Source organism: Nematostella vectensis, chromosome 10, assembly GCF_932526225.1.
Source record: "Nematostella vectensis chromosome 10, jaNemVect1.1, whole genome shotgun sequence".
NCBI lineage: Eukaryota > Metazoa > Cnidaria > Anthozoa > Actiniaria > Edwardsiidae > Nematostella > Nematostella vectensis.
In genome coordinates this window covers 7,614,955-7,729,241 of record NC_064043.1, presented here as the reverse complement: position 1 = coordinate 7,729,241, position 114,287 = coordinate 7,614,955, and the positions used below count along the sequence as shown (strand labels likewise).

At 40.0% G+C, this 114,287-nt stretch overlaps 16 protein-coding genes, 5 long non-coding RNA genes and 3 other non-coding genes across 32 annotated transcripts; 13 read left to right on the top strand and 11 right to left on the bottom strand.

Annotated features, from left to right (window-relative positions):
- Positions 1-1,777: 1,777 nt before the first annotated feature.
- Positions 1,778-6,520, top strand: LOC116604627. The gene is made up of 2 exons (XR_004291146.2): positions 1,778-1,972; positions 6,177-6,520. It is a non-coding gene; the product is annotated as an uncharacterized LOC116604627 (long non-coding RNA).
- An 810-nt stretch (positions 6,521-7,330) lies between these two features.
- On the top strand, positions 7,331-10,005 carry LOC125572993. Its single transcript, XR_007313909.1, has 2 exons — positions 7,331-7,818; positions 9,769-10,005. It is a non-coding gene; the product is annotated as an uncharacterized LOC125572993 (long non-coding RNA).
- A 1,105-nt stretch (positions 10,006-11,110) lies between these two features.
- On the top strand, positions 11,111-11,192 carry Trnas-cga. Its single transcript has one exon. It is a non-coding gene; the product is annotated as a tRNA-Ser (tRNA).
- A 656-nt stretch (positions 11,193-11,848) lies between these two features.
- Positions 11,849-11,920, bottom strand: Trnag-ucc. The gene has a single exon. It is a non-coding gene; the product is annotated as a tRNA-Gly (tRNA).
- Positions 11,921-13,176: 1,256 nt separating this feature from the next.
- Positions 13,177-15,332, top strand: LOC116604657. The gene has a single exon (XM_032367371.2). It carries the CDS (start codon positions 13,304-13,306, stop codon positions 14,426-14,428), a length of 1,125 nt encoding a protein of 374 aa, XP_032223262.1. The 5' UTR covers positions 13,177-13,303; the 3' UTR covers positions 14,429-15,332.
- Positions 15,333-16,373: 1,041 nt separating this feature from the next.
- Positions 16,374-20,277, top strand: LOC5522007 (vesicular inhibitory amino acid transporter). The gene has a single exon (XM_001641617.3). It carries the CDS (start codon positions 17,838-17,840, stop codon positions 19,227-19,229), a length of 1,392 nt encoding a protein of 463 aa, XP_001641667.2. The 5' UTR covers positions 16,374-17,837; the 3' UTR covers positions 19,230-20,277.
- Positions 20,236-21,484, top strand: LOC116604588. Its single transcript, XM_032367146.2, has one exon. The coding sequence runs from the start codon at positions 20,284-20,286 to the stop codon at positions 21,019-21,021; it is 738 nt and encodes a 245-aa protein (XP_032223037.1). The 5' UTR covers positions 20,236-20,283; the 3' UTR covers positions 21,022-21,484.
- LOC5522008 (xaa-Arg dipeptidase) lies at positions 21,275-23,091 on the bottom strand. The gene has a single exon (XM_001641735.3). It carries the CDS (start codon positions 22,852-22,854, stop codon positions 21,658-21,660), a length of 1,197 nt encoding a protein of 398 aa, XP_001641785.1. The 5' UTR covers positions 22,855-23,091; the 3' UTR covers positions 21,275-21,657.
- A 750-nt stretch (positions 23,092-23,841) lies between these two features.
- Positions 23,842-36,092, bottom strand: LOC5522009 (trichohyalin). Of its 2 annotated transcripts, none has more exons than XM_001641736.3 (11): positions 35,868-36,092; positions 33,874-34,069; positions 32,482-32,684; positions 32,246-32,350; positions 30,840-31,009; positions 30,296-30,532; positions 29,726-29,920; positions 28,246-28,839; positions 27,428-27,930; positions 26,927-27,162; positions 23,842-25,225 (listed from the first exon to the last, which is right to left on the bottom strand). In XM_001641736.3, the coding sequence occupies exons 3-11, from the start codon at positions 32,657-32,659 to the stop codon at positions 24,879-24,881; spliced, it is 2,565 nt and encodes an 854-aa protein (XP_001641786.2). In that variant the 5' UTR covers positions 32,660-32,684; positions 33,874-34,069; positions 35,868-36,092; the 3' UTR covers positions 23,842-24,878. The 2 variants fall into 2 exon arrangements, with proteins under 2 accessions (XP_001641786.2, XP_048589453.1); XM_048733496.1 differs by having other exon boundaries at positions 33,874-34,066.
- Positions 36,093-37,932: 1,840 nt separating this feature from the next.
- Positions 37,933-41,815, bottom strand: LOC5522010 (ragulator complex protein LAMTOR1). Its single transcript, XM_001641738.3, has 6 exons — positions 41,604-41,815; positions 40,997-41,070; positions 40,512-40,598; positions 40,040-40,117; positions 39,471-39,591; positions 37,933-39,077 (listed from the first exon to the last, which is right to left on the bottom strand). The coding sequence occupies exons 1-6, from the start codon at positions 41,643-41,645 to the stop codon at positions 38,985-38,987; spliced, it is 495 nt and encodes a 164-aa protein (XP_001641788.1). The 5' UTR covers positions 41,646-41,815; the 3' UTR covers positions 37,933-38,984.
- A 257-nt stretch (positions 41,816-42,072) lies between these two features.
- Positions 42,073-63,202, top strand: LOC5522011 (nuclear mitotic apparatus protein 1). Of its 2 annotated transcripts, XM_032367202.2 has the most exons (17): positions 42,073-42,377; positions 42,804-42,895; positions 43,384-43,469; positions 44,390-44,472; positions 44,786-44,972; positions 45,513-45,661; positions 46,026-46,149; positions 47,023-47,140; positions 47,221-47,326; positions 47,437-47,580; positions 48,097-48,181; positions 50,832-51,004; positions 56,161-56,240; positions 56,334-56,660; positions 57,752-57,933; positions 58,339-59,180; positions 59,403-63,202. In XM_032367202.2, the coding sequence occupies exons 1-17, from the start codon at positions 42,342-42,344 to the stop codon at positions 61,770-61,772; spliced, it is 5,184 nt and encodes a 1,727-aa protein (XP_032223093.1). In that variant the 5' UTR covers positions 42,073-42,341; the 3' UTR covers positions 61,773-63,202. The 2 variants fall into 2 exon arrangements, with proteins under 2 accessions (XP_032223093.1, XP_032223094.1); XM_032367203.2 differs by lacking the exon at positions 42,804-42,895 and having other exon boundaries at positions 59,403-63,045.
- LOC125573146 lies at positions 51,405-52,313 on the bottom strand. Its single transcript, XR_007313977.1, has 2 exons — positions 51,966-52,313; positions 51,405-51,771 (listed from the first exon to the last, which is right to left on the bottom strand). It is a non-coding gene; the product is annotated as an uncharacterized LOC125573146 (long non-coding RNA).
- On the top strand, positions 54,989-55,718 carry LOC125573145. The gene is made up of 2 exons (XR_007313976.1): positions 54,989-55,153; positions 55,351-55,718. It is a non-coding gene; the product is annotated as an uncharacterized LOC125573145 (long non-coding RNA).
- Positions 63,203-64,706: 1,504 nt separating the features above from the next.
- On the bottom strand, positions 64,707-71,459 carry LOC5522012 (hatching enzyme 1.2). The gene is made up of 8 exons (XM_032367207.2): positions 70,671-71,459; positions 69,951-70,019; positions 69,285-69,530; positions 68,417-68,626; positions 67,771-67,854; positions 67,251-67,466; positions 66,402-66,524; positions 64,707-65,030 (listed from the first exon to the last, which is right to left on the bottom strand). Exons 1-8 carry the CDS (start codon positions 70,774-70,776, stop codon positions 64,912-64,914), a joined length of 1,173 nt encoding a protein of 390 aa, XP_032223098.1. The 5' UTR covers positions 70,777-71,459; the 3' UTR covers positions 64,707-64,911.
- A 191-nt stretch (positions 71,460-71,650) lies between these two features.
- Positions 71,651-74,525, top strand: LOC5522013. The gene is made up of 2 exons (XR_007313975.1): positions 71,651-72,609; positions 74,096-74,525. It is a non-coding gene; the product is annotated as an uncharacterized LOC5522013 (transcript).
- LOC116604610 lies at positions 73,787-78,465 on the bottom strand. Of its 2 annotated transcripts, XM_032367206.2 has the most exons (3): positions 78,357-78,465; positions 76,819-77,171; positions 73,787-76,235 (listed from the first exon to the last, which is right to left on the bottom strand). In XM_032367206.2, the coding sequence occupies exons 2-3, from the start codon at positions 77,114-77,116 to the stop codon at positions 75,061-75,063; spliced, it is 1,473 nt and encodes a 490-aa protein (XP_032223097.1). In that variant the 5' UTR covers positions 77,117-77,171; positions 78,357-78,465; the 3' UTR covers positions 73,787-75,060. The 2 variants fall into 2 exon arrangements, with proteins under 2 accessions (XP_032223097.1, XP_032223096.1); XM_032367205.2 differs by lacking the exon at positions 78,357-78,465 and having other exon boundaries at positions 76,819-77,731.
- LOC125573147 lies at positions 77,326-78,360 on the top strand. Its single transcript, XR_007313978.1, has 2 exons — positions 77,326-77,371; positions 77,730-78,360. It is a non-coding gene; the product is annotated as an uncharacterized LOC125573147 (long non-coding RNA).
- Positions 78,466-78,979: 514 nt separating the features above from the next.
- Positions 78,980-82,512, bottom strand: LOC116604611. Of its 5 annotated transcripts, none has more exons than XM_032367209.2 (3): positions 81,060-81,339; positions 80,934-80,983; positions 78,980-79,773 (listed from the first exon to the last, which is right to left on the bottom strand). In XM_032367209.2, exon 3 carries the CDS (start codon positions 79,758-79,760, stop codon positions 79,098-79,100), a length of 663 nt encoding a protein of 220 aa, XP_032223100.2. In that variant the 5' UTR covers positions 79,761-79,773; positions 80,934-80,983; positions 81,060-81,339; the 3' UTR covers positions 78,980-79,097. The 5 variants fall into 5 exon arrangements, with proteins under 5 accessions (XP_032223100.2, XP_032223101.2, XP_032223103.2 ...); XM_032367210.2 differs by having other exon boundaries at positions 81,073-81,218; XM_032367212.2 differs by lacking the exons at positions 80,934-80,983; positions 81,060-81,339 and adding an exon at positions 82,387-82,512.
- On the bottom strand, positions 81,673-83,668 carry LOC5522014 (protein phosphatase 1 regulatory subunit 16A). Its single transcript, XM_032367215.2, has one exon. The coding sequence runs from the start codon at positions 82,956-82,958 to the stop codon at positions 82,395-82,397; it is 564 nt and encodes a 187-aa protein (XP_032223106.1). The 5' UTR covers positions 82,959-83,668; the 3' UTR covers positions 81,673-82,394.
- A 3,089-nt stretch (positions 83,669-86,757) lies between these two features.
- Positions 86,758-90,293, bottom strand: LOC5522015 (metallo-beta-lactamase domain-containing protein 1). The gene has a single exon (XM_032367214.2). It carries the CDS (start codon positions 90,056-90,058, stop codon positions 89,408-89,410), a length of 651 nt encoding a protein of 216 aa, XP_032223105.1. The 5' UTR covers positions 90,059-90,293; the 3' UTR covers positions 86,758-89,407.
- A 115-nt stretch (positions 90,294-90,408) lies between these two features.
- On the top strand, positions 90,409-94,314 carry LOC5522016 (4-hydroxybenzoate polyprenyltransferase, mitochondrial). Its single transcript, XM_001641620.3, has 6 exons — positions 90,409-91,015; positions 91,381-91,502; positions 91,911-91,996; positions 92,308-92,441; positions 92,512-92,700; positions 93,122-94,314. Exons 1-6 carry the CDS (start codon positions 90,461-90,463, stop codon positions 93,287-93,289), a joined length of 1,254 nt encoding a protein of 417 aa, XP_001641670.2. The 5' UTR covers positions 90,409-90,460; the 3' UTR covers positions 93,290-94,314.
- An 875-nt stretch (positions 94,315-95,189) lies between these two features.
- Positions 95,190-99,343, top strand: LOC5522017 (4-hydroxybenzoate polyprenyltransferase, mitochondrial). The gene is made up of 6 exons (XM_001641621.3): positions 95,190-95,803; positions 96,368-96,489; positions 96,780-96,865; positions 97,097-97,230; positions 98,739-98,927; positions 99,163-99,343. Exons 1-6 carry the CDS (start codon positions 95,255-95,257, stop codon positions 99,280-99,282), a joined length of 1,200 nt encoding a protein of 399 aa, XP_001641671.3. The 5' UTR covers positions 95,190-95,254; the 3' UTR covers positions 99,283-99,343.
- Positions 99,344-99,758: 415 nt separating this feature from the next.
- On the bottom strand, positions 99,759-106,328 carry LOC5522018 (kelch-like protein 5). Of its 2 annotated transcripts, none has more exons than XM_032367204.2 (4): positions 105,303-106,328; positions 104,134-104,473; positions 103,117-103,316; positions 99,759-100,879 (listed from the first exon to the last, which is right to left on the bottom strand). In XM_032367204.2, exons 1-4 carry the CDS (start codon positions 106,165-106,167, stop codon positions 100,548-100,550), a joined length of 1,737 nt encoding a protein of 578 aa, XP_032223095.2. In that variant the 5' UTR covers positions 106,168-106,328; the 3' UTR covers positions 99,759-100,547. The 2 variants fall into 2 exon arrangements, with proteins under 2 accessions (XP_032223095.2, XP_001641792.3); XM_001641742.3 differs by having other exon boundaries at positions 104,134-104,452; positions 105,303-106,325.
- A 169-nt stretch (positions 106,329-106,497) lies between these two features.
- LOC5522019 (methylmalonic aciduria type A protein, mitochondrial) lies at positions 106,498-108,913 on the top strand. The gene is made up of 3 exons (XM_001641622.3): positions 106,498-107,172; positions 107,426-107,742; positions 108,108-108,913. Exons 1-3 carry the CDS (start codon positions 106,647-106,649, stop codon positions 108,402-108,404), a joined length of 1,140 nt encoding a protein of 379 aa, XP_001641672.1. The 5' UTR covers positions 106,498-106,646; the 3' UTR covers positions 108,405-108,913.
- Positions 108,914-114,287: the final 5,374 nt, after the last annotated feature.

Genomic DNA, 114,287 nt, shown 5'->3' with positions numbered 1-114,287 from the left:
TTCACATCTCAAAACGCCAAATCTTGAACAAAAAGGTAAGGTAATTTTCCTTTCCATTGTCTCTATAACTATTAAAAAAAGCAGCGTGAATAGAGAATAGTTCACTAGTGAAGGGAGATATGATCTAGACAAAAAAGACCGAGGTGACGACAAATCCGGCATATCTTGTTCATCTTTTTTATAAGCTACTTTTCGTTGCCATAGTATTATAAAATCTTTCTTCTCATCGCACTCTAAAAATGCCCTTTTTACTCCTTCGCGGTTTATAAACTATGAACGGAAGCAAGAAAACCTATTTCCGTGTTTTGAATTAAGAATAGCAATATCTGACAATGGAGAATGGAGTTTGCTTGTGCCATGTAGACTTGCTGAGATGAGTCTTTGCTTAGCCGGTGTTCTATGAGCAAAAAAAAGGCAAGAAACACGTATTAGAAAAACAAAGGCAAGAAATGCGTATTAGAAAAACAAACATGTTCATAATGGTCTGGGTGCTATCTGAGAAATGCCTGATTACACATTTACAATATTATCAGGAATCTGTCGTAAGGTCAAGATTATTCTTGTACGTATCCAACATTTAAGCCTGGAAGAGTACAAAAATGGCTACAGAAAAAAAACTACCCAGCAAGAACAATTCTTTTAGCCTGGGGGAATATAACAGTGTTAGACTAAATGTTGTATATATCATTCATTAACTAATGTTTTCCAGACAGTGTTTACTACAACTTGTTAATGGGAATGTGTTTTCAGGAAAACAGATCTTACATAGTTAATGGAAGTCAAGAATGTCATATTTAAAACAATTAGTATTGGTTAATTACTATAACTACAATAATGTTCCTAGCAATCAGTATAAATTAGTTATCTCAGTAATGAGAAGAACGACGATAAATGAATTGTAAACCATAAACTCCTAAACACAAGCATCAGTAAAGAAGTTACTCATCAATTAGCGTTACCGCCGCGTATTGGCAGGCATGTTCCACGGGATGTCTTTCAAAGCTGGTTCAAAATAAAACCAATTAGGCATGTATAATACGGTTGAATTTTAAGTTGATGAGCCGTGCTGACTACTGGTTAATGGCAGTCGTGGACCGTAACATCTTATATAAAGTATTATAGAGGTTTTCTCGTTATCATAATAGGAACTTAGTATATGAGTCAAGGCAAACGCCGCTAGCTCTAGGGGGAATTAGAGGAGGTTAGTAGTTCTACGACGATGGGCTTGCTTTACCAAACAAAGGCGGTAATAAGCAGAGAGATCAAACATTTGCGGAGAGACAGTTACCGGCAGACTATCGGAGAAATCTGGTAGGAAATGAAGTATGAGTTTTGCAGGAAAATGAGTTAATAGCTGTGTCATATGTTGAGGCGTATAGGACAGACGCAGTAATCAAACCGTGCAAACATTCATAAAAATTACCAATACAAAGGCACTCTACTTCTATCAGAAGTACAGCAAGAAATTAGCTATTGATAAAAGACTTGAATTAAGAGTCCACTGAATCAAAAACCAATTACTTTTCAACCTCCAAATAACACTAACGAAATTAAGTGACAGACCGACCGAGTTCTCTATAATCTACAATTCAAGAAAAAAAAAAAGCTGGAGTGAGTCAGATCCGGCGGCTGTCCTACTTATGAAGTCAGAGCTACATCATTGCTATCAAGAATTATCTGGAAACAAAAGAGCTCTCGTTTCCGCCTTATGAGATGCGTAATATCTAAAGCAAGGCTGCCGTGAATTGTAGCTCAAGCCTTTGTTGACGTGGTAAGCATTGCTTTAGAAGCGTTGGTGTGTTTGACGTGCGAATAGCTCAAAATAGCCAACGAAGGGTATATTTGGTGTACATTTTAGGGTTCAGGACTAACAATAGTTTGTTGGAAGGGCTGGTACAAAAAAAACGCTCCCGCTGGCATTCTTTCGATAATCATTTTTTCCCGGGAACAAGTTATTGCCGCAGAGGTTAAGGTACGTATGGAACGTCTAAGGATTTCACAGTCTACGGTCCAAAACATGATTATAGCACCATGGTAAACTCTGTTTAACTTTTAAACTATTGTTTAATCCCCTACTGTCTTACAATTTTACGGTAAAACTTACAGCAGTTGCATTTCAATACAAAAAGACAAAATTTTATTGATGATTATTTGATGATTAAGTCCAGCAATTGAGTTTTAGACTACGTTTATACTCTTAAAAATGACTCTCTGCCTAATCTTCGGTTATCGTACTGTAATTTCCCTATTTGGTTAGAACCTACAAGATTCTTTCATATTGCTACCCTTAAGGCAGTGGAATCAGAAAATTATCTTAGTGTCGAATGGCATAAGCACACAGGCCTCGTCCAGTGAGCGCACGTTTTGAGAGCGCGCGTTTTGAGTCGCGCATAGTAACAAATCACACATAACAACTTGATACACGAAACAGTGAGCCATTTAACTTAATTGCAATTTTCCTTGTTGTAAACCCAGCATGACTTTAATTTTTGCCTCGTTAAACACATGAGATGCTGAAAATCCCGGAAACAAAGATGCGCTTTACTCGTGGGTGTAGCATATATTTATTTTTGCCGACGGCCGTGAGTGATTTAAGTGCTGTATTTTGTGTTTGCGGTTTTGAGGGAAGTTAGCCTTAAGTTTATGTGTCATATTGGCTACTATGGCGCGATTTTATTCTTATTAGCATAATCGATTGAACGTTAAGCACCTAAGGGATGTCCACTAGCCTCATATCAGAATGCATACATTAAATGTATTTTCATCTGCAAATATTGGGGAGTGGTTAGTAAATATAAGTCATTTATCTCTGTTTACAAGATTGTACGAACTGCCCACAATCAACAATTTTTTTGAGTAAATAGAATTCTATTCAAAGAGACCGAATTAGAGGACTGCGCTTAATGCCAAGAAATTATATTTGCTCGTTTTATCTACCATCAACTCACACAAGCTTAACTGATCTGATTTGCGTTCTTCCGTCGTGAAGCAGTAAGGGTATGTAAAGTACAATAAGTAAGAACATCCCCTTGAGAAAAGCTTTAAAACTGTTACATTACCCAGTGGTCAAGTACAAATTCGTCGATTTTGGTTGAAATATTTGTACCATGGTTTCATTTTCCATCATTTTTTCATCTTGATTATATGTACATGACATGCCATATAGTCAATTAGGCGATACTAAATAATGAGCTAGCGGTTTGGTTTGATAGAGGAAACATGCTAAGAATTGTACAGAATTGTAACCACTGTAGATATGATCTGCAGACGATCTGAGCAGGGTCTATGTTACGTGTTTTTTATTATTTCAACAGTGGTGGATTTAGAGGTGATTTTTGAACAAGAAAAAGCCCTAACAGTTTAAGTCGAAATAACTCAAATATATACAGGAACTAGATCCTCACACTAGAGATTCTTGAATTTCAAGGGCATACAACGAGTCCCCCTCGCCGAAACACGTTAAAATGGCATATTTCGTCGTTTGAATATGTTCTGATGCCGAAAATATCAATTTTAAAAGTTGCTGGGAAAAAGTTATGTTCCTTTTTCCCAGAAGGGACCATTTCTTTTCGTTTCCAGCCAGCATTGGTTAGGATTTTTCTTTCCCAGCCAGCATTGGTTAGGCATTTTAGCACACTAATAATTGCCCGTATAACCGATTGGGACGATTTTCCCCCCAAAAAAACCGAGGGGTCTAACATCCAGCAAAATAACCGGCTGCGGAACAGATATTTGGCGGAAGAGATCCGTTTTTGTGCCCTTGGAATTTGCGATAAGTAAATATGGCGAAAATATAGAAATATACGTAGCAAATAGGTATAGGTTTCTGGTAAAGAAATTTTCTAAGGCTATTTCCGAGATTCAACAGTACTCAAGGATTTTTCAAAAATGGAACCGCCCTTAAAATGTTAGATCCGCCAACTGATAAAAAAAAAAAGAAATAAGAAATTGTGGCATATACAGATGGAGTATAGGAGAAGGATGTGTCACAGCCACGACAATGTAATAAATGAATAAACTCTAATTTCGGTCTTTTTAAGATTTATTCATGCCAACCAGAGAAAATGATAAAACTACTAGAGTAAAACATTAATCATGACCGCTGAGAGCTCATGTTTGAAGAGTGGTTAATAAAATTGGTCTTTTTAAGATTTATTCATGCCAACCAGAGAAAATGATGAAACTACTAGAGTAAAACATTAATCATGACCGCTGAGAGCTCATGTTTGAAGAGTGGTTAATAAAATTGAAAGTTCACATCTGTTTTATTAGTTAAAGGACGCAGCTCCTGTAGGCGAGCCCGTGGGGCATGATAAGCAAGGGAAATCTTAATGAGTTTCCTTGATTAATTTGAGGAAGTACAGCATCAAACAAGGCAGATATCTGCCAGTTAAATGTTTAGCAATAAACTACATAGTCATTGGATTTAGTGAACATGTCGCTTTCATAAAAACTGTCAAGGGGACTTCAGATGTTGATAAAGGGAAAAAAAGGACATTATGTACGCTGATTTTCGGGGGATTAATATTGATCACGGAGTAATATATGTCCCAAAAGTTAGAACAGATGTTCATTTCTCCGCTGGGCAATGAAGAAAACATTATCATAAATCAGTTAACTTTACTTTACCCTTTTTTACGAAAAAAAAAAATACGTGTAATTTCTATTCTGACTTGGTGACTTGTTTCACGACGCCAACATTCACTTTACAACAAATTTTTAATACATAGGGAAAAATAATTTCAAAGACAAAGTAATGTACAGTCCATTTATTTCATTCACACACAAAGTGCGCTCAAAAAGTGTTAAAAGAAAGTGAAACAAAGTGCATTATTTTTAACCAGTAAATGTCATACAGGAATTTCAATAATAACCTTTCAAAAGGTCTCAGGTTGGGGACTTTTTCGGTGTTTTTTTTTTTAATTTCAAAGCGCGAGACCCTACCAAACACCTTCACTTGATAACAATGAACACCGGATATTTATACAAATGGTTTAAAACCCGCATAAACTAATAATAATTAGCTGAATGGCCATGCTGGGGCACCATACAAAGTCCGTTATTGAATGAACAGGTCTTTTCTTTGCACTGTTCTTGAGCTAGCACCGTGCGACGGAAAACGAAAAACATCGTGTGAAGTCATAAAGATTCGCTTTGTTAGTCTATATATATAGCTGAGGTGTTTCGTTTGTATTGCCACCTACCTTTTATCTAAAAGACTATATATACGTGACAACTTGCAGGGATTTCACTACACCTTTCTCTCACACTGTTTCGGACTCCACTTGAATTGGAGTACTCGAAGGTCTGCCATTTCAATCTACCGTGAAAGCAACAGGGAACCCAAGTTATTTCGAGGGTTTTTCCTCAAAGGTAACATATTTTTTTAACGTAGATTGTCGCAATTACAGACGAAACACTTTTGTAATTGTAGACACAATAATTCTTTAGAGCAAAAATTTTGATTTTAGGTGGTAATAGCATGAAGCATGAGGCAAAAAGATAGGAGGTATTTATAATTCAGCAAACCATTTTTTCATCTGGATTGAATCATTGATGCTGGATTATTATATATAGTCATATGAATGATATCAAATCAAAGGCTTTTATACTATAGAATCGCGGCCTTAATACAGAAATCCCACTAGACTGGCGGAGCAATCTCTTTTTCACGCGTTTAGGCTCAACAATATATCCAATCTCTCGTCAAAAAGTGGTATTCGACTCAGAGTCGAATGGCAGAGTCGAATACCATTTTTTTGGTGTATTGTATTTATTCTTCTGGTTTTCGCACGATTTTTCGACGATTATTCTCAGGGGGGTGCGAAATCCGAGAGAGTGGACCTGATCTTTACGCGGGGGGGGGGGGGGGGGGGGGGGCAATGAGGTTGGAGATTTCTGATAAAAAATCTTACCACCCCCAAAAGTAGCCTCCTCCAAAAATGAGGGAGAGAACGAGTTACCTGCGGCGAAATTGCGCCTTTTCTTTTAAAGCAACATCTTTTCTAGCCTACGTTGCAGAAACAGAGTAAGTTTTGTCTGCAAAATAGGCTATATTTCGGGCGTACCTTACTCGTGTCTTACTGTTGAGGGGGGAGGGGGAGTGGCTATACGGGGGAGGCGTCTTAAGCGAGGAAATATGTCATTATATTAATCAATCTCAATTTTCCACGTAGATGAGACTTCTAGTCGGTTGGCTAATGCTTCTGGCTGCTTTCCTTGCTCTCATCAAGCCTTCTCGTTCAAGCGACGGTTGCCTGGAACAATGTTCAGCCATGTTTCATTCCTGCCTCACGACATGCATCCTTCCTGACGACTGCATATCATGCACTTTCAACTCAGAAGATTGCCGCCAAGACTGCAGAAGAAAGCGTGAAGTACTTCCATCGTGGTTACAATGGAAGCGACGCGCGTTCAGACACGACTCGAAAACAAGGACAATCTAAAGCTTTTATGATAAAATGTAGACAGTTAAAATGGATTATATATTGTTATATATAAAATGTTATTAGTTCGTAAACGTGGTACTTTGCTGGACGATAATATTTGAAGTATCGAAATGTCTCGCCAACATTTCCTTTGCCCCTATTCACGCATTTTGTGATTTTATCGTGGAACACCGTTAGCCCGAAAGCGCGCTACATTGGACACAGACAACCCTGAGGGGACTCCAAAATCAATCTTAACCCTTTAGCACTTTAGGTGCTGTCAACAGCAATTCTTACCCCTAAGAGATAATGCTTTAGGTGTGGTATAGCACTCAAACCAGACGCATTTTCGGTATTCCTTAATTTAAGCGGCCGTGGGCCGCATGCGGAGCCCCATAAGTATAAAAAAAATGGACTAGAATGGCTGTTCTCGAGAAAACGTGCTGTAGCGCATGACCAGCGGTGTTGCCCTTTAGATCTACGAATCCCCGATCTACGAACAGCGGTGTTGCCCTTTAGGTCTACGAATCCACTCCACACGACAGTGCTGAATAACGTATGCGCATGCGCGTGCTCTTCTGGCAAAAACAAGCACAATCGTAGTGTTGAATCGTTCGAGAAAAGGCCCAGAAAAAGTAAGAAAGGCTAACTTCAGTCGCTGATTTTACTAACTGTACAGCATTAAAACCATACTGTACAAAAGATGACAGATTTATGTGATAATGAGGGAGTCATAAAAAAAATTTTAGCCTTAGGTTTGGTCTAGTTTTCTTAGCATTCGCCAAAATGTGACAGTTCGCCGGTAAAAAGCCGCCATTTCAAAACAAAAAGGCTAACCGCGCGGTACTGGAACTAGTTTTTCAGCACTGTAACTCCACACAGATTCACCACAATGACTCAACCGCTATGCTACGCATGCGCGTATGAGTCAAAAATGGTATATAATTATGCGACTGAGTTTTTTTGGTGATCGCGGGGGCCCTGTGGTTCTGCCTTGCCTGCCTGCCCCGCGCAAGCTATGTAACCACGCTTCGCTGACACGGTCGCCTCAACCCGAGAAAAACACAAACTTCCAAACATCTAAGAAGCGGGAAAACAATTAAAAAACTCTATTACAGTCATCGATTCTTAAATCAAGGAATCTACAATTTTCTCTGAGTCCTCTGTCGAATTTCGCCTTCAACAAAGTGATTATCACACGGCGGAAGATCGATTACAATACCAATTCACAACAAGTAGAGATAAAAGAAAGTCTACGAAAGAAATAGTCTTTACAAAAGCCTAAAATATAAGAAAGGATCCATGTCTAAAGACGAAGAAATCGAAGACAATAAAGCAACAAAAGTATGATTTAATGTTAGTTTCTCGCCGAATTGGAACGAATGAAACGGTACGTTTTCAAATCGTAATTTTATCGCTTCTGGTTGAGCATTTTAGCATTAGATACGTTATGTTCAGTTTATTCTAATTTTAAAATGTTGTTTTTCTTTACCGTAATTCTATATATTTTTTAGAGTTATTTTTTTTATATAATCATGGTGTACTCAAAAATAGATCTCTAAGATGCGAATTGTTCGAACAAAACCCAATTCTGCTTCTGCTGTTTCTGTCCAAATATTTTTTCGCGTAATCTTATAGAATCTGAGCCAGACTAAAAAGGAAAAAAGGGTAAACGGATGTATGTTTTCTCTCATATTTTCTCTGCTTTGATTTTTGTTTGGTAAGAACAATTAAGGATAGTTTATTAAATTATCTTTATTTTTGAGGGGAATTTTTTTTTAGTTTGTTTCACCTCAACAACTAGTTTGCACTAATCCTTGAAGGTAATGACAAATTAAAACTACACATAATAAATAAATTAATAATAATAAATAGTCATAATGACATAATGACATTACTGCAGTGTTTGTTGTTTTAAGTGGCCATAAAATTAAATGATTGTCTCAAAATAAGTCTATGATAGATAATAAAGGGGACAATAACAAATTCAGAGGTCTATAGTATTTTTATTGCTTTTCTTGTGAACCACAGCAAATTGGCCAACCCCTATAAAAAAGCTACTTAGCACAGTCCCAAAGGTGATTGCAGAGGCATCACTTTACTTCCCTTGTATCTGAACTGTATTTTCCCTGTTATTGTTCCTGGCCGTTGAATTAGTTTAACCCTGAAACCATTGTGTGGAGGCAAGAGACCATGATATAAGAGAACGAATCCCTGTGGCCCATGATGTCGTCCATGAAAGCTATTTTTAGATTTCGCAGCTTGTCAATCATAGCATCTATATATGGTTCATCGCGCCATATTTGGTTATGGGCACCTCACAAGCTAGTACATTTTCCATTTTCCCCCCTCTCTATACTTTTCGTTCGCTTCCTGTTTTCATCCTTTTAGCTGCTCCTCATAGCTCATGGTCACAATGCTTCTCGTAGGGTGGTGTCCTGGTATCTGTTAAGTTATCTAATGTTAAATTTTTTAAATGTTATATAAATAATTGCACGGGTAGACATCGGGGAGACAGCAAATTTGGAATTCATTCAAGATGCATTAGGCTGACTCCTAAAAAGGTCTTTTTCTCTTCAATTCGGTGAGATAAAATACCTTGGCATTCTCAGAGTCTATGTTATGTATTTTAATACAAGAAGGCCTTTATTTTTAGATGAATGAACTTCAATTTTTCATGCAAATATTCAGAAATCATGTAACTCAAGAAAATCTTGTCACTGGAATAAAGATTTACTTCATCATTATAAAGACGTGAAATGCCTGTCTTAATAACCATATATCGGTGTGAATATAATGGTATTACGTTCTGGAAGTATCTTTTTCACTAAAAGGGAATTGGAAGAGAATTGTGTTTTGTAAACACAGATTTATGATTGATTGTTGTTTATAATTTGAGAATCAGCTGTGAAAACTTTTACTGGGGAAGTTGATCCCTGAGCCTAAAATCACGCACTCTATGCAACAATGTCCCAGAAACGGTTGATTGGATCCAGCGTACTCTATGAAAGATCATTTTCACCGCGTTTTTAAAAAAGGTATTTTTGGTCAAAAAGATTTCCATAACAGCTTCTGCCGGTTCACATCGCTCAACTGCTCAAGATGTGATCGCACGATCGCGGGTAAGACGTGTTGCTAGGATCTGCCAATCAGAGCCATATCTAAAAATAACTGCTTGTTCTAAAAATAGCTTTCACGGACGACATCATTGGAACATACCCTAATACTGGGGATTCGTTCTCTTACGTCATGGCCTCTTGGTGAAGTCAATTGTCATTTGATTTTTTTTCTTCTCATCATGTTTTTTTACTTATTGCCTTTTTGCTGTTATTGTTTATAGGTGGTGGAAATATAGCAATAAATAATATCAAAATGGATAAAGATATATAAAAAAGTGATGACTTTGGATTCTAATATTCAAACTAAAATGTACTGAACTAAACTGAAGCAAGACAGCATTTACAGAAAACATTTGAAGTGTTTTTTTTTTTTTTAACTATATATTTATGTTAATTATTTGTTATGCTTATTATAGTAATCTTCTATGTTTGGACAAAATAAACAGGTACCTTTTTTTTATTCTGGTCTTTATTATGGTCATGATTATGTTTATTTTTAAAAATTATTTTTATTATTATTGTTTTGTTATTGTTATAATTAGAAAAAAACTATTTGGAATACAAATGCACTGGCTCCATTTTCAGGCAATGCCTAAATCCATATATTATTGTGTAGTTCCAGAAAATATCCATACCCCCCCGGTCCCCACCCCCTGGAAAAAAATAAAAAGGGCGTTTACCCCCCCCCTCCCCTCTGGAAATTCCTGGGCGTTTGAACCCCCAACCCCCTGAAATTTCCAATCCCCTCAATGGGGGGGGGGGGGGGGGGTATAGATATTTTCTGGAACTACACATTGTAGTACTCCTAAAAATCACCGGCGCCATGACGAATGTCCTTCTCTCGCCCCCTCTTTCCTTCTCCCCCTTCCATAAAGTATGTGAAAGCAGCACTCAAGGCCTTATAACTTGTTAAATCTCTTTGCGTGAAGTCCATAAACGCTAAGCTAATAGTCTATAATTAACATTATTATAAAACAGTCCTGATTTGATTTATTTTGACATTATATGTCCTATAGGAGCATTCAACTCAAAACAAAAATAGATTATGCGCGCACGCTTTTTTAATCGCACCAGAACCCTGTGTCCCGATGAAATGTGACCACGATTGTAGATCGAACAAATTTTCAATCGAACACCATTCGTTTGATTGAATTTGAACATTGGATTTGATTGGGTTAGGTAATCTACTACAATAGAACTAAATTCTGGTGAGTACGATTATCAAACATACATAAATCAACTAACGATTTAGTTCGATTACGTTTGAAAAATTATTTTTTTCATTTAGCCTTATTGTTCCTTTTGATATTGAAAATGTACTAAATTATCTAATAGAAGTTACGAAAAAGATTAAGCTGAGAACTGTGAAAAAATACTTACTTGTTTGTAAGCGATGGTTTTGAATATATAAAAAATGCTTCGAAACTATGATGTTTTTACTCTGCTTGCAGCCGTTTTTAGTGTCAGTCACGCAACGCCTCTTTTCAGCAGAGTTTATTTCGAATGACATGGATCTTAAGATTTGTTTATATAGAATATTTCGATCAAAATTGGCCACTGATTGCTGCGATGGCCGAGTGGTTAAGGCGTTGGACTCGAAATCCAATGGGGTCTCCCCGCGCAGGTTCGAATCCTGCTCGCAGCGTAATTTTTTTTGGGTGCAAATCTATCATGTTTCACGTCTTTTATGCTTTTTTCATCATTAATTTGTAAAAAAATTGGCTTCAATAAGGTTAAAATATAGGGTTTAAAGCCGCATTGTCACCAGCTTACTTCCGGAAGTCCGACGGAAAATACAAAAGAATATATCAAAATCCGAGATATTTAACAGGCCATCCGCTCTAAATTATCAATCACGTCCTCAAAGAAACTTCCAATAGACACACTGCTTTTAATATTTTGAATTTTTTTTCGCGTTTTCTGTTAAAAATCATCGGAGATTGTTACGTAATTGACCAGAAGTAAACTGGTGACAATGCGCATTGAAGTCTGAAGAACAATCAATAAGAATAATTTATTCTATCCGAAATGACGCAATTGTAAACCTTGGTTTTAATAATCTCCAAACGCTTTTTGTGTCTAATGATTCATACACTTATTTGTAAATACCCTTCTATGCCAAAAAGTATCTACTTTTTTCAGCCAAAAAAAGCTGTCAGAAGGGCTTATGATGTGGCAGCGGGAGTTCTCTTTTTTTTTCTGAACTTTTCTGAACCTTATGTTTAATATCTGATAGAGAAAGAGAAAAAAAGGGTATCTGCGAAAAAAAAAAGATAGAAAAGAAAAGGCCAAAATTATAACTGCGATGGCCGGGAATCGAACCCGGGTCAACTGCTTGGAAGGCAGCTATGCTCACCACTATACCACCATCGCAACGCTGAGAAGAACTAATAATTTTAACCTATTTGAACGATGTTCAAGATGAAAGTTGCGACGTGACATCAGGGCATTAATGTTTTTTTTAACTTTCGCATCAATATCATTTTTCGAGAAGTATAATTCATCAAAGGTTGTCTAGATTGTTGTGCCAAGAAAAATTCCCCGCAGTGCTCGTTGCTAGAATTTCTCAAAAACAAAAGGGTACACCGAACTACTCCGCGCGGACTCGTCTAGACATATTTAGTCACTGCCTAAAAGCGGAATCCAAGAATTTGTTTAGCTTGCTACTTCATAGTTTCCCGCCACAATAAGTTAACTTATGGTAGAATGTTCTACAGAAGCATTTGCTTTCATTCGACAGCTGGTACAATTGACAAATCCATCGAAAAACACGATACTAAGCTTTTATTTTATTATCATTTTATTATTCGATCACATCAAGTCTATCTTGAATCCCATAGCGCACAGACAGAGACATCGCAGGGATCCAATCGTGGCCGTAGGCCGTGTATCACTTTCTATATGAATAGGAACTCCGTTTGTGTTGGTTAAAAACAAACACAATTACTGATAAATATTGATTGAATACTTTGAGTGAAAAGGAAAACAATGAATGAATGCACTACATAAGAAAATAAGAACCATAAAAATGGAAATTAAATGAAAATCCAGGCCCCCGTACTATAGGATTTTTTTGCGGGGGGGGGGGGGGGGGGTGGGCTGCGAAATCCGAAAAAAAAAAATCAGGGGGGAGGGGGAGGGTGGGACGGAGTGAGTTTTCTGATAAAATCTGACCACCCCCGAAAAAAAAGGTTTATTTTTAATGCCTTAGCAGTATCTCCACGTGACGTTTATTGTCGGATTATAGTTTTGTCTACAAATAGCTATTGATCTATTGAGTCTATTGAGAACCGAAATTGTACCTTCGGCCGTATGGTCCCTGATGTGCTCGCAGTTTTCAGCTTGGGGGCATAACCGCCGCGCGCGTCGTGGTGGCGCGCAGATGAAGTTGGTAAAGAGCAAATAATTGCTCCGATGGATTTCGTGTAAGAAACTTAAGGCGGTATGATACCCTAAAATTTACCAAATTTGAATTAATTGTGAAAAAAATTATTTTCGTCTCAAAGTTACCGTTATTTATCCTTGAAATGTATGCCCTAGTGTAATTTAAATGAAAATATATTTTTTCCTATAGTATTCAGCTTATAAAAAATGTTGGCGAGCCGTTGCTAGGGGCAACCGGTCTGTTTGCAATTTGTTTTGATCTAGAAGTCGGATTTCAAAGGGCCTTTTTCGATGGGGTTTTCGATTTTCTCTTGTTTGGGTTCCCTGTGTTTTATCCACGTGACCGAATAGATCACTAACAAGAGAGTTTACATGCAGTACCTTCCTAAATATCGATCTTCACATTTCAACATCAAATCAAAATACAACCTTCCATTTTACTCTTCAAATATGCCTAAATTCGCTAACCAGAGACGCAAAAAGCGGCGTTTTTGTGGGAACCGCTTTACAGGAAGTCTCAATTTAGAGGAAAGCGAGTATAAGAGAGTTGAAAACAGTCCTAATGAGTCGGAAAACGAACCGAGTTGTTCGACTGACATGGAGCCTGTTCAAGAAGGCAATCCTGCAAAATCTGCTTCTTTTCGAAAGCTTTCGAAAACCGCTGTCGAGGCAGATACAGTGCCTAAACCTTCCCAATCCACTGCAAAGGTATCTGATGCTAAGGTGACCGGGTATCGTTTCGTGGATATGGACATTCTTAGCTATTTTTTCGCTTTGCTACGATGTGGTGACTGTGGCGAGTTCTGCCTCGTGCTCGGGGAAGACGAGCACAACCGGAAGGGTTGTGCCTCGAAGCTACGTCTAACCTGCCAGAACTGGGACTGGAAGCATATCACTTATACTTCGAAAGTTCAAGGGCAAAGTTATGAAGTGAATCGCAGACTGGTTTACAGCATGAGAACACTCGGAAAGGGACATACTGGAGCCAGAAAGTTATGTTTACTTATGAACATGCCGCCACCACCTACTGCGAGGGCATTCACTAAAAACTCGCGCACACTGCTGAAGCATGTAAAGGAAATTGCAACCAAAAGTAGGGGTGATTCTGCAAAACAGCTTAAAGCAGATACATCGGATGGGCCAACCAATTGCGGTGCTTCATTCGATGGCACCTGGCAGAGAAGGGGCTTTTCATCTCTGAATGGCTGTGTCACCGGCATCTCTATTGACACAGGGAAAGTTCTCGATGTAGAGGCCCTTACGGTGTCCTGCAAACAATGCAAGCTGCATGATCATCTAGATAAGGATAGTGAGGAATACAGTTTGTGGAAGGCAGATCACAACGACTGCAAGGCCAACTTCAGGGGTTTCGCACCTGCTATGGAGCCTGAGGGTGTACAGCGAAAAGCTGGTGTAAATATCAGAAAGACAAAGCAGACCACACCAATACATTTAAGCACAGTGCTGGTCTGCCATTGGAGATACTGGCCAAGGTAAAGCCAGTATATGTTAGGCTAAGTGAAGCCAGTCTGCTGGAGAAATGCCTACATGGCAAAACACAGAACCAGAATGAGAGTTTGAATGCAATGATTTGGCAGGGAGTGCCCAAGGAGGTGCATGTCGGCAGGGATATTCTGGAATTGGGCTTGTATGATGCTGTATGTCATTTTAACATGGGGTACAGCTCTGTACTAAGACTGTTGGAAGCCCTCAAAATCCCTGCCGGCAAATATACGGAAGCAGGCTGTGGCCTTGAGGATACTTCTAGAGTTCAGCTTGCAGAGTATAAAAGTAAGGAGGCATCTAAAAGAAGGAGCAAGGTCCTGAGAGGCAAAAGAAAAAAGAAAGAGGACAAGAAGAAGCAAGCTGAGGGCTCTCTGTATGATCCTGGTGGATTTTAGAAAGTATGATCTGAACACTGCCCTCATATTATGAATTTACACATTTACGTTATCTTTAACTTGAGATTTCTCAAATTGTGAGATTTCCGTATATTAGTAATACTCTAACAGTGATATCTTCCAGAGAATTTGTTGGAATTGGCTATTTTTTTCAGGGGATGTGCAGTATATGTATTCTTATACAAAGACGTAAAGGATAAACATTTGCTTTAAATCTCAAATTGAAAATAATTTTCAAATCTGACAAACAAATATCCAAATATTAGTTTCTGACAAAATATTCCTCTAATTTGAAAAATATCACCAGGGTAATTTCTATACTTCATTGTATGCATATGTTGTAGTAGAAGATTTCCTAAAAGTTTGGTGGCTATTGATAAAAAAATAAAGGAGTTATCACTGTAAGACTGGATACCATGATTTCGGGGTAATTAAGCCCCCCTGGTTGCCATAGCAACGCAATGTTTTGTCAAGTATGTCAATAAATTTATCTGATCACATAGGTTGTATGTATGTTGGTTAAAAATTATTCTAGTGCTTTTCAAAAAAAGTCACCCCTCAGGGTCTCACACCACCTTAATTAATTATCGCCAAATGCTTCGACAATCCAATTTTTTCTTTCACTTATTCTTGTCTGTGTTTTATGTCTTTTGTTTTATATCTTTATATATAAGTGTGCGGAGGAAACCTTCTAAATAAATAAATAAATAAATAAATAAATAAATAAATAAATAAATAAATAAATAAATAAATAAATAAATAAATAAATAAATAAATAAATAAATAAATAAATAAATAAATAAATAAATAAATAAATAAATAAATAAATAAATAAATAAATAAATAAATAAATAAATAAATAAATAAATAAATAAATAAATAAATAAATAAATAAATAAATAAATAAATAAATAAATAAATAAATAAATAAATAAAATAAATGACATTTGAAAACAGGTTGTTTTCTTTGCCTTTCAATCCTGGGCAATTTTAAAGTTCAATTCCAATACTTATGCCTTGTTTACTGTATTTTAACTTTTCTTGGTAAATATTCCACTAATTATCACGGGAATTTTTTTTCCTTTAGCTCAAAAAAGACTACAAAATAACGAAATTTTTAAAATATCGTGCGTGCGCACCGGGGAAGATTGCATTTCCGATTGCTTGAGGCGCGCGCAGATAGTTTGGAAAAATAAAATACACCTACAATAACCTTATTTTCTAGCCAAAGTTGGCAAAATATCCCTCAACTTTAAGGCTTTAGTTGAAGTCTAATTATTCTTCCGGCAAACCCTCATGACTTAATATGTTATTTTAATCAGTCAAATGCTAAGACAACCGGTTCGTGCAACCCCAGTAAAACAAGAAGGACAGCGAGATGACGTGATCAATTTTCAGAAACCAGTTGATTCAAGTAGTCTATCTACAAGACCAAAATTCGCCCAATAGGAGTGAGGTAGTTTAGAGGTAGACCCCGATTTATAATTTATAAAAGCCTGATAAATCGAATCAGCTAAAGTGTTAGGGTAGAGAGTGAATATAACACACACATGAGCTAGCTTGGGACAACTTTATTTCCTTACCTTTTATTTAACTTGTTTTACACATTAAGTAAGGATAATTTTGCATTTTCTCTGATGTGTTTTGACGGATTTTTCCCGCGAAATTCGAGCGCCTTTTGCTGCTAACTTAGAAAATCTTTTGCTTTTGTACCCAGAAATTCTACTTTTGGGGTCCTGGGGAACAGTAGCAAATGGGGGCCTCGGTCAAATATTCTATGGAAAACTGCAAATTGTACACTATTTTTGGGAATTTCTGGTCCCCGGGTGAAAGTGATCTACTTCTCAAGTAATTCCACTTTTTCCGGAAATTTTCCAGTGGGAGTAATCTGTACCATTTACAAAATAACCAGAAGTACCGGAATTTTCGATTAAATGGTAAACAACCAAGATAACGGGAATTCCAAGTATTGCAGGAGAAAACAAGCGGGATTCGAGAGGGAAACGTCGTACGGTTACGGGATTTATGGAGAAAAAAATTCACGCAGAAAAATTCTACTTTTGGGGTCCTGGGGAACAGTAGCAAATGGGGGCCTCGGTCAAATATTCTATGGAAAACTGCAAATTGTACACTATTTTTGGGAATTTCTGGTCCCCGGGTGAAAGTGATCTACTTCTCAAGTAATTCCACTTTTTCCGGAAATTTTCCAGTGGGAGTAATCTGTACCATTTACAAAATAACCAGAAGTACCGGAATTTTCGATTAAATGGTAAACAACCAAGATAACGGGAATTCCAAGTATTGCAGGAGAAAACAAGCGGGATTCGAGAGGGAAACGTCGTACGGTTACGGGATTTATGGAGAAAAAAATTCACGCAGAGATTTAGCGATTTGCAAATGATGGCCAAACCAACAAAGATGGCGCAATCCAAGGTGTCGCTAATTTCTGCGCTTGACCCAAATTTTCGTTCGTATCCACTTCATTGTTTTTGGAAAATTCAGAAAGCGTGACGAACTTTAATCAATCCACTCGTGGGACTCGTGGCAATCTTAACAGTCTACAAAAATATGTTCCTGATTGACATATTAACGCTTTTATTAGTATACCATCGATGCAATTGGTTACATGTAAGACAAATGCAGATTTGAAAACACACTTTAAGGGAGATTTCACCTTAGTGCTAATTGAAAAATATTTCTGAGAGTAAGGTCGTTAGCCATGGTGATTTTGGGGAGGATCTTTCCTTTGAAAGACCGGTAACACCAGATGAATCATTGAATTACTAGTGGTGGTTTAACAGGTGTGGAACAGGTAGAAAATGGCTACCCATCGGGACTTCTGATCCTGGATTGAAGGTTTCGGAGTCTCTTAGAGGAGGAGGAACTGATATATCATTGATTAGATGATGATACCGCGCGCGCTAAGACGTAACAATTGCTTTTGATTTCGAGGTGACAAAGCGCCTTGATCCAAAAAGTGTGTTTTTTCTGTACGAAGACATAATATGACAAGTAAAACAGGAGACAAATCTATGTACGCTTACACCTTGCTAGATGATTCTGCTGCGTTACCAGATCCAGGAGAGGATAGCTGTGGTGTCCTCACCGTCGAGCCGACGGGAAACGGTGTTCTTGTCGAAGATGTCGATCCCATTGATCAATCCAAACTTACTTCCTCTTGTGAGACCTTCTGGAATATATGTAACACCATCCAAGGTCTACCTATCCTGGCTATCCCATACGCTGTGAGGAACGGAGGCTACGTAGCAATCTGTGCACTGATGGTAATCGCAATCGCGTCCAACTACACCGCTCAAACGATTGTCAGTTGTCTTTACGAGAGACCAGCGCCAGGAGATAAGAGTGGCAAGAGGAAACGCGTTCGGGAATCATTTGTGGATATCGGGCGTGCGTTTAGCCCGAAATTTGGCCACCATCTTGTGCTTGTCACTGAGATCGCTCAGCTTCTTTTTCTGGCCGCAGTGTATCCTCGAATGGTAGGAAGGATGTTGGCAAAGTCCTTTCCCTCCACGGATATATCATGCATGCTTTGGACACTTTTTGGTGGCATCGCGTTTATTCCCAACATCTTCTTACAAAACCTTTCCCAAGTAGCATGGACAAGCATTATAACTGTGCTTTCTGCTAAAGTTATTTTTATTGCCGTGTTCACATACAGCGCAATGCAGTACCAAATGTGGGAACTAGCTTCGCTGGATAACTTTGAGATTCACACTTTTCCCTCCGCGCTTGGGATTCTGGTCGCGAGTTATCTTTCTCAGCCGTTCGTCCCAGTGATTGAAGGGAGCATGCGCAAGAAGGAACACTTTAATCTCCTCATGAACATCGCCTACACGAGTATGACTGTGTTGAATATAATCATCGGTGTGGTGGCGTATATTTCATTCAGGCCTAATACCGCTGAAGTCATCACCAATAGCCTGCCTGAGGGCTCATTCAGACGTACAATTAACGTCATGGCCTCACTTCTAGTCTTCACTTCTTACACCTTACCTATGTTCACCATCTTTGACATTATACAAAACGCTAAGTTGCCCTGTATCAGACATAACTTTGGCGCTAGCGTTCGTGACCCGGATGTAGTTGCATTTCGATTCTCGCTTGTCAGCGCGAGCATCGCCATGGCCGCGTTGGTTCCACGATTCACCTACATGCTCGCACTGGTCGGTAGCATTGCGGGCATCAGTCTTGAGTTTATTTTCCCTTCGCTATTCCACGTCAAGATTTATTTCAGTTCGCTGTCATGGTGGGAGATTGCTGTTGATGTGTCTGTGCTATCTTTAGGCTTGTTTTTCCTAAGCACGGGGACTTACTTTTCGATGCGTTCTATAGTAACATCTAAGTGCTGCTCCAACCCAGCCGATCCTTGTTATTAAAGACTCTGGATTATAATGTTTTTCTGCCACAAAAAAATAACAATGCAAATGAGATGTAGTTTTCAACATAACAAACCTAAGTCCATTTGGATCTCTCTGAAATTTACTCCTTAACCCCTCCCCTTCCATTCAGTACTTTTGGGGCCATGGTAACAGCAAGTTTGTTTACAGTTAAACTATCGTGATTCATAGCATGATAAAATAGGTTTATCTATTAGGTTTATTTATATATATGGACCCCGCTGCTGTGTACATTACCTGTGGCACGTCTGTCTGAAACATGTTCCATAAAAATGTACTATTTTTTTATTACCCTATAGGTCTATCGCAATTGCTTAAAAAAATATCCAAAACCGTTTGAGGATACGTGATAGTGTCCTCTGTACTACAGTTTGCTATAGGCGGCACCTTTTATCCAACCTTGGCAAATGAGTCAGCAAAAATACAGTCATTTTTGTTCGAACAGAGTACAAAGGGGCTTAGTTAAAGTAATCGCATACTCGAGAAATACACGTTTTTTTCTGTCGTTAGCTAATGTATTCAGCAGTTTTAAAGCTTCGACCAGCAATACTGCGTCATCTCGTTAAACCTTTTAACAAGAAATATAGGTATGTTATAAAGTGGGCGTCTATAAGTGGCACTTGGAGCTGAGGTATACCACAGGCAGAGCGTCACTCAATACAGGTACCTGCATGACGTGATATCGAATGGCTGGTGGAGTGCGCTGATTGGTCGAAAAGAACAAACAGACAAATGGAAACCTGTTGAGTGCTGGCAATACCGCTACTGATGCCTCGCACCTGTTAGGTTTCGCGCGTGCGCAAGCGAACGCTTCTCGCTTTACCGGCTTTTGGCTTTCCTCCTTTTTAAGGGAGGCTTGCCCTACAGCATCGTAGAGAAAGGGAGTGAAAGTATACCAAGAGGAAGGAGAATATTCTATGCACAAACCTCGCTGAGAGCCAGAGAAGGACAGTGGGTCTTGTCAGACCTGGAATTTATACGCTTGTTCAGGAACGTATGTTTTTGGAGCAATGCATCGAAACAAAAAGTCAGCATGTCGCTCTGTTTTAAGATCAAAGTTATGTGTAAAGAATTTATTGGAGGATTGGGTTTATTTGGTGGACAGGATGGGGACAATAAGGACCAAAAAATAGAATGTAAACTATTAAGTGATGTGTCTACAGTTTCGCAATCGTCCAAGGAACAAACTTCTGCGCGCGTCACTTCCACACACGGGAATTTCGAATCGCAAGGAGTTAGCTTCAATTCACAACAAGAAATGGAATCCTTCAATTCTAAGATGGTCGAGATGAGAAAGATTTTTGAACGAGAGATTCGCGAAATCACCTTGCAGCATGATAAACTAAAGGACGGAAGGATTCTCTTGTATGGAAGAGTATGTGAAATGGAGCGAATAATTAGAACAGAGAAAAGAAAACATTCAATTAGTTTGGTTCACGAATCTGAAATAGATTCCACGTTCGCTAGCGAAGATACAGAATTAATTCATCAGTTAGATGGCGTCAAGGAAATGCTGGAATGCACACAAAAAGACATATACTCATTAAAGAAGTCTTTGGAAATCGAGTACCGGGAACGGACTCTGTACCCGGAGCCTGTCTTTATATGCTCGCCTGCGCTTGAGGACGATTACTCCAAACAAATGCGCGTTGACGGAGGACTGAAGTACCAGGGCTCGGACATGAATATTTTCCATCTGATAACTTATCAATGTCTGCCACCCCCCCTAAGTCTACATGAGCTGTATTCACGTGGTATACCGCCAAGATAACGTTTTTAGTGTGGGTGCTTGGCGACCATGCTGAAAACGTAGTTAGCAGTAAAAGAAGACAAAAATAGTGAAATACATTTGAGGTCTAAGAAGGTGGAATCAAAAAAAGTATATATAATGTGTGTTGGTGTTAGGTATTTTTCATTGTCAACATATTATTATTAGCATTTTCAATAACGATCTTAAGAAGTGCAGTCCATTAAGATAATCTTGATTAGTCATATCTAATAGTAGGCGTGACAAGCCTGTTATCTCATTGTTTATCCAAATTTTATTGATTTTATCCAAAATCACTATCATGTTAATTTTCGAACTCGAAAAGTGCACTGGTAGTAGAGCGCTCCCAACAGGGCACCGAGTTAGCTAGCAGGCAAGGCAAAATGTTGAGCCGATGTCAGTTGTTCAGGTGTTTGAAAACGGCTCAAACAAGTTGTTTGGAATAAAACATCGCTGGAAGATGCCATTTTGTGTTGTTTCCACGTACACTATATTAGAAGATGCAACGCTCACATTTTCTTTGGCTTGTATGACAAACCGAGATACGCTGTTCGTACGTCTCTTATTTAAAAAAAAAACACAAACACGGACCGGAGTTGACAAAACGATGGACCTGTAAGTGTGCGAACAGCCCTAAAACTAAACAAGCGCGCTTTTCATCATTCTAAACTCCTCTCTAGCCTGATTTAACAGCTCAGCGTCATGCATGACCTCAATTGCGGTCCGCGCAAGCGCCCTAGCGGTAATCAACGTCTTGTCATGCGCACTTCGAGTCCCAGCCGCTTTTCGGAATTCGTGCGTGTGATACGCCACCTTTGGGTCAATACAGTAGAGTGGGTGGATTCCTGGGACTTCCAGGGTTACATTCCCCATGTCAGTAGAACCATCCACGATCGCTTCCTGCTCCTCACGTGACATAAACTCCTCTCCAAGCCCTTCCGCCTGCTTCTGGTAGACCCCCGCTAGGGTGGGGTTAGTTTCCATGGACGCGAAAGCGTTAGAAAGCCATTTGATCTCCGCAGTGACCCCAGTTGACATTTCAGCAGACTCCAGAATATTCTGGATTTTTTGCTTGAGGATATTGAAGTCTGGGTTCGTCGTCGTGCGCACAAATAGAGCTAACTCTGCGCGTTGAGGGATAACACTCGGCTTCGTACCGGCGTCTGTGAAGATCCCATGAACACGCCAGGTTGGTTTCAGTTGCTGACGTAGCATGCTAATGCCATTGTAAGCTGTGACAGCGGCGTCTAGAGCGTTGATTCCGCACCAGGGTGATGCGGCCGCGTGTGTCGCAAGCCCATGAAAGGTAGCCGTTACTTTGGCCAGACTCTGAGACCGATAATACGCTACGTTGAACGGAGCTGGGTGAGCCATTAGGCACAGATCTATCCCGGTAAAACATCCAGCATTAATCAAGTCAATCTTTCCCCCTTCCCCCTCTTCTGCTGGGGTCCCCATGACAACAACTTTACCATTTCCGGTTCGTGACACGACCTCTTTGATTGCCAGACCGGAAGCTACTCCTGCTTCGGCGATCAAATTGTGCCCACAGCCATGATCGACTTCGGGTAAAGCATCGTACTCGCATAGAAAAGCAACAGTAGGGCCCGAGCCCGAGCCGAACTCTGCCCGAAATGCCGTCTCGAGACCGCCATATTGCCGAGTTACTTGAAAACCTTTGGACTCAAGAAAATCCGTGAGTTGTTGATGTGCGAAAAATTCTTTGTAGCCGAGCTCCGGTTTATTCCATATTCGATGGCTCAACTCGTACAGCTCCTGGGAGTGTGAAGCAACACACTTATCAGAGATGTCATACAGGTCCTCAAGGCTTGCCATTACAGTCTTCCTAGTTGTTCACACCGTACAAGCGAGTCTTCTGCTTCAGTAAAGCGATGTGTAGAGAGAGTTTAGTGATGCGTTGCATCTGGAACCGGAAAATCTGGTTTCTCCGTGACCTTTACCTGTTTTATATCATACAATAACAAACCGCCCCGCTGTAGGCCATTTTTAAAAGGAGGCTTTTTCACTTGTCATCTCAGGCAACGAGAACGAGTTTTTTAGTTGAGGCAAGCTTAGTGGAATATTGATAGCATAATTAAAAACACAAATCCTTACTTACGTGTCGTTTTTTCGTAGGCTACAAATTTTCATACAAACTTTAACTCCAAATTCAGAAGCGAACTAAATCATGTTGAATGTGAAGTTTAATTTATTCTACGACAAAACACATAGCTCAATAATTTTATCTATCACATGCTGCTGCAACAGTTATTTTTTTTATAATGACGGAGTTCTAACATTGTAACGCAACCCAAGTCCGATTACTAAACAAATAAGATATTTTATGCATTGTGTACTTCCAGAAAATATCCATAACCCCCCCCCCCCCCCCCCCTCACCCAAAGAGGGGATTGGAAATTCATTCGCGGGGGGGATGGGGGTTTCAAACGCCCAAGAATTTCCAGAGGGACATGCCCTTTTTCCTTAACAGTAACTGTATTAATTTTTTTGGGTCAGTACGCAGCTCTTACAAGCTGCAATTTGATTGGGCAAATAAACAATATTCGCACCTCGACACAAAGAACGAGAAGAATAGAGACAAAAGAACTAGGACACAAAGAAATAGGACACAAAGCAGCTGCGAACTTAATTTTTTTCTAGGGGGATGGAAATTCCAGAGGGGTGGGGGGTCATACCTCCGACTCTCTCCATGGGGGGAGGGGTATGGATATTTTCTGGAACTACACATTCTTTGTTTACCCTCACGAGGGTGTACGCTTTCCACTTCTTGTTCTTGAAATACAGTATATTGTTTACAAACAGTTCTTGCAAATCTTGTTTATTCATATCCAATTTCAACACTATTTTTATATCACCATTTTTAAAAGGCACAGAGAGACGGACCAGGAAGATTCCTACAAATCTTGTTTATTCATGTTCAATTTCAACATTATTTATTATTATATCACCCATTAAAAGGTACAGAGAGACGGACTAGCTATTTTACTTAACTATTCCAAATTCTTTCCCACTGAATTAAATCCAGCAATTGTGAAGGATTTGGCAAGTTGTTGTACTCGCAGAACAACCCGCAGTAGCAGCCTTCTCCAAAATGAAATGGGAAAATATTCTATTTTGAAAATATATTGTTTACAATTACAAAGCATTTTTGTATTTCATGTTAATATTAGCTAACTACATGGCAAAACTGTGTACTGTTTTAGTTTTGTTAATGCTCTTCCCGGGAAAAAGGTGGCCCCAGGAATAGAACCTTGGGAAACACCACATAGCAAGAAGAACGCGTTTTTTACAATCTGTACACTACACCATCAACTGTTGGGTACTAAAACCATAGAGTAGAAGAATGGGCCCGAGTATAGAACTTTGGGAACATTTTATGTCAGCGACTTCGTGCTTTTTTGACGACAGCATAAACGGTTGCATACGAGACCTGTTGTTCTTGTCCACGCTTGACAACTTACATAGTCTCCAACAACATAAATATACCTATTTCACAAAAGTTTGTCAGTGCAAATGGCGAATGGCTTATGGGTACTAATTATTCGTAAAATTAAAGGTGTTAAATAAAGTCCAACAATGTCAGAGCCAAGCGGTAACCTTTAATGGATAGCTGTTTTGATTTATCCATATCCATATTCTTCGAGACGTATGATTACTTTCGGTCGTAGAACTGCCATTTGCCAATCGCCATTTGCACTGACAACCTTTATTGAAATAGGTGTATATCATATTTGACAAAGCCTTTCTTTTCCGCGACAACATAACGGTAGATCTACTCCGAGGATAGACTAGACTATAATCCTAAAAAAATGACAACAAATTTTCTAACACTATCACTATCAGAACGATGTCTCTTGTCTCTGAGGTGACGACGGTACCATAAGTTCTTGGTAATCAGGGGGATCGCATTCCTGTCCGCAAGGGATTTTCAACAGCTCCTGGCCCATGCCTGAGATTGGCCGAACTTTGTGGAACTCGATCAAATCGTTGAGTGTAGGGTGAGCTATTTGGTTGTGGCCGAAAAACTGGTAGGTTTGCTCGCTGGTGTCGACCAGGTAGTGTTTGCAGCGCTCCTCGGCACGATAGGTGATGGTATAACCCCAGACGCGCTCGCTCACACGGACCAGGAATGATCCTGGAACTTTGTCCAGCAAAACCTGCTCAGCATCCTGTCTCGAAATTATTCCTGTGGTGAAAAATTTATTGGAAAATATTATTGGTTATCTCTACGGGGCTAAATCTACGGCTATCTATATTGTCACGTATACTATAATTTGTGACAGTTAATACTTGGCTGACAATACGACCATGTCGTGGCATCACAATATGAGTGACACTGGCGTGACATTTCTTACTTACGTAATTTACAGTGACTATGGCGTATCACAGTATTGCGTGACATGGTTATCATAAAACGCGCGTGACAAGGCATATTTACCCATCACAATAGAAGAGTGACACTGGCGTGACATTACATACTTACGTGATTGACAGGACTATTGAGCATCATAATTATGCGTGACATGGTCATCATAAAACGCGTGTGACAAGGCATATTCACCCATAACAATATAAGAGTGACACTGGCGTGACATTACATACTTACGTGATTGACAGGACTATTGAGCATCATAATTATGCGTGACATGGTCATCATAAAACGCGTGTGACAAGGCATATTCACCCATAACAATATAAGAGTGACACTGGCGTGACATTACATACTTACGTGATTGACAGGACTATTGAGCATCATAATTATGCGTGACATGGTCATCATAAAACGCGTGTGACAAGGCATATTCACCCATAACAATATAAGAGTGACACTGGCGTGACATTACATACTTACGTAATTGACAGGACTATTGAGCATCATAATATTGCATGACATGATCGTCAGAAAACGGGCGTGACAGCATACTTACCCATAACAATATAAGTGTGACACTGGCGTGGCATTACATACTTACGTGATTGACAGGACTATTGAGCATCATAATTATGCGTGACATGGTCAACATAAAACGCGTGTGACAAGGCATATTCACCCATAACAATATAAGAGTGACACTGGCGTGACATTACATACTTACGTGATTGACAGGACTATTGAGCATCATAATATTGCATGACATGATCGTCAGAAAACGGGCGTGACAGCATACTTACCCATAACAATATAAGAGTGACACTGGCGTGACATTACATACTTACGTGATTGACAGGACTATTGAGCATCATAATATTGCATGACATGATCGTCAGAAAACGGACGTGACAGCATACTTACCCATAACAATATAAGAGTGACACTTGCGTGACATTACATACTTACGTGATTGACAGGACTATTGAGCATCATAATATTGCATGACATGATCGTCAGAAAACGGGCGTGACAGCATACTTACCCATAACAATATAAGAGTGACACTTGCGTGACATTACATACTTACGTGATTAACAGGACTATTGAGCATCATAATATTGCATGACATGATCGTCAGAAAACGGGCGTGACAGCATACTCACCCATAACAATATAAGAGTGACACTAGCGTGACATTACATACTTACGTGATTGACAGGACTATTGAGCATCATAATATTGCATGACATGATCGTCAGAAAACGGGCGTGACAGCATACTTACCCATAACAATATAAGAGTGACACTGGCGTGACATTACATACTTACGTGATTGACAGGACTATTGAGCATCATAATATTGCATGACATGATCGTCAGAAAACGGGCTTGACAGCATATTCACCCATAACATTACAATAGTGGTACTGACATGACAGTTCAGCGTCTTAGTATTGCGTGACACGATGTACTTGCGTGACTTGGTCGTCGACGTGCGTGACAAGACATACTCACCATGGAAGTAGGGCAATATTTTATCTCCGTCGTAGCATACGCGCTTGGGGAGCTCTTCTTCTTGGAACCAATTCACCACCTCCGCGCGACTCTTGGGTTTCTTGTTTCGCCGCGTGCGTTCAGGGATATGAAGGGTGGGTGTTGCGGTGGTGCTGTGAGGCCGATCCTTCCCCGAGGGGGTGCGGGTGGGTGGCGGAGGGCGTTGTGGGGCAAAGGATTTGGTGTCCCCCTCGCGTCTAGTATCATAACCACGAAGAATGTTGTGTTAGCATTATGTGACTCCATTAAGTTTAACATGCGTTTGATTTGTCCCAGCGAATACATTGGGGGTGCGCAGACCCCCTCCCTTAGGCTGCCAAAAAGTGAATCGTTTCGCACCCCCCTTCAGTAAATCCTTGGTATGCGCCTGTTACAAGTACGTCTGTAGATACAGACTGCTGTACTCTGTTTAAAGCCACGAGTGTTCAAACACAACCCGGATTGACTTGTGTAGATACTCACCTCAGTGGTACAGCCGGTGATGGGTGGTTAGGGACGGGTGGTGGGGCACGGGACGGCTTATTCACAGACCCCGTCCGGGTTGGAATCTGAGGCGGTGTGTGCGGGGCTTCTATTACAATCTTTTGACCCATAGTGTTACGTCTCTTGGCCGCAAGGGCGCGCTCTCGTAGAACTTCACTACGCGCGATGCTGACCGAGTTTCTTCGATCTCTTTCTGCTTCTTTAGCCTTCTTCTCGCTGCGTTGCCATGCTTCCTCGAGCTTTCGTTGTTCTTCGGCTTCTTTTTGCTTCACCTGTTCCCGCACACGCTTCAGGCTGATGTAGATCTCTCTCGCGCGGTTCTTCTCTTGTTCGATCAGCTCCCTTTCGCGTTGCGCTTTCTCCTCCTTGCGTTTTTCTCGTAAGCGCTCGAGTTCTTGCTTGCGCTTTAGCTCTGCCTCCGCTTGAAGCCGTTCTAATTCTCTTTGTTCTTCTTCTAGCTTCTGAGCTTTAATTCGAGCCTCCTGTTTATGCAATGGTAGCAATCACATTAGTTTCCCAAGACAGCCGCAAAAAGAAGATTCCTTCATTCGAGAAAATTTTGGTTTTTAAGAGAAAAATTTGGTCTTTAATAATATGTTATTCCCCAAAGTTAATATCAAAGCTGTTTTAGAGTTTGTTTATAGTTGGTTTATCAATTCTGTACTAGGAGGTTTAACGGTTTAATAGCACATTCCAGTGCGTCGGAGTGCGGTACAACTGTGCGCGTGGTGGACAAATGCATAAACTGATCCCTGTCGTGCTACCCCTTATAACCTTATAGCCCATCTAGGACTCGCCTCTTCTAGTTGTCTCATACGCTGTTCCCTCTGCTCTTTCTCGCGCCGCAGTCGCTCTGCTTCCTCCCGCTCTCTGCGTATCCTATCCTCTTCTTCCCTGGCTTGTCGCTCTCTTTCCTCTGTCTCCTTCCGTCTCTTCTCTTCCTCTGCCATTTGGAGTTCCTTGTACCTTTTCAACTCCTTCTCTCGTTGCTCCTGGAGTCGCCTGAGTTCTTCTTCTTGCCGCGCGATTTCATCCTCCTCGGCACGTCGCCTTTCGTCCTTCAGTCGCTGCATTTCGTGCTTGACCCTCTGCCGCTCGTCCTCCGCTCGTTGCCGTTCGTCTTCCGCTCGCTGCCTCTCGTCTTCCTCTCGCTGCCTCTCGGCCTCCACACGTAATCTCTCCTCTTCTTCTTTCTGCCTCTTTTCTTCCTCTTGACGTTGACGCTCCTCTCCTTTTCGCCTCTCTTCCTCTTGCCTCTCGCGCTCTTTAGCTTCTGCTCGTCGCCTTTCAGCCTCTTGAAGGCGCGCCACGTGCTCCGCGACTTTCTTCTGCGCGTCCTGTTTGCGGTCCCTATCTATCCTCAACGCCTCCTGTCTTTCCGCTTCTCTTTTCTACAAGCACGCGAGTAAGAATCACTTCACGTAAGGATCACTACTGGAGAGCGGACAGTTTGAAGCTGTACAGTGCGTGACGTGAAAATGAGTGTACAGTGCGTGACGTGACGGCAACTAGTTTGACCTTGGTGGCGTAACAGCTCACGGGAAAACTACGATGTACAGTGCAAGTGCGTGAAAATAAGCGTGCAATATGTGGCGTGACGGAGGATGGCGTGATGCGTGAACACAGACGACGTCGGCAAGAGGCGTAAGGCTGAACAGCGCAACCCAGGGTTTAGCTTGACGTATTGTCGCATTATGCTTAGCGAGGCTTGCTTACATATGCCGTTTATCTGCGCGATGTTTATTTGAGGTTAATAGTGTTAGTTTGTTTTATATTTCGGGTTTTATGAGCAAGGTATGGTGACAGACAGACAATTTCACAAGACACATTCATTGGAATGAATATCAAAAGGGATGAGGCATATAACTTGAAAGTTTGTCATACGGAATAAAGTCACGAACAAAGTGTTTGATTCCGTAAAAAGAAATTATTTTCCCCAACGAAGGGAACAGAGGTGGCGATTGGGTCTTTCAGCGTATGTCTCTGTTTCCCTAGGAGAATCCAAATGTGTCATAGCCTGTATTACCTCATGGGTTCAAATTAATCAGGTTTGAAAAGTGGTATTCTTCTTTATGTGCCTGTGCATTAACATGGATTTCAAAGACGAGTAAGCCATTTCTATGTTGCCCATGAACCATTGCGGGATACAACACAGATTCCCCAGTGCTACCTAATGAAATAGGCATAATCAGATAATAGAGAAGTCAAGAGTGTGTCGTTTAACAGAGGTTCGACTGTCATCGCGGTATCACACTCTGATATGCGCCCCTGCCTTACCTCCTCAAGCTTTCTCATCCTCTCTTCCATTTCAGCCTTAGCCTTCGCTGCCCTCTCCTCCTCCGCCTTCCGCCTCGCCTGCTCCTCGGCTCGCCTCTTCTCCTCTTGTTTGCGCCGCTCCTCACGCTGTTCACGCTCCACACGTTCTTTCTCTTTCTTCTCAGCTTCGAGTTTCCGTTTTTCCTCTTTCTCTTGCTAAAAAAAAAAAAACAATCATTCAAGGTCTCTTCGTCATGTCACCACAAAAAAACGTTTAAAGAAAAATAGGCTGTTTTTTTTACAAGGTTTTCGAAGTTAGGGGTTTTGCGCCTATCTTGAAAGGCAAATGTTACTTCACCAGAATGACTGACTAAAAGCAATCCTTGCCAGTCATCATTCTAGGAAGCAATTTTAGTGCTTTCCGCTAATAAAACTTGCTGGACAGGTGGAGTCTCATATGATACAGAGGCGATTTATTTAGGAAAATGCTACACAGTATAACCTCTGCAATGCCAAAACCGTTCACAGCATATGAAAATAATGTTCTTACGCGCTTCATCTTTCGCCCGTCAAATTATATTTTTGCCCTACCAACTTAAGTCTCCTGAGTTTCTCTTCCATCTCCGCCTTCTCTCTCGCCGCTTTCTCCTCCTCTGCCTTCCGTTTCGCCTCCTCTTCCGCACGTCTTTTCTCCTCTTGCCTACGGCGTTCTTCTTGTCTTTTCTTCTCAAGTTCCGCCAGTTCCTTTTCTTTCCGTTCCTGTTCCTTCCGTTCTTCTTCGAGTTTTCGTTTCTCTTCCAGAGCTCTTTGCGCAGCAAGTCTTGCTTCCTAAAACAATTGCAACATTGAATTTTAAAGCTAAGACAATCCCTGCACTAGATCTGAGCATCCCTTTTCCCTTTCCACCTTTTCCATCTTACTCCCTTTTTCCACCTTTTCCAATTTACTTATAAAATAGAAGTTCTACTTTTTTCACCGATATTCTCATTTATACAGTAGAAATTCAAAGCTTAGCTGATCCCTGAACTAAATCTTAGCCTCCCTTTTCCCTTTCCCATTCTCATTTATATAGTAGAACTTGCCAAAACAGAACAGGTTGGACTCCATTCTATATGTGATTTCAAACATAGAGTACCTCTTGTAGTTTTCTCATCCTCTCTTCTTTTAACGCTTTCTGTCTTTCCTCCTCTTCTCGTATTCTCCTCTCTTCCTCCTCCTGTTGTTCTTGTTCTTTGCGGAGCATCTCTTGGTGCGCCAATTCCCTAGCCTTCTCCTCTGCCAGCTTGTCTTCTATAAGCTCTGCCTCTGCAGAAAGGAAAATTTTAATAAATTGCAGAAAAATTTAATCAAATATGAAAATTTTGTAACAAAACAATGTAAAACCTCCCTGATTACTTCATCTTAGTGAACAGTTAGTTATTAAAGGTTATTATACGGTTTCAAATTCAAATTGGAAATAATTTGCATGAGTGAGATTTCAAAAGCTCAAATTGCAAGAGCTGCATTGGTGAGTTCAATTTTAGCTTTTGAAAAAATCACGAGTGGAAATTATGTTGAAATTGAACTCAAACCTGTATGACTTTTTATAATATACATGGCAAAATTTTATAGAAACAGACACATTATTTGTTGACAAAAAGTCAGGTGCCTTATACATTATGGCTTTTATTTCTGATTGGTTCTTACAAAATACAATTGTAAATCAATAAATTTCAATCGATTGAATGATCAATGTGGAAACATTTACAAATTTTAGTTGGAAAGAACACAGTCAATGGTTCCAGCGTAAAATGCTGTTTTGAACATGCTTTTGATGCCACAATTAGGCATTCATTTCATTGTATAAAACAACTAAACAATGAAAATTAGTATTTTCTTACACGATAGATACTGTATAATACTCTAAACAATTCTCAAAACCTTTTCTGATAAAAACAATTTAAACATTAGAAAGAAAGAGCGAGAAATGAGATGAAAATCGTTAGAATTTATGTACAAAAGTTTTCAATTGTCACAACTCGTTGCACACACTGTTTTACCGTGATTTGATTGGTTCATATTTTTTTCAACTGTTTGTAAGCCAATCAGCATCCAGGAATACTGCACTGAATTCCCTTTTTTTTCTGCAATGAATTACCTGAAAACTGCACTGCTCTCATCCAATAAAAATCAAGTAATTTTGCATGTATATTTTATAAGGGAGGAAATAATTTTCATGCGAAGGATCTAGTTGGTATTCTATGCAATTTTAAGGTTTGAGTTAAAGTACAGTCAATGCAGTACATGCAATACATTGAACCACGTTACTGTATTCATCAGATATATCAAAGTCGTATGGGAGGGGAAGAGGGATGGAGGGTATATGGACTTTCAGAGGAATCAGACAATGATAACACCAAAACCAATGAATAAAAAGGAGTCCAATTGATATGTGTCTTCACTTCTCTTCACTCTCTGTTGTTGATTACCTTATGCTATTTATTCTCTCTATTATGATTTTGGTGAACAAAAATTACTGAACAAAAAGCCTTTCACAATTACCTTTTTGTTTGGCCTCAGCATCAACTTCCTCACCATCCTCTCCCAGGACCCAAACCCATGGATTCCCATCTTTAGCTATCAGGTAGTGAACAGTCTTGTCAACATCTAGAAAAAGTTCAAAAGACATCACCTAATGGTTATAAAGAGCTACACATAGTACAGGGAGTCCTGGGTAAAAAATAGACAAAAATATATATTTATCTGTGTCGACACAACTATGACTAGGTTAAAATTACCTTTCTTAGTCTTTGGAGGATTCAGCTTCTCTTTCTTCTCTAGCTCTTTTTCACGCTCGTTATAGCGACGAATTTGCTCCTCTCTCATTTTGAAAAACAATATCTGTTTCTGCTCCTCCTCTAGTTCAGCCAACAGGTCAGGGTCAATGTACATGTCACGGAGAATTTGGGTTAACATCTTGCTTGAGTATATAAAACTTTACCTGAAAAAATAAATGATAATTTGATTTTGAGTGCACCTTTTTTTACTTTGTCAGATTTCATTCGTTATATTAGAACAAAAATGTGATTACAAGAATGGCAAGACTAAAGGGATGGACAATTTGATAATTGATGGGGGGGGGGAAGGGTGGTGTATATAAATTTTTTTCCCCTGACAGTTTTGCTACTTGTTTTATTTTTCCTAAAAAGATGTGACAATTTTTCTACCAGTCTTTGTTTGCTCGATTCAAAGGGCCTTAGCATTCTCGATATTTATTTTTTGGTGGGGGGGGGGGGGGGGAATTAGCCACTTCCCAATCAAAAACTAAATGGTCCTTTCCTAAGGCTTGATACATATGACGCACCTCTGCAATCAAAAACTAAATGGTCCTTTCCTAAGGCTAGATACATCACACCTCTGCCATGTCTAATCTGTTTATTCACATTGGGCACATAAACAGTTCTACGTCTGAATCAGTTAAGTTTGGCACAGCAGAATTTAAATAGTAGTATCGAATGACCAAAGCATGACGCCCATTTTAATGTCAACCTTTTGTTGTGCCCAATCACATTTTCGTAAAAGTAAATAACGTGTTTACCTATGAACAACCCGCACTTTTTTCACACCAAAATGACCTTCAAAATTAGTTATACGCGGAATGCCACTTTTTATTATTTGCATAATAAGGAAACAATTAAAAGATTGTCTATAATTGGTCATTGATGGTTTGCGTGTTTAAGTTACCAATAAAAACACTGGGATTTCGATCGATTCTATTGAATTGTTCACTAGCCAACTGCAAATTTCCTTTTTGCAGCATTTCTTTCTGGAATTGCTGTAGCACGCAATGCAAGTTTTAAACATTTGAATATTTAATTATTTACTATTTTGAGCTCAAAATTCTCAGGTATATACAGTACCTAGTGTCAAAAAGGGCAAAAATTGAATGTGAATAAGCCTTTTCTATCTTTAAGCCCCCAGCCATCCATCCTCCCTCCCCCTCCATCTGCTAACCAGAGTTTTTTTTAGAGCTTGTAGGATTAGTTATTGGATTGTAAACTGTCAAAGGTCAGAAAATATGGACTTTGAATACTAAGCCAGTAAATATCATAATGCCATTATTCAGTAATACTCTATAATACAAAGAAACCATGTTTAAAAACAGAAAAAAAACTGCCATAATAACTTACTTTACTATGGACTTGAATGATCTACAATGCCTGGTTGTCTGGCTTCTGAAGGAACAGACCAATGTAGAAGAAAATGAGAGAGAGAACAGCAAGTGTCACAAACAGAATAATGAACACGGCCGTGCAGCAAACACAACTTTCACGCATCACTGACAACCATGATTTTGCTGTCTATTATGTGTGGCATCAGATGCTTCTGAAAAAGAAAACAAAAAAGACTTAATTTACCATGCAGAATAATAAAATAAAACAAAAAAGACTTAATTTACAATGCAGAATGAAATAAAACAAAAAAAAGACTTAATTTTCAATGAAGAATAATGAAATGCAAAATGGTGGTTGTAGTTAAAAGATATGTTTTTTGGGGGGGTGTGGGTTGAAGGGAGATGTTAGGCTTCGTTTGACTGAAAAGGAATTTTCACATTATATCCTGTATAAAGGGAAGGGCCCAGGTCTACCTCTATCTACTTAGAGCTTCAAAATTATTTCTTGTTTCCTTGCCCTTTTGACATTGCACATCTCCTGCAGTTGGCTGAGAAGTGAAGCTCTGAGGGCCATGGTGAAATTTTTTGGACCATTTCTCATCCGCTGACATCAACTGCCAATATTCCAGTGAGCAAAAGAAGGTTTTTTTTATATCCCAGTGACTTGACTGAAAATACGAAAACATTTCTCTTGCCTGATGATGTGTGTGAACATGAGAAAACCATTAAACTGCTGTGGGCGAAAAAAATGTGATTTGCTATGATACTTTTATTCAAGATATAATTGGCTGAAACACCAACTGCCAATGCAGCCTCAACCTTGAGTAATCGAGACTTATCAATAAAATAAAAAAAATCCATACAACAACCGGTTTATGAGAACAAACACTAGCTCAAAACTTGCATTAGAACTGATGGATTTACACCTAGTACAAAAGTAATAAAATTCACCTCCCGCCAAAAATCATGCCATATGTTTTATACATTTGTGCTGCCTTCTTCAGGAAATCCTGAATCCACCGTATAGTTAAGACTTTACTTATATTTCTGTAACCGGTGCTTAACACATAGACACATATAGGGTGTGGTATAATTAGACTCAGACTAATGGTACTACCTAATCGCACTTAAAACAGCTGGACATCAATTATTAACACTAATCAAAACTACCACAAATACAGCCTTATTAACATTAACACCCCATACTCATGTAATGCAAATTCTCATTTTATATTGCATGTCCATAGAGATTTTTTGCATGAATGCACATTGTATGCATAAACAAAACAAAACAGAGATCATCACCTTGTAAAACGAAGTGAGAAATTATTGGATTATTGACTTTGTAGAAAACATTATAATTACATTGAACAATGAGTGTGTAACTTTATGTACTACCATTAACAAGGTGATTTCGAGGGTGTAACAAAAATAACTTTAAAAATTACTATAAAATTGAGAAGTTCACAAACTTCGAAGCTCAAACACTAACGCAAGTAACTCGCCCCTAGCAAGTTACTATTATTGGCAATATAATAACTGATATTAAATTCTTGCAAAGCACCCTCGATCGCATAAATAGGATTTAGATGTGAACATTAACTTTACACACACTTTGGAAATGTGGAGCGATCAGTGTTTCCACTTCTCCAGTCTCTAACTAGCTCTAAAGAGTATACGTGGGTCTATGCCAGAGTCCTTGACTTGTGAGCTGAAGTTGCTTTAAAATTGTATTTATCAAATATTCAACCGAGAAACAAAGTAGATGTTGCTTTCAAATAGCAAAGGAACGAATTGTTAACAAGATGAACCCCAGTGAACCTAACATTTTTCAGAGCGCTTTTACCATCTCGCCCGACAGTTTTAAATTGTTGATTATCTACCATACCATAGACGATTTAAAAGGTTTATGATAATCCTGAAATGGAATCAGCATTTGAGCGGTAATACATGCTTTTAAAGAGAGTGAAACACGAATGCCGCAAGCAGAAACTTTCAAAACATACCTACCTCACTACAGCTTGCAAACGCTTCTCTTCGCTAATCAGAATAATACGATCAAAATATCGTCTCGATCCTTAGAAAATTAGCGGAGTAGGAGTTTATCTTGAAGATGCAGTTAACCCAGCGGGCTTCTCTTCGTTTTAAAAAGCAAATTCAGTTGTCAGTAAGGACACAACCCATTTCATACAACACTTTGCTTTTGGGTTTCAGGAAGTTTTGACCGGGAGAGATCTGGGTTTTTATTGGGCTGAATGAAGTCACCTAATTGTGTGGCGAACCAATCACAATGTAGTATTCCAGAAAGAAGTCTTCCGTGACGTAAAAGATGTGACACAAAGATCAATTTAAATTTGCTACCGTCTGATGAAGGTTTGAGCAAATTTCAAAATGTGATTGTTAATAACCCTTTCAAATCACAATCGGAAAACTCTTGATAAGGTCATCTGATCTACCCACTAAAATGTACGCCTTACGGAACTTGAAGACAGCTGATCACTTCCATGATAGATAAAAGGGCGGTTTGTAAGGGGAAGACTTTAGACATAACCGGATTCTGTTTAGCAACGTAAGGAATTCTAAACAAATGAAGATTTTATTCGGTTTTCTTTTTAAGCAAAATACTGATTACACTGTATTACGAGCTGAATATTTTAATGAATATTGTATGGTGTGCGATGTTGCTCGAAGAAGTCCTCCCAAGAGATTTTCAGCAAAGGTTTATTAGTTCTTAGAGAGACTCGAAAGACTTTCATTGGCTCGAGTATACGGGCATGCGAAGGAGTGGGGTATGGTGTATCTTGATGGTGGTATAAAATAATGTGTGTTTGAAAAAAGAAACTGATAACGCTGTTTTTCATAACGTAACAATCGTTGAGTGTTAGTCCCTTTTAAAATGTCTTCATTCCCGAATTTGGAAGACGCATTGTTTGTCATTACCATTACGGGCTTACAAACCACTCAACAGTGTTACAAACCATGTTTTATCTTCTCGTTTCGTACGGTACGACCGTCAACTCGCTAATTTACATTTTGCAAAAGGGACAAAAAGGTCCTTTTGCCAGTGATAAGACGATAAGCGGATCCGAGCTAGCTTCACTCCAAGACACACATACAAACGTTTGCTTTATGATTCGCTTTCACACAAGTATATTTTGCAGTAGTGTCTATCATAGAAGCGTCTCATTCTCCATGGACATTGCATGGTCAACACTTTGAGCTTTTTCTCGTTTCAGAGCTTTCGTGGCGCTCTCGGCAGCTCTTCCCAAAAGTTCACAATGTTCATCATGTACCTTTGCTGTGGAGCCATAACCCTCTTTCTCAGCCATTTCCACGAATGGAAGCCTCTCCTCTAGGTCAGTTAAACTCTTTTTACGATCTTTGCGGCCACTGCTGAAAAGGTTCTGTACCCTTGACTTGGAGTTTCCTAGCCTGTTTCGAGAACCACGGTGGATTCCTTGAAAGAAGGCTCTTATTTTAGTTGGAGTCATTCTTGGAGGGCTTGGTGTCGTAGGAGGAGGGATATCAGGAACATTAGGAGATGGAGAAATATCCATAGCGTAAACAGAACACGAATTATTTGAGACGACAGTTTAGGACAAAGATTTTTAAGCTTTCAAATTTTCGCGCCGCCTTCTCACGTGCTCCTTTATGCAAATCACTAGGAGTTCAGCTCACCTCAATATTCCGGCGCTTAATTTACTACTTTGTTTTTGCACGTGGCAATGCAAAACTCAAGCAAAAAATGTATGTGATAATGTCTTCATTCTAACGGAAATTATGCTGCACAGCCGATGTACAACAAATGTTTAGAGAAGGCTAGTAGAAGTTTGTAAAGTATGGAATAATGTTCGGGAGAAAAAAAAACATAGCCCCTCCCCCAACAAAAAAAAGCGTTTCACCAAAAGCTGGGGAAAATTATGGAAATTATGTACCATCTGATCGAATGATTCTGAAACAATATAGACAAAAAAGTATTTGTTTCTAATTGAAATATAAAAGTTAATGCTACATTTTCAAGGACTTATCTTCCAGGTTATCATGTCATTTAGAGTGTACAAAATTACTTGACACATAGCACATACAATTTTTATTACACTTTGCTATATTATAGTAACGGACATTAAAATCAAGTGAATACCACCAGGAGCATCAACTCTAAGATGTCAACCAACTGAGAGTCAAGAAATTCCATGACAACATAAGGGAGTGATAATTTATTAGGGCAAGGGGGGGGGGGGGGGGGCTCAGTCATTTACTGTAAAATGTATTCATTAACTTTAACATATTGCAAATCAAATACACTTAGTTTAGGTTCCCGTGTTTCCTTAACGTTGACGAATGAATGGTAGGGCACAATAACCATTATGCATTTCTTCTAAAGTAAAAATGCAAAAGGCATCTTGTAACAGGGGCGGATCGTGAAAAGGACAAATTGAAAACCGTGATCCGTGATTGCTAACTTCGCCGTGATTCGTGAATGACGAAATTTGATCAGCGTGAATCGTGATCTATGCTCTTTAAAAATCGTAAATCGTGATTTATGCTTTTAAAATACCGTGAATCGTGATTTCCGAGTAAAGATTGATCCTTGTCGTCAGTTTATCAGCTTATCGTGAAACGTGATTTCCTAATTTTTGAAACTAGTGAAACGTGCAGGTCCCTCCCCCCCTTACCGCCCATGTTGTAAGGATGAGTTGTCCCCTTTAGGGGACAGAGATAGAAGATGTTTTGTGTTTTTATAAACACTTCATGAAAAAATCGATGTTGATAAACAAAAATGAAAACTTACAAATGAAAGGCAAATTAACCTAAAAAAAAGATCTGAATGTATCAGAGGTGTTCTTATAGCATTTTTAGATCCTAGACGTCTACATTCACTGCCGCAACCCACTGGTCGACAGATAATCAAGATAAGCCTGTAGCTCCCTGTGCAGACAGTCGGGCTCTCAACTTCCTGCAAAGGGGACTCTCTTTGGTAAATAATGAGCTATTTTTGCAGCATAACTATAGACCACAATGGTAATATTCTTTTCCACTGATATGCATCGCAGGGCTTTGCTTTAAAGATTCCTTTGAGAAACTTGGATAATTTTAATTTCTTCCTATAGTCAAATCTGCCTACTACTATGTTGATCCGAATGGTACCACTAATGGTTCTTTATGATTGACATGGAAGCCTGTTAGCGAGTCTTCTGCACCTTTGGCAGCTGATATTACCTGAGGAGAAATGCATTTAAAATTCAATGCACTTAAAATGTAACAAAACTATTTTTAAAATATATTTAAATATTGCTTTTCTACTAACATAAACAAATATTCTAAATACTGGCAAAGAGATCCCAGGAGAGCATTAGGCTTTTAGGGAAGAAAAGTCCAAGGGCTATCTTCCCTAACTGTTCTTTAACATTCCCCTTTTAAAACAAATTAATGCAGTGTTAATGTGAGCTACGACTTGACTTTTTTATCCGAGAGTGTCCCAATGTAAATGACCAGGTTTTTACAATCGCATGCTGACCCAACCTGGATTTGAAGCTGGGACAACTGGCTTGAGAAATCTGTGACAAAGAGCTATCACTTCTGTCTGGTGACTAGCCTTATTGTACAACTTACCAAATTAACATCAGATGGAGCGATGGGGTCGGCAGCAAGGATTGTGCTTGGTGCTGTAACACCTGATGGAAGAGGTCGTCCTTTGGGTAAATGTGAGACATTTGCAGCTGATAGTTTGGACCTAGGGTTAATTGCAAGGAATTATCCGACTGTCACTATCAATATTGCCAACATCATATAAAGCATAATAGATACAGCAGAAAGCCAAAAAGAAACCTATGTATTAAGACATCTGACATTTTAAGACATGTTTACTCTAAGACATAAAGGTTGGGTGCAGAGCCCGAAAGCATATATGGAGTTTGGGAGAGGTTTCTTGATATTGTACTAACATGCTTCTTATGCAGCAGCCAAAGAGAGTTAAAATTAAATGTCCAAATCTTAACAATAGACTTAAACTTTTCTATACATAAGGAAAGTCTTTCTTTATGAATGAGGTACCTGTAAAAATGGAGGCCTGATTCAAGTACAAATATTATCATATAAATGCATCTTTTGCTAGGGTAACAAACACCCTGTAGTTCAGTGTTTGTTATTAGATCATTATAAACATTGTTTTCTGAACTTACAAATATAATCTAGATCGCTCCAAATATTCTGTTCTTTCTAAACTGTGTGGTTCTGTCGAAGAAACATCTATGACATTGCTGCAAGAAGGAAAGACCACAAGACAAGTGAGAATATGAAATATAAGCTCTACAAGTATTTTCAGTGGCTACAGTACATAGTATCATTCATGACAAAATTCCATGTTGGAGCTTTAACATAGGAGGATTTTACTTGGGTCAATGAGTGACAGTAAAATGAGTGGAGAAATAAAACTCCTTAAATTACATTAAGTTCTGGCAATAAATATCCAAGGTTTTTGAAGTTATTTTTGTTGCTTTTAAATATAATATGAAATCTTTGCATGGATTTCAAATAAACTATTCACACTCAATTACCATTACAAGTCATGTATTGGAATAATGATATTATCTATCTATCTACTGTAAAGTTTTCATCATTTGGTATTGGTCAAATGTGTAATTATGTACTTACTTAGCAGTTTGGTGTAATATTCTGTTGAGCATAGACTGTTCATCTGTTTTGGAAATTGGTGTTGCTGAAGTGGTTATACCATCATCCCTGTGAAAATAAAGTTTACATCACACTGTGTGTGTCTTCTCATTGATCTCCAACTCCCTTTCTTCAGGCAAATGAGCTGTCCTATCTACTTCTCTATGTTTTCTTTACGATGATTCACACATGTATGTCTTCAGCAGACATGCAGACCTTAAAGCAGCATTGTCACCAGTTTAATTCCAGTCAATTAAGTAACAATCTCCAATGAATTTTACTGTAAAATGCAAAAAAAATTGAAAGCAGTTTCTATTGGAAGTTTCTTTGAGGATGTGATTGTGGATGGCCTGTTAAATATCTCGGATTCTAATAGATTCTTTTGTCTTTGAATGGTTGAGGTTTCGGTAGGACCTCTGAAGGTAGACTGGTGATAATGCGGCGCATGAGCTGTCTCATCTACTTACCCAGCCCTCTGGTTGTTTGGCACTGGAGCTGATGTATTGCCGTTCAAGAGAGGAGATCTCTCATTCACAGGACCCTATTAGATAATACCAAAAGATGGTATCCAATCAGTACTCTATAGAAACTAGGACCTCTCGCAGGACTAGTTAACCCCTCCCTAAACTCAAATAGATGGTACAAGTAAGTTTCCTGTAAGTTCTAGCCGCAGAGTATACTTGAAGGACGGATTCAAAAACTTTTCCCAGATAAACCAGAGGACCAATTCTTGTCAATCAAAGATTCCAAAATGGAGATTTGATTATGCAATATCTCAATTAGGTTTTTAAAGACACAATGTTGTTTCTTTACACTTAGACTGGTATGGTATCTTTCATTTTATGGTGAACAACTGTGTTGCTGTAAAACCATTTGAGCAAGAAATATCGCAAAATTTGAAAAAAGCATTTAGTCTTGTTAATAATGTATATCAGCACTGTGTATTAAACAAAAATACTCAGTATTTTGGACGATCAAATTAAATAAGAAATCGTTTAAAAAAGTTGATGTAAATTTCACTAACAGTCACTCTTTTGTCACATGACACACTTACACGATAACCGTAATACGAACCTGATTTGCGCTGTCTTCCTCGCAACTACAACAGCACCCCATTACAAATAGATCACACTAACAGGTCCAGAAGTATATATGCTCTTTCTCTCGATATTTGATTCTCAGTTTGCAAGTTTTTCTAGCCGCAACCAGTGAATGTCACGCTTATGTACTCAACTTGTTGCAAAATACTACCAGACAGGAAGCGACTTTGCACTCAAGGCCAGGTCACACAGGAAGGCTCGGCTGTCTAGTAACACAGGAAGCCTATATCTCAGTGTCACTAAATCAAGACCAACGTATTTCCAATTCTAGTTGCACTATATCTCTTCAAAATCTATTTTTTTCATTATAAGTCCATTACAAAATTGGTTTTCAGTTTTAAAATGATTCGGGGCTTTTTTTGATTGAAGTTTTCTTAGAGAACTACTTACCTTCCCCTCCCTACCAACAATCGCATATCTGCAAGGGATTCTGGGAAGCTTGAGAAATAACCGCCAACTTCAAAATATTCTGGAAACGGAAAAGTGTTTGAAACAATCCGGGTTTCTTTTTTGTTCGACTATTTCTCCTTTTCCCTCGTAATTCTTTTGTTTAGTTATTTCAACATATGTGAGATTGGTGTGAAATGATGGTAAACTAGTTGGTGACACATGTAAAAGTTCGTTGCTTAATTTCGCGTGGGTACAAGAAATAACGGGGTTTGTTGATCAAAACATTTCATGCTACGAATAATCGAAGCGATCTCAAGAAGACATGAACAACGAGAGGGTGACAGCCCTTTTGGAATGGGTAAGTTTTATTAGTTATATCTGCACGATTCTTTTATCAAAATGTCTCGTCCTTTCATTTTCGAATGACTTATGTTTTGGAATTTAATAATTACTTATTATAAGTTATAAGTTATCTCTGAACTGTTCTTTCGTTTACCTTAAGAAGTTTATATTGATTTCCTGATGTTGATCATAGCCAACAAACTGCGTAGTTTCTATCGAGCTGGACTTGATTTAAAGCGTTCATTCTTACTAACACAAATTTTAAAACGGTAGTTTATACTCGTTCGTAGACGTAAAATCAGAACGAGTGATTCGAGCTCAAAAACAAAATCAATCACCCGTGAAAACTGAACTCGCGAAACTGTTACGGGTAATTTGAATTTGAGGTTTTCTAGATAAAAGCTTTCCGATAAAGCTTAATTCTATATCTTTTTTTAAATAGATAAATTCGGTCTCTGGAGTGAATGTCTTGTTCATCAGGGATTTCAGTACAGTAGAGAATGTTAAATTACTAGTCAAGACTATTCATCTGATGTAAGTACTATAAAAACTCTGATGTATCACTAGAAAAGGCATAACAGAATAACCTCCCCAATTATGCACAGCTGTTACAGAGAAACCATGATAACTTGAACTCGACAGATAACTTGAATTCCTGGCTAAATATTACTAGAAGTTCAGCATTGTATGGCTACAAAAAACTACAGACAACGTGTAGAATGACTAGGTGGTCTGCATAGGTATGCTTGAATCATGGAAATATATCAACACATGGTTGAAATGCTATGTTTGTTAAAAGCTGATGTGATTAGCAACTTTAAGATTGACAATATGAAGGTGCACATATAAGATTTCTCTGCATGCTAAAAGAAAAAGGCTGTCATGTGACTTGAAATCTAGTGTGTGGAAGTCGTAGACCTACCCCCATCATATAACATAAAGCCCAGCTATTTGCTACTCCCCCTTGTGCACTATGCATGAATCCTTTGCTTTTGAATGCTAAGCTTTATTGTGTTATGCAGCGACAAGGACAGCGATGAAGTTCTCCCCGGGTATGATGATGCCACTGTTGAGGGTCTTGTAGGCTTTATTATATCATCCCTTGAAGGTAACTATAAATCTTGACAGTAATGTGTCAAACTGACTGTGCTTTATGATTTATTAGAGCCTTTTTCATAAGAACGCCCAGTCAGAGATTTTGCCAGCTACTGTAAGGCTTAGATGGCAGAAAAATATGCTATTTTAGATGTGTTCTTAAAAATACAGAATGAAATTGTGGTCATTACAACATATTTTTATATACATTGAGATTTAAGGTAATTCCCTTGAGTTGCACTGCGCACCCCTTCTGCGCATAGTGGGGTGAGATGTTTGTTCAAATTTCCGGTATCAAGTGTGTGCGTGCCACAGTTGTACAAGAAAACACAGAAAAAGGCGCACATTTTTTAAATTAAAATCGCTTTGACAGAAAAACGAAGTCGGTTACCCCTATTTTTTATTTGCTCAAATAGTTAAATATATACGGAAAAATGATATACTGAAAAAAGAGAAAAAGTTGGGTTGTAGAAGTTTTGTTATTTCTCTTAAAAGCGGTAAAAATACTTCAAAGTGGCGCTTTTTATTGTATGAATAGTGGCGAAAACAATGTTATTGTTTAGGAGATCAGATTTTGGCAGCTCGACAAACAGAAATTAATTTTCTAAAGACTATTTTTCTAAAAACTAAGAGTTGGGATTTTTCCTTGTGCGATCAGTAAAAACGCAAACTCTACGCCCCTCTGTTGTGAAAACGAGGTTTGTACCCCCATTTTTTATTACATTTTTTTGAAAGCCCTTAACTTTAATATTGTTTATGCCAAGTTTTAAAAAAATTCTGGGTTGTAGAACTATTTCAAGGAAATTACTTTAAGAACATCATTACTGTAAGAAAATTTTCAGTCTTTAAATACTCCAAAAATAAGGACAGCCTAGCCTCAACTTAGAATGTGATGTGTATAAAAGTGTGTATTACCTAAATGTTACATTTCAGGGATTTATAGGCAGAAGCTGGATGGCATAGTAATTAATCCAAACCTTATAACTGTTGATGCCGATGAGGTTGAAATTGGAAAGGTATACATTGTCTTATTTTTGTAAAACTGAATTTTAATATGTAGTATTTATACTGGTAGAAAATCAGTATAATTTAAAAAATGTGTGGATACTATTACTGAGATCTTAAAAAGGGGGAGGCAAGTAGTGATGTGTGAAGGCCAAATATAAATTGGACATTTCCTTTAGTACTGTAGTTACAGTGATTTATCGGAGAGTCATATGGAAAGTGCCGGCACTGTCACGCCCCACATCCACACCTATCCTTAGTAATTGATGAGAAATAAAGTCAGTGTCTCAACGAAATTAAAATTGTTGATGCAAACATTTTCAGGTCATTGCATTGATGCTCAGTGCAGCAGTTCAGTGTGAGAATGCCAACTACTTTGTCAAAAAGATACAGTCATTTGAGGAGTCTGTTCAGTATCAAATCAAAGAAATCATAGAAACCCTGCTACAACAAGTTGAACATGGTGGCCTGGATGCTTCTGCTATCACAAAACTGCTGAAGCACACCACGGGTATAGGGTTACATGACAATACAATACAATAGGAGATTTCAGTGTATGTTTAGAGTAGTGTAAAGCTACAGGTGGGACCAAAGGGCACATTCAAGCCAAACTGCTCAAATTCTTTCACTCATCCCCTGAGAATACTATGTGCTTAACAAGCATGTGAGTCAAAGATATGGAAAAAAAACATTTTACCCTGTGTTTAAGCGTACTTGATGTAACGATGTTATCATTATATCAATATTGATTCAGGCCCGAACCCAGGATTTTTCTTGGGGGGGGGGGGGGGATTTTATTATGCATTTGCAGTATCTCCACGGGACCTTTATTGTCGGATTTGGCTAGGTACCAGCGTGATCTAGCTTATGCTTTATAGTTCTGTCAACAAATAGCACATATATCGAGAGCCCAAAGTGTCCTTCGGTCGTTGTGTGGGGGGGGGGGGGGGGGGGTGCGTTCCCACCACTGCACCTGTGATTTCAGGATTTGATTTGCTTACCAGCTGTGCAGTATAGTCACTTTCTAACTGTCATTTTCAAACTGTTGTAGGTAAGAACAAAGAGAAACAGGAACTCCCAGCGGGCACTGATTGTGTGGAATCTCCTCTTCCTGGGAAGTCACCAACAGAGACACTGTTCAGCAGTTCACCGTTCCTCTCCCTCATGTCCTCGCCACAGCTCAAAACCAAACAACACCAGGTAATTGATCATTTCCATAATCAACATTGATATTATTATTATTATTATTATTGTTGTTGTTGTTGTTGTTATTGTTGTTGCTGTTGTTGTTGTTATTGTTATTAGTGCTTGACTGTTAAAGAAGTTGGGAATTGGGGACATGTGCTCCTCATATTGCATTGGGGCAGCTAAAAAAATAAAACAAAACCAGATACCAGACCGGCATCAATTTCTATGAGGACTGGCCAGCCCATAATTTGGGACTCAAGATTTTTAACCATTATGCCCCTTCACATTGTCATGTTTGTTATATTCTCACCAAAACTACAGTAAAAGCATCCTCAGAAAACTGACTTTTGATTGCTTGTTGGTTTTGTGTTTCCAGTTCACAATGAACAAACTGCACCAGAAGGTGAGCAAGTTGCAGCTATCTCTAGACGCTCAGATGCATATGCAAGCAACTCTTGAAGAAGAGCTTGCAGATAAATGCAAAGAAATTGATGTGAAAGGTAAGACAGCATGATACTTCATATAACGCAACACAATTTATGAAGAGAATATGGAAAATACCAAGAAAGAATGTCTTGCAGAATGACATCAATTTATTCAATATACTTTTTAAGGTTAACATAGGAAGAGGGGGCCATTAGTTAGAAAACTATCACAGTTAAAATGTAACCCTCAAAAAAGATTATTGTGTTGTATTGTACATGGGTTTACAGTCGTTTGACAAAAGGTTGTCATCAACCGGCTTTGTGACTACGCAACAAGCCCGCATATAATCATGGGTAAAAACCACTGAAGCGCCTAGTTGCATATATTTTTCACAGCTACACCATCTAAGTCTACAGTTATGCAGTGGCTAATATACGCAGCTAAGCGCTTCAGTGGTTTTTACCCATGCTTACATTCGGGCTTGTCGCGTAATCGCAAAGCCAGTTGATGACAACCTTTTGTCAAACGACTGTATTTAATTGAACGTTTAGCAAACACAGCAGTAGCAGATCTAGGGGTAGGGTTTAGGGGGTTTACCTCCCCCCCCCCCCCCCCCCCCTTGGGCTGCAAGAAAGGCATATGTAACAAAAAAATACCTTCTCTCCCATTTGTCACAGGGCAAACTCCCCCCCCCCCCCTCCTTTGGCCAAAAGCTAGATTCGCCCCTGCAGAATTTCTCCAGGTATGGAGGAGAGGGGGCTTTTAGCTTTTGATTTTGAATCCCAAAATATAGACTAACCAGTCCTGTAATGTTCAATATTCCTCTTTCACTTGTCCACTGACCACATGCCCCTGTAGGAAGGATCTGGATAGTGGATGTATAGTAATAATTAAAATCAGGGTGTACTTGACTTGTTTATTGGGACCTTTTTTTACATCAATTGTAGATACCAAAATGAAAGAGCTGAATAAGGACGTTGTGCACTTGAAGATGGTAATAGACGAACTGGAGTCTACTCAGCATTACAAGGCTGACTATGAGAAATTAGAACGAGAAAGTGAAAGGTATGTGCAAAGTGTTTTCTGGATATAAATAAACAGTGTTCGATTTTATTTCATCTTTGTTTTTTCATTCCGTTCTGTAGAATGAAGCAGCGTGTGGCTGAGCTGGAAGCTTTTAGAGAACAAAGCTGTAATCTAGATGAGAGGATGGCAGACTTTTTGGAGAAGAAGGCCATGTTTAAAAAATCTGTATGTGAAACTCCCATTTACTAATACCAATACTAGCATTTACATTTTTGTATACATTTATACTCAACAAAGTTTACCTATCAAACCAGTGCCGATTTATCACTTTTCAGGTCGAGGACATGGAGCAGCTAAAAACTAAATGTGAGCGCTATAAAAGCCAACTACACGAACACGAATTCAAGGCGAGTGAGCTAAAGGCAGCGCTTGAACGAAGAGTCAAAGACGTTGAAAGACTGGAGAAAGAGAGAGACGAGGTAAGGAAGGAATTACGAAGTAGTAATAAGTGGAACAAAGAGCTGCAAAAAATAATGGGGGTTCACCTTAGCCCCATTTTTGGCAGACCCACTCTGCCAACACTACCTCCTATTCCCTTGGTTAGGGAGTTAATGTTTAGGTGCGCCTTGCAGAATGTTACATTGTGACATTTTAAGGCTGAATATGTTCTTAACGATTTTCTTAAAATTTACTGTATATAGGAATATAATACTTAATGAATTAATAGGAAGAGAATTACAATGATGATCAATAAAATAATAAGGTTGTTACTATTATATACAACTTGATTCTGCATTTTAGAAGGCATCAGGACTAAAAAAGAAAAAAAAACTGCTATCTCAGCCTCGGCATGTTCTTAGGATGTTCTTAAAATTTGGTGAAATCTCAGGCTGGGCGTTCTTATAAAAAGGTTCTTATAAAAAAAGTGTAATGTTCATACCATTCAAACTCAGTGAAAGAAATATAATCCTTTCCATTTTGGGTTTTCTATCTAGGCACTTTTCGCAGCCTCTGAGGCAATGGAACTGTGGAAAGCAAGAAAGAGTGTAGAAATTCCAGACGAGGAGGAACGTTTAGATGGTGAGCACAGATGTATGCTACTTAGCATAATTTAGCATAAGTCTAAATCGATGATGGCCGCGCGTGCCTGGGTCCAGCCCCTGTTACTGGCGGGCTCCTCCTTCCATTCAGGTCGTGGCACGTGCACTCTCTCGAATGCCTGCAAACTCTCGACTAGGTGGTTACCAAGCTATCCGATACCTGACCCCAAACTTATCAGACGATAATCCCATCCAAATTTCAACACATACACGGATTCGATGACATTATTTCTACCGACCACAAGTTGATCAGTTTCGAACTAGACTTGAATATCTCTAAAAAACAAAGACCAAACGCGTTGTGTACAACTTCAAGCGTGCAGACTGGACGGGACTGAATTAGTCGCTTAAGAACATCCCGTGGGACCTGTGTTTCTCTCAAAGCGATAACATCGATTCATCACTCGCTAATTGGACTGATCTATTTCTCGCCGCTGTTAACGAGCATATTCCGAAATCCAAACCAAGGAATGTGAGCGATTACCCGTGGATAGATCACGAACTACGTTCTTTGCTCAAAAAGAAGGATGCGCAGCGTAAAAAAAGCAAACAAAACCAGATCGCTGGCTGCTGAAAGAAAATACAATGAGCTTCGACGCGCTGCGAAACAAATGCTTTCCAAAAAGAGAAAAGAGCACGCCAAAAAACTAAAATCTGTTATATCCGACAACCCAAAGCGTTTCTGGACATACGTAAAATCATGCACTTCCAAGAAGCCTTCGCCGAATTTTTTTCGCGATGGCCACGCCTTCGTTACAGATACCAAGAACATGGCTAACCTGTTAAACAGATATTTTCACTACATATTCAGTCCAGCGAGGAATTTGTTGGCGCCCAGCCTACCAACCGTGAGCCCGTGTTGGGTCTGGGCTCTATCCAACTCACTGTCCCTGAAGTACTGGATGTCTTACGAAATCTTGACCCCCATAAAGCCTGTGGAACGGATCAAATCCCTGGTATTCTGCTGAAAAACACCGCTCATCAAATCGCACCATCGTTATGTCGGTTGTTTAATCTGTCGCTGTCTCTTGGATCCGTTCCCGCGCTTTGGAAGGACGTAAATGTCACACCTGTGTTCAAGAAGGATGACCCCACCCTGGCAGAAAACTACAGGCCTATCTCTCTTCTGTGTATCCTGTCAAAAGTTCTTGAACGCTGCGTCTTCAAGCGCTGCTTCAACTTCATTTCCCCCCATATTTACCAGCTTCAACACAGATTCCTTAAGGGAAAATCCACCGTGACGCAACTTGTTGAAGTCTACCATGACATCGTAGACAGACTAGCAGGGGGGAAGGACATTGATGTCATTCATCTAGACCTTTCCAAGGCCTTTGACAAGGTCCCTCATCATCTGCTTATTTCCAAGCTGTTTCAGCAGTATGAAGTCACGGGTTCTCTGCTGAAATGGTTTGTGTCCTACCTAACGGGAAGGCGGCAGCGTGTTGTCCTTGATGGTGTGTCCTCCTCTTGGCTGCCAGTGACCTCAGGGGTCCCACAAGAATCTATCCTTGGGCCCCTGTTGTTCCTAGTATATGCCAACGATATGCCTAACTACGTGCAGCAAGGCTCAAACATCGCTTTTTATGCTGATGATTCTAAGCTCTACCGCTTTAAAGATACTGCAAGTTCTTCAACCTCGTTGCAGGCTGACCTTGACCCCCTGTACAGCTGGAGTCTAGAGCACGGCATGGAGTTTAGTGCATCTAAGTATAAAGTAGTGCACATGTCAAAGAAGCGTTCCACCAAGCGTCCTCCGTACCCTTACCAACTATGCGGTCGCACCCTGGATCCAGTAGCGCAGGTGACTGACCTCGGCGTTACAATTACCAAAGATCTGTCTTGGGGTCCTCACATCGAGCCTATGTGCGCAAAAGCAAATAGGGTGCTTGGACTAGTGAAGCGGGTCTGTCCTGACATCCTCGACCCAGCTACAAGACAGCTGCTGTACTGCACCCTTGTTAGGCTCCACCTGGAGTATGCTTCTTGCATTTGGTCGCCTTCGACAGGCAAGCACAAAGCTCTGATTGAGAACATCCAGCGTCGAGCATCCAAGTTTATTTTGAACTATCCCGCCGATGTTTCATACACAGAAAGGCTGAAAACTCTTAAGCTCCTCCCATTAGAATATCGAAGAGACATAACCGATCTAGTTCTGTTATTTAAAACAAAAAATGGAATCCTAACAATTACCGCCTTTTTTCCACTCACAACCAAAATTATTACAAGAATTCGTATTTCCCTAGAACTGTCAAAATTTGGAATAGTCTTCCTTCACTTATGAAATCTTGCACTACGCTTTCGTCTTTCAGATATCAGCTGACAACTCACTATTTAGAGAAACTTGCTTTTTACCAACCTCCATAATTTCATAGAGCTTAAATTTATGTCATTCAATTTTTATTTTCGTTTTAGAATTTTTATTGTTTGTAATTTGTTGGGAAAGAATTTCAATTGGGGCTTTATTTTGTTTATTTCCTATTGTAAACCGTAGTATTTTTGTGTGACAAAGCCAATAAACTAAACTAAACTAAACGATGAGTTTAACGCTTGAAAGAAAGAAAACATCCATGTCTTTGCTGCAGCATAGGATGTTACAAACCTCATAGTCCACAAACATCTTGTTATGATAGGTGATGGCAGTCCTGTCGACACACAGCACACTAACCTGGACTCACGAATCATTGAGCTCGAGTTTACGAACGAAAAGCTGCGAGCTCAACTTGCGTCTGCGATAGATCCTAGCGAGGTCCAGCGGTTGAATGATGCCCTGGAGGATGCTGAGCAGTCGAAACGATCCTATGAGGTTAGAGGTTTGGCTAAAGGTTTTTTATCTCTAGGAGTCAGTACTTCCTGTATAGAACAGGAAAGAGGAGTCGATTCATTGAACTTGTTGAGTCCAGGCAAACACAGAATATAAGCATAGAATGCTTAAGAAGCGCTCCGCTAATCCATTCAAGATGAAATGCAATACTCAAAAAAATGATTTTTCAATAATTTGTCTATAGACTTATATTTGTCTCCTGATTACAAAAATGTGTTTCTTTTTAAAATCTAACGAATATTAAATATTTTATGGATTTTTCCTTATTTTTCTCGGCTTGACCCCGAAAAACACTACAAAATTTGAACCAAGTATCGCTACCTGCAGTGCGAAAAATAAACAGCGCAGAAACACAACAACACCACAGGAGGCAACCAGGATATGTGCTCTCAATATTATTTTAATCTCGGCTTAATCCAGTTAAAATAGAATATTTGACAGATTTTCTCAAATATAGCCTCGCATCCATCATTTTGCACGATCGTCAAACCGACAAATTGAGGCCTTAAAAGTCGCATCTGGTACATTGCTCTATCAAAAATGGTCATTTTTCCTGAAAAGACAGTCACTTACTTGCCTAGAATCTGAAATAAAATTTTGGGGATAATAAAATCCAGAGCGCTGAGAGCGCCAAGAAGATACAACACTTCACAGGTTATTGACCTTTCAAACTTGGGCCAACTGTGACACCAACAGCTAAATTGGCAGGGAAATTTGGCTTTTGGCGACGCTCCCACCTCGAAACAACGCTGAAAACAAATTTGAGGACCAACAAATATGTGTGTTATCACTTGCAGTCTTCGTTGTGCGAGATGATTAAGGCAAAACACGTATTTGAATGCGTATTTGAATAGATTATAACTAGTCTTGCCTAATGTTTGTGTCCAGACAATTCGTAACATAGATCAAAACAACAAATTAAGTGGTATCGAATTTTCCTCACCTCATCTTGGGAAAGTACTTGATAGGCATCGTTTTTTATCAATGCTTATTCCCCTACAAACGCATAAAATCGCTTCGGCTTGCGATCTCGGAATGTTTTTTATGGTGCTTCCACCGGCGCGCACACAGGAATCCCAAAGTTTCTAAAACACAACGCATAAAAAAAAAAGAGAAAACAGAAAGAGCAACTCATCAAAAAATCTGATTCCTTATTTTTGAATAGAATAAAATAAATAATGCCCAACCGTAAGGATTGTTTGAAATTGTAAGCCATCGAAGTTATCGAATGATGGATTTTATTCCTTGCGGAGCGGAAGTTACATATCTTGTGTGAAATTGACAGTTGGCAATAAACAGATAGTTTTTCATATAAGTACCAGGTACGTTCTCTGAGTGTTTATACACTGGTTTCTTCTTGCTGTCCGTTTTGCACAGTTTTAGTGAGAATATAGCTTTTTGCTCATACTCTCAGTTTCTAGGCCAGTAGGCGGGGCGTGTTGCGCTAGTCAAGACAACCCTAGTGCGGTGCCTGAATATCACAAACTGCACACAAGATATCAAGAAGCATATCCGTTCCTTGGGGGTGAGAGATTCACCAAAGCTGGTTCTGGCCGGTGCAGGTAAAACATTTTCAACATTGGCGCACTATGAATAACCACTTTTTAAAACCTACAGTTTGATTTGCTGTTCAGGTTCAGGTCTGTGTCCAAAAAATTCGTGACATTCAGCTTGGGAAAGCACTTGATAGGCATCGTTTTTTATCAATGTCCGTTCCTCTACGAAGACCTAACTCAACTACGGTTGATTATTGTTGGAACACAATAATCAGCGCTTATTCATGTTAGCATGTGACATGCCACAGAAAACCCATAACGGTTTTATTCACAAGGATGGATAGGACAATTAGGACACATTGATACTAACAAATTTATTTCAATTTATGATATTGCCCTTAGTCATTGCTGTGAAATTGTATCCGAAATATATTAACAAAAACTGATAGCAAGTAATTTTCTAAAAACGGACACAAAATATCACAATAGTTTGAAAGCCCCCAAAATCAACGTTTGTCACAGAGGAAATCATTCTGTACAGTACACAATCAGATCTTCATGGAAGAATCTAGCGCTCTATGGGGGTATTTGGCTCTGGCGCTGTTCACGGGGTGGGGGGGGATCTGGCTCTGTCAACAAGGAAATCTGGCTCTGGTGCTGTCCACGGGGCGATCTTACTCTTGTCCACGGGGGATATGGCTTTTGCGCTGTCCACGGGGGGATCTGGCTTTTGCGCTGTCCACGGGGTATCTGGCTCTGGCGCTTCCCACCATGATATCTGGCTCTGGCTCTGTCAATAGGGAAATCTGGTTCTGGCGCTGTCCACGGGGGTTTCTTGCTATGGCACTGTCCACGGGAGGATCTGGCTCTGTCCACGGGGAGATCTGGCTCTGTCCACGGGGAGATCTGGCGCTGTCCACGGGGGTTTCTTGCTCTGGCACTGTCCACGGGGGGCGGGGGGGGGGGGGGGGGGTTCTTGCTCTGGCACTGTCCACGGGGGGATCTGGCGCTGTCCACGAGGGTTTCTTGCTCTGGCACTGTCCACGGGGGGGTGGGGGGTCTTGCTCTGGCGCTGTCCACGGGGGGGGGGGGGGGTTTCTTGCTCTGGCACTGTCCACGGGGGGGTCTGGCTCTGTCCACGGGGGGATCTGGCTCTGTCCACGGGGGGATCTGGCGCTGTCCACGGGGGTTTCTTGCTCTGGCACTGTCCACGGGGGGATCTGGCTCTGTCCACGGGGGGATCTGGCGCTGTCCACGGGGGTTTCTTGCTCTGGCACTGTCCACGGGGGGGTGGGGGGTCTTGCTCTGGCACTGTCCACGGGGGGGGGGGTTTCTTGCTTTGGCACTGTCCACGGGGGGATCTGGCTCTGTCCACGGGGGGATCTGGCGCTGTCCACGGGGGTTTCTTGCTCTGGCACTGTCCACGTGGGGAAGGGGGGTCTTGCTCTGGCGCTGTCCACGGGGGGATCTGGCTCTGGCGCTGTACCACGGGGGGATCTGGCTCTGCTCTGTCCACGACGAGGGATCTTGCTCTTGTCCACGGGGGGATCTGGCTCTTGTGATGTCCACGGGGGTATCTGGCTCTGGCGCTGTTGGTATCTGGCTCTGTCAACAAGGAAATCTTGAACTGGCGCCGTCCACGGGGGGATCTTGCTCTAGCTCTGTCCATGGGGGGACCGGCTCTGGCGCTATCCACGGGGGGAATGGTTCGGGCGCTGTCCACGGTGGGGTATGGTTCGGAGGTTCTTGCTCTGGCGCTGTCCACGGGGGGATCTGGCTCTGGCGCTGTAATCAGGAAAATCTGGATCTGGCGCTGTCCACGGAATATCTGGATCTTGCGTTGTTCACGGATATCCCAGGTTCCGCAGCAGCAGTTCTTACGATTACTGCGCCATCTGATGCGCCATCTGTATCGCGATGGCTTGGGCAGGGAGCTTTGTGTATTTTCCTTCACGGTCAAACAAACCTGGGCAGCAAATCAAACTGTATGTTTTAAAAAAAGTGGTTATTCATGAGCGTCAATGTTAAAATTGTTTTACCTGCACTTGCCAGGAGCAGCTTTGCTTCGCAATTTAGCGATAAAACGGAGATGCCTCTTGATATCTTAAGTGCAGTTTGTGATATTCACTAGCGAAAAACGCCTACGAACTGAGAGTATGAGCGAAAAACCATATTCTCAGTAAAACTTTGCAAAACAGACAGCAAGAAGAGACCAGTGTATAAAAACTCATAGAACGTACCTGGTACTGGTATGAAAAACTATCTGTTTATTGCCAACTGTCAATATCACAAGATATGTAACTTCCGCTCCGCAAGGAATAAAATCCATCATTCGATAACTTCGATGGCTTACAATTTCAAACGATCCTTACGGTTGGACATTATTTATTTTATTCTATTCCAAAATAAGGAATCAGATTTTTTGATTAGTTGCTCTTTCTCTCTTTTTTTTTTTTTTTTTGCATTGTGTTTGAGAAACTTTGGGATTCCTGTGTGCGCTGCCGGTCACGTGGAAGCACCATGAAAAAAATTCCGAGATCGCAAGCCGAAGCGAGTTAAACAGCGTTTTTATGCGTTTGTAGAGGAACAGGCATTGATAAAAAGCGATGCCTATCAAGTACTTTCCCAAGCTGAGGTGAGAAAAATTCGAAACCACTTATTTTGTTGTTTTGATCTATGTTACGAATTGTCTGGACACAAACATTACGCAAGACTAGTTATGATCTATTCAAATAATCACTCAAATACGTGTTTTTTTTTCTAAATCATCTCGCACAACGAAGAATGCAAGTAATAACACACAAATTTATTGGTCCTCAAATTTGTTTTCAGCATTGTATCGGGGAGGGAGCTTCTGCAAAAGCCAAATTTCCCTGCGAATTCAGCAGTTGGTGTCATAGTTAGCCCAAGTTGGAAGATCAATTACCTGTGAAGTGTTGTATCTTCTTGGCGCTCTCAGCGCTCCGGATTTTATTATCCCCAAAATTTTATTTCAGATTCTAGGCAAGTAAGTGACTGTCTTTTCAGGAAAAATGACCATTTTTGATAGAGCAATGTACCAGATGCGACTTTTAAGGCCTCAATTTGTCGGTTTGACGATCGTGCAAAATGATGGATGCGAGGCTATATTTGAGAAAATCTGTCAAATATTCTATTTCAACTGGATTAAGCCGAGATTAAAATAATATTGAGAGCACATATCCTGGTTGCCTCCTGTGGTGTTGTTGTGTTTCTGCGCTGTTTATTTTTTGCACTGCAGGTAGCGATACTTGGTTCAAATTTTGTAGTGTTTTTCGGGGTCAAGCCGAGAAAAATAAGGAAAAATCCATAAAATATTTAATATTCGTTAGATTTTAAAAAGAAACACATTTTTGTAATCAGGAGACAAATATAAGTCTATAGACAAATTATTGAAAAATCATTTTTTTGAGTATTGCATTTCATCTTGAATGGATTAGCGGAGCGCTTCTTAAAAATGTCTCCTCCAAAAAATAAAAGACATGGCCCTCTGCAAATGTTCACTGCCCCTACCCCCTAGAGTTCCCGGAATTTGCATTTACCCTACATTTGTGATCGGGGTGTGACTGTTTATTTATGTGGAATTACACATGCTTTATTGTATCTCCTTTGTATCTCTTGCAGGCGAGCTATGTTGAGGCCAAATGTAAAATCCTAGAGCTGGAAGATAGTGTCTGCAAGACGGAGACGCAGTTTAAAGTCAGGTAAAAGCAGTGCTTAGCAAACATAAAAAAGCGCTTGTAATAGCCTTATTAAAATCCAGATCATCTTTATTGATTTCTTTTATTTGATTGCAGAGAAAAGGAACTAAATTCTCGATTGGAGGAATTGACCAAAAACGTGGAGCTGAGCCAAGAGAAGCTCACGCACAACCGCAAAGAACTATCGCGACTGCAATCCGAGCTATCCCTGGCACGCGGTGAGGTCGAGGCACATGCCATCGCCTCGGAAAAACAGCGAGCCACAGCGAGTAAAGCGCTTGATGAGCTACTGGATGAGCGCAAGGCCGCGGAGCAAGCAGCGTGTACGAGGTACAACGAGCTGCGCCGGGAGATGGAGAGCAAGGAGAGGCGTGCGGAAGAAAAGGTGGAGGAGATTCGCCGGGACTGCGATCACAAAATAAGGTACATCTGCTACGCGCGATTTAGGCGAAGTCTATTGAGAAAAGGCGTGTCAGTATTTCCATAGTCCCCGCCCATTCCTCTTGCTGACATCTGTTTACCCCCGTTATGCGGTCACCCCAGAAAACTCTCAAACTGCAAACAATCAGGTCTGCTGAAAACGGCACGTGGTAATTGTTTGCAAGCATGACCCCTTTTTCTTCATTAGGAATTGGGTTTTACAACTCAAAATGGCTAAGTTGTCGTGGAAATAACGGATGTGTTTCGTTTGAGCAAAAGTTTTGTAACAAAATGCAAAAAGGGGGGGGGGGGGTGTCGGCTAGTTAAAATTTGAAAATTCAACGACTGTGGGTCGAAGCATTTGGTTGACGGAAGTCATCTGGGGTATCCGTATAGTAATACAAACGTCGTTGATTATCATGATATCACATGTTCAGCGCTCTCTAGGCGTGACTGTTATTCTTAAATAAAATGTATATAATATTAGAAAATCAATAAGATAATGGGGTTCTAGCCATGTTCTAGCCATTTATGATCTCTCACAAACTTCATAATGTGTATTGTTGATGTAATCTACATATAACTCTGTTTAATTATTGAGAGGGTTTATTACTATTAAAGTGTTTCTACTGTCTTTATGCTATGTTTCTCTTATTGTTCCACTATAACTGTATTTTTTTTTAAAGCCCATGTATTACACTGTCTCTCTGTATATTTCCATCTATTTATCGGGTGTTCATCACTTGTTTCTACTGCTATCCTCTCACTCCGTCTTTACTTGGGACTTTACTTGGGACGTCATTTCTCAAACTCTCCTGTGTGTCTTTGATGACGGCGCTCTGAAGATGGCATTTTTATAGTACCGAAACCGCTTTCCTCTTTTATTCCCAAACTTCCTTTGATGTTGAACTTGGTTTAACGAATTACTGTGAGGAAATGCTCTAATTGTGACTCATGGATGGTTACCGAAATTGTGTACGTGTACACGTGAAGGCTTGTCATACCAAGCTTAACCATATAACGAGTCCCATGTTACCCCTGATTCTTATTGACCTTCTGTACCGCACCCATGGACCACCTCTTTTTCTTGCTAGACACGTGACCGAGGAACTTCATGGTATCCTGGAGACTCAAAGGCAAGAGATGCGACAGAAGAGGGATGAATTCTCCACACGTGAGGACGAGCTCAAAGCTGCTGTGGAGCGAGTTACCGAGGAACGAGACGCTGTCAAAAATGCGTACGAGGAAATGGTTGGCGACCTCAAGACTGAACTCGGTAAGGGACGGGCTATTTGATGACCAGGGCGGGGGTGCTCTTTTTTTGCTTTTTCGGATGCATAATCTTTTTTTTTTTTTTTTTTTTTTGGGGGGGGGGGGCTATGCAGCACTCCCCCCTCCTCCGTCTGCCCCCCCCCCCCCCCTCAAAAAAATTTATGTCCCTAAGAAAGTTATGGAAAGGACGTATAGAGTAAGTGTTTAATACCTGAAGCTACAAGGATTTTTCAAGACGAAGTAACTGAAGTGCAGAATGTTGATCAAGTATTCAATAATTAGGTTGAAAGTAATTGCATTCGTGTAACCAGATCAGAAATAATCTTTATTTCCGCGAAGGCGGTATTTCGGCAGTTTGATATCCGTCTTTCTCATGTTTGATGTATCTTACCATTTTGTATCATTTTAGAGAATGAAGTGAAATCGCGAGTATTGCTTGAAGAGTCCCTTCAACAAGCTTCCACATCATGGGAAAGTGCTGAGGCAGCATTGACCGAAGCCAAAGCTATTCTAGAGAAAGAACTAGTTTCATTGAAAGAGAGCCAAGCTCTTTTAAACGAGGACAACGCTAGCCTGAACAAAGAGCTCGTTGCGATGTGCGAAAAGGAAAAGTATATTATCAGTGTGAACAAGGAGCTCGAGGCGCAGATATCAAACCTGAAGATGCGCGAAGAAGAGGAAAAAAGAGAGGCAAGCCGGCAAATTGCTGATCTTGAGGAGAAATTAGCAGGGATGGTGCAGGAGATAGGAAGACTTGAAAGCAACATCAAAGGCTGGGAGGAAGAGGCGAACGTTTGGGTTGAAGAGAAGGCCCAGATTGGCAAAGAAGTAGCATGTCTAAAAGATGCATTTTCCACGGAGATGCAAACAGAAAAACAGTCCCTTGAGGCAAAACATTCGAGAGACATAGAAGGCATGACCAAAATCAACGAGGAACTAAAAGCCAAGCTGTGCAGCCAAAAACAAAGCCTGGATGAGGTCACACAAAACTATGGCCGCCTTCAGCGAGAGATGTGTGCGACGGAAGACAAGCTGCTTCAAATCACCAGAGAGCGCAACAAGATTGAAGAGCAGCTTCTTGCGGAGCAACAGGGGGGCGAAGAGCGCGCCGCGCGGCAGGCAGAAGAGATGGACCACATCAAAGCAGACCATGCAAAGGCCATGCAGGAAGCGACGGATTTACTCAATAGGGAGAGAGACGCGTTCAAAGCACAGAGTTTGGAACTGGAGAGAGCTTGTCAAGGACTTAAGGTTTGTTATTATTACATTAGGCTATCTTCACTCTGTTATATAAAGTGCGTGGTGTAGTAAAGATTTTTTTATTTTGTCTACCTTCCTTTTAGGTTTGTAGGTAAATTAGAGATTTCTACTCCTACCTACTAGCTTTTATTTTAGTGGTCATTATTTACTTCATCGCACAATTGGGCTCGATACGAGTATGGATTCTCAGGCTCATTCTATTTGTTCTTATAGGTTGCAGGGGATGAGATCGAAGGTTTTAAAAGATCTCAAAATGAGACGCAAGAACTCCTGATTCATGAAAAACACAGAGCCAAGCAGATGGAAGAGGAACTCGAACAACTTAGGCAAGATTTCAGTACCAAGCAGAAAAACCTCTACGAAGATACGACAAAGAAGCAGACTCAAGTACGGCAAGAATACGAAATGGAAAGAGCCGCTTGGAAAAAGAAGCTCGAAACGGCAAACGAAGAGCTTGTCAAATTGAGAGGTGAAATGTTTGAGAACTCTCAAAAGCACTCTGCAGAACTGATCTGTCTTCGTCGCCAAACGCAGGAGAAAGAGGATGAGATGGAAGGAGAGAAAAAGAATATGCAAGAGCATACTCGACAGACCCAGGAAAAATTGCAAACTTCCGAAACAATTATAAAAGGCCTTAGAGCCGATATCAAGCAGTTAGAGATTGTGAAGAAGACGCTTGAAGTGGAGAAGGGGCAGCTGAAGTCAATCTGCGAGGACTTTGCCAAGAAGGAGAAGGACAGGTTATTGGAAGTCGAAAAAATGACGAAAGATCACGAAGAAAAGATTGCGAAAATAAAAAATGAGAATCAGAGGGCTTTAGCCTTGAAGGATGAAGACGCACAGAAGTTGATGAAGGAGACGGAGGAACTAAAGGCAAAAATGGAAGATGAACATCAGAAGGCTTTAGGTTTGAAGGACGAAGACATACAGAAGTTGATGAAGGAAACGGATGAACTAAAGGCAAAAATGGAAGATGAGCATCAGAAGGCTTTAGGTTTGAAGGATGAAGACGCACAGAGGTTGATAAAGGAGACGGAGGAACTTAAGGCAAAGATGGCCGAAATCGAGGAGGCAAGAAAAGGAGAAGTAGCAATGGCTGAGGAGGAAAGACGACAAAAAGCGGAAGAACAGAAAAAATCGATGGACGCAGAGATACATGAGTTGAAGCGCAAGCTGGAACAAAGTGAGGAATCACTTAAAGAGTCAGACGCCAAGTTCACTAAAACGAACGACGAACTTGACAAAGTTAAAAAGGCATTGGAAACAACGCAAGAAAGTTGGAAGGAGAAAGAAACTGAAATGGCTGCAAAGCTTGCGCAGTCTGAGCAGCTTTGTGAGGACATGAAAGACGACCAGGAATTGCTTGAGAGACTGCAGGACGAGATCGCGAAAATGGAAGAGCAAGTAAACGTACTAAACGAAGAGAAGGGTCTCCTGGAAGAGCAACTAGAGGAAGAACAAGACACGAACAAGAGACTAGGCATGCAGGTGAACTCGCTTGAAGCACAGGTCAAGCACGCCGACATGACGATAAGAGAACAGAAAGCCAAAATGCAAAGCTTTGAAAATCAGTCAGAGAAGGTCAAGAAAACTAGAAAAATGTTGATTGAAGTCGAGAAAGTACTTCCAGTGCAGGAAGCTCAAGAACTTCTCGACGAAAGTACGACTGAATCAGATGACTCCGAAATGCGCGTTGATGACCTAAAGCTTACTCGACAAGGCAGTTCCGTCTCGTTCGCTTCCGTAAACGGCACAGACTTCGGAAAATCCCTTAGCTCTACCAGCAGTATATCGCGGACGAGTCTGCGCAGTACAGTACGTCCGTCTGCGAGTCGTCGCCAGAGTGCCATGTATGTTAAAGGCAGCACGCCACCGACGAGACGGACGACCTCGAGCGCCGCATTCTTCATCGTCGGGGACGAGTTTGCTAATAACATGGAGCAAGAGTCGGAATACGAGTTCGACTGGGATCGTCTGGCAGAGCTTGAACGAAGAAACACTATCTGTCCACCTCATCTCAAGACTTCGTACCCCGTGGAGACCCAGACTCGGCCCTCAGAAGGGAACGGGCTTCATGCCGCACGATCGGAAACTGCACTGACTCGCAAACGTAAGCCGGAAGATACCCTGACTTCGAGTGTTAAGGAGCGCAAAGACATGACAACCTCCAAATCAGAAGGACAAATCAAGCGAAGTCGATCTAAGCGTATCACCGATATGGTATCCTCAAAGATAAACTCCCTGAGACCGTCCAAGTCTAACGAAAATATCAAAGAAAAGCAGAAAAGCGGGAACAGCTTGGCTTTTGAAATCACTCCCCCGAAAAAGCGAAAAGCGGAACCGAAGGCTGCAAGTGATACAACACCCCGCCGAGAGTCTACAAAGAAGGAGACTGTCGCGTTTACCATTGAGAATTCCCCACCAAAGAAATGCAAAGTGCAGCGAACACGTACAATCAACAGATCCACAGCTACAACACAGCTTGTCCGGGACAAGGACAGAGAGACATTTAAACGTGAGAAGAAGCTCGAGACAAAAAACCGCATTCCCTTGCGGTCATCAAACAGGAAAATCGCAAAGTAGGTCGATTGGGGCGAGAATTAATGCGGTTTTAATTATTCTGCGTACTCGCGTCATTAATTTTCAACTGCTCAACCGCTTTCTGGTTTCTCAAAATAACGAACTTACATTTGGTGATTTTTGATTGGTTAACGCCTTTCGGAGAGATGGCGGAGTGCTGGCCAATAAAAACGCTTCAAACATTTTGAATGACGGAAGCCAGAATACGATTTAGGTGTTGGAAATCGTCGGGGCAAAATATCGAAAAGAGCTTTACTGACACTGTCAGTCGTTACATATAGGACTTAAGAGTCGCACAATAACTTTAGAAGTCACTTTGTCACTTTGGAAAGTCTTGCCAACGATTCCCAACTTCTTAACACATGCAATAGAATTAATGAAAGACCACGGTGTAGCTTATGGATTGGAAACGGCCATGTTTTTTACCCTTAAGGAGGGGGGGGGGGGTAAGGGGATGCGAAAAACGAACAGAAAAACGCCAAAACCCACAAAACCGTCAAAATAAGTCAATAAGTCGTAAATCGCGCAGTCCAGATAAACCGTAATACCGTGGAATAAAATACAAAAAAAACCGCGCCAGATTCACAAGGCAAAACCGCATCACCGCAAACCCTTACGGCCCCCTTAAGAATACTCAAAACACACACAGGTAGGAAAGTTTGTCTCGCAAAATTAAATTTCTAAAAAGGCTATATTAGATAAGATGTAAAAAGCAGGGCGATATGGCGGTTACGCTATCGGTGTACACCATAAAATGCTTGATAATTATAATGTGTTGCGTAATGTATAGTTTAGACTCCTTAGGACAGGAGCTATAGTAACCTTCAACATCATTTTGTGCTTTTTGCACATACCTCATACAAGTCGAATGACTTTACGACCAAACATCTTCATTCATGGGCCAAGGGCTGTCTTCGGTATTTGGAACACGTGTGCATACCCTGCTAGCAGAGCCTTCTCCTGTATCTCTCGCTTAGCAGTTTACTTGACGATTCGCGTCTCTGGGTTTTCGCGTTGTCGCGACAGACGAAACCGCGAACACTAGCAACAACACATAAATAGAGAGAAAACAAGAAAAAGGGCCTCTGCTAGCAGGGTAACGTGTGTACAGAAACCATAGTAAAGAAAAGTCAATTGTAGACGAAAGAGACAATTGCGCAAATGAATATACAGCATTTTTTCAAAGAACGTTGTAAGTCCGAGTTGCAGTTTTAGAGACCAGACGCGGCTTTTATGCTAGGTATTAATTTTAAGAATAAAAATACTAAATATGGCATTTTTCTCGTTATTTGAGCTATGTTTATAAATGCGCAAATCCATTGTATGCATCATCTCTCGAGTCGTCATGGTTCGTCACGACATGAGTGATGTTTGTGGCTCGAATGGTGCTGTGTACTGTACAAATGATAAACTTGATTTTTTGTTTTCGTTAATGTATCCCGTGTTTTGTCTGTGTTACCAGCGAAGTTCCCTTGCCACTTTGTTCCCTTTCACCTCGAAACAGTTTTCTGCTCTGACAATTACGCTATTCGACGGCCTCCACAGATTTTCTGCCTTTTTAACTGATTCCCTCTTTAATCGCTTGCCACGGGTTTCCCCGAATATATTGGCGGGCTGGTAGAATCCACTTTCTTGAAGTTGTCGCTGGCTCAAAGCGGGAAGTTTGACGTTTTCTTGTTTGTGTTCAAGCAGTGTACATTTACATTTTAATGTTTTGTCTATTACTGTCTCGCTTTTAGTATTTAAACTGAAAGTTTCACTTCTCTGCGACTGACTCACAACTGTTGGTAAGTGAAAATACCTTGGAGAATCCGTCTTTGTTGTTTTGGAACTTGATTCTAGTTCACTTTGGTGCTGAACTTCTCCAATGTTACCTTGACGACCCAAATGCCACCCGATTTCTTGATACATTTTTGTTCAAGGTAATACAAGCTGTTACTTCATGCCTTGTTAAACATGCGACCTTGCATATTCTCTCCTCAAAAATTACTTTTAGTAGATCTTAAATTCATTTAAAGAATGCCTCGTTGCCTTCGACGCCTGTTTAAATGTCTTCCAAGATCTGTAGGATAACCAACGGCGTATTAAAATGCCTTAATGTTTTTACTCCACGGTGTTTTAGTTAAAATATCTCGACCTAATTACGGGCTTTTTGAAAGCCAATCCTTATAGGGGGTTGGCCACGCAGGTTATGCCACTGATTAAGCTTTTGAATTTCTTCGCTTTGTTTTTGTTTCAGAATAAATAGAAACGTTTTAGCCTGCCTCTTAAGTGAAAACAAAAACAATAAAATATTTATCATTGGCACGGTCTAAAAACTTGTTTTGAAAAAAATATATACAATATCGAAGTTCAATGCTATTGATTATTACGTAAATACCTGTTTATGTTTCTCCCGTTATTTTTTTTTTGTCACGAACTTGGAGCGCGTTTGTAGAATAGTCGAGGTCCGTGACAAATAACAGCTTCTCAAAAAAAAAAAGTTGATATAAAATATTTAGAGAAATATAGGTAAGGAACCTGTGTTACGTAATCTGTGTGTATATCATTTTTAGGCCCCAAAAAAGCTTTTCTAAAGCCATATCATATATGGGGGGGGGACGACATATCATATATGGGGGGACGGCATATCATATATGGGGGGGGGGGGGGGGCGGGGGGCAGCTGTCCCCTTAGAAGAGCATGAATTTTACATAAGTCAAAATAATAGCTTCTTCCCGCGTTGCGAGTAAAATAAATATCTAAAGCTTGTCCCCACTAGACGAACTTTTTTAGTCATCCCGACCTGTGTCGATATAGAAAATGGTATCAATGGTCTTGACTTCCGATTTTTCTCATTTGGCCATCTTTTGATAGCAATTTCAGAAACTCATATTGGAATCTCACTGTGATGAATGTTTCAGAGTGGCTTGTTTGTTTATGTTTAGCAGTCAAGTCTTTTCTTCGTTTCCATTTATTATCTTATTATAACAACCATTATTTTTTGTGTTCTTTGCCGCTCAGCTGGTACAGATTATAGTCAATATATGAGCAGCTTCTACCTGATTGATAAATATATTTTGATATGTGACATTGAATATTCTTGAATGTCCATTCGTCCGTCCGTCTGTCTGTCTGTGTGTGTCCCTACAGCAAATATAAGCTAGCTGCACCGCTGACAACTTTGTCTGCAGTATATCGCCATGTACGCCTCGTATGCGGTGTCAGTACATAGACCATTGCTCGCCCAATCTGAGCAGTTTAACAGGTTATTCTCACACACTGTGGATAGAGAGAGATGAAACTGTCATGCAAATCATTTGATTATTACATTTTGCGCTTTTTGATAGCCATGCGCGTTCGGTACCTATCTACTAATCTACCTCTCTATACCTTTCTATAGCCTTCCCTTTCTTTTCTTCAATTCTCACGTTCTTTACCCTTTCTTTACTTCCTTCTTATCTTAACTTCCTTACTCTTCCGTTTTTAATTTTATCCTATTTTTTATCCATCTTTCTTTACCTTTATTTACAACCTCACCCTTTTTTGTTTTCTGGTCTTACCACCCTTTCCTTTATTCCATTCAACCTTTCTGGCGCTTTCTTTTCTTTCGTTTTACCTTATTTATCCTTTTTATCTTACCTTCCATACCCTTTACTTTTTCCACCTAACCTGCTTCTTCCATATCGAACTTTCTTTATCCCTTCTTTCTTCAATTTTACGCTTTAACCTCATTCCCAGAAATAAGGGACATTAGCCAGCGGTTTCTCTGAGCACACATTTTGCTAGGCCCGCGAGGAATAACAGCGGTATCACAAATAAAAACAAGACTGCGGCCAGCACAGGGGCTTCCCTTTTTTGTTACACTAGAAGTTTTCAATAAGGTTGACTAAAATTCCAAAAAAAAAAAGAACGGAGAAGAAGTTGTTCTTGCGGAGCGCACCGTTTTCCTTGCTTCAGTCTGTATCTTAAAGACAACAATAATGGTTCCTGGACTAGGCATAACTACATCAAATGTTATTTCTTCGGGAATTTTATGGAAGGATAGTTAATTTACCAATTTCGAGTCCTGCACCTGTGATGCTGCGAACAGTTCTACCTTTTAAACGACTACTTTTATGCCCGATTTCAATGAAATTACCGAGAATGTATGGAGTATTAAATGCTCTCAAGCGAACAAAAGTGCAATGTCCAAAGAACAATTATAGGGCTTTCTCTGGCATCGTCTGAACGGAAAGTGTATTACTCGAATGGTAAGTTTTTTTTTTCGAGTCCTGCATCGTGAGCCCAAAATCTCTCCAATCTCTGAAACGAGAAAATTTGATAAATTGTGATGTCTCCCCACATTTCCTTAGTAAATGGCAGCCATTTTGACATTGTATGTGCACTATTACGCATGCGTGGCGGTCGTGTTGTCTCTCATTTCTGGGAATGTATTCCTTTCTTCTATCTTGATCTTTTTCACCATTTTCTGATCCTTCTTCAATTCGCTATTTTATCATTTATCCCTGTCTGTTTTCCTTTCTCATTTTTTCTTTGAAATCAGTTCTTGTTCAACAGTTTTTTCAACCCATTTTTCCATCTTTCACCATAACTTACAATTATTTTCGTTTTTATTCAGTTTCAAAGCAAATAAACAGAGGAAGTACTTACCGTCACAATGGCAGGAACGTTGACAATTATTAAGCATGAAATCATAGTATTGGCTATTCTCCTCGCAGTATCCTTGTTCTTTCCACCCAGGGCACGTTGTGTACGCGTTTGTCAAGTTGCAGTCTGGAGAACATAGAAAACAACGTCCTTTAGCTTTGATGACTAAGCTATTGTTTTGTCATTTGGGATAAAGTTTCGAAGAGTTTTATTTATAAATTTGTCCAATCGTCTATATAGCAGGAGTGGCGGAATGGTACCAAAAGTGAGGCGGAGTGGGGAAATCTCAGGGGGACGGGTAGGGATGGGGGGATGGGAGGAGTGATTGTGTTTTCGAAGGGGAGAGGTGTGGGGGTCCTGCTGGGTTTGACATAGAGTAAAGATAAAAATGATACAAACAGTTAAAAAATATATAATATCGATCGGCTTTTATCAAGCAATCGATTTATACATATAATACTTGTAACACTATTTAGGTGCATGTAAAAAACCGCGCGTTCATGCAAAAAAAAAAAAAAAAGAAAAAAACATCTGTTTATCCCCTTCTTGCCTCTCCCCGTCCTCCGCCACTGTTCATATTTAGATATGTAAGAATGCGCAAAACGTATTTATTTATTTATTTATTTATTCATTCATTCATTCATTCATCCATCCATCCATCCATCCATCCATCCATCCATCCATCCATCCATCCATCCATCCATCCATCCATCCATCCATTCATTCATTCATTCATTCATTCATTCATTCATTTATTTATTTATTACCATATGAAAAAGTACTCGGAGTATTCCAGCTACTATGAAAGTACTATAGAAAAGCGGAGCGGGACAATGAACAATGACATATTACCGTTGCAGTACATCAGCCTGGCTTGCAGGGTATCGCCGTCACTAAGGTTAGTCCGCTGACCAAATTCCGTGGTATTGTCTAGTTTGACAATGGTGTTGAGACCTTGGGATTTGGCAAATGTCGTTGGCCCATAGTGCATCAGGCTGTCAAAGTCGTAGTCCACTCCCCGACTGTCTATGGCGCCTCCTAGGATCTTCTTGAAGTCGTCTTCTCTACCTTTCAACAAAAAGGAAAAAGACAAAAAGCAAATTAACTCGTAAGCCTTTGTCTCAACCGCGGTTTGCCTTTGATGTTTGGACAGAGAGGTTTGGGGCATGGCACCCAAAACTACGAAATGCCATAAAAGAACACATGATTGGAATGGTTTTTTCCCTTTGAAAAGTACTGTTGTATTCCGTAAGTGTAGTAAGGCCTAAGCATAGACTTTTATTAAATCTCCTTTCCTTAGGCGTTTTGCAGCTTCAAAATGCTAACCACACCACCATTGCAATATAAACCAGGAATCATGAGTTTCACATACCAGTCTCGATGTTATCCCAAAGAATCCTGACGTAATTGTCCCGGTCAGGGCGAGACTGCTCATGCCAGAAGCCCAAGGCGTGACCTAACGACAAAAATATAAAATAGACTAATTAAAATAGACTAAAAAAATATAAAATGGATAAATTAGGTTTGAGAAGCTAATAAACCCTCTCACAAACAGGGATCAAACCTAAATGATGCGTAAAATATTTTCGAGAGTTTAAAGGCTACGTAGGATCTATCCTATGACGCGAAAGGAGGGAAAAGGCGGGCAGGGCTTTCTAGTTTGAACCTTGTGAAGACCCTTGAGGATACGAGGGGTTGAAAATGATAAATGTTTCTCATTCTAATAAAACGCTCTTAAAGTCTAGCTTGTGATCATTTTGCCCAAGCTGTTACAAAACACACTGAGCAGTAGCGGATCTAGGGGAGGGTTTAGAGGGTTAAACCCCACTCCCCCTTTGGGCTGTCAGAAAGTCATATGTAACAAAAAAATACCCTCTCCCCTCCTTTGTCACTGGGCCAATCCCCCCCCCCTTTAGCGAAAAGCTAGATCCGCCCCTGCTCAGTACGAAATAAATGCTCACGTATCACTCTTGGCTTCTGCTGTGGTAATGGGAGCCTTTATATGCTTTCTTCTTTACCTATCTCATGCGCAGCAATACCCATGACGTCACATCCAGTGCCTATAGAAATGGTCTGTTTACGGCCGATACGCCCAACATCAGAGTAGCATCCGATACCGTTGAAGAAGCTGATGTAGTCTACCTGTGTTTGCCTCTCTACAAATTTGATGCACGGCACGTAAGTGGTCCAGTTGCCCATCGCTGATAGGATCGCAGACTGCGCACTTGCTGTAATATCAAAAATAAGATGTTGTAGCTTCTGCCATGCTTTTGGTAAGCATTTTAGCGTTCGATAAAAAAAATGTGTTTTTGCTGTGATGATCAAAGCAAAGAGGGAGAACGCCTAGAGGTCTAGGCCAAAATATAAGGGTAATGCAAAACAAGAGAAGTAAAAAGTGTATACTCTCAACCCTTGACCGAGCCTGGGTAAAAAATGCGCCATTTCAATCTCAGATTTCTGTGTTTTAGGTTTCTGGTCTCAGATTTCTGGTTTTAGGCTGGAAAGTATATCGTCACTATTAACAACCCCATCTTATCCTTGCGACTAGCCACAGGGATACCAAACAGAAGAGCAGAGCTTCTATCTGACCAAGTTATTCTATGGTTGAGTTCTCGTTCATGTTTTGCTCGAATTCTCGTGCAATTTTCAAACGTTTGCTAATGGTCCTCGGGTACTAATATATAGATTTAGGCACTGCCTAAAAGCGGAGCCAGCATAAACACCTTTTGTGTTGACTGATCAAAGGTATTATTGGGGGATCTAGGATCCTGCTCTCTAGATTTATTTATTGTACCAACCAAATGGATCCAGGCCTTATTCAATAATTTAAATTATGCAGTACATCAAAGTTAACAAACACAATTCATTAATTTTTTAACTGCTTACCACTAAGCGATTGTTCAAGAACGTAAGGTATCCTGACTTCTCCGTTTACGGATGGCCATATTCCAGTTCCATTCGCCGCCATCGCAGCTCTCCTCTGCCGCCCTCGGGAACTAGGTCTCTTTCCACGTCTGCGACTATTTGTTGAGTGCGTTTCATCAAGAATTATGTAGTCAGGACCGCTATGTTTTATTGCTCTGCGTATTTCAGGCGTCATTATGATATCTCCTTGAAAAAGGTCCATTTTTTCTACAAAAACACGTAATAAATTCCTAAATGCTTAAATATATTACACTCAAACTAATAGAGAGATAGAAACGTGCATTTAATTTTAAAAGCAATAACCTTATTCGATACAGCAGCTATCAGATTTATCAAAAGCAGGGGGAAAACATAATTTATTGAAATGTAAACTCTGACGCCCCTTGAATAGGAAAGTCCGTTCCTTTACAGCCAAAGGGGGGAGGGGATGGGGGTGTGGCCCCTCAGTGTCCCCCCCCTAGTTACGCGCCTGGAAAGCCATTATTTGTTCTAGGACATAATGACTAACACTGATCATTCTCATCGTGTATAGAGACCCCCTGGGGGTATAACAATTTATTGCAAATTACCGGAATCGAGGAGGGACATACTATATCTCAGAAAAGACAAGTACAGTAAGATACCTACTTTGATTATGCCATGGTTTTGCCTTCTTGTTGCATTTCATAATTTTGCTGAAAATACCTTCGTCATGGCCTACAAGATATGAGTCTAATTAATGTTTAGAAATCTAGCAGACCAATATTAAGAAAAGAAAAACAACCAATACACATAAAGATGTTCTCTCAGGATAATAAATTTCTATGTAAAAAAAAATTAAAAGGTAAGATAACATGAACAGAAAAACAAAATCCAAAGAAATTTAATTTAAAAGGCAATTAGTGTTTTTACGGGCCAATATGAGGGAAATGACTTCCTCTTATCAAAGAGTATTTTTGAAAGGTTAAAATTAGCCAATCAATATTAATGTATATTCCTTTCAAAGAGTATTTTTGAGAGGCTAAATATTAACCAATCAATATTAACTTCCTTTCCTTAATCAAAGGGTATTTTTGAGAGGTTAAAATTAACCAATAAATATTAATGTATTCTCCTAATCAAAGAGATTTTTAAAAAGTAAAAGAAAAACTGAATTAAAAGAAGACTTAAAAAAACACAGAAATTTATCATACTCACGGAAATATCAAAGGATATTTGTTTAACATTTGACGTATTCATATGTTAACGGTTTTGTAGATCAACTATTCAATTTTAGCGGAACATCATTCCGTTGAAAATGCTGCACTTTTTTGTAGAAATATCGTCTCATTTTGTATTTCTATAAAGTAGAAAAATCAAATACCTTACCTTTTTCCTCTGCTTTTCTCCTCTTTAAATTGCCTCTGATAGGCCCACAGCTCACAAAGATAGTAAAAACAACCAAAACTATCAGAAGTTTAACAAAGTAATACATGATTTCAATCGAACTTGTATACCAATAATTACTGGTAAAAAAAAACAAAAAACAATTTAAATTCCCATCGAGCAGAGCAGATAGATTGTGATGTACCTATATCTTCTTTGTGTCCTACGGCAATGATTTTATGGCTAATAACTGCGAGGTCATCAGTAGCAGAGTTTATTTTAGATGATTAGATGACGTCTTCTCATTTCCGTTCTATTATTCGTTATTCTATTGATGCTTCAACTACTCGGGATAAATGACGCATGCGCGTTCGACCATCCATTTTCTCTATACCGGAGACGAAACAACAACAACAATACTTAAACTGTTTCAGAAATTACAATGGGGGCGGATTGTCAACTGACAGTTCTTCAGTCTTATTCACTCATATATATTTTTCATTTTTTTTTATTCAAGTTCACTGACATCACCGCAGACCACTTGTTTTCGTTTGGAAAACGGGAACGTCAAGGCTCTTCGCAAAATGTATTGCCTAACATAACAGGTTCCTGGGCACTAATATTAGCCTGTGAAAGCATAAAGGCAGAGAAGTTTCGAGAACAGAATTCGCTTGTCTAACAGATGTAGATGTTTAATTTTGTTCTAGTTATAAAACATCACCATTTAGTTATAGATTGTAGTAAAAGCGAAAAAAAAAGTAAATTTATCTACGTGCTGTCCACGGCCTTTTGAATGGCCCAGAGGTATAGTAGCAGTATCTAGAATATAATTTTGCATGAAATAAGTATTGATTGTGATTAAACTTGACCTACGTTTTTGGTTAGCAAAGTATACAATGGAATAGAGCCTTTATTTTTATTTAAAATATATATATATACAAGGCCCCGACTGACAAGGTTTGCTGACGGTCCCTCATTTGATCTGTCATCAGATTTATTGCATTTCGCGATTGATCAAAAGCACGGAGATGCGGCAAGAATAAAAGAAAAGGCTGGTTGCCGAAATTTCTCGACGTTAACAGTATGCCCATACACACAGTGCTTGTACAAATAAAAAAACCTCTCCTTTCTATTGCCCCCTCCCCCCTACAACATAATGTTACACGTTTTCAAGAGTGTAAGTAATTCTTACTTTGTGTCTAAATGTAAAACGGACAATAAATGTTATCGTCAGTAGTAATAAGGGGGCCAAATGTCTAATGTCGAAAATTGGCCAAGATTTGAAATAAGCGCCTTTCCCCCCCTCTTCAACGCAAAAAAGAAAATGCTATAACTTTTTAGCTTTTGGGTATCTCATATCTCTCCAAACCTTCCCTTGGCAATGAGCTTAGCCTTCCCTATATGCGGCTTTGTGAGAAAAAAATCATCTCGTTTGATTTAGTTGACTTATTAAGTGGCTTTCACACCTGCCAGAAAAGCCTGGGTACAAGAGGAGAAAATGAAGCTCTGGCATAGTATAGGACCCAAGGGATGGTTTAGCGTAATGTTTGTGACGTAGGTGACGTAACAGGTTTTCGCGCCCCAGAAAAGCCGAGTGCAAAACCACTAAAACTCACCCAACCATAAGCAAAAAAAAAAACAATAATTCCAGATCTGTATCACATTAAATCGGCGAAGAAAAATATGGCTGTCGCAGCATTCGGGTCCCATCTCAGCTTTAATAACAAGAAAGCTCTCGAATGGGGTGCAGAGAGCCTCAGTAGTACTCCATGTGTTAAAACGGTCAACCAACGCGTCGAACAACCTTTGCTGAGGATGGAACGGAAGCCCTCCTATTTTCTCCGCAATTTCAAGCGGTTTGGAGTGGGCTTCGGCTGTATTTTGTTTCTACTGGGGTTTGTCTCCTTAACATTGTCTTTAGGAATACGACAGCACTTAAATGGTAAGACGTTGAAGGCAGAGCTAGTTAAAAGTTTCCATAAATATGTTATGCTAAAAATCTGAAGATCAAGAACATTGATAAATAAGTTTAACCTCAAAAGTTTCTATAAATTTAATTCTGTGCTTAGTCTCTGCGATCCTTCGCACAGAAAATGTTTATATTGTATATTCTACATAAAAAACACACAAGGTGTGAGGAGTGACGCGTACCAGTTTATTAGAGACGATATTACAAGTATAGATGTAATATACAAACATGTTCATGTATCAACTAGCAGAAGACTGGGGAAAAAACAACCCCGGAAAAAAACGACGCGTTATGCAAACTGGTAAGGTCAAGTGAAAGACGAATGTAATTAGCTAAATATATAGGCATGAGTGAACCTCTAGGGAATGCGTAAGGCGCGAATTCCGAATGCCCAACATAAACACATTTTGCTAACCACAAAGAGATAGCAATTTCAACTTTCCCCTTTTGCTAGTCCCAATATTTTAAATTTTCATTCATCTGCTTTAACATCTGACGGAAAAGCAAGTTAATTAAAAAAAGATTAGTTAACTTTTCAGATTTAGGGGGATCTCTTGAATATAATGATATGTAACTCATTAAAGCCGCATTGTCACCAGTTTACTTCCGGTCGATTACTTAACAATCTCCGATGATTTTTAACGGAAAACGCGAAAAATATTTCAAAATATTGAAAGCCGTGTGTCTATTGGAAGTTTCTTTGAGGATGTGACTGATAATTTAGAGCGGATGGCCTGTTTAATATCTCGGATTCTAATAGATTCTTTTGACGGTTGAGGTTTCAGTCGGACCCCCGGAAGTAAACTGGTGACAATGCGGTTTAAACTGCCAATGGAAAATGATATAACCACACAGCCAGTTCGAACATATTTGAGCCTTTTTGATATCTTATTTACTTTCCAAGATATTTCAATTTATGGGAGTTGGAGACGTTTATTTTAAATAAATAAGGATTTACCTACGATGCACCAAACCAGCACAATTTCAGCACGTTATAAGTGTCTCACCACTTACAGTAGTCTGCTCTTACTTATTGGTAATGCTTCTTTTTTGTCCATTGGGAATCCTGTGGCGCACAAAGGATGGAAGAAACTGGATTGGCTTACTAGCCTCGGTTTGGCCCTCGTTTTGAAAACATTTCTTTTTTTTATAACCCTAAATCAGAGATATTTCTACGTTCACAATCGTTGGTTTTCTGTGAAATGTGTAGCAGAAATTATCCAAGCTTCGAAGGTTGTCGACGTCGTGCCCACATGGCTGTAAACGTTATTGCGTACAGATAGCTTTATCGCCCTTACAAGGGTAGGAGAAACAGAGTTTGCTTGCTTGATAATAAACAGCCAAATAAGAGGGTTTATTATCAGAATTTAGCCTTTCAAACTCTGTTCCTCTGCCCTTGATAATGAAAACGCTATCATTAAAATCAACCCCATCTATTAACACATTTAATTTGTTTCAGGCCCAGGCCTCGTGTGGCCCACGACGTCCATAAAAATCCACAGGAATCACACAGAGTATATCTCCGCAAAGGTTCGGCTGCCCTGGGCTACAAACCACCACAACTGGCAGTACAACCTAATGATTGTGCGAGTTTGGGTCGGCACATGTATCATCCTGGGGACTGCTATAGCTTTAAGCATACTCTACTCAATTACATTCTGTCTGTATGAGAAATGGAGAAATCGCCAAGAGGCATTGTGTCGGGATCAGAAAGGAAGATCGACACCACCGAAACATGCTTTCAACTTGTCTTTTTATCATTTAAACAAAATTGGGGCATCGGACTTACTTCCGGTTTGAATCAAAGTGGTTAGAGGGCGATGTATTTTATTATTATACAAAAAAAACAACAATAATAATGCCATCTCCAAAAATAACTTATATCTGAATTTTGCGGTATTGTGCATTGTATGAAATTTCTTAATTTTAAAATCCCCATAGTATACGATTTGAAACCGACTTATCAGGAAATAGATTGTATAACAAGAGACAGTTAGTTATAAATAATTTTCCGGGGACAAGCACACACCAAATTGAAGTGGACTCTGTCTATGACCAAATTGCAAATGTCTCACACCCGCCCAACAAGCCGGGATGTGATAATCAAATGGCCCGTTGGCACTAGGCGAAATTCTGTTAGCTTTGCAAAAATACATGTCAATACAAGCCCGTTTTTTAAATGCAAACGATTAAACTATCTGTCCTTAAAAACTATTCTTAAATCCCTAGTGGTTCCCAATCAGGAAGAAATCAGAGAAGTGATTATTTTTATTGGATTCATCAAGACTTTCGTTCTAGTGCAAACGGACCCTCGCTGCCCTTCTCTTGGATGTACCAATATTGGCACTAGCCACACATCCTTTTTTATCAGTTATCAGGATATAAATATGTAGGTATCTAAGCCTATACCTGAGCATCGATAGACTAGAATGCTGTGGGGAAGCTATTAGTGATTTCTTCCATTGCTTTATGGTAAACTTTTCTCGGTCTCATCTTTCCAGCTTTTACCCTAAGATGCCTCAACTCCTTTCCTTCATCCATGATTTCATTGAGCAAAGTCCACGTCTTCGACTTGAGGCTTCGAAGCGTGTCTCTGAAGTCTAAGGGTACATTTTCTGCTCTGTCTATCTCGCGCTCGTATTCATCCATCTCGTAGTGTTCCTCGTTGATGTTGAGCCAGCTCTTAGTTATGCTATGACGGAGCTCGGGATGCATCCGGGGCCTTAGTTCATGGCACGTGGTCGCACTAGATAAGTCATTGTCACGTGCACTGTGCACGTGTGGCATTCGAGCCGTTACCCCGAAGGACCCATCGCACACTTCAGTGTCTCTCATATCTATATCTTGATCATAAGTCTTCCTTTCTAATAATTCTCCATGGTTTCCGATGAGCTGTTCCCGGGTCAGCTCGAGTTCTAGGTTAAGCTCCTCGTTCTCGAAGCCGAGCTTCATCATTTCGAACTCCGTGTCCTCTCGCCTAGTCCTCTCATCCTGAAGCTCCTGCTCTAGGCTGCTCACCCTCTGCACAAGGTCCATAAACCCACAACTTTTATCACTAATAGGAGAAATAACCGCATCGAATTGATTACCGGTAACGAGACCTGAGTCCCCCTCGCTTCGCCACCTAGTCATACCCCCAGAACACCGTTCGTCGTCAGAATGGCATATATCAGCGAGCGATGAGGTCTTCCATGGAAGCCTGTACTCCTGATCGTCCTGTAAGGTACTAAGATCCTCCAGGCTCCTGACAGCTCGTAAAAGGTCTGTATTGCTTTGCTCCAGGAGCCTAGTCTTGAATGTAAGCTGCTCAATCTCGTTACGGTGACACTGCCGAGCGAGTTCTGCCTCCTGCCGACGCTTGCGTTCTTCTTCCAGCTCGCGTAAAAGGTAAGCTACAGCGTCTGTGTCGGAACTCTCAAATCCGCTGCACCCTGAGGAGCTGTCGTATTCGCTGAACACGACCGAGTTCCGAGAACTTTTCACTTCCTCTAACTCTCGCTTTGTGTTGTCGTGCTTCTTGCGCTCCTGGAGAAGCTGTAGTTTGAGGACCTGGACCTCATCCAGGTCCTCCCTGAGCTCTTGGAGAAGGGCGTTCACGTCTAAACGAATAAACTTGGCTTTACATTTATGCGGTCAACTCAGGTACGCTTTGACGTGTTGGGTGTGTTGGCTTACCGTATCACTGACAATGGCAATCGTATAAGAATACATCGCAATTTACAACATTTTGAACAAGAAATTAGAGATTAAATTATGTCTAAGAGTGCATACGGAAAACTATGGAAAAGTTGGTAATTATGGTGAAGTTGGTACGCTTTTGCGAAAATAATAGCTAAAACCTCAGACTACAGTTATGATATCAACGAAAGCCAAGTATTTTTTTTATAAGATTTGGTTCACAACCTCGTAGTCATAGTATTTAAGATCCTTGCATTAAATGCCAAACTAGATAACAACGAAATCCAAATCCTTTTATAAGATTGGGTTCATGACCTCGTGGAACTTGAGGCGTGTACTAACTTGAACACGAAAAAGTGTATTGTGTAATGTGCAAATTTATTCAAACGCCCAAAAAACCAAGAAAATCCTCGGAGAAATGTCGTTCACAAAATAAAACAACACCAAACAAAACATCTTGCGCAATTTTAACAATAAAATATCAGACGCAAATATGTCTCTTACCTCTCTCTCCAAACATAGAATCTTCCAAAAATTCTCTCGCTATAAAATCATGATCTTTATCCAAAAGGAGCCCTCGGATAAACCAGTGAAGTCCGTCCGTGCACTTGCGCAAAACATCCAACAGTAAATCGACTCTCGCCTCACGTGACAAAGCATCATTCGCCTCCCCAATAACACGAATCTCCTCTGCAGTGAGCACTCCGTGTTTGCTGAGGTAGTCGCAGAGATTGTGAGGTTCTAGCGCCTCGGACAGCCGGTTACGATAGCGATGCAGCAGGTCTTGGTCTAGGGGCTCCATCTTGGGGGTAGGTATTTTAGGAGGATTCAAGCCATGGTTAAGGAATCTTTTATATCTGTCGGCAAGAATGTCGTACATCGGATAATTGCGTGATATGTCAAAAGCTTTATTGACAATGTCGTGACAGTGCTGTAACTATAGAATGGCGTGACAGTGTTGTCGTGACAATAGCGTGGCAATTCTGACATGAAATAGCGTAGTGTCGTGACGTCAAAGTAAACAGAAATGGTTGCGGCGGTCACGCCAGAGAGCGAGGTAAAATAAAATAACTCCACGAAAAGATGTCTTTTCTGAAGTAGAAACTTCCTAGCTAATTCGTAAGGGCTGAATAAGTGGCTTTTTGATGTTGTTATTATGTCGCCAAAGCCGGATCGCGGACGTATTTGCCCGCGTTATATCTTAGTGCAGTAAGTCGTAAAGACTTTGTTATTTTAGTGACATACAGTATTCAGCTGAAATTTTTGGTTCAGAAAGTGACGTTCGCAGTTTTTGAGCGCTCTAATTTTTCACAAACAAAACAATTAGTTGGTTAGCATGCCGACCAATCAACCCTCCTGGAATCTACCCAGTATGCACCCCTCTACACTAATATTAATGTAAAATTAATTTTCAGGCAACATCAGTGCTTCCATATCACGATCCCCTACTGCACAGAGAAACGACTAAAAAAAGTGGTAGCTGTGGTTTGCGGAAAAAAAAAAACTGAAGGCCTGCTAGCTACCAGATCTCATCAGCAAACCAGGGTCGTTAGACATCCTTCCTACAGCCTAAAGACATTATTGACATCGATAATGTACCGATTTCATCATTGAATGATCACCCCAGGTTAGCGTATCAGAATATGTTAGCCCGAAGCGGTTTTCTTTAGGTTTTTTAGTGTCAAATGATCAATTATTGATGCTAAGCTTTCTTGAATTTATTCAAGCAAACGTCGCTGGCACGTTTTTTATAGCGGCGAATAGTAAAAAGCACAATTTACAGCAAGGTGCTTTGTAATGTTTAACCCATTTTCATTTAATCGCCATGAGCTTTCACTGCCTTGCATATCAGACGAGTTAAAATAAGGTTTGTTTGATGCTTATAAACCTTGTTGTGTTCTTTTGCGGATGGGTTGGCTGGAAGATGGTATAGACAAAATCTAATGCACGAAGTATGAGAGAAACATCGAACAAAACGGAATAATAATGCAGTTATAGACTGATAACGGTCTAACAAGATACACAATAAATATTCAGTTTACCTTCGGCTGCAGTGATGTGGTAAATCTTAAGAAAACTGAGTAAGATGTTCCGCTCGACTACACGGCGTTTTGTTGTTCTCTAGCCGTGACCCGTGACTGACTGGGGCGAATTCACCATACGTCAATACAACACCCGTCGGGCCTCCTGTGGTGCGTAATGCTAATGCAGTGCGTTTGTGTTTTGCGTTTTTTGAGTTTCGATTTTCGCGTATGAAAAAGGTAAAGCAAGGACAAAAGGTGAATGATAAAAAGCTGGAGTAATAAATTTGATGATCGTTTCTTTCAGTCTCCTTATCTGGCGCCTGCCAGACGTCCAGGCCTCTGCTAGATCGAAAGCAGGAAACTCGAACGTTGGTCGCCCGTTGCGATCGTACGCTCGAGTTTGCAATAGAACAATGAAATAAATCAATGAAATCATCTCCATCAACTGTGCGATTTGCAAACGAAGCGAGAAAATTCGCCGAGAGGTCATTTGCAAAAATATTGTGCGATTCCTATGACAATATCTGTATAAAAGGAGAGAACGTGCCCCCCTGTAACCACCTCTAGCTATCTAGTTACGGGCCTGTCCTGACCACGCAAAATGTCTTATAGGGAAGAATGGTATGCTACAAGCTGACAAGTGCAAGTAGACGTTTGGTTTAATCAAAATACACATGGTATACTTGTGAGAGTACATCTATCTACAGCAGATTCTTGATCCTTGAACTATTTCTGTATGAAAAAGTCTTTTGATAGTCTTTAAAGCACCCTTAATAACTTCCTCATGCTGTCACTGATGGTACACCCCTCGAGCTTCCACGTCAGAGCCCCGAAGTCCGTCTCTTCCAAGACAGTCCTCTTCTCTGAAACATCCTGTACCATGCTGTTGAAGAAACAGTAAAGAAATCTCTCCGAGAAAGCCGCAATCGCCAAGAACTTGCTCAAATCTATTTTCTTAGACATTTCTTCGATTTCCAGCATTCCTAATATAGCATTAACCTGCTCAACCGTGATACTCTGCGCGTAAAGGTCCCTGAGAGCTTTTAGTAGCTCCCTGTGGTTTATAAATCCGTCTTTATCTTTATCGTTCTTTGTGAAATAATGTCTGAACAGAGTTCTCCTGCGGCTGTTGATGCGACAGTATAAGGATACGTATTCCAGAGGTGACAAGTTTTCCAATACTTTCATGTCCATGGGGAGCTCAAACCTACAGCTTTGTCTAGACAAAGATAGCGGACCCTGCAGCCACGGCTTGGTACTGTCTGACCTAATCCTCTTCAATTCTTCTTCCTCCAAGTGTCCCATTAGCCGCACGGCTTCTTGTGAGGCGGAGCGATGCGATGGCGTTGGCTGGGTCGAGTGATCAGATGAACAAGAGTACGTTCTACTGAGACTACCCGCACTCGCCCCAAGATCCCTCATTCTTAGGATGACTCTGATATAAGAGAAATACAAACAGTTGTACAGTCAAATACTTGGTACTACGGACACTCTCCGCATCCTCTCTACTACGGTCACCTTCAGGACCCTCTCTATTATGGACAACCTCCGCATCCTCTCTACTACGGGCACCTTCGGGACCCTCTCTATTAAGGACAACCTCCGCATCCTCTCTACTACGGGCACCTTCGGGACCCTCTCTATTAAGGACAACCTCCGCATCCTCTCTACTACGGGCACCTACGGGAACCTCTCTATTAAGGACAACCTCCGCATCCTCTCTACCACGGGCACCTACGGGAACCTCTCTATTATGGACAGCCTCCGCATCCTCTCTACTACGGTCATCTTCGGGACCCTCTCTATTATGGACAACCTCAGCATCCTCTCTACTACGGTCACCTTCGGGATCTTCGATATTACGGGCACCCTCGGGATCCTCGCTAATACGGGCACTCTCGGGACCCTCGCTATTACGGCCACTCTCGGGACAATCGTATTACGGGCACCCTCGGGGTTCCCCCTATTACGGGCGCCCTCGGGATCCTCGCTATTACGGGCACTCTCGGGACAATCGCTATGGGCACTCTCGGGACAATCGCTTTTACGGGCACCCCCGAGATCCTCGCCATTACGGGCACCCTCGGGATCCTCGGTATTACGGGCACACTATCAACAATCGGTATTACGGGCCCCTCTCTATTAATTAAGGACACGGGACAATCTATTACGCAAACCCTTGCTTTGGACAATCACTATATACTACGGACAACCTCGTAATGTCGAAAGTCCGTATCGACAGGAGATGACTTTTAAGTCATTTGTTTATTTCGATCTCGCCGGGAATATGATAAAGAGGTGTCGAAATGACGGAAAAACCTTATAGAAATAGTTACTGCGCATAAAGCTGCCTTGTCGCACAACATTAAAATTGTTATTGATAATCGCTTGTGGCTATCTTTACTCTCAGCCAATAGAATTTTATTGCTTATGCTTTGAATGCAGACAAGGTGCTTTATAAAATGGATATGTGCGCCATTCTGAAAATGAAAAAAAGGTAACATGCAACTCTACCACCGAGGTTGAGCTAGGATGGTTTAAACATGTTTAAGTTTTCTTTGTTGTCTTTGATTGTTTAGTTGCCTCTTTACTCACCGAGACACTTTGGTTGCTACAATCCTCACTTTTCAATGATTTCCAGACCACTTTGAAACAAGAGAGCAATTGTACCTCAAAACTGAATAGTAGGCACCATTAATTGCATTCGAATAGTAGGTTTACCTTCTAAGCTTACCCTTCTAAGCTTCGTACATCATTCGGGATGGTAGTTGCCAAGGTCTAAATCTTAATATATTTCATAAGTCGAGAGATGGCAAACAGGCTTTGTTTGAATATCGTCACTCCTAAGACAACAAAACCTTTTGCATAACTTCTTTTGCCGTTTTGCTTTCCCGGAGTTCTGACAAAACCAAAACTGGTCCTTGAGCTGTTTTGGTATTAGATAGTCACACTGAAATCCTAAATCTTACGGAATACGATTCAAAGCCATCATAAACCTGCATCCGACAAGAGTATAACGTTAGTCGTATATTTAAGCTGCGAGTATATTTAAATTGCAGATCAGACATTGTACAAACAGTTGTACGGTACTAGGTTGCTATAATAGACGAGCTCTATACCAAGGCGCTTTCTGTCGATGTTCTCAGATGTTCTGTAAAGTGACTGAATTTGATTGATGAGGGAGAGTCGTTTTTGACGTTTACGTTTTAGAGGGTTGATAATATTTTACTTCATATTTAAAGACATTTACATTCGATTGTGGTGCTGCTAAATTGGGAATTTGCATTTGCTTGAAAACAAATGAAGCGATTTTCCTAGACAAAGAAAATATACCTTTTTATCTTTTTATATTTTATTTGTTCAATAATAGCAAGTTTCCTTTTCTCACTCTTTGGTGTCACAGGGAAGCTACTGTTAACAAAAAAACAGAATAAGAAATTATATAGATGTAAATATTTTAGATATTTTATAGTTTTATTCATAATCGATTTTTAATGGTCTCAAAACCTTGATTTAATGACCGCGAAAAAGACCTCCCCTCTCGTCCTTCCGAAAATCATCACAATAAAAGATAAATATGGTATAAGTGAAAATAATCATGATAATCCGACCTCTATTAACTAAAATGATTACTCTAAGTCAACGCCCCCGTTAGATTTAACCGATCACTTCCCGGGCCTGACTAAGTATCTTAAGCGATACGGTGTAACAGAACCCTGTGTTAACGATAACCGGAAGGTAAGCAGATTGTCTCAGCTTATTCACACCTGATTCTAATTGCGCATCACGCCAGGAATCTGTTTATGCGCGCGACGTCATTGCCTTGAAAGAAGCTCTGTTTAATCGTGCTTAGCTCGGGTGTGTATTCAGTAATGGGTCCACGCACCTTGGTACAGTCATACAAAAGTTCAAGGGGACATCGAAGCCAATTCGCTTTGAAGTTGAGCTAGTCAATTGAGTTCGAGCGTGCGCAGCGGGGCCCATCCCGTATGTTTAGCGAGATCCCTGTTCTAAGCTCTCTTTAAGATAATAAACTGATTAGCTGTACCTTTTAAGCTATAACCACACAGGGAGACTACAGTGGCAGGCCATAGTCCTCCCTATAGGCGAATAAAACAGAGTGACCCGTATAAGTAATTTCCTCACTGCTTCATCATCAGCTAAGTCCATCGGCATGTGCCCGTGTTGATTCAGAGCGCGCACGTTAGCGTTCGCTCTGAGCAGTAGCCGCACAATGTCAATATACCCCTCGGCTGCTGCATGGTGCAGGGGGGCCCATCCATATCTGTCGGTCTTATCCACGTCTGCGCCTAGCTCCAGCAGGATTTTGACGCCTCTAAGGCTCCCGTCAAGCGCGCACTGCGTAAGCGCAGTCATCCCAGATGCGTTAATGGCGTCCAGGTCTAATCCTTTCCCCTGCCGATGCATCATCAGTAGCAGGGCTTTGCGTGCCTCGGCGAGCGCATCCGAGTCGGAAGTATGACGGTGACAGAGTGCTTGTACAATCATATCAAATGGCTGTGGGCATGAGTGAGTGCGTCTCACTTTGTTGTGAGAGTTATGATGTCGCGTAGTCTCCTTGCCGCAGCCCTGTGCGCCCACGATCCCTTCCTCAACCATATCACTCCTGAAATGATGCAAGTCGCACGCCGAACTTTTGCAAAGTGAACTAATCGTTGCTATAAGGTGCGATTACGGTCAAGACAACAGGGCTATCTCAGTTCACAGTACGACAATCATTGCCTGGGATTCCCTTGCCTTGATTAGCCGCCTTCTGTTTCCTGCAGCGCGTTAAATTTACGTCCTTTTGTATCGTGTTGATCTCTGGTGGATGACCCGTATGGCTGTGCTAACACACGCGCTATCTCATGTATGATACACGAGACGGGACATATACTCTTCGATTGTCATGCCCTACAACAGGTGGCGTGACAGCCTGGTGAATCAGTTCTTCTAATTTATCTACCGGAAATACAGTATATTATAAGGTACTCTTTTCAACCTCGGAAGATATTATGTTTTATGTGTATATTTGCGTCTGAAGGCCTCTGGACCTTAGGAACCCACAGGCGTTTTGGCGAACCAGTTTTGTATGTTTTGCAAGTTTTCTGATGTTTCGCGTGTCCGGAATTCAAGCAGTGCTTCCAAACCTTCTACTTATTTGCGCACGATTTTCCTCTCTCTTAAGCAGACAGCTCTAGCAGAACTCAATGCTACCGGCGCCAGAGATAACTGTGTCGTATTTACCTTTGATAAGTCTGAAAGGGGCTGATTGAAATAGTGATAACGATGAAGTAATTATAGATTCTAAAATCATTAAAACATGGGCCTCTTCATCGATGATAGATTTGCACAAACAGGTCATGCAATGACGTAACAGCTGTTGAGGGTTAAAAGATGAACGCCAAAGAAACACAAAGGTTGATGACCCAACACTGATATTCACAAAAGCCTGTTGTTGACTTTTTTAGGGCTAAAAAGAATTTATCTCGACATGATCACAACATAAGGTGCTGTCCCGTCTCAGAAATGACAAGGACTCTTTACGCTCGGACTGCTTTCATTATGCCATACAAATGGGTGTATGCGGGTGAGAGCAACGCGGAGAAAGGGGGCGCGAGGAAATTAGGGGTTGAGGTAGGGGCGAAAGCATTTCTTCTTGTAACCGAAAACAGAACATCATCCGCTATTATTAACAAAAATGGCGTTTTTGCAAAACCCGAATATTTCTGAAAAAAATAGATGCAGGGGTATAAAACAAGTGTTTTAAACATGAATAGACGTATACAGACTAAGACCTATGTATTTGGAAGAAGTTTTATTGAAAACTTGCTATATTTAGCACAATAAACAATACGCTAAGTTGAGTGGGCTCCCTGTGTTATTACAAGAAATGACAAAAAAGAGGCATTTGACGGTATGCTTTGGAGGCTAGGGTATGTTCTTTAAAATTTTAGGCTTTTAAAAATGCTGTTTTTGAAGATGAAACGTACCCCTGCACCCCCCCCCCCCCCCCTCCCCCTGGGTACGGGCCTGACCTATGTATTTGGAAGAAGTTTTATTGAAGACTTGCTATATTTAGCACAATAAACAATACGCTGAGTTGAGTGGGCTCCCTGTGTTATTACAAGAAATGACAAAAAAGAGGCATTTGACGGTATGCTTTGGAGGCTATTGTATGTTCTTTAAAATTTTAGACTTTTAAAAATGCTGTTTTTGTAGATGGAACGTACCCCTGCACCCCCCCCCCCCCTCCCCCTGGGTAGGGGCCTGAGGGATGTGCGGCTCTCAGCCCTGCAAAAACAATGGTACTTGCCTGAACGACGGAGACAGCTACAACATAACATCATAACATATCCAGTTAAAATAGTTCGTGCAATGTTTCTCAGGCTTGAGAGCACCTTTAAATTGATCTGCTCATTTAAACACTTGTGGGCAAAGTTGCGACGCAAGGACGGCTCAACAAAATAGCATCACAGTGGACGACGCGATATGCCCTAATCTCAAATGAACGGATCATAAGGTAAAAAACATGGTATTGAACAGGAGTGGTAAACAGCGCGTGACTTGGCGTTCTTAATGTAACCGTCTATCTGTTTGTAGAAACTTGATTGCAACACGGACGGTAACACGATTGTGACGCACTTTCTATCACCGGGCATCCGAGCGAGACTCATCCGTTTCGTTATAAAGGCGTGGTATCGTCACCCGACTATGAGAGTGGAGTTAGACCTCTGCCATGTGACGCCATAATTATAGTCAAAGCTCTTTAACCTCTACTCCTACTTAGACGGACCCAGCAGTATTTGCGGGCGTTTCCTAGGTTTTCTCCCCTCCGAAATCCCCGAAATGGGTGATGAAGAAATGTGATAGAGTTTGTGAGTACTGTGTCGCAGGAAAGAGCAAGGTTCACTACGCAGCTTATATCGTCGAAAGACGGCCGGTACAATAGACCGCCTTCTAGGGTTTTCGAGACTAGGACCCTAAAGCCCATATCTTAACTGCTTTCTATATTTAAAGCACAAGAAATATGGAGGAAGGGCAAGGGAATGGTAAATGGAGATAGCACAAATTTGCGATTGGCCCGTAGCAGTCAGAGAGGGGAGGGGGGAGGGGGGGGGGGGAGAAGAGACACAACAACTTAGATATATGCGGCCCTGTGCAATAACTTGATTTTAGATCCTAGGCGAAAACAGTAGAATCGGTATAACAATCACATTTAATTGATTCAGATTAGCATTCACGACAATATCCACGCGAACTTCCGATCAAGGTATTTTGCACCACACATTTTAGTGAAATTGTTATGCAAGTCCTTTATGCAAATAAATAAAAAGTAATATAAAAAAAACAAGGTCGTATTGATAAGGACAGCTGAACCCATTAACTCTAATAACCCTGAGAGAAGCAGTTTAGTGAGGGTGAGGGGCAGAAACAACAACAGTTAAAATAAAGTTTTTACGCACATTGAGATGATGTACTCTGAATAAAATTACCTGCTGCCGCTTCTGAAGCTCTTGCTCTGATTGGACGCGTAGAATTTGTTTTTCATGCCTGCATTTGGTCACATAAATCGTTTGTTTAGCAATCCGGGGTCTCTAGATGTTAGAATGCAGGGCTTTTTAGCGAGCCAAAGGTTGCATTTAGAGGGGTGGGCGCTATCCGCGCTTCCCTGCTAGCAGAGGCCTCTTTTCTCTAGCCCAGCGAAATACAGAGAAAAGAGGCCTCTGCTAGCAGGGAATATCCGCGCGTGCGCGCTTGTGGAAGCTAACGACGTTATTGTTAAAAATATTACTGTCATTGATTCGGGTAATTTTCTTGTATACGTCAAATCTTCAGTTGAGGCTAGGCTGTTCTTATTTTTGGAGCATTTTAAAAAGGCTGGAAATATTCTTAATAATGTTCTTAAATTTCATTTGTACATAAAAATGAAATACCCAATGAATTATTAAGAAGATTATTACACAAATTATCAATAGCAATAAAATTTAAGGTTGTTATGATAAATACAATTTGATTTCGTATTTTATAACGCATCACACTAACATATATTTTTCGGCTACCTGAGCCTCGGCATGTTCTTGGCATTTTTTTAAAAATTTGGTCAAATCTGAGGCTGGGTGTTCTTAATAATGGCTGGAAATATTCTTAATAATGTTCTTAAATTTCATTTGTACATAAAAATGAAATACCCAATGAATTATTAAGAAGATTTTTACACAAATTATCAATAGCAATAAAATTTAAGGTTGTTATGATAAATACAATTTGATTTCGTATTTTATAACGCATCACACTAACATATATTTTTCGGCTACCTGAGCCTCGGCATGTTCTTGGCATTTTTTTAAAAATTTGGTCAAATCTGAGGCTGGGTGTTCTTATGAAAGAGGTTCTTATAAAAAAAAAGTGCACTTCATTGGGTTTTATATTTTAATATAGACACAAGCATCCAAGAAAACACCAGAAACACCAAAAGAACATCCTTTAGAAACAAAAGAACGACCCCAGCCTCCAGTCATCCGGAAAAGTGAAACGTTGGGTTTCCATCAGTGTATCCATCGTCCACCGCCACCTGGCGATCAGCGATCTCCGCAAAAGCTCTTTTGCGAATAGTTTTACAATACCGTCAGAGGTTAGAGTTGTTTAAGTTGCATTTAGAAACACCGCAAGATCCACCGACCACTAAATGACCGTTGCGTGACTGACCACAGGGTCAAAGCGAATCAAAGGTCTTTTACCACGCCTAGATATGTACGATTAGCATTCGATTCAAGCATCGTATGATCTAGGCGTGATTCAATTTTCTTTTCTGCTTATTGTGGTGCTCGAGACTTCAATTCGCTCGCATTCCACGCCGTCTCACAAGCTCTAGCTTGACTGTAACACTACCCTACGATTGAAATGGCAAACTGCGGCTGGCTTTGGTCCTTTATATGGTTTCTTATTCTTATCTGCCTTGCGTGGCCGCTTGGAATTGTAGCCGCTGTTTTCTACGCGCTAGTGTCACCCTTCTCGGCGTGCTGTAGTGGTTGTACGGACTTCACGAACTTCCTCATGTCAGGAGTGAAACTGCCTTACACTGCGGCGACCAATATGGTTCACGGCCGATCTGGCTGCTAGTTGAGCGGGCGATAATACATGCCCGACAGGAAAATATTTGTGTTGCTACGATTATCTTTGGTCAGTACGGTTGAAATGCCTACATTGCAGCGTTTTGAGCGAGAGCAATCTTCATTGGACAAAACAAGGGACATGATAACTGAACATATGTAGAAGCATAAACAAGTTGATTACCAGTGATAATTTATCCGCTACGGGAGAGAGATTTCCTAGTCAAGCAGTTAATTTAACACAAGAACAATATCCGCCACACCTATTCACAGAGAACTGAAGATTATGAAGTCATTACGCTAGCAGCGATATGCCAAAGATAGACTTATTATTACTGTTGCATTTTATTTTTCCAGTTTTAATTGAGTTAACAACTAATATTTTTCTCACTATTGTTTGTGTTGTTTGAGATGAATCAAGCGTGTCACAGGCCTGAGCTACATGCTCCTTTGTATTCCTTTATTCTTGAATCGAAAAAGTTAGTAATAGTACAATATCATAATATAAATAGATGCTGCAGTTAATATTACAACCAAATATAAATGTTATCGTGGTATGACAGTAGAATTAAAGCCCTTATGTGTGTAAGATTCTGAGGGTGTGTTTTATCAACATAATTATGATACTATGCTTGGAGGCATCATGCATTTTAATGTCACGTAACAAAGGACAAGAAACTGATACCAGTAAACACGCTACAAATATTGCGTTTTAGTTATAATAGCAAATCCCAATGTGGAGAAAATTGTTTTATATTTTTGGGTATATATCTCAACTAACTTTTCACCAATTCACATACGTTCATCCTGGCTTTAAAATATAGTAAATGAAAAGGTAACAAAGTGCCTTATCCGTTAAGGAAAAGCCAAAAGGGGCATGGCTTTCCCCCCTACCTCAATACAGGAAAAAGGGGTCTGCCTCCCTTGCAAATGGACACTTCCCCAAAAATTTGGAGAGCAATATTTGGTAGACCATTCTCTGTTTTTTGTCCCTCAGCAAAAGCTTACAATTTTGATCCTAAGCTGTTTTTTTGTCAGATGTGAATCATATGGTGGCAGCTTAATGCACCCTTTATTCAGCCATGTTATATCTGCACCTCAAATTACAAGGGGGACAAGCATCTTATTAAATTTACTTATTAAAACAGGAATGACTAGAAACTTGCCTATCCCTCCCCCCATACAGAATCTAAGGAATATAATACTACCATCCAACAGGTTTCACAGCTTTAGAATTTAATAATTTGTTGCAGCAATACAATTAATAGTTTAAAGACCATTTGAATGGTTGGATGATTGATTTGTAATAGTTTTCATCTGCTTGATGACAAAGACCCAGTGCAGTGCTTGTTATCTCTTCGAGTGCCAAGGGGGTGCCCATGCACCCCCCCCCCCTGTTCAAGCCCTAAGTGCAACAGGATTCCCAATGAAAAAAACCAGCAAGTTATGTTTTTTTGGATCTTATGATATTTTATCCTAATTCAATAGCTCATTCAGCAAGAACAATTCTTTTATATGCATGACAAAAAATAACATCCAGAGACAGACTTAACAGTCCTTGCAGACACAAATATATCTACAGAAAAAGTATCTTGGACTGACCAAAAGGAAGCAAAGACTGCGAGTAGGTGTGTACACAGGGGGGTGCGCAGAGTCCTGTGTACCCCCTTTGGCCACCAAAAAGTAGGTAATTTCTTATTGAAGGATCATTGCAAATACTATCCTTTTTCCATAACTAAGAATGCGATACCTCAGCAAATCCTTGGTACTCAACTACACTTGCTATCATATCAAGGCAGACAATAGCTAGTGTTCTACTTGAAAATGAGTAGCCGAATCTGATTGATCGATCAGAACAAGACAATGGTCACTGTTTCGCCAACAGACTATTCCAGTGTGAAGTTCCGCCGTCAACGCAGGCTAACAATAGCATGTAACATAAAGGTTATTACTCACCTAATTGACTTTCTCTACCTGGAATATTGGCCCATGACCTGGTACTATCCAGTCAGCCATCTTTAACACACGGTCTCTACTAACAATCTGTTTTTCCACACATTCACTATTTCCCTGCCAGACCCCACAATCATCCCTGCATTCAAACAAGTCCCCGGAAATCACCACAGCACCATACTTTGTATTGTACACAATGACGCTTACATCGCCAAGAGTATGACCCGGTGTGGGAAAAACTTCAACTTGGCCTGTCTCTATGGAGTACTTATGCCCTTCTTTGAATGGATCATCCTTATATATGTCATCGTTTTCGCAAATGTCCCGGCACATAATGTGCACTGCATTAGGAAAGAGGTTAAGATTCCCTGCATGGTCCACATGGCCATGTGTGGAAACCACATGGTCAATGTCCTCTGGTGTTAATCCCAAATTCTGAAGTCCATCAAGGATTTTTTGTTTGTCTCTCGGACTTCCAGTGTCCACCATTATATTGTGATTTGTTGTTCTCACGAGAGTAGCTGTACCATTTGCTCTGTATCTACCGCTATTATCTGTGAATGAATACCCCTCAAGAATTACATGAATTTCATTATTCGAGACAGTCTTAGCGTTCCCAGCCATCTCGCGAAAATTCCCAGCAGAGTACTTCATGTTGTTTATGTTTAGGTGAAACTCTCATAACCATGTATACACACATTAACCCTCACGACTGGCCATCATTTGCCATCACATACTGTCAAAATAGACTATAGAATAGGTATTGCCTCTTTCAGTCTTTTGCCGTCATAAATTGTGTAAAATTGTTTTCCTTTGACCATCACTATTTCATTTATCTTCTCAAAGACCGTTATGCCACTGACACCATCCATTTGAGCAGGTAAGAGAAAAGGAATAAAAGTGGAAAAAGACGTCCCCAGTCCCCTCTTCTCTCTTCCCACCCCCCCCCCCCCCCCATCTAATCCCCCATCCCCATCCTTCCCTTACGCTTTTGATGACCGCGACGTCCTGGGTCCCAAGGATGTCTTCAGAAGGATGAGCTGACACAAAGCGAAAATGGTATTTGCAACAGCAAGATCACGACTCAGTTTAGGACTATTGTTTCTAGAGCGCAGCATATCATTGCGTACTATTAGAGTATGTCTATCTAGAAACTATCTTAATTTCACTCAAAATGGTGTTTTGTTTGAGAAGACGCAATCGACAAATCGAACGTTGAACAACAGCTGTTGTTCTATGTTACAATTATGCACGAATTCCTTTCAAAATGACAAGAGACATAACTGCGTATCTACTACGCGTCTTTTCCATTCTTCAAATCCTTCACGTCATAGAAGTCAAAGCGTGCAGCAGCGCCCTCCGATCACCGCAGCAGAATTTGTAGACTCTTCTCCAAAAGCCATTCAACCGTACTTGAAACTTGCGAGAATTGACAGACCAATTGGTACCTGGCTGCTATATTTGCCGTGTACATGGAGTATAGCTATGGCTGCACCGCCTGGGGTATTCCCGGATATGAAAATGATGGCATTGTTTGGTTTAGGTGCAGTGATTATGCGTGGTGCAGGGTGTACTATTAATGATATGTGGGACTGCAAGTATGACAAGAAGGTAGGATTTGTCCCGCCTGTTAATAGCAGGGATTGTCAATAGCAGCAGGAGTTGTGGATTTCTCTTGTTGCCAGCTAATGTAATGATCAGTAGTATCTGGAAAAGAGGGGCACAGGGGCAGATACAGGGGGGTGCATTGGGTGGATATCCACCCAATGGATATCTGGATTCGCCCCTAGGGCACTAAACTGAATTTGTCGAGTTCCACCCACCTCTCTGTCCAAAAGTAGGGGCCTTCAGCCACCCCCTACCTTGTCTCCCCCACTCACTGACATGGTAAACAATTAAGGATGGAGAGGAGTGGGGGCAAGTTGATAAAAGTAATCTGGTACTTTGGCAAGTGTAGACTTTGTCTTTATTTCCAGGTAACAAGAACTTTGTGCAGGCCTTTGCCATCAGGTGAAGTAAGCCATTTGCAGGCCCTGGGTTTCCTTGCTGTCCAACTCAGTGCTGGTCTTGCTGTTCTCCTCTCACTCAACACTTACAGGTAAAGCTGTGTTTTCTTTCTTTGGGGTGATTCTCCTCTCACACAACACATAAATTATGTAAAGCTGTGGCTATACCACCACTAGAAAATCTTGTGCAGAGATGCAAGCCTCACCCAGTCCTTGTTTTTGCTATGGAGGGCAGATATAATATTTTTCTATATAACCCTTGAAGAAAGTTGGCTTAGAGGGATGTAGCTGCCCTCCTTCCCTCTACTAGCTATTGCCATGGAAACCACATAGTTCAGGACTCTGTGAAGATACATTTTCAATCTAGAAACTTTATGCATAAAAAATAGAATTTTATGTTAATTCCCACATGTTGTACTTGCTCTTCAGCTGGTATCATTAAAAACTGTCACTATAAGATACCTATTAAAGATAATGTTCCACTTTGAACATTTTTTTAGTATTCTTCTTGGCGTGGCATCGCTTGGTCCAGTGATTGTTTATCCACTGATGAAGAGGATCACATACTGGCCTCATATCTTTTTAGGTAACTACAGAAGAAATAAAGTTAGCAGTGGTTTGAATTATCTGATTAAAGGGGAAACAAATTAGCCTGCTTTCATATCTCCACACCAATCATGACCATAGGAAATATGTAATATGTTTTTGTCACCTGTGTTTGTAGTCTTGAGTCTCGAGTTTTTAGCAAGAAAGCACAGTTTATTGTGGTCCATTTATTGCTGCTCCCTTTAGCTATTTGGGGCTGTAAACCCTATACAAAATGGCACCCAGTAACCTTAATTAACACAAGTTTTAAACAAATTGCATTGAGCATTAATTCTTTTGCTTTGTGTGTAGGGATAACATTGAATTGGGGTGCCATGCTGGGCTGGTCGGCTATTCAGGGCTCGTGTGATTGGTCAGTCTGTCTACCTCTCTACCTGGCATGTGTACCATGGACTATAATATATGATACCATTTATTCACATCAGGTATGTGGAATAGTGATTACCATATCCAATGTTCCTCATGGCAGTAACATATAACATGGTTAATATTTAGGATAAAAGTGATGATCTTGCTGTTGGCGTCAAATCAGCAGCTTTGTTGCTAGGTGACCAGGTCAAATACTGGTTGTCAGCATTTGGTGCTATTATGATGACTAACATGACTATAGCTGGGATGGCATGTGATCAGACCTGGCCGTACTACACCAGCCTCGCCCTTGCAGCGGCCCACCTAACCTGGCAGGTATGTATAATCCAGTAGTAACTCTATTGAGCAGCCACACACCTCCCTGCATTCAGATTTACCGTATTTACCAGCCTATTATGTGCACCCTCGTATAATCCGAACCCCAATGTATTATGGTCACTTGAACACCTAATTTTATACCTCTCCATACACTACTGGAGACCTGTGAATTACCTTTGAGAAACCTGTGAATTTCACAGGTTTTAATGTGCCCGAATGGGGGCACATTAAAATAGTTCTTTAGGTATTATTATTTTAATATATATTCAAGGCTGGGGCATATGATCTGCTAGATGTAGGGGGTAGCTCCCCCTTGTGCCTTTTCATGAAAAAAATATACAATAGCTGAACAATGTCAGAAAAATTTGGCTTGGAAAGTTAGGTTTGAATTTGTCTGACACATGTGTATATTCAACAGATCAAGACAGTTGATCTGTCAAATGATGAAGACTGCTTTGAGAAGTTCAAGTCAAATAAGTGGCTGGGTCTCCTAATATTGACTGGAATTATTGGAGGGGGGCTACTAAAAGAGAAGAAACAGGATCACCATCCAAGTACAGAAGTACTTAAAAAAAGTAAAACTTAAAATGAAATGTTAGGTCATTCAGACCGCAGTAGCAGATCTAGGGGGTAGGGTTTAGGGGGTTTAAACCCCCCTTTGAGCTGCCAGAACGCCATATATAACTTAAAAATTACCCCCTCCCCCCTTTGTCACTGAGCCAAACCCCCCTTTAGCGAAAAGCTAGATCTCCCCTGGACACTTAGATAATGGTATCACAGGTAGCCCAGGCTCATTACTTTTGATTATTTACTAGAGATATGGTGACTTTTGAGCATATGATTTTTTGTCTAAAATCTTAATTGGGTTTTATCTTAGTAGGATTTAACTAGCCTTTTACCAGCAAAAATATCATACCCTCAAAAGTTACCATATATTCTCTAGTAAATCGTCAAAAGTTGAGCCTTGGGTACCTGTAAATGTTATGTGGTTGCATGAAAGATAGAAGATAGATACCCTGCATTGCCTTCTGCATGGAGAGAATTTTCTCAATGACCTGTTGGAGTATTGGGGGGAGGGGTATATTTCTTTTCGAAAATAATTACACAATCAATCTAGGATGCTCTACACATTTGAACTTGACATGTTGGATTTCTACTTCCTATTGTGCTAAACAGAGCACTTTCCTTCATTTAGAAATGTATTTCTTATTTCTCTAATTTATTGCTTTTTGTGTACAGAAGTGGCAAGTCATAAATAATTATACTCTAGCTCTCAGAGAGCTCTAAATATATGATTTTTTGTAATAACAGATAGATAAGTGAGTTCAAATGCATGTCTGACAGCATCCTATCCTCTACACTATTCATTCACACCAAGATTATATTTAGAAAATAGGTAGAGCCAATCACTATTGAGGATATGCATATTATTTTAATTTTGTTAGTTTAACATGATAGGCTCGCCTTATTTTTTCAAACTGTTTGTAATTCTGTTTACATGACAACAACAAAAAGAGGTGTCGCCCAGGTGGTCTTCCTGTGTTGTTACTGTTTCAACTCACATGTAGCTTTATTCTAACGGCTTATCTAGTCAAGAAAATGTACTGTAAATAGACAGACAATAATAAAGGTAGATAAATATTTAAATAAAGAACTTAAAAAAATGTTGATTCTTTGGTGCATATTCTCACAAATTTAGCGCATCTTTAGCGCTTTCCACCCCTCTCTTTATGAGCTTTTATTAGCTCCTGCACCTATACATAAGCCAGATCATGTGTATTTCTTAGTTCTCCAATGGCTAACAGAAAGTATAATCGCAAAATAAGATGGGGGCACCGCATTGTTTTTATGAAAAAAGGCGTTAAAAACATTGCTTCTTGTAGGAATAAAATCTATGACTTTCACAATTATAGGAAGATGGGGGCGGGGGATAAATGGGGGTAAATGCACGTGCCCTGCTATGGATGAACTCGAAGTGGCCGCTACACGGAAATTCATATATTAGCTAAGTTAGCAAATTAACTTAATAGTACTAGTATTTTAATTTGCTTATTTAGCTAATATATGAATTCCCGCCGCTACACTTGACGTCTTTAACCGTCTTTAGTAGCCGGACACTCCAGCAGTATCAAAGAGTTGTGAGCAAGCAACAACACTTCGTTCTGTTGTTTTCGCTGCTTCTTGGCTTTTTGATAGTGAAGCTCTAGAGCCGCTGGTACCCAGGGCAACAAAACGGTCCCAGAGAGTAACCCGAGTTGAGAGCATATGATCTAGAGGGCTATCCAAATCATACGCCCTAATTGATTTTTATTTTTTTTATATTTTCGAATAGCTCTATAAATCTTCTGAAGTTATCTCATTAAAAGGTGATTTTACCAACAACATAATAGACGCCTGCTAAAATCTCGGACAACAGTTATTTTCGGACAAGTCTTTATTCTCGGAAATTTTTGCATCAAAGTTTGGGCTTCCTGTGTTTTGGAATGCACCATGGGTAAATCAATATGGCGACGTAATTGTGCAGCGTCATGCAACGTTCCCCCTCGTAAACATGTATTTCCGCAGTGTTGGATTGCGATCCTTACGAAAAATTCATCTGCTGCAGCAGAACACTTATAAACTGATAATATGCAGAAACTATGGACGGTTAGCCGGTGATGGCAATATTTACAGACTTCAAATAAGACCTTGGATGGAGTCGTGTTGCTGTTACAACTCGTGTCTGGCACCGCAGACATTCACACAATCTGGTCAAATCGACATAAGACATTACACAGGATCTACTCATCCGCTGTTTGATCCTCAAAATAGATCTATTAACAGAACTCTACGCTTGCAGAGCCGAACACTGAACACGGCAGCAGAATTTGTCGATACTTGTCCAAAAGCCGTTCAGCCGTATTTGAAACTTGCAAGATTTGATAAACCAATCGGAACCTGGCTGCTATATTTGCCGTGTACATGGAGTATAGCTATGGCTGCACCGCCTGGGGTATTCCCAGATGTGAAAATGATGGCATTGTTTGGTTTAGGAGCAGTGATTATGCGTGGCGCAGGGTGTACTATTAATGATATGTGGGATTCAGATTATGATAAAAAGGTGGGTTTGGCATGGCTAGCAAATCCTTAAAGCTGGTTTCAATATCATTGCCTAAATCACATAAAACAGTGTACAGGCTATTAGGCAGACTGTTTCATTTTTTAGGGAGACCATTTTGGAAAATAAACAAAGGAAAACCAGAAACAATATACAAGTTTTTATATGATTGATCAAACAGCAATCAATCAAGAGAAATTATTAGATAGTTTTAGAACTGACAAAGGTTTCTTTAAACAAAATCAGTGACTTTCAAAATTACCCTTTGAAGGAGTAAGGGAGAGGGTTTATATATAACATGAACTACAATTTCTAGGGGAGATCAGTTTTCTGGATTTTTTTTTATATCCCTAAAATACAAAACGTTTAACACATTGCTTCTTGATATGACCACTGTCAGCATATAAAACTGGAGTAAGCAAAACATAATGAGGGTTCCTAAAAAAAAAGACACAACAACACATAAGCTTCCACCCCGTGCCATCTGCTCAGCCAATAGTACACTTAACCAACATGTGATAATAATGCCATTGGTGTTGCTGGTAGTGACAAAAAGTTCCTTATCAGGTGTCAAGAACTATTAGCAGACCCCTAGCAGCAGGACACATCAACCATTTCCAGGCACTCGTGTTTCTTGGTGCACAACTGAGTGCTGGTCTTGCTGTGCTTCTCTCTCTTAATGTGTACAGGTAATGCTATGATAAGTAAATATGATATTTGGACAGCCAATGTCTAAACTATTTGAAAAGGAGGGGCTGGAGGTAGGTGATTTGACACTGGAAAGAACAGTAGAGTGGTTTTAAAAAACCCATGAAATACTATTTTGTTTATTTAGTACTAATACACTGTAATGTCTTTGTTCTCTTTTGTTCTGGCTCGACTATTACACATTAACAATTTTGTTGCACAGGATTTTGAAAACCACTCTAAAAGTGCAGCTGAAAAACATCATTAACATTTATATGATTTTTTGTCTTAGTATTTTTCTTGGTGCGGCATCCGTTGGGCTTGTTATTGTCTACCCACTCATGAAGAGAATTACATACTGGCCACAGCTCTTTTTAGGTAAGACTGCAAATGAGTTAAAAATTTTCTCTTGAACCAAGTTCACACTGTATGCTGTACCTTAGTACTCATAGTAGAATTTAAAACAGGGAGAAGGCTAACAAAGTAGGCTTTGTTTTACTAAAATGTACACACTTTCTTGGGAGGATCACCATGAATTGATATGTATTTATGTATTATGATCATAGCAGACTGCAATACAGAAAGTTTTATGCATGCTGTTGTCCTCAGGTTTAACATTCAACTATGGGGCCCTGCTGGGCTGGTCAGCCATCCAGGGCTCCTGCGATTGGTCCGTCTGTCTACCTCTCTACCTGGCTGGTGTGCCATGGACTTTGGTTTATGACACAATATATTCATTCCAAGTATGTTTGGTATCATACCGCCATATATTCATTCCAAGTTTATCTGGTTTATGATACCCTTTACTAATTGCAGTACAATGAAATCACCTAAACTAAACTCATATCCCAGGGTGGCACTATAGATACCCAGGACAGAAACTTGTGGACACCAAAAAAAAACTGTGCAACCTTGAATTCTATACCCCAAAATACTATGGATAGAAACTTACCACCCAAAAATAACCCATCCCTTAATACTAAGTCCCCTAAAATACCAGGCTTAGCTTGCAACCCTCACAATATCCTACTGTAAGGACACCCCCCCCCCCCTTCACGCTAATATATGAGCACCCATCCTCCCATAGGACTCATATCTTATGGATATATATATGAAACCACCTACCGTAATTTTTTGAAGTATGTTTAGTTTATGACAACAAATTATTCCAAGTGGGTTTGCCCCACCTAAAATACAAAAATAATGGTTAAAACCCTTTTCTAGGTATGGACTTTGACAGGGGATTTAAATTAAAAGCATGGAAAATTATGTAGATCCTGGGAATCTATTATAAGCGCTATGTCTGTCGGGCAAACATTTTTGATTGGTCGAGGTATGACGTCATCAACCCTGCACTAGCTTTTGATTGAACTTTGAACTTGGGCGCCATTGGAAAGACAGCAAAACATGATAAAAACACACAAAATTGTTGGAGATAAACATACCCAAGGGCCCTCAATGTTGCAAGATAAACAATAACAAAAACAATAAAAAGCGGCTCTTGTAGTATATAAAGAAGCACAGTTTCATTTGGTCTGTTTTAACAAATAGTTGAATCATGTTTAAGCTTTGTATTACTGGAGTCCTCCAACTAAATCCTGTCATTGCATGGAAAATATCCCCAGTAAAGTTATACTGTTAAGCCGAATAAGAATATGCTCAAGGAGGCTATTCAAGAACTAGCACTTAGGCTTCGGAAGCTTGAGTATGAGCATAGAAAAAGAGTAAATATACGCTTGCATTCAGATTTTTTAGCTATGTTAGTGTATAAGCAATTTTTAAGAATAAAATGTTTTGCACAAGTACTTACAGTAATCACAAATGGCAAGTATATACTTGCTTACTTAGACCTGGGAATTCATTAGTGTCCTTGGCCTTTTTTCTGCTGTCAGCATAAATAGCTTTTGGATATGTAAAGTTTATATTTTAGCACATTTGTTTATGGTGACGGGTCTACTGTACTCCTTGTTAACATAAAAAGCATATTGAAAAAGTTATGCAAACCCCTGTTTGGACAACCCCTGAGGGGCTGGTAATAAAAAATGCAGTATTGTTGGTAAATGTGTAGTTATTTTAGTTGTTATGATAGCATTTAACTTCTTTTTTATAAATGACTAGGGACCAGACTGATGCAAAATTGAAATTGTGGGGAAGGTATTTTAAAAACCCTTATACAGTAGTTGATTCAAGGTCTTGTATTTACGAATTAAAGATCTTTTATTTATCAATACTTTTTATTGATTTTTTCCAGGACAGAGATGATGATAGAGCAATTGGAGTCAAGTCTACTGCTCTGTTGCTAGGTGATAAGACTAAATACTGGTTGTCGGCATTTGGTGCTATTATGATGACTAACATGACTATTGCTGGGATGGCATGTGATCAGACCTGGCCGTACTACACCAGCCTCGCCCTTGCAGCGGCCCACCTTACCTGGCAGGTATAGACCTTTTTTCATTAAATAAATGGTTAGTGCAAATACCAAATGCTCTACTATCAAAAGCTACCCTTGGGCCTTTTCATATTTCTAACAATGTAGGAAAATATGGATAAATTAAGGGAGTAGTTTAATTTCCATCAATATTTTCACATGCCAGTTCACATGCTCATGGGACAAATCATAATTTTGAATCATTACTTAAATTGAGATCATATTTATTGTATCTTGTTTTTAGATCAAGACTGTTAACCTTTCGAATACAGAAGACTGCTTTGAGAAGTTCAAGTCCAATAAGTGGCTGGGTCTGCTAATATTGACAGGAATTATTGGAGGGGGCCTGTTAAAAGATCAGTAATCTGTCAACATAACTTCTGTTATAATAGTGTTAAAAAATAAGAATGTGGACAAGTACAAAACAAGAGAAAAAAATTAATATGATATTGTGATGTCAATTTTATTTTGGATACAAAAATCATCCTTACCAGAAACTAGGTGTTATTTAACAGGTCAAATCTATTAATGAATTAGAAATTCCTGTTTGGAATAAAGGTAGACCTCATAGAGGTTTTTGCATTTTAATGGAGATGGGTGAGGGGGGGGGATGGGGGCACAGCAACACATTATTTCCACACCCTTCACTCTCCGCCCCTATTGGCACAGTACTGTTTTTCATGATATACATCCCTACTATTGCAGAATTCTCAAAGTTATCCTGCAACAAAGCATGCATTGGAACACTCTTTGTGTGACAAATTTTGAAATGTATGTTTGCCTCTTTACATGGAAAATATACTGATACTACTTCTACTTACTAGGAACGACATCTTCTGATCTTCTGACAACAACTTTATTATAAAAAAATAAAGATTTCCAAGAATTAATTGTCTGACTTCAATACAATTTTGTTGTAGAAAAGTCTGACATATTTAATTCACTTGTTTTCTATTTAAGCCTGGCTTCTAAATCAGTTGCAGCTATCATCACTTCACTGTGATGTCAAAATAGGATAGCACATCATCACTGGTTTGTTACTGTATAAAAAGTCTTCATCTGGTACCTATCATCTTCTCAGACATGGAAATAATAAGAGGCACTTATTTTGAGACAATGGGTTTTGAATTTCATTAGTTTCAGTAGCTGATCTAGGGGGGGGGGGGGGGGGGGGGAGTTAACCCCTATCCCTTTGGGCTGCCAGAAAGGAATATGTAACAAAAACAAATTACCCCCTCCCCCTTTGGCACTGAGCCAAACTCCCCTTTAGCGAAAAACTAGACCCGCCCCTGAGTTTCTTGTGATCCTCCAATTGCTAATTCTTACTTTCACAATACTCATTTACATCCCAACCAGTAACACCATGAACACCTAAAATATGTTTGGCATGTTTATTGTCTCCTCACAAATCAGACGCGAGAATTAGATACTGAAACTTGTTGAGACATGTTTCTAGTTGACTGTTTGAATAACTCGCAAGTGATTGGTCATGACAAATATTACATACCTATCTCCAGTGTTCACGGTTTTACTGGTTGTTCTTTAATCGCATGACTTTAACTAAACAATGTTTTGAAAACCACAAATGTGCAAGATGGTAAATTGAATGTAATAAAATAAAACCAGGTATCAATTATCTATGACAGTGACTACACATGCACCGGCACGACCTGCGTTCAAAGAAGCAACCTCTTTCCATTCGTTATTGATTGGGTCATATGACTCAACAGCACTGAGGTACTTTGAACCATTGTATCCCCCAACTGCGTACAGCCTATCACCCAAACATGCCACACCAACAGCGTCCCTGCAGTTTATCATTGGTTGGACCATAGTCCATTGGTCCGTATTGGGGTCGTAGCGTTCCACAGATTCAAACTGGCGAGAACATTCTTGACTTGCTGGAACGTCATGACCACCCATAGCATACAGAAAGCTTCCAAGAACAGTAACCCCAACACCTGTACAAACAAACATGGATTAGCCCTTTCACTTCTGGGTATTTTTTTAGCAAAATTGTAAGAAAAATAGACTGAAAACAGAAACCTCCCCCTCTATTTCAAGTCCAACACTACCAGTTAAGCTAAGCTACCGCTGACCCAAGACAGTATGCCTTGAAGTTTTCAACAATGCACTGGGGTGCCTTTTCTTTCTAGTGACGGCACTACAACAGTTTTGCTTGAAATTTACTTGACCCCTCAACCGGCCTGTACCGGCTTTGGGAAGTACCCACAACCCCAAAAAATCATAAATGCAAAATAAACACAACAAGATGAAGATACTCAGGCATCAGTCTAAGGGATAAATGGTCTTGAAGATATGCATCCAACCAAGGTGTTGGCAACTCCTCTTAAGCCAAATAATAGCACAGGTTCTTTGACAAATTTCAAATCGAACAAGGAAAAAAAAGCAGAATCACCCCTCTCAATAAAACGCTCAAAATACCACACAAGGGAGAGAGATCAGCAAACACAGCTCTAGACACAAATAGATACCTTTATTCTGATCCTCCAGGTTCATTTCCATGGCTTTAAAACACAATGTCCACTCCACGAAGATGCCTTTACGGATTGCAAAGCATTCTGGAAGATCCATGGAAAAATTCACGAGGGGAGGGCCAGTCAACACTCCTCCCCCCAAAGTCAGATGGTTTTTTAGAAGTCTTTTCACCCCGAAGCCAAACAAATCAATTCCAGGTCATACAGACCCAGAATAGCAGTGTAAACAATTTGGGAATCAATTTGGTTTCAGAAAACACAGCATTTAGGAGAGCTGTGGTGATTCATTAGAAAATTATTTTCTCGTCCAGGCAAAGCCAAACAAGAAAAAATCATCATGAATCCACCTTTGCTTGCAAATATCCATAAGCAAAGCACTCAATTATGCCCCAATAGACTTCATGATGTCCTGAGACACTCTCCTAATATGCTCATAGCTGTATTTTTGATGAAAAATACAAGCAACCATCAACTTGTTCTGGCTTCAGCACACGACGAGGGATTAAAAGTGGGGACCGCAAAGCACTGTTGGAAAGCTTGGATACCGCTGACTAGGTGCAGCTGTGTTTGACTTTGACGGGCTGTATAAAACTCAGAATAGGGGGGGAGGTATCTGTTTTCAGTCTGTTTTTTTGTAAATTCAGCTCAAAAATAGCCAGGAGTCAATGGGTTAAAAATTACAGCTTTTTCACATCTGGGGAGTGCCTTAGGACATCATAAAGTCTATTTGGGCATAATTAATGCTGTGCTTATGGATGTTTGCACGCTGAGGTTGATTCAATGGGATAATTCCTTGTTTGGGCTTCACCAAGTTAAAAAAGGAATTTTCTAGTGAATGGCCTCATGCTACCCAATGTGGGCCATCTTTGCTACCCAACCTTATTCAAAAATTGTTTTCAGGCTTATTCTGGGTTCCTTGGAACTAGAAATGTTTTGTTTGGCTTTGGGGCAAAGAGACTGTTATGATTATGGGGGAGGAGATCGCCTGCCTGTCTGTCAAGGTGTTTCCAAGTCTCCCATGATGCAGTGCAGGCATGCAAAATAGGCTAAACATGGTGACTCGCTAGGTTCTAGCATTGATTATTGTGACTGACTGCTGTAAAATGACGGAGCGCAATAAAGGTATCTTTTTTTGACTTGATAGTTCGGAATTTTGTGTCTTTTTGGAAAGAAATGTTTCTGAGTTTAAGCATTTGTTTACGAATTGATCAGAAATCAAGTTTGATATTTTGACAATAGAGTCAATTCTATTACATTGCTAAGATGCGCTTTTGAAGATCGTCTATGCCTTTCATGAGTATCTGGGTCTGGTGATGTTTAGTTTGCATTTCTGACGTTTTGGAGTCGGGCCTATATTTTACAGGCGTCTCAGGGCGTAATAGTAATGAAAGACTTAAAGAGGTCTTATCAACATTCCCCCACACACAGATCATCTCCTTTTCATTTTTTTCTGCTTATATCTTAAGAACTGAGAGCTCATCAAGGGGAAAAACACATAACTCTTGCCATTTTTTTTCATTCCCAAGACCAGGTCTACAAATCCCACTTGATTTGAATGGCTAATCTAATAAAAGGAAATACAGAGTACAACAGAAAGCTAGGACAAGATACCTGAGAGAAAATGGTTGCTGAATAATTTAACTTCCCCTCACCCTGCTCAAAATTCTGGCTATGGTTGCTTTATCCCAAACTACCATTACCTCCTCTTCGCTTGAGCATGGGGGAAACCATCTTCCACTTATTGGTGTGTGGGTCATAGCACTCCACTGAGTTTAGACAGGACGACCCATCTCTGCCTCCCACTGCATACAGCTTGCCATCCATTACAGCCACTCCCACTGTACTGCGAGGAGTGCTCATTGCTGCCACAAAACTCCATTGTTTTGTATCAGGGTCATACCTATCAGAAATGATGTTATAAAAATTATACCATATGTGCAAGCGCTGAGGTCCTATTTTATTTATTATGTCCTAGATGTAAGTGAGACATTGGGCATGTCATGATTTTGCCTTGAGATTATACTTTCAAATTGAAATACATAAAGGACCACCCCTCCACACACCATTTAAAATACAGTAGCTATAACTCATCACCACCCCCCCCCCCCCTCCCATTTGCTCTATCTTGGCAAGCCCCACCTCCCTTCAATAAGAATCCTGAATGTGTTCTAATCAATTCCCAACAAAGGTAAAACATTAAATAAATGGGCAGTTTGAATGTTGAATTATGAAGGCACGGATACAACATGGTTGCTCATGTTTGTGGCATAAAAGGCACCTCAATACAACTAAGGGCGCATTTTTTTTACTTGTGATTCTGGAATGAGAATGATTAGAATAGAAAAAACATGTGTTTGTTTATCATGCGTTCCCATTCCAGAATGGAATGAAGGCCACTCCCCCCCTACCTGTAGCAGAATGACTCAAATGCCATTCTGAATATTCTCTACCAACCATTCCCATTCCAGAATGATAGGAAAAAAGTGCCTTGATTTTTTTTATGGAGAGAGGAAAACCAGGAACCCAGGAAAAAGATGCAAAACTAAAACCAATATAAAAAGAAAATCTAGATTTGATGGACTGTGGTAAGCAAATAAAAAACACGACATTAAGGAGGGAAGCTTTGCCACAGGGCCCCCAAGTGGTTCTGTTCAGAGTAGAAATATGTAGCCTCTCAAGACAGATAAAAAGCAATACAATAACAGATAAGAATTTACCTTTCCACTGTGCTAAGATAGGACCACCCATCGTGACCCCCTATAGCATACAAAGGTCCATTAAGAGCAGCCACACCTAATCCATGCCGATGAGTGTTCATTGATGTGACAGACATACACTGCATGGTCTTTGGATCATAACACTCTACCGTGCTGAGAGTTTTAAGACCATCACGTCCCCCAACAATGTACAGATTGTTGCCGAGCACGGCTGCACCAAACTGTAGCCTCCGGGATGCCATGGGGCCGACACAAGTCCACTCATTTGTCAACAGACTGTATTGTTCAATGTTTATTGCACCTTTTGATGTGTCCATACCTATACATGAAGATAAAGAACCTACGTATTTTATTAAATAAGCAAACAATATTTAAAAAAATATATAAATTCTTAATATAATATTGGCATAAAGATAATGTAAAACAAACCTTTGGAGTCATGGGTAGTTATTTAAATCTTATTACCACCAATTGATAAAATTGGTTCATTTTATCCCTTAGTAGGGCAGTTATTTGAATGTTTGCTTTGTAGGGGGTAGAGAGTAGGATAAGATGTACTTTGCCTTTAAATATTTGATAATTATTATTGGCTATGAATAATTATATAGCAAAAGGATATAACACAATAATAAGCAAATTTAATAATAAACAAATTTAGTTACTATTTCAAAAACTTTGACAAGGTTTTTTTTTTTAATGATAGGGAGCCCAATTGACTATATCTGCCATTGTTCTCTAAACAATTCTGCAAACAATATAAAAAAACCATTACTATAAACCTGCAGGGGCAGATCATTGACCTTTGGCCCAAAAAAACAGTATTAAATTTTATGTTCTGTAGAATTCTCACAATAAACACGCCTACTATTTTTCTTATTATATATGTATAGCTCTTGAAGTCTTCGAGAAGAAATTGCGAAAAAAGTAATATTTGTTGCAAAATTGTAAAGTGTAAAGTTATGAGAAAAGTATGGGCAGGGGCAGAGAAACCAATATACCAAGTCTGTCAAAACCAATTATCTGATTATATACTTGAGAAAATATTTCGCATTCTTACTTTTTATCACCCTAAACCCAGTTAAAAAAACTGTTTACAGGTAGTTAAAAAAAACCTGACCTTTAGATTGAGAAACTATTTAAACAAAAACAAAAAAGTCTGCCATACTCACCTCCCACAACATAAAGTTTTCCAACAGTCGATTTGCGATGTTTTGTCCTTGCATTCTGAAGTTCAAACCTCCTAGTGGGTAACAAGTGATATTTCATTGCCTCGATTATGAGTTCCTTGCACGGGACGCTTTCGCGAAACAACGGAGACGACTCAACGTGATCAACCAAAAACTTCGGGGACAAAAGAGGCAGCCGCACGAGAGATAAAAGAGGATAAATGTGCATTTTTCTGGAATTAATGTCTTCGCGTAACCAAATATTAAGTGCGCAAAACACATCAGCTTCTGACGAAACGTTTAGATCATCACTGGACAAGAGTTCCCCTACGCTCTCGGCGCTTAAAAGTAGAAATTCTTGATTCTTAACGACTTCAACAAAATGTTCTTTTGTAAATGCATCTGCGGCTTTTAGAAGATGCGCACAGCCGTGTCCGTCGGCGAACGAACGAATTCCCAAACAGTTCGAAGGATGGAGTTGGTGACGCATAAATTCTGAACAGGCGTTTTTCACCTCGTCTATTTGCAGGATGCACGCAACAGATAGTAAATTTTCTACGTTATCTACTCGAATCTCAATTTCTGAAGTGTAAGCGTAGGATATTAAAGCCTGTACGGCGGCCGGGTCCATATCGGTCAGATGTACTGTGTTTTGGGATGTTTCGGCCATGTCGCCTGTAAACATCGCACTAAAATAGTCACTAAACGAAGCCAGGACGAGTTTGTGTGCTCTTATCCTTTTGTCTCCGATGACTATCTTGATGTCGCAAAGCTGTGAATTTTTTCTAAAGTCTTCAAAACGCATGAAAGTCTTTACCATATGCGTACTGCAGGCGAATATCACGGAATCGCTTGTGTCCTTCTCCATTGAGACAAACCTATTTACCCGAGCTACGGGCGGGTTTTGAAGGCTGTTTATCTCTTGTTAGCTCCGTTGGTCCGTCACAAAGGTGGCCCAGCTAAGAAAAGACGGGAAACCTCACTCAAGATAAAATTCTCCTAAGGACTAAACTATTTTTGGAGGCAAACAAGTCAAAATATATGGAAAATTTTGTGGCTAAGTTCCAGTTTTCTCGTATGTGTCAAAAAGCACAGGAAGCCTTCATTCTAAATCGACGATATTGATTTTATTTTTATTGTGCTTGGTTGTTTGATTTAAAAAAACTATTTTTTATCTGAATAATTGAAAACAAAAATGTAGTATTTCTGTAGAGTGGAGGTGGTGAGCTAACTAAATACATTCATGGGTTATCCTCTTACAGCTCTTAGCATAACCCTCCATAGCCTGCAGACAGTTGCAGATAGGTACAGCGGTAATCCAAGATGGCGGCGTGAAAAATTTCCAAAATGTTGTGCAGGAGAATCATCCGCCAAATTATCCAAACTACCGCTGTTAAACGCGCTTACTGTCTACCTGTATCCCAAAAAGCCTTAACCTCTCTAGAAGACCCTAAAATTCCCGAACCAGATCCTTTAGTTCAACGAATCTTCGATGGAATCAAAGCTGGACAGCGTGGAAGCTTAGCACAGGGAATAACCCTTGTTGAAACACTGCATCCTGGAAAGTTCAAGCAAGCTCAAATACTCCTTGCTAAAGTTGTGAAACATGTGAAAGAATATCCAAACTTGCCTGATGGAAGAAAACATTCTTATAGAATAGGGTTTTCAGGCCCTCCCGGGGCAGGGAAATCGACATTTATTGAATTCTTTGGAAAGATGTTGACTTCTAAAGGTCAGAAAGTTGCGGTTTTAGCAGTTGATCCTTCGTCATCTCGGACAGGGGGGTCACTCCTTGGTGATAAGACTAGGATGACAGAGCTGTCACGAGACCCGAAGGCCTACATCAGGCCATCACCTACCTCAGGAACACTAGGTAATTCTTCTTAGAAACTGGTTAAGTGCTTGCATCCGATTAGATCAAACCTTAAAGAGTAAACACCAAGCTTAGTGGGCCCAATTAAAAAAAAAACTTTTAACTACAAAAAAAATGGTTAAAATCCTGCACAGAAATCTCAACAGAGACTGGTGATAAATAAATGATAGAAAAGTAAAATCTAAAAAGGCTTATGCCAACCTTGCCAACCATGAAATTAAGTTTTATTGTCTTTGCAAAACTGTTCCTCCAGGTGGGGTACATCGTAGCACCAATGAGGCTATCATCCTCTGTGAAGCTGCTGGTTACGACACTATACTGGTAGAGACGGTGGGTGTTGGCCAGTCTGAGTATGCCGTTGCCCACATGGTGGACATGTTTGTATTGCTTATCCCCCCAGCAGGGGGAGATGAATTACAAGGGATAAAGAAAGGGATTGTGGAGATGGCAGACTTGGTACTTATCAATAAAGCAGATGGAGATCTGTTGATCCCAGCCCAGAGAATTCAAGCAGAGTACATAAGTGCTTTGAAGCTGCTGAGAAGTAAATCCCCATTGTGGTCACCTCCTGTAAGTAGTGTTTAAATTAGAAAAAAAGTATAGTGTGGACTCTTGCACTAAGAACACCTCTAACATTAAAAAGGACACCCACATGTTCAAAGGATTGTCTAAAGTATGCTGTAGTTCCCATAGTGTCCTTATTAAAAGGGTGACAATGTTTCTTAAAATTGCTGGTCTCAGAGCATAACTAATAGCTCATTGTGTTTGTTGTGCTGTTTATGGGTATCTGGTCCCTTGTTTATCTGGAAACCACTGCAGGGTGATCGTTGAAGTTTATTTCTCACCAGGATACAAACAGCACAAATCAACACCTGTCTTATCTGTGGACTACTATCATAATGAGAACCAACATTGTATTATAAATATATTTTAAGGTTTTAAGAGTTTCTTCTACAACTGGAGATGGGATTGACAAATCATGGAAGTCAATGCAAGATTTCTTCACCAAAATGGAGGAAACAGGAGAACTTGTGAATGAGAGACGGAAGCAGCACAAAATCTGGATGTGGAATCACATCAAGGAACAGATTATGGCCAGGTTTAAGGCAAATAAAAATGTGAAGAAAAAGATCAAGAGTTATGAGAATCTAGTGGCCCAAGGTTTGATGGCTCCAGGTTTAGCAGCTGACATGTTGCTCAAAATCTTTGAGAGAACAACAGAAGATGATTAAAGTTAATAGAATTTGAAACTTATAAAATATATAAAAACATAAATTATCATTTAACAAAGTAGTTATATCAAAAGGTAATAGTTGTACTGGTAAAGCTCTTGAATTCCATGAAGTATGCATCCTTAAATTCCTGGAAACTCAGTCTAATTGTAAACATACTGAGCCAAGACAAGTATTATTGTCTGAAACAAGAAAGTAGTCTGTGCTGTATTTTATTTTATTTGAAAAGGAGGCTTAACCTGTGTAGCTAGCGCTTCTTTGGGTTTCCAGTGCAAAGAAAAGACACAAAAGGGAAAGATCATCATTTTAACTGCACGAGAAAGCAAAACATGAGACATCCATGGGAGCAAGTGAAAAATGAGACATCCACAGAAACGCTTGCTTCACAGGCTAAATGGAGGCTTAGTGTTCTAATTTTTTGTATTTTCATATCTATAAATCTTCATTTTCAATGCAAGAATATAGAACTGTATGTTATGTGTAAGAAGTAAATATAATTTTATTCGCTATTAGTCCAATTTTTAGAAGTGGGTGGGGTAGGGATCACCCCTTGAAGAAATGGTATTGGACTTGTTTCTGCAACCTATTGATATACTAGGGAAGGGAGATATCATATATATATGTTGTGGTTGGAAATTTATCTTAGTTGGAATTTTTTCTCAACTAGTTGGAAATTTTTTAACCGGTTGGTAATTTTACAACCAGCTGGAAATTTTCAAACCAGTGGAAATTTTTCAAATTGTGGTTATCTGTCATTCTAAAAGGGATTATATTTTTGGGGACTCATTAATAAAACAGGGGCTTGGATTTTTAGGGGGGTATTAAAGGGACACCACTCCCCTACACCTGCTCTCCTCTCTCTCTCTCCTCCACTCTACTTTCTACACTTAGTTATCTATTTATTCATTACCCTACTAAGTGAGTTACCTGTGTCTAATTTACATTCTTTTTTTCTTACCTTACCGTGATTCGAACCCTCAACCTTTTGCTTCGAAATCCGTAGCCCTTACCACTTGACCACTAAGGCTTGTGACGAAAATTGAGCGATTAAATCTTGCTTTATTGTAATATTCATGACCGCGCCTTACGTCACGCTTGTTATAAATGCACGCAGACCAATCACTACGAGCGTAGTGCAAACTTTTGTGGATAAAAAGCAAAAAATATCACAAAAGACTAACTGTGCTGCCATTACAATGAATTTACAACGTTTGAAAACATGCCAGAACCTGTATAGGGCTTAAATAGATGTGTTTCGTATTCTAAAATTGCGTACGCAAAAGCTTTGCGTGATTCGGACCTGGCGGCTTCGGAGGAGTCTAAAATTACACACTTTTGCCGAACGTAACTCAAGATAGGTGCGAAAGCGGGTATTGAATGACTGACATGTAAGACTGCACAATAATTAGAGCAATAATAGTGTTCTTTTATTTCTCTTGAAAAATTATTTTTTGTCCTCTTCGTGGCATCGTAATTACTCGATTTTGTGTAACATTTTCTCTTCTAAAGAAGCCGATTTAGGGATGTCAAACTAAAAATTGGATAAATTCACCCATCGATTCTGATGCATATATCTTCAAGAGCTCACCACTCTGAGCATTTTGATACCACCCCCATCTCTGTAGCACCTTTGGTTCAAAAGTTATTATTTTATATAGATGCCAAAATATGGCATATAATTAGATGAAATATCGCCTATTTTAGTTACAAACAGCCTATACTGTGATGGCACTATTGTGGTGAAATAGCAATATGGGAATATTAAATATTTAGTCATAACTTTTGAATCGGCCAATGGATTTTGATCAAGTTTTCAGGATTGCTTGGTTGTCACGAGAGCTTTCGACAAATATCGAAAGTTGGTTACTATGGCAACAAATGTGACGTCACCTAGGGTGAAAACGCAAATTTTAAAAAATGTGTTAACCCTGTATTTTTATAGCTTAGCATGACCTTAAAGATTCCTCATAAGCACCCTTAAAGAGCAGGTCCCCACATAACCTTTCAGAATTGTCTGAGAATCTATCCATCCTCACTACTTTTGTCCCAATAGCATAAAAATATTCTATAATAATGATGAGTATTTATAGTTTATATAATGCAGACACATGTTCATTCCATTAGTTTTAAGTTTTGATAGATTGTACAAGTTGTACAAATTGTACAAGGACCAAGCAAAAATGGGAATAGTCAGATGTCAGTTATGAACTCACAAGACCTCTGGCAGCACCAGTGGTACCGGCCTGTTTCACTGGTCATGCTGATACAAAAGAAAGAAAACATACTGCAATAACTTTATTCAACTAAATAAATCTCAAATATTTTTTTAAATACAGTCATCATCATCACCATCATCATCCAGATCATACTCAACCAGAAACTCTGGGTTGTCACTGTTGTTCACTTCTGATGTGAACCTTGCCAAACTCCCACCAGCATTCATTCCTGCTCTCATCTTCAAAACGTTGAGATAGCCTTTTCTTCAGCAATTATGGCATGATCTAGTTTGTTATTTATGTTTTCTATAACTCCTTTCTATCTGTTTATGTCTAGGATTTTTTGGAGTTTATACTTTTCAAATTGAGAATTGATATTTGCTTGATAGAGAGATTAGATATTAGCATTTTTTAACATTTCTGGCAGAGAGGTTACCAAGTCTTTCCATTGCATCCGTCAACCTATTTGATGTTTGTTTCTCAAGATTTTTTACTTTTTCTAGTTCAACTCTAGTTTTCCTCCCTGTGTGTCTTCCCACTCTCAGCCTGCTCAGCTATGACTTACACCTCTACATGAGTGTTTGTTTTATCTAAAATACTAATCAGAGAACTAAATTCCCTTTTATCCACATTGTCCTTCCAGGATTTCCCTCTTTCACCCCTACACTGATTCAATTCCAAAACAAACCCATTCGACAAAATGATTTTTAAAAACTCTGATGAGGGCACATCCTCGAATTCATCAACTTTCTCTAACAACTGTTTAGTAATTGAAATTTTACTTCACTCAGGGCCGATTTCTCGTAAAATTCATCTATATTACGGCAGACACCCTCGTTTTTGTTGAAAAAACTTTTTTCTTTAGGTTCGAAATCTTTGACGGGAGGTTGAGATTTTCGAACAAGGGACTCTTGAGTCCCATAACATCTATCAACAACATTGGACTCGATTGCTTCAAAAGGTTTCCCCAAAAACCCAAAGCAAACTCGTGACTCCTCATTCCAACTAGGAGGCTTTTATTTTCCTTTAACAAAGCAATAAAATCACACTTATCTATTAAACAAGCACGGCTGCATTGCGGCATAGCCTTCGCTGACAGCACCAACCGCAGCCGTGGTGTTGACCGCGCTTTATTCCTAGACAAGATTACGGAATTGAAGCTCCAAACCAAAAGTAAAAAAAAATCAGAAATCAATTTTTACATTGAAGATGGTTTGTATGAAAAAGCAAAACAATTTTAAAAGCAAAAAAAGAGCGCATTAGTGGTGACCCAATAGTTCTGTCGTCTGCCGACGAAAATCCTATAAAACGGAAGAAATGGTCCTATGCCAACGGGAAGGTATGGTCAAGTGAAGGGAAGGAGGTTGCTTGCAAGGCCAACATCTATGACGCATTGACTTTGGCCCATACCAGGATAGCACATCGAGGAAGAGAAAAGACGTGGAAATGGGTGAAAAACAATAACAGTGAGATCAACCAAACGATAGTAAACTGCTACGTGCAAATGTGTCGGACTCACGCAGAGCAGAAGCCCATTACAGACCGCGTAAAAGAAGTGAAGCAGCCCCTCCAGTCTGAAAGGTTTTTAAACCTCGTTGAAATGGACTTGATGGATTTTCGCAATTGCCCCTGTTCATGCTCAAAAGTTCATAAATGAGTAGCAAATATAATTGACCACCACACAAAGTTTTGTTACATGCAGCCTATCTACTCGAAGACTGGTGAAGAAGTTCTTAGCGTGCTATCCACTTCTTGCACCCTACGGCTGTCCCAAGAAATTGATCACGGACAACGGGCTAGAGTTCAAGAATCAGCTTGTTGAAGCATTTCCAAAGAAAAACGGAATTCAAATCAGTCATGGTTCACCTCGTACGCCTACAACTCAAGGTCCTGTCGGGAGAAGTAACCGAACCTTTAAAAAAGATCTAAGAGCAATTCTTCAAAGTGAGGCCCACAAAGAACTGAAGAGATGGTGTGAAAGCACATCGCAAGCGTCATATACGGTGAACATCACACATCACAGGGCAATCAACGAGACACCTTACGAGGTTGTGTTTGGTTTTAAAGCCAGCAGGGAACATAGAAATGTGGCTGACAATGAAGATGAGAGCCAGGAGCCAAATATCAGAAGCGAATTGAAAGGCAAGAAGCATACAACCAGAAAATGGTAGAACAAACCAAGAGAAAGAAAAAGGAAAAGTTCAAGAAGGATGATATTGTGGCCATTCAAATCGAGAGACCTGACAAAACCTCTTGTCTTCACCCACGTATGCTCATTGGAAAAGTAGTGTCTGTCGAAGAGAGTAATTACTGAACCAGTTGTTACTGAACATGGGCGCATCAAAGGAACAACTGCTTCAAATCGGTTGAACCACTGGACGTCATCAGATCCACGATTCGATCGCCAAATCACGTTTACAGAAGCTTGTAAGAAATGCGCCCAAATTAGTTAATTAAATAAAAATATCTTCCACACAGTTTTGGTACGTAAAGTTTATTTTAACAAAGTCTTACCCAACCATACCCTAACCCTAACCAAAAGATACTTGAAGTTCATTTCGACAAAGACTTACCCAACCATTCCCTAACCCTAACCCCAACGTACTTATCAAAAAAGAATGCCTGGTACTTCTGAGGTCTTCCAGATTTTGCACTGGTTGGAGAATTTCCAACTGGTTGTAAAATTTCTAACTAGTTGAAAAATTTCCAACTGGTTGGTAAAAATTCCAACCAAAATGGATTTCCAACCACAACATATATATATATTTTTTTACATTATTTCAGCTTTTAGATGTTTTTTGATTTGAAAAGGTGTGCAGTTTACTGGCCAATTTCTTAATACATAATCTCCCAGTTGTTTTCACTATTTTCATATTGTTTTGTGGCCATACTTGAACCAAAAATTAAATAAGGGCCACTTTTCAGGGATATTGATAACCCTTCCATTCAGACCGCTGTACAGGCCAGGTATGGCTCTGTACAGTGCTTCCTGAACTACCCACCCAAAAACAACGAAACACTCACTCTGAGATGCTGTATATTAAATATCTATTGTACGAGAGCTTATGGACTCGAGACTTCTTTCGTCCCTAAGCAGTGATAAGGGTTCTATATGTGTTGTAATCTACAATGGTGTACAGACGGGGCATGCCATGGATCCCATAATCCTGAAGAGCCAGTAGGCATTGCTTTAAGGGTGTACTGACATTAGTGTTGCTCAGTAACGGCGTTGCTACGCTGGTGGCGTTGAGCACGCGCGTACATAACACGGAATTCGTCATTCGCAAGCTTTCTTGAAATAAAAGAAACAAAAATATGCACTTTAATTTCACCAAAATGGACTTTAAGTTGAACTCAACCTTACCTTATTTCCCATGTTTGTAAAAACAAACAAACATTTAGCGAATATTTTTAAGGAAATGTTTTTAAAGCCCAAGTTTTCAATTTCCACTATATCTGCGCGCGCTGCAAACACCGGTTGCAGACGCTCGCGCACGCATTGAAAATCTTATTTCAAAGTAGCGCGCGCTGTATCCGAATTTATAAAAAGCTATTTCAGTTTTGATCATGACATGACGGATATCGTTCCTTAGAAGTGTAAATACCACGAAACACTACTGGAATTTGTTTTTAAACTTCATTTCAATTTCATTATCAGATCATCTGA

Coding starts and splice junctions, on each gene's coding strand:
- LOC116604657 (XM_032367371.2), top strand. CDS start 13,304: ATGCAGTACCTTCCTAAATATCGATCTTCACATTTCAACATCAAATCA.
- LOC5522007 (XM_001641617.3), top strand. CDS start 17,838: ATGACAAGTAAAACAGGAGACAAATCTATGTACGCTTACACCTTGCTA.
- LOC116604588 (XM_032367146.2), top strand. CDS start 20,284: ATGTCGCTCTGTTTTAAGATCAAAGTTATGTGTAAAGAATTTATTGGA.
- LOC5522008 (XM_001641735.3), bottom strand. CDS start 22,854: ATGGCAAGCCTTGAGGACCTGTATGACATCTCTGATAAGTGTGTTGCT.
- LOC5522009 (XM_001641736.3), bottom strand. CDS start 32,659: ATGTTAACCCAAATTCTCCGTGACATGTACATTGACCCTGACCTGTTG. Junction 28,840..29,725: donor GGATGAGAAAGCTTGAGGAG/GTAAGGCAGGGG, acceptor GCGTGCTTGTAG/AAAAGAGAAGCGGAAAGACA. Junction 27,931..28,245: donor GTATGAGACAACTAGAAGAG/GCGAGTCCTAGA, acceptor TTGCATAAACAG/GAGGCTCGAATTAAAGCTCA.
- LOC5522010 (XM_001641738.3), bottom strand. CDS start 41,645: ATGGGGTGCTGTTGTAGTTGCGAGGAAGACAGCGCAAATCAG. Junction 41,071..41,603: donor AGGAAGACAGCGCAAATCAG/GTTCGTATTACG, acceptor ATTATCTAATAG/GGTCCTGTGAATGAGAGATC. Junction 39,592..40,039: donor GAGCGATCTAGATTATATTT/GTAAGTTCAGAA, acceptor AATTAACCCTAG/GTCCAAACTATCAGCTGCAA.
- LOC5522011 (XM_032367202.2), top strand. CDS start 42,342: ATGAACAACGAGAGGGTGACAGCCCTTTTGGAATGG. Junction 48,182..50,831: donor CGAGGAGGAACGTTTAGATG/GTGAGCACAGAT, acceptor TTGTTATGATAG/GTGATGGCAGTCCTGTCGAC. Junction 59,181..59,402: donor GAGCTTGTCAAGGACTTAAG/GTTTGTTATTAT, acceptor TTGTTCTTATAG/GTTGCAGGGGATGAGATCGA.
- LOC5522012 (XM_032367207.2), bottom strand. CDS start 70,776: ATGTATTACTTTGTTAAACTTCTGATAGTTTTGGTTGTTTTTACTATC. Junction 69,531..69,950: donor AAAACCATGGCATAATCAAA/GTAGGTATCTTA, acceptor GTGTTTTTGTAG/AAAAAATGGACCTTTTTCAA. Junction 67,467..67,770: donor TTGGGATAACATCGAGACTG/GTATGTGAAACT, acceptor TTTTGTTGAAAG/GTAGAGAAGACGACTTCAAG.
- LOC116604610 (XM_032367205.2), bottom strand. CDS start 77,194: ATGTACGACATTCTTGCCGACAGATATAAAAGATTCCTTAACCATGGC. Junction 76,236..76,818: donor TTCTATGTTTGGAGAGAGAG/GTAAGAGACATA, acceptor TTATTCGTTTAG/ACGTGAACGCCCTTCTCCAA.
- LOC116604611 (XM_032367212.2), bottom strand. CDS start 79,760: ATGAGGGATCTTGGGGCGAGTGCGGGTAGTCTCAGTAGAACGTACTCT.
- LOC5522014 (XM_032367215.2), bottom strand. CDS start 82,958: ATGGTTGAGGAAGGGATCGTGGGCGCACAGGGCTGCGGCAAGGAGACT.
- LOC5522015 (XM_032367214.2), bottom strand. CDS start 90,058: ATGAAGTACTCTGCTGGGAATTTTCGCGAGATGGCTGGGAACGCTAAG.
- LOC5522016 (XM_001641620.3), top strand. CDS start 90,461: ATGGTATTTGCAACAGCAAGATCACGACTCAGTTTAGGACTATTGTTT. Junction 91,997..92,307: donor CTGGCCTCATATCTTTTTAG/GTAACTACAGAA, acceptor CTTTGTGTGTAG/GGATAACATTGAATTGGGGT. Junction 92,442..92,511: donor ATACCATTTATTCACATCAG/GTATGTGGAATA, acceptor GTTAATATTTAG/GATAAAAGTGATGATCTTGC.
- LOC5522017 (XM_001641621.3), top strand. CDS start 95,255: ATGTATTTCCGCAGTGTTGGATTGCGATCCTTACGAAAAATTCATCTG. Junction 96,866..97,096: donor CTGGCCACAGCTCTTTTTAG/GTAAGACTGCAA, acceptor TGTTGTCCTCAG/GTTTAACATTCAACTATGGG. Junction 98,928..99,162: donor CGGCCCACCTTACCTGGCAG/GTATAGACCTTT, acceptor TCTTGTTTTTAG/ATCAAGACTGTTAACCTTTC.
- LOC5522018 (XM_032367204.2), bottom strand. CDS start 106,167: ATGGAGAAGGACACAAGCGATTCCGTGATATTCGCCTGCAGTACGCAT. Junction 104,474..105,302: donor AAAACTTTATGTTGTGGGAG/GTGAGTATGGCA, acceptor TAAAATACGTAG/GTTCTTTATCTTCATGTATA. Junction 100,880..103,116: donor CATGCTCAAGCGAAGAGGAG/GTAATGGTAGTT, acceptor TTGTTTGTACAG/GTGTTGGGGTTACTGTTCTT.
- LOC5522019 (XM_001641622.3), top strand. CDS start 106,647: ATGTTGTGCAGGAGAATCATCCGCCAAATTATCCAAACTACCGCTGTT. Junction 107,173..107,425: donor ACCTACCTCAGGAACACTAG/GTAATTCTTCTT, acceptor CTGTTCCTCCAG/GTGGGGTACATCGTAGCACC. Junction 107,743..108,107: donor CCCCATTGTGGTCACCTCCT/GTAAGTAGTGTT, acceptor ATATATTTTAAG/GTTTTAAGAGTTTCTTCTAC.